We start from the raw sequence: 144,179 nt of genomic DNA on the forward strand, positions 1-144,179 counted from the left end.
TAGTAAAGGATCCCCTTGGAATGAGTGACCATAACATGGTCGAATTCCATATTCCATTAGAGGATGAGAGGGTTGGATCTCAAACAAGCCTACTGAGCTTAACTAAAGGAGACTATGATGGTATGAGAGCGGAATTGCTTAAGATGGATTGGGAAAATAGATTAAAGGGTAGATCGGTACTTGATCAGTGGTGTATATTTAAGGAGTTATTTTACAACTATCAAGAAAAAAGGGTGTAAAAGAAAAAATAGTTATCCGTGGCTAAGGAAAGAAATAAAGCAAAGTATATGACTAAAAAGAAAGTTATATAAGGTAGCTAAATCTAGTGGGAAGATTGAAGATCGAGAAGCTTTTAAAGATCAGCAGCAAATAACAAAAAGATTGATTAAGAAGGGGAAGATAGATTATGAAAGTAAATTGGCGAAAAACATAAAAGCAGATAGTAAGAGTTTTTATAGTTACATAAGAAGAAAAAGGGTGGCTAAAGTAAATGTTGGTCCCCTAGAAGATGAGACCGGGAAATTAATGGTAGGGGACATGGAGATGGCGGAAACGCTGAACAAATATTTTGTATCAGTTTTTACAGTAGAGGACACTCAAAATATCTCAACATTGGAGAAACAGGGGGCTCTAAGGGGAGATCCTGGACCTGGACCGGATGGCTTGCATCCTAGGGTCTTAAGGGAAGTGGCGGTCGGGATTGTGGATGCATTAGTGATAATTTTTCAAAACTCGCTGGACTCGGCAATGGTCCCGGCAGATTGGAAAAATGCTAATGTAACTCCTTTATTTAAAAAGGGCAATAGACAGAAGGCTGGGAATTATAGGCCAGTTAGCCTAACATCTGTGGTTGGCAAAATGTTGGAATCGATAATTAAGGAAACAGTAACAGGGCATTTGGATAAACATAGCTTAATAGGACAAAGTCAGCATGGCTTTACAAAAGGGACGTCATGTTTGACAAATTTGTTGGAGTTCTTTGTGGACATAACATATAGGGCAGATAAAGGGGAACCAGTGGATGTGGTGTATTTGGACTTCCAAAAGGCATTTGACAAGGTGCCACACCAAAGATTATTACTTAAAGTAAATAATCATGGGATTAGGGATAATATTCTGACATGGGTGGAGGATTGGCTTTCTAACAGAAGACAGAGAGTTCGGATAAATGGGTTATTCTCAGACTGGCAGTTGGTGACTAGTGGTGTTCCGCAGGGGTCGGTGTTGGGACACCAACTCTTTACAATCTATATTAATGATTTGGAGAAAGGGGCTAATTGCAACGTATCGAAGTTTGCTGATGACACAAAGATGGGAGGGAGTGTAATGAGTGCGAAGGACATTGAAACCCTGCAGGGGGACAGAGATAGGCTGAGTGATTGGGCAGACATTTGGCAGATGAAATATAATACTGACAAGTGTGAGGTCTTGCACTTAGGCAGGAAAAATAATAGAGCAAGTTATTATCTAAATGGAGAGAAACTGGAAAGTGGTTCTGTGCAAAGGGATCTGGGGGTCCTGGTGCAGGAAACACAAAAAGTTAGTATGTAAGTGTAGCAGGTGGTCAATAAGGCCAATGGAATGCTGGCTTTTATTGCTAGGGGGATGGAGTATAAGAACAGGGAGGTCTTACTGCAGTTGTACCGGGTATTGGTGAGACCACACCTGGAGTACTGCATGCAGTTCTGGTGTCTATATTTAAGAAAGGACATACTGGCTCTCGAGGCAGTGCAGAGAAGGTTCACTAGGTTAATTCCGGGGATGGATGAGTTGATGTAAGATGAGAGGTTGAGTAGATTGGGACTCGACTCATTGGAGTTCCGAAGAATGAGAGGCGATCTTATTGAAACATATAAGACTGTGAAGGGGCTTGATCGGGTGGATGCGGGGAGAATGTTCCCAATGATGGGTGAAACTAGGACTAGGGGGCATAATCTTAAAATAAGGGGATGCCGTTCCAGGACTGAGATGCGGAGAAATTTCTTCACACAGTGGGTAGTGGGGCTGTGGAATTTGCTGCCCCAGAGAGCTGTGGAAGCTACTACACTCAATAAATTCAAAACGGAGATAGGCATTTTCCTGGATAAAAATGGCATTGAGGATATAGTGAGCGAGCAGGTAAGTGGACATGAGGCTAGGTTTAGATCAGCCATGTGATCTCCTAGACCAGTTTTCGATAGCCTGGATGGGTCGGAGGAGGAGAAAAACTCATGATCACATGGGTTTGGGCGGGATGAATAATAAAATAAAATGGGCGGCATGGTGCCCTGTTGGTTGGCACTGTTGCCTTGTGGGATTCGGTGAAAACTAGAGTTAAGATTGGATCAGCCATGATCTTGTTGAATGGCGGGGCAGGCTTGAGGGGCCGATTGGCCTACTCCTGCTTCTATCTCTTATGTTCTTATGTTCTTATGTTATGGAGAAATTCCCTTAGCCAGAGAGCGGTGAATTTGTAGAGATTTTTGCCATGTGCAGCTGTGGAAGCCAGGCCGTTCGGTGTATTTAAGGCAGAGATTGATACGTTCTTGATTGGACTTGGTATCAAAACTGACACGGAAAAGGCCTGGGAATGAGATTGAGCACGAGAAATTAAGGATCAGTCATTACTGAATTTTGGAGCAGACTCGATGGGTCAAATGGCCTACTTCTGCTCCAATGTTTTATATTTTTATGGTCATTTGTTAGCAGTAAGACAGCATTGGTTCAGACAGGGTAAACCATGTTTTAATAATATGTTGCAGGTCTATGGAAAGGGAATTAAAATTTATGGTAACAATAAAGAGGTCGTATCAGTTACTTGGGCTTTCAGAAGGATTTTGAGAAGGTACCCCAGAAGAGGTTAATATTCCAAATATTAGGGAATTGTCTCAAAAACAGAAAGGAAAGAGTTATGGCGAGAGGATCATGTTCACACCAGAATGATGTTAAAAATGGGGTTCCACAAGAATCTGTTTTGAGGCTGCTGCTGTTGTTATTTACATTAATGATTTGGATAAGCACAGAGCTAATGAACTACTCAAGTGTGCAGATGACACAAAATTAAAGAGACGGGCTCATGACATTCAGGCAGCAGAATCAATACAGGTAGAGCTAAACAAAATTCTGACGTGGGTAGATAACTGATAGGTGAAATCTTATGTTAGTAAATGTAAAATATTACATATAGGAAGCAGAAGTATTAGATATAAATATACAGTGGGGGTCTTGAGTAAGAAAGTGCATTGTATGAAAAGGATTTGAGTCTCCTGGAAGACATCACCGTCAACATCTTGGCAATGCACTGAAGCTATTAGGAAGGCTAATATAATGTTGGGCTATGTAATGCGCTCAGAGGAGTTCAGAGCTAGAGACGTCTCCATAAGCTGTTTCATGCACTTGTAAGTCTACGCCTTGAGAAATGTGTACTATTCTGATCTATACTTTGTAAGGGATGTGAAGGCATTGGGAAGAGATCAGAGAAGGGCGATTACTCTCATTGCTGGACTGCAGGGTGTGAGCTATGCAGAAAGATTGAGAGAATTAAATCTATTTGGCCTACGTTGACATATAATGGGAGGAGAAAGGACTGAAATGTTCAGAATCATTAAGGGTAGAGGTAAGTATGATGTCAACTGCTACTTCAAAATTAATCCATCAACAAGGAAATGTGGGGACTGGTTAAAGTGAGATTTCAGACTAACATCAGAAAGCAATTCTTTACAGAATCATTTGACAGAAACACAATGAGCTCAGCACTATCACACAAATCTATAGACTGACAGTTACAGAATGGACCCCGCACTCTCAGAGTCAGAATCAGAATTAGTGTTATTTTCATTGGCATGTGACGTGTAATTTGTTAACTTAGCAGCAGCAGCAGTTCAATGCAATACGTAATCGAGGAGAAGAAAAAGCAGAGAACAGTAATAAAGAATATAAAAATAATAATGATACTCAATAAACATGTAAATCATTTACAGTATAAGTATATTGAGGGATTTTAAAAGAGTGCAAAATCAGAAATGCCGCATATTAAGAAATGTGAGGCATTGTCCAGAGATTCAATGTCCGTTTAGGAATCGAATGGCAGAGGGTAAGAAGCTGTCCCTCAGCCACTGAATGTGTGACTTCAGGTTTCTGTACCTCGTATCTAATAGTAACAGTGAGAAAGGGGCTGAAGTTCCTTAATAATGGACGCTGTCTTTCTGAGACACCGCTCCTGAAGATGTCCTGGGTACTTTGTAGGCTAGTACCCAAGACAGAGCTGACAAGATATAGAAACTTATGCACTTCTTTCAGTCCTGTGAAATATCACACTGTATCATAGAATGACAGGTACAGAGTGAACCCCACACTCTCACACTGTATCATAGAATGACAGGTACAGAGTGAACCCCACACTCTCACACTGTATCATAGACTGATAGGTACAGAGTGCAGCCCACACTCTCACACTGTATCATAGACTGACAGGTACAGAGTGCAGCCCACACTCTCACACTGTATCATAGACTGACAGGTACAGAGTGAACACCACACTCTCACACTGTATCATAGATTGACAGGTACAGAGTGAACCCCACACTCTCACACTGTATCATAGACTGAGAGGTACAGAGTGCACCCCACACTCTCACACTGTATCATAGATTGACAGGTACAGAGTGCAGCCCACACTCTCACACTGTATCATAGACTGATAGGTACAGAGTGCAGCCCACACTCTCACACTGTATCATAGACTGACAGGTACAGAGTGAACACCACACTCTCACACTGTATCATAGATTGACAGGTACAGAGTGAACCCCATACTCTCACACTGTATCATAGACTGAGAGGTACAGAGTGCACCCCACACTCTCACACTGTATCATAGATTGACAGGTACAGAGTGCAGCCCACACTCTCACACTGTATCATAGACTGATAGGTACAGAGTGAACCCCACACTCTCACACTGTATCATAGACTGATAGGTACAGAGTGCACCCCACACTCTCACACTGTATCATAGACTGAGGGGTACAGAGTGAACCCCACACTCTCACACTGTATCATAGACTGATAGGTACAGAGTGAACCCTACACTCTCACACTGTATCATAGACTGACAGGTACAGTGTGCACCCCACACTCTCACACTGTATCATAGACTGACAGGTACAGAGTGAACCCCACACTCTCACACTGTGTCATGGACTGACAGGTACAGAGTGCACCTCACACTCTCACACTGTATCATAGACGGACAGGTACAGAGTGAACCCCACACTTTCACTCTGTATCATAGACTGACAGGTACAGAGTGAACCCCACACTCTCACACTGTATCATAGACTGATAGGTACAGAGTGAACCCCACACCCTCACTCTGTATCATAGACTGACAGGTACAGAGTGAACCCCACACTCTCACACTGTACCAGGGACTAGGAGATAAAGGAGGAACACCACAATCCTGAAATTTATTTATCTGTTTCTGGCAGACTTTCTACCTACTTGACCTATCTATTTGTCATTTTGCCTATCGCCCTCTCTCTTTCTCACCCCCTCCCTCTCCGTCTCCCTGTTCCCTCTCCATCTTCCTCTCCCTCCTCTCTCTGTCTGTCTTACTTCTAACAAGTTACATCACACCTGACTTTCTCTCGTTCACTTCCAGCCGCCATAAACCTATTTGTCTGCCAATTTCAGGTATTTTTGTATTATTTAACAGTCTGCCCCTCCTTTGCAGATTGAAATATTTATTCTCTATTTCTTTTGACCTTTGAGAGACTTGCGATTCCCATTAAAGACCGTCACGTCAGCAACATGACATACAAAATGCTGGAGGAACTCAGCAGAGTTCTTTGTGCTGCTTTGGATTGTCAACATCTTCAGATTTTCTCCTGTTTGTACATCAGCAACGTGCTCATTTTATCCTTTCCATCCTGATCTCGGTCTCTGTATTGTATCTTTGTTCGAATCTATGTTTGTGTATTTCGAATTGTATTGCCTTCGTTACTTACATCCTTCATATACATGAGAAGTAAAAATCTTTACGTTGTGTCTCTGTCTAAATGTGTAATGTGCAATTTTAGTAACTTATAATAGTATGTACAACAGGACAGTCACTATAACATAGAAATACATTTGTGCACTTCTTTGCGTGTGTGTATGTGTGAGTGTGAATGTCACCCGGAAGAAGCTGAAGGACTGAAGGACAGTCCAAATTGGGAAACTGCAGGGATAGAGGTGGGGATCGGTCAGTGTCGCTGTTCTCCTTTCAGAGATGAACAATTAGCCAACGAAAAGATGAAATCGATATGAGTCTCTGCTCCGTGACAAAGCTCAGTCTTTGAGAGTAAATCTACCGGCCTATTTCCATCAGAGACGCTGCTGAGGTAATGTCAAAGAATTGTGATGTATTTGTCTCCAATCGCCCCAATATTTACATTAGAGACAATGGTGTTGAATTAAGTTTTTTTTTCAAATAACTGTAACTAAGAAAGTCAGTGAGGTGTATAACCGTGTCTCTGGAGACAGATCCTCTGTATAAATCAGGGCCGCTTGGAATGCATCAGCTGTCTGCCGGAGCTGTGTATTCAGGAGCAACAGAAATCACAGATTCTCAGTGAAATGGTGTATCCAGTCATCTGGCGGATAGAAGCCGTTTACTATCCTTTTATTTCAGCCTTTGGAATTCCCGGTAAGCCGCAGTGTCAGCTGCCGTGGGTGGATGTTGAAGTTTAATCTCAATGATCTGATTGATTCTGCCTCAGGTTTAAACTCTCACAATCCAGTGTCGGTATTCCGCACTTCGGGAATGCTGTGGAAACATTGGGTCTGTAGATGCTGGGATGTCTATCTAAAAAAGAAACGCTGCAGGAATTCAGCGAAACGGCCAGTTTCCGTGGGACTGAGAGGGTCAGGCAGCGTTCCTCCAGCGGTTTGTGATTAACAATGAGATGTTCGGCTCTCTGCTTCTGGTCCTGTAGTAGCTGCACCGCATTTCCAAATATTGTGTTTACACAGCCCGCGGAGCTTCTGCCAATTACCGTCTGCATTTGAAAGTGAGTGATTGTCCGCTTAGGAGCAACAATCAAACCATCGACTGCAGTAACACTTTAGCAAATGTGTTGTAACACGAAACTGTTGTGGATTTTTAGTAAATGTCTGCGATATGACTGAATATAAAGGAGATGATGGACAACACAGTGAAGTCGACGCTGAGTCAATTAACACAACCGACGTGTTGTTTCACAGTTATCAATACTGTGAAATGTGATCTATTATATATACACCTGACACCGTTACAGACATCGGACTACGGCACCGAGTTTGAATTCCTCTCCCCCGGAATGGGAATAGGAAACAATCTTGGGGAATGCTGGAAACACTGAGCCCCGAGCATGGAAAGAGACTCGTGTCAGGGGTCTCTCTGAGAACAGTTCTGAGGAGAGATACTTTAACTGTTTTCCACATATTCTGTTTTGTCTGGATATGTGTTTCCAGCATTTCCTGTTTTTGTTCCGTCCTTCGGCTGTCTGTCGCTGACAGGGATCGCCATGGAAGCTGCTGATTGTCTAATGGAAGAATCCCGCCATCAGTGTCCGGATTTCTTCATTTCATCCAGACGAGACGCGGAAGGCGCCGGTAGAAATTGTTCCATCCAGTATTGACTCTGAGGAGGTAGTTACCCAGTTTTTGCTTTCCGCTGCCACTTCACATTTCGGTCATCAGTAAGGAATCCGTATTCAGATCATATTGACTTTATTTCACTGTGCAAACTCCTTCTCTGTCTGCGCCAGCTCTGCGCCCTCTCTCGACACCCCCCCCCCCACCGCTAAATGTAACATTAAAGTGGAAATATTACAGGTTCCCCTCAAACTGCTGCATTGGCTTCTGCTCAGTATTTTCTCAACTTGCTGTTCCCTCTCTCTCTTCCAGCGAACTTGGTGGCGATTGTGATCCTGTCCCGGGGAAAGTGCGGTCTCTCCAAATGCATCACTCGCTACCTGCTGGGAATGGCAGCGGCCGATCTCCTGCTCGTTATCTATGAACCGCTGATGAGGCGGACTGCTCAGATTTATTTTCCCCGATCATTCCTTTCCATCACTGCTGTATGCAGCCTCGGTGAATGGTTGATGTTTGCGAGCACTGCGGCCTCAGTCTGGCTGACTGTCGCTTTCACCGTCGATCGATTTGTGGCTATTTGCTGTGAGAAGCTGAAAACAAAATATTGCACCGAGAGAACGGCGGTTGTGGTTATCGGGACAGTAAGTGTGTTGTCTTGTTTGGTGAGTGTCCCCTGCGGCTTTATATACGAGCCCATTGTAACAATTGATGGTGTTCCTTGGGGTTGTGTTGCTACACCGAGCTTCACAAACTCACCCTCATGGGCGGCATTTGAAATGCTTCACCTCATTTTGGCCCCTTGTGTCCCTTTCTTTCTGATGTTGCTGCTCAATATTCTGACTGTCAGGCGGATTCTAGCGGCCAGCCGATCCCGCAGGAGGCTCCGGGGACAAAAGAGTGGAGAGAATGATAAGGACCGGGAGTTGGAGAACCGATGCAAATCCATCGTTCTGCTCTTCTGCATAACCGGTAGCTTCATATCGTTGTGGGGAACACGGGTGGTATTTTCCATCTACAGACGGACTTCAAACAGGTTTTTTTATCCTGTCACGGATCCACGAGACACCATAAGACGCACATCAGACATGCTGCAGGTTCTCAGTTCCTGCACCAACACGTGTATTTACGTCCTGACTCAGAGCAAATTCCGAGAGGAACTGAAGAATGCAGTGAAATACCCGCTGAATCGGATTTTGAAACTCATGATACGTGAAAAATAAATGCTGTAAAGTATTGCAACTCAGCTGCCTTCATGGTCCCTGTTCTACACCCCCCCCCCCCCGCCCCCCAGTTGTGACTCTAAGGAAATAATGTGATGAACAGAGTTACAGAACAAACAGGAGAGAATCTGCATTCGCTCGAAATACAAAACGACACACAGAGAGTCAGATCCTCGTGAAGAGTTTCGCCACGAAACCTCGACTCTTTACTCTTCTCCTCACACAAAATGCTGGAGGAACTCAGCAGGCCAGCAGCATCTATGGAAAAGAACAAACTATTGACGTTCCGGGCCGAGACCCTTCATCAGAGTCTCGTCAACTGTTTACTCTATTCCATTTAGTGTGTGTTGCCTTAGAATTACAAAACAGCTGTTTACAGATGATCTCGACGACATCACTGTCTTCACCATCCCAGAGAAATCCCTTTTGCGCCTTATGCCCCGCCCTGTTATATATGGGGATTGTATTCATTTGTTAACCAGTGGGGAATGTTATTTTGTCTTGTGGGTCTGGGAGCGGGGGTTTCGCGGTCTTTTCAGGAGAGGCGGGAAGGAAACGCCGAGGAAGGTGGACGTGCGCTGCACTGCTCGGTCGACCACCGGGGGTGCCAGGAGGTGGAGGTCGGAGGAAAGTGACGAGGGGTCGAATGGTTCGATGGTTGAGCTCCAACGATGTGCACTAAACTGACTGAACTTTGATAAATTGGCAACTTTTACTTTATTTTATTTTCCTTCATATATACTGTATTGCATAGTACTCTATTAGTTTTAGTAAAATCTTTAAAGTGTATTCCGTAACGGTATCTGCTGTGTCAGTTTGATATTGTGTGTGTACGCGCGGCATAAACTTGATTCTCACAGCACCTGCGTGTACGGGAGGTGGGTTGGTGAGTTGCTGCATCTCCTTTTCCCCTAGATATATACCAGCCTGTTGGGTAAGTGTTACACTCTTACAATACTTATAGAAGCTCTTTGGATTATCCTTCACCTTGACTGCCAAAGGAACCTCATGTCTTAGCCGTGCTGATATCTCTCTTAAGTTTTCTTTGCACTTTTTATACTCCTCAAGCACCTTATTGCTCCCTGTTTCCTATACATGTCATACATCTCTCTCTTCTTCTTTATCAGAGTTCCAATATCGCTAGAGAAACAAGGTTCCTTATTCGTATTCACTTTGCCTTTAATCCTGACAGGAACATACAAACTCTGCACTCTCCGAATTTCTCCTTTGGAGACCTTCCTCTTACAATAGACAATAGGTGCAGAAGTAGACCATTCGGCCCTTCGAGCCTGCACAACCATTTTGAGATCAGGGCTGATCATCTACTATCAATACCCGGTTCCTGCCTTGTCCCCATATCCCTTGATTCCTCTATCCATAAGATACCTCTCTAGCTCCTTCTTGGAAGCATCCAGAGAATTGGCCTCCACTACCTTCCGAGGCAGTGCATTCCAGACCCCCACAACTCTCTGGGAGAAGAAGTTTTTCCTTAACTCTGTCCTAAATGACCTACCCCTTATTCTCAAACCATGCCCTCTGGTACTGGACTCTTCCAGCATCTGGAACATATTTCCTGCCTCTAACTTGTCCAATCCTTTAATAATCTTATATGTTTTAATCAGATCCCCCTCAATCTCCTTAATTCCAGCGTGTACAAGCCCAGTCTCTCTAACATCTCTGCGTAAGACAGTCCAGACATCCCAGGAATTAACCTCGTGAATCTACGCTGCACTTCCTCTGCAGTCAGGATGTCCTTCCTTAACCCTGGAGACCAAAACTGTACACAATACTCCAGGTGTGGTCTCACCAGGGCCCTGTACAAATGCAAGAGGATTTCCTTGCTCTTGTACTCAATTTCCTTTGTAATAAAGGCCAACATTCCATTAGCCTTCTTCACTGCCTGCTGCACTTTCTCATTCACCTTCCGTGACTGACGAACAAGGACTCCGAGATCTCTTTGTATTTCTCCCTTACCTAACTCTACACCGTTCAGATAATAATCTGCCTTCCTGTTCTTACTCCCAAAGTGGATAACCTCACACTTATTCACATTAAATGTCATCTGCCAAGTATCTGCCCACTCACCCAGCCTATCCAAGTCACTCTGAATTCTCCTAACATCCTCATCACATGTCACACTGCCGCCGAGCTTTGTATCATCAGCAAATTTGCTGATGTTATTCTCAATGCCTTCATCTAAATCATTGACGTAAATTGTAAACAGCTGTGTTCCCAAAACCGTGCCTTGTGGCACCCCACTAGTCACCACCTGCCATTCCGAGAAACACCCATTCACCGCTACCCTTTGCTTTCTATCTGCCAACCAGTTTTCTATCCATGTCAATGTCTTACCCCCAATGCCATGAGCAATACCAACGACAGCCTTGCGAGCGAACAACCTGTCCCAATCTACGTTTTTTAGATCCTTTCTCATTTTTTCAAACTTTGCGTTTTTCCAGTTTAGAACCTCAACCTGAGGACCAGATCTATCTTTATCCATAATCAAGTTGAAACTAATGGTATTATGATCGCTGGAAACAAATTTTTCCCCTACTCACACTTCCGTCACCTGTCCTAATTCGTTTCCTAACGGGAGATCTAGTTTGTACCTCCACATATTGATTTAGAAAACTTTCATGAACACACTTACAAACCCGAACCGGTCTAGACCTTTAACAGTCTGGGAGTCCGAATCAATACGTGGAAAATTAAAACCCCTACTATCACAACTTTATGCTTCCTGCAGTTGTCTGCTATCTCTCTGCAGATTTGCTCCTCCAATTCTCACTGACTATTGAGTAGTCTATAATACAACCCCATTAATGTGGTCATACCTTTCCTGTTTCTCAGCTCCACCCATATGGCCTCAGTAGACAAGGCCTCTAATCTGTCCTGCCGAAGCATTGCTGTAAAATTTTCCCTGACTAACAATGCCACCACCCCCACCCGTCATCCCTCTGCCTCTATCTCGTCTGAATCATCGGAACCCTGTAAAATTAAGCTGCTAGTCCTGCCCCTCCTGTAGCCAAGTTTCACTAATGGCTACAATGTCAACATTTCGCATGTCAATCCACGCCCTCAGCTCGTCAGCGTTCCCCACAATACTCCTCGCATTGAAATAGACTCACCTCAGAAGATTATTACCGCCACACACAACCCTTCTATTTGTGACTTTGCATGAAACTTTAACATCATTTATGTTCACCCCCGCTCCACTATCTGCTCGCACTCTGGTTCCCATTCCCCTGCAAATCCAGTATAACACCTTCCTGCAATGATATTGGTCCCCCAATAGTTCAGGTGTAACCCGTCTCTCTTGTACAGGTCGCACCTGCCCCAGAAGAGGTCACAATGATCCCGAAATCTGAAACCCTGCCCCCTACACCAGTTCCTCAGTCACGTGTTCACCCCCCTCAGCATCCTGTTATTACCCTCACTGGCACGTGGCACAGGTAGCAATCCTGAGATTACCACCCTCCAGGTCCTGCTTTTTAACTTCCTACGAAGCTCTCTATACTCACTCTTCGGGACCTCCTCACTCTTTCTTCCTACGTCATTGGTACCGATGTATACCGTGACATCTGGTTCCTCACCCTCCCATTTCAGAATTCTGTGCACGCGATCAGAGACATCCCTGACCGTGGCACCCGGGAGGCAACAAACCATCCGGGAGTCTCCGTCGCGACCACAGAAGCTCCAGTCTGTACGTCTAACTATTGAGTCCCCTATCACTCCTCTTCTTCCCCTCTCTCTTCTGCACTGCAGAACAAGATTCAGTACCAGAGATCCGGCTTCCGCAGCTTATACCAGGGAATTCATTAAACGCCCCCCCCCCCCTCCCCAACAGTATCCATTTCGGTATACTTGCTGTTGAGGGGAATGGCCACAAGGGAGCCCTGCTCTGCCTGCCCTCTCCCCGTCCCTCGCCTGACGTAACCCAATTACCTGTGCGCTGCTGCTTTGGCGTAACTGCCTCCCTGCAGCTACTATCTATAAACTCCTCATTCTCCCGAATGATCCGGAGGTCATCCAGCTCCTGCTCCAGTTCCCTAACGCTGCAGCTGGATGAACTTCTCGCAGGTGTCGTTGTCAGGGACACCAGAGGTCTCCCTGAATTCCCATATCCTGCAAGAGCAGCATTCCAACATCCTGCCTGGCATTCTCTCTACTCTAAACCAACAAAACAAAATTTACCGGAAGCTTCTCTCGGCTCGACCTGTTCACACCGAAGCCTGTTGAACCAAAGCCGTCCCACTCTGACTCAGTCCACTCCGACGATGGCCCCTGCATATGGTGGTCTTTTTTTTACCTTTGGCGCGCTACGTTACGCACCTGCGCAGTCTAGCCTCTTTGCTCCAATCATTTAAAAAAAATGGCTTCTTTCCGAGATGTCTTTACTTCTTCAATCTCCGCCTCTTGCTTCAATTCATCTCTTATCTTCAACCACAACCCAAAGAAGCCAGAAACGAAGCAAGCTGAGAACAGCTGAAATACATAGAGCGCAAAATGATAAACATAGACACAAAATGAAGTATATAGGACACCGAATGAAATATGCAGGGCTCTCAGATTATTAATTGTAATGTTAACTCTAACTGCATATATAGAATGGAAAGTGCTTTTGGGTTGACTGGGAGCTCCTTTGGGAGTTTCAAAACATGTATCAGGAAGAGGGTGAGACGTACCTTTTTCGGCTTGAGAGACGGCTTAATGGATTGCGGCGCCGGGGTGTCATTCGGGCTAACCAGGTGGATTAGTTAAGGATGGATCAGGTGTTTCGGGGTTCCCAGGCCGAGGACAAGATTGCTTAGAGTCTCCTGCAGTCTTATAAAACGAGCCCCCCTTGTTCCTGCTGATTTGTTAGAACCCAGTTGCTTCAATTCTGCTGGGGACCAACAACCTTGTGGTGCAGAGGCTCATGGGGGCCTGCCAGGAGAGGGCGAGTGAGAACTGTTTGGAGACCTGGGCCGAGCACCCAGCGTTTCATGCTGCTTTTGAGGAAGTGCCCTGCACCGGAGACTGAATTTAAACGAGGGACTGTGTGATGCACCCAGTCGAAGCCTGTGTTGATAAGGCCCCGGGAAGTAGCAAGAGTGATGGGAAATCTTCCCCAGATTTCCCGGAGTGCCTGATGGCGAGGCCCTTTCAGTGGCCGCCCCGGAAGACCTCGAGGGGGAGACACGATTTCCGGCTGGGGTTCTGCTGAGGCCCGAACTGCAGAGGCCCTCGGTGGTACAGGCGACGCGGATAACTGTGAGTGTCAGGAACACTACGAAGAGAGAAATCACCTTTAAGAGAGGGATGCCGCTGGGGCATTTGTTCCCGGTGATGGTAATGTCTAGCGCTCCTGTGAGGTCCACTTAGGGGGAAGGATTGGAAAACAGAGGAGAGTTGACTGCTGAGGCCTTTAACTTTGGGGACTCTCCTGTACCACCGGAGTGGAAACGCAAGATGGTGGAGAAGATATTGAAGCTGGAAGATGTTTTTTCTCCTGGCGAGTTTGATGTCGGTTGCTACAAGAACACTTGCTATACCATCCGAGTGACTGAGGACAACCCGTTCAGGGAGAGGTCGCGGCGACTGGCCTCTGCCGATGTGGAGGATGTGCGGCAGCACTTGTGCAAGTTGAAGGAAGCTGGAATCATCACTGAGTTGCGAAGCCCCTATGCGTCCCCAATAGCGGTGGCCCGGAAGAAGAACGGAAAGGTACGCATGTGTGTGGACTATAGGACCCTGAACCGGCGCACTGTCCCGGACCAGTATACGGTCCCGGGGATCGAAGACGCGTTGGCCGGTCTGAGTTGAGCGAATTGGTTTAATGTGCTGGACTTGAGGAGTGGATATTACCAGATCCCGATGAGTGAGGACGACAAAGAGAGGACGGCATTTATATACCCTCTGGGGTTTTTCCAGTTCGAAAGGATGCCCTAGGGCATATCGGGAGCCCCTGCCACCTTCCAGAGGGTCATGGAGGAGACGGTGGGGGATATGAATTTGCTTGAAGTGTCGATGTATTTGGATGATTTGGTTGTGTTTGGAGCCACCTTGGAAGAACAGGAAGCGAGGCTCCTGAAGGTGCTAAGTCCGCTGAGGGAGGAAGGGTTAAAACTCTCCCTGGACAACTGTCTGCTCTGCAAGTGGTCTGTTAGCTATGTTGGACACATAATCTTGCAAATTGGAGCAGCTACAGACCTGGCTAAGATAGAAGCGGTGACCACGTGGCCGAGGACCCGGACTGTGAGCGCTCTGCGCTCGTTCTTAGGGTTCTGTGGTTATTATCGGAGATTCGTGAAGGGCTACACCAAAGTGAGTCAGCCCTTGAACCAGCTTCTGCGTGGTTACCCTCCCTTGGGGAAGAAAGGAAAAGAGGGACGGGAGGTTGGAGAATATCTCGGACCGTCGGAGCCCTTCGGACCGAGGTGGGATGCAAAATGTGAGGAGGCTTCTAAATCGCTGAAAGAGTTGCTGACCCAGGCACCGGTGCTGGCATTTGCGGACCCCCGATTACCCTGTGTACTACACACGACGCCAGACCAGAGGGATTATGGGCCGTCTTGTATCAGGACCAGGGCACGGGTTGTCGCGTTTGTCAGCCGGAGTTTGCCGCCTTCCGATAGGAACTATCGCACCCATAAGCTGGAGTTCCTATCGCTGAAGTGGACAGTGGTGGATAAGCTGAGTGACTATCTCTCCGGATCCAAGTTTAAGGTGAGAACGGACAACAAGCCACTTACTTATATCCTTACTTCGGCGAAGCTGGACGCTAAATGCCATCGATGGTTGGCAGCTTTGTCGGCATATGATTTGATCCTGAAATACTAGCCGGGGAGCAGGAACGTCGATGCGGATGGTTTGTGACCACGGGACCATGAATAACAAGAGACGTACGAGGAGTGGGAGAGCGTTCCTGCCCCTGGGGTTAAAGCCATGTGTCAGTTAACTATCACTGTGAAGGGCAAGGAAAAGGAGAGGCCGGAGCGAGCAGTGGACCCATTGTGGGTTTCTGATGACGCTCTACCCCCAGTTCACTCTGACCTGACTGCACTGAAAACTAAGCAGTTTTCAGAATTAAGTCCGGGGTAAGTGGCATCTGCTCAGCGGGATGACCCGGGCATTAGCGCTGTTTGGTGCGCGGTGGAAAAGGGTGATGCGGCGTCGGCGGAGAAGATGAAACACGGTTCAGTGACTCCGTTATTGATGGAATGGCCTCGGCTGAAGTTGAGGAAACAGGTTTTATATCGGGTAACGTCACCCCCAGACCAGCCCCCTGCCTGAGAAGTATCGGAAGATTGTGTTGAAGTCCCTGCACGATGATTCTGGACATTCGGGGGGTGGAGTAGATCTATGCATCGCTCACAGACAGGTTTTACTGGCCCCGAATGAAGGCGGAGGTGGAAGAGTATTGCCAGTCGTGCATTCGCTGCAGACGCCGGAAGACGCTGCCTGTGCAGGCTGCTCCGTTGTCACGTTTGCAAAGTGAGGGGCCGCTGGACCTGGTGTGTATGGATTTCTCAGCCATGGAACCCGATGCCAGCAATACGGCGAATGTCTTAGTCATCACAGACCGCTACACCCGGTATGCTCAGGCGTTTCCTACCAAGCAGCAAAGGGCGACTGCTGTGGCGAAAGTGCTGTTTGAGATGCATTTTGTGCATTGTGGCCTTCTCCGGCGGATGCACAGTGACCAGAGACGAGACTTTGCTCTGAGAGTAAGCTCATCAACAAGCTACTGGGTATGTTGGGGGTTGACTCCGCAGGGCGATCCCCAGCCGGAGAGCTTTAATCGGACGCTGCTGGACATGCTGGGAACTCTGGAAATTAGCAAACAGAGACGATGGAGTCAACATATTGGGCATCTGTTTCACTGTTACAACTGTACCCGAAAAATCGGGGAAATAAGAGGAGGTATGACCAGAAGGTGAAGTTCTCCCAACTACTGCCGGGAGATCGAGTCCTCATAAGGAATTTGGGACTACCTGGGAAACACAAGCTGGCTGTTCGCTGGGCGGGCACGACCTATGTAGTAGAGTGTCACATGCCAAATATACCGGTTCTCCGGGTGAGGCCCGAGGATGGGTGGGGCACCGTCAAGATTCTCCACCGGAATCATATGTTGCCCCTGGGTCGAGATGTACAGGTAGAGAGGGAGCCCGAGGTGCCGTCTGCACCTCGTACTAGTCGGACCCGGGCCCAGCCCCTGTGAGGGATACTAACTCGGAGGATTATGACTCGGACGATTGGTACATGCTGCCGTTGGCTGACGCTCCTGTGATGGAGCGGGAGGGGGGCCAGTGATGGGCAGTCGGGGGTACCACAGGGTGTTGGAATAAAGGATGTAGGGCCCAGGCAAGAGATAGACGGTTCCGAGGAGCAGAGGGGTTTGGTTGACCACTCGCGGGAGGGGTCGCCTCGTAGTTTCCATCGGTCTTCCTGTAGTGTCCGAGGTGGAGGAGATAGAGGAGGGAGTGCACAGTCCTCAGAGAAGTAGGCACCCCCCAGACAGGTTGGCCTACGTGGCACCCGAGGAACAGGGTGTGAGATCCACTGTTTTGGGGAGTTATGCCACTGCTTTCTGCACTTGGATTGGGAGGTGTGTTCTGCAGGAGGGGTTGGCGAATTATCTGAACGTCATGAGTGCATGACTTAATTCGGTGGGGGGGAGAATGCAGGGTTCTCAGATTATTAACTGTAATGTTAACTGTTAACTGCTTAAATAAAATGGCTTCTCTGTAACGTTCTAATGAAATGGCTTCTTTTTAGGTAACTGATTAAGAAATGCTCTGTTTAGTTGAAATGTTTGGGTTATAATTATTGATAACGGAGGAACTAACCACTGGAAGTGATGTTGCACGAACCAATTGAACTCTAATAAGTTTTGGCGCCCTTTTCTCTCTTTTTATATTGTATCGCTATTAATTACTTAGTTCCAGTAAGATTTGTAAAGAGTAATCTGTAAAACGTACATTGTGTGCTGTCTGATATTGTATGTGCGAGTTTGTACCAGTGTGCATTACACAGCATCTACACAAACGGGAGACACGGTTTGGCGGGTGGACGGATTTCCCCCTGGACAAATACAAGCCGATAGTCCTAAGCGTTACACTAATCATGTCAAGTTTTTAACATTTTTACAGATGGAACAAAAGAAAATTTAACTGGGAATGTTGGAGAAGCTCATTTTTGTGCCTGGAGTATAGACAATGACAGAGAAATTACTTTGTAACCAATTATCAGTCTCTACAGCAGAATTGGTTGCCATCATTTTAGGCTGAAGGTTGTTTGAGAAATGTCTTCCCACGTAACGTTATATTTGTTCAGATTACGTTTCGACTTTGATGACTCTTAACCAGGTTATTCTAGCAGTCGGTCAGATTGACTGTTGGAAACTCACCAGGCATTAATTCAGATGCAAGTACTTGTTTACATATTTTCTTCTTATAGGTCCCTGAACACAGAGGTATTGAGGGAATGAGTGGGTTGACTGTAAGTTACAAAAGTTCAACTGTGGATAAAAACCCTTCACTTAACAATTCAGAAGTTCAGAGTTATGTATGTTGAAAATTAGGAGCTTATGGAAAGGTTGATGGGAAAATGGGTACACCTTCACAGAATACATAAACGTGTTGTGTGTATGGGGAGAAAGGGGTAAAACAAGAACGGACGGAATTATATTGACATGAACTAGAATGGGAACATGAAAGTGCTGGGTTTACGGGAGAAACAAGAAGCGAAGGAATGATATCGCCATGACTTACTATGCTTAATTATTCCTTTTGTCCTGTTGCAAAACATGCTACCGGAACGTGTAGGATTTTCATTATGATACGGGAAGAATGAGGATCTGACTCTCTTGGACGGTGCTTTGCCCCTCCCGACATACACACTATCTTAACGTCCCAGACTGCCGGTCGATGGGACAATACGCCCGGGAATAACACCTGGGAGATCAGGCGGAGAATCTGAGGATCTGCAGCCCGGACTGGAGACTCTGCCGCCTCTGGCGACTAGTCAGGCCGCGGCGCCGTTAATCAACTGAAGCATCGAAGTGACGGGAAATTTCACCGCGCTGATCGCCTGCTCCCTGAATTTCGACTGAATCACCGCGTAAATAATTGTGTTCGTGCAGCAGCTGCAAATCATCAGGAAATAACCGACTTACTGAAAGATCAATTCAGAATCATTGAAATTGTGTCCTTTTCCTGAGACCTGATAATAAATGAAATTTACAACCAGTGTCATCCACAGGAGGATGAAGCTGCCGGAGAGGGTGAAGAGTAAAACCACAGACCTCCTCCTGCTCTCCATCTCCGGGTCACTGCGGTTCTCCCTCTTGCTCTGACCTTCAGCCCCTTACGGACCCGACTGACCACTAAAATGTGTCTGACTGTCAGAGCGTTGAGCAGCAGGATCCCAGCGAAAGGGAGGAACGGAGTTAGAACCATATCGAGCCAGTCATATCCTACCCACCAGAGGTCAGTGAAATAATGGTCCTTGGTAATACAGGACCACGGTACATTGTCGATGATCATCCGGGGTTCCCATATGAAGAATCGGGGAACGTTTCTCAGACAGGACAGTACGCCGGTTGTTGTTAGAACCACAGCCGCAGTTTTCCCGGTGCAATATTTTGTTTTCAGTTTCTGGCAGCAAATGGCGACAAACCGGTCAAAGGTGAAAGTGACGGTGAACCAGACAGAACAGTGTGTGGCTGTGAAGGTCAGTACATCGATAACACTGCACACAGGGGTGATGTCCAGAAAACTCCTCGGGAAGTATTACACTCAGATTCGATTCAAAATGACGCTGGTGACAATGGTCAGTTGATCCGCCGCTGCCATGGCCACCAGGTAGCGAGTGGTGCAGGTGGAGAGGCCGCACTTTCCCCGGGACAGGATCACAATCGCCACTAAATTCACTGGAGAGAGGAAACAGACACTGGGCATTACTGAAAACATTCTCCGGGAATTAACATCGGATCGGCTTTGGCGAAAACTCGAAAGTGCTAGAGACTGTAAACGGCTGCTAATCTAACACCAGAAATGGGTCGACCTGTCTCTGACCTGTCTTCTTCAGTGTGGAGAGAATACGATGTGTGGGGAATCCTCGATAAGACGATGTGCCGGGAATCGTTGGCGATAAAATACGAGATGCATGAACAACAACGATCGGTGCTGATCCCCATTCCAGTCGCTGATGGGGCCGGTTTTACTGAATTAACTGTGACTGACCAGGACTCTGGAAAGTCAGCATCTGATGAGGCCGAGAAGGGATACAGAGAGGAGCAACACACACAAAACTGGAGGAAATCAGCAGGTCAGGCAGCATCCATGGAATTGAATAATCTTTCGTTTCGGGTCGAGACCCTCCTTCAGGACGAAGCGCTGTCCCGATTTATGACGGGTTTTAGAGGGAAAGAGGGAACAACTTAGTGACCTGTGGCTGAGTTGCTCCGTTAATGGATTAATTCTGCAGCGCAGTTTAATTCGATGACACACGGCAGCTGATCCGTAAACACTGGCTCAGGTGATCAGACCCGATAACTGACCAACAGACAGTGGGATCCGACTGTGACAGACTCCACAGGGAGACGTGAAGCGCAGGACTAGGGTTTCCCTCTGATCAATAACTTAGGAAAAGTGTACTTCAGAATGCAAACATCTCCCAGTCACAACTTCCCGGAGAGATCCCTGGCTCCAGCACTGGGACATCTCTGGACAAGGTATCATTCAAGGCAAGAATAGCGTTCTATTCGATTACGTGAGTTAGAGGAGAAACATAGGCTTAGTTCCACTTGTTATTAAATATGAACATTCAGAATGTGAAATTGACAGGATCGATACCTCTGATGGATATTTGTGCAATGATCGGTTTGTAAGCTTGGAACATTATCTTAAACACGTTCACACCGGTTAAAACACAGAAATACCGAACTTGAAAGGCTCTGCTCACTCACGAGGAACTCCAATGACGGCAATGAACATGTACAATATTTTCTCCACACTGATATACCTATCGAACATTGCAGACATTTTCTCTGGCCAGTGATTTGTCTCTTTGTGCGACAGGCGATCTCTCGGAATGAAATGTTAAGGCAACACATGCCTGGGGTTTTTAAAGCCATTTAGCAATTCCACAGGGACAGTTTTCAACAGATTTAAAACTAAAAGTTTTTTAATTATTTACAAACCAATTACTTCAAACAGGTGCGATGACAGATTGTGATTAAATTAATGAATTAATCCGTATGCACTCCCAGATTCACCGACTGTTCTTGAAATATGCGCATATCCGCAAATCGACGCGCACCCCAAATCTGTGCGCACACCTACATATTACACTATCACAGAGCTGGATTCACTTCAACTACTTTACAAAATAGCTGCTTCCGCCTTAAAAAATAGCAAGAACAAAGTTTAAATTGCAAACACACGCCCACATGCATATTCCTCGTATAATCATTGACATCCCCCTAAATCTGTGCACCTCATTAAACCCATCTTTACCCCCTTGTCAGTGGGTGTACCAAGCCCTCCGGCCCCCATATTAGCAGACAAACCCCAATGTCTGCTCAAATCGCTGTGCACCCAAAACATCCTGAAGTCAGCGCGATCCTCAAATCTGTGTGCACCCCCAAATCCGTGCCCACGCCGAACCCGCCAACACTCTCAAATCCACCTAAATATCCAGCTCCGTGCGCACCCCAAAACTGCTGACAACTCCACATGCACATTAGATTACCCCAGAGCAAGAATCATTTCAAACAAATCACAGAAAAGCTGCCTCCAACTTAAATCAAATAGCAAGAAGAAAGTTCAAAGTTCAAATTGCATTTTGTTATTAAAGTATCTATAAATGAAACAATCTTGAGACTCATTGCACCCCTAAATGCAAGGTCACGCCAATTTGTGTGCTTCCACAAATCCGCCGACACACCCAATTCTGTGCGTTGCCTCAGATAGATTTGCAATCCTAAATCCCCGTGCACCCACAGACGCCCAAAGCTGTGTTCACTCCGTAATTCCCTGACACACCAAAATCAGTGTGCACACCCGTATTCGCCAACATACCCTGAAATGTCCGTTCATCAGGAAATCAATGTGCAGCGCCACTTCCATGTGTACCCCAAAACCCGCTAACATCTCCGCAGACACATTAGATTTTCCGAGAGCAAAACTCATTTCAAACAGTTTGAGAAATAGCTTGCTCCATCTTAAGAAGTTCAGACTTCATAATGTGTTCATTATTAATGTATCTTTGTGTGTCTGCAGCTCTGAGTGTTTATATGAGATCGCGTATATGTCTTGTGTCAGAGAGTAGCTAGCAGACAGTGATGGCTCTTTGTCGTGACGGCTTGGCTACTGAGAACACTTGGCGATGACAACAGAGGGATGTGTGTACACTGGTTCGGGGAACTATATAGCATTGCATTGTTTGGAAGGGATACAGCAATGTCATGGGCTTAACTCTGAGGAGGTTGAACAGAGACTGAAAGAGTGAACCTTTGCGGAGGGTTTGATGGAGACAGCCGATTTTTGAACTATTTGAAATTATTCTTGCTCTGTCCATGTGTCTGCTGATCTGGACAGGTGACGAGTCTCAAGGCTGTTTCATTTGTACCTAAAATAATAATAAATGAAATTTGAATTTTGACATCTGTTCTTGATTATTGGGCCAAATGGCTGTGACTGTCCTCCATGCAGAATGTGACTCATCTACAACCACTCTTTGCCTACTGTGTGGGCAAGCCAGATCTGGATCCACAAAGCAATATCCCCTTGGTTCCCATGCCTCCTTACTTTCTCAATAGGTCTTGCATGGGGTACCTTATCAAATGCCTAGGGAGATTAGATTAGTGGCATGAACCAAGGGAGATAAAGTGAATTGGAGACGGACACGCGTATAGTCATCCAGGGTCAGGCAGAGACAGTGGGTCTACACACACACACACAGACACACACACTCGCGCGCGCACAGGCTTTTTTACCACCTCTCCGGCTCTAGGCCGTGTTCTTTGACACATACGGTGCTACAATTAAAACATTCTCCCCCACACTAGACTGCTGAGTTTGATGGCAATATGTCAGGGTTAGGGGTGGGTCCTGAATGACTGAATCGCTGAAGTCGTTGAAGCGCTTCATGGATAGAAACAGACATTATTTTGGAAACCCCCTCGGTAGAGACCCCTAAACATAACCTTCATCAAGAGTTTATGCTCTTGAGGAGTTTTGTAACAGTCGGTGTTTCAATACAGTTTCACAAGCTACTATGACATAATTTACTTCCATATTCTGTGTCTGACAAATGGTGCATATGTACAGTGGGAGCACCTTTAGCTGATAAGACACCTCGGAAGGTTCAGACACCATTGTTGGTACAAACTAACTCCCACAAATGGTCTAAATATAAATTCATCAGTTTATTCTGAATCTGTCACAGCGAGGATTGCACCGGCTTGACGTATTTGGTTTGTAAGTAAATTAAAAATCTCTACTTTTAAATCAATGGAAATCTGTCTCCGTGGAGTCGCTAAATGATATTAAAAACCTCAGGCATGTGTAATCTGAACATCTCATTCCGAGAGAACGTCTGTAGCGCAGGAGGACAAACCACAGGACAGAGAAAATGTCTGCAATGTTCGATAGGTACTTGAGTGTGGGGAAAATATTGTACGTGTTCATTGCGGTCATTGGAGTTCCTGGTGAGTGAGCAGAGCAATTCATGTTCGCTATTTCTGTCAAGGCTCTGGAGCAGGGATCCAATCGCAGACCCAATACAGTGCAGACAGTGATATATACTGAGTCACAAATCCCGAGGTACAAACAAAGTCAGCGTCAACATTCAGGTAGAGATCAAAACATCCAGAGAAATCCAAACAGCAGAATCGGGAAACAGGCAGAGTCGATATTCAGACGGATAGGGTACAGATACGAATGCTGGAGACGCTCAGGAAAATTCCCTGGCACAATCCGGCAACAAACCGGTGAAAGCACGGACTGAAATACACTGAGCAATAAACAGAGCGGCAGGTGATAGGTAGATAGATAGATAGATACTTTATTCATCCCCATGGGGAAATTCAACATTTTTTCCAATGTCCCATACACTTGTTGTAGCAAAAACTAATTACATACAATACTTAACTCAGTAATAATATGATATGCATCTAAATCACTAACTCAAAAAGCATTAATAATAGCTTTTAAAAAAAGTTCTTAAGTCCTGGCAGTTAAATTGTAAAACCTAATGGCATTGGGGAGTATTGACCTCTTCATCCTGTCTGAGGAGCATTGCATCGATAGTAACCTGTCGCTGAAACTGCTTCTCTGTCTCTGGATGGTGCTATGTAGAGGATGTTCAGGGTTTTCCATAATTGACCGTAGCCTACTCAGCGCCCTTCGCTCAGCTACCGATGTTAAACTCTCCAGCACTTTGCCCACGACAGAGCCCGCCTTCCTTACCAGCTTATTAAGACGTGAGGCGTCCTTCTTCTTAATGCTTCCTCCCCAACACGCCACCACAAAGAAGAGGGCGCTCTCAACAACTGACCTATAGAACATCTTCAGCATCTCACTGCAGACATTGAATGACGCCAACCTTCTAAGGAAGTACAGTCGACTCTGTGCCTTCCTGCACAAGGCATCAGTGTTGGCAGTCCAGTCTAGCTTCTCGTCTAACTGTACTCCCAGATACTTGTAGGTCTTAACCTGCTCCACACATTCTCCATTAATGATCACTGGCTCCATATGAGGCCTAGATCTCCTAAAGTCCACCACCATCTCCTTGGTCTTGGTGATATTGAGACGCAGGTAGTTTGAGTTGCACCATATCACAAAGTCTGTATCAGTTTCCTATACTCCTCCTCCTGTCCATTCCTGACACCACCCCCACTATGGGCCGTGTCATCAACGAACTTCTGCACATGGCAGGACTCCGAGTTATATTGGAAGTCTGATGTGTACAGGGTGAACAGGACCGGAGAGAGTACGGTTCCCTGTGGCGCTCCTGTGCTGCTCACCACCGTGTCAGACCTACAGTTTCCCAACCGCACATACTGATGTCTATCTGTCAAGTAGTCCACTATCCAATCCACCATGTGAGAGTCTACTCCCATCTCCGTTAGTTTGTGCTTTAAGATCTTGGGCTGGATGGTGTTAAAGGCACTAGAGAAGTCAAGGAATGTAATCCTCACAGCACAACTGACCCCATCTAGGTGAGAGAGTGATTTGTGCAGCAAATACGTGAGACACAGTGAGACACAGGTTGGCAGCAATACAGGTAATAATGAGAAACAGATGAGAGACGGAGTACTCAGTAACACAGAGGCCGGAGTAGAGCAGGAGCGGGGACAGGAACACATGGCAATGCTAAACCACAGACTGACAGCTGGAGGAAACACACAAAAAGACAGAGTTCAACTGGAGTTACTGACAGTACCCTCGCCCCCGCCACACACACACTACGGACGCCCTCCTGGCGTCACTGCAGGTAGAGCTGGGTGCTGGCGTTAAAATCCCCTGATGAGAGAGGCCTCCAGGATGTAACGGGCGGGGTCCCCAGCTCCGCTACTCAGGCCCGTAGCCCTCTCAGTCCCCATGGTACTGGAAGCCACGCCCTCGGCGACGATCGTCCAGTAGTCGATGGACCGCGAACACCTCTGACCCATCGATGAGCAGTGAGGGAGGGGGGGGGGGTGTTAGGGACAGGACACAGTGCGTGGCTCATGATACGCTTTATGCGGGACACATAGAAGTTGAGATGAATGCGGCGGAGAGCGGAGGGAAGATTGAGACGGAGCAGGGCTGATGACTTTAGTACACAAACACCCATGTCAGGATGTTGTTTCATTGCTCAGCATAATCCTGAGTGAGTTGTTTGCAGAATTCGGGCTCTGCTCCTACTGCCAGGGGAAAACCTAGTTTGAAACGGGGCCCAGAATAAACCCTCTGATCTATGCTGCTATTAAGAGAGAGAGAGAGAGGGAGGCGTCCAGCGCAATCAGAGAGAGAGAGAGAGAGAGAGAGAGAGAGAGAGAGAGAGAGAGAGAGAGAGAGAGAGAGAGGGAGAGAGAGAGAGAGAGGAGAGAGAGAGAGAGAGAGAGAGAGGAGAGAGAAGAGAGAGAGAGAAGAGAGAGAGAGAGAGAGAGAGAGAGAGAGGGAGAGAGAGAGGGAGAGAGGGAGAGGAAGAGAGGGAGAGAGAGAGAGGGAGAGGGAGGGAGAGAGAGAGGGGGGTGAGAGAGAGAGAGAGGGAGAGAGAGAGGGGGAGGGAGGGAGAGAGAGAGAGAGAGAGAGAGAGAGAGAGAGAGAGAGAGAGAGAGAGAGAGAGAGAGGAGAGAGAGAGAGAGGGGGGGGGGAGAGAGAGAGTGAGAGAGATGAGATGGGAGAGGGGGAGAGGGAGAGGGGGAGAGAAAGAGAGAGGGAGAGAGAGGGGGAGAGGAGAGAGAGAGGAGAGAGAGAGAGAGAGAGAGAGAGAGAGAGAGTGAGAGAGAGAGAGAGAGAGAGAGGGAGAGAGAGAGAGAGAGAGAGAGAATCTGCTCGAAAGATTGATGTGATAGTTTCTCTGCCAGCTTGTTCACCTTTTCCCCGAGGTCACTTACCTGCTCGTTAAAGTTCCTGCAGAAAGTGGAGTGCAGAGCAGGTTGATTGACAGCGGGTGTCCAACATGGAGAGGTAAAAGCCAGGTCCCGCTGTTACACAGGACAGACAAACCGTGAGACACACACAGCGCGGACACTGAACGAGCTTTGTTGCACCCACACGAAGGTGGGGGTTTTTTTAAGGATCGATTCGGGGAAATCGATCGGTGGCTCACAGTGTGGAAAAGGTGCGACCGTCGGGGAATTAATTTGTGTGTTCACCCTCGTCTGGGTGATAATTCCCCCACTGAAGAAAGGCTGTACGTATCATGGTCATAGTCGGTGACCACAACAGGACTTCGAAAGACAACGGGAAGATCAACAGCATCACCGCTCACCTCTCACCTCTCTCTCTCTCTCTCCAATGTCACACAACCGATGCAATGCTCCTCAGACAGGATGAAGAGATCAATACTCCCCAATGCCATTCGGCTTTACAATTCAAACCGCCAGGAGTAAGATATGTTAAAGTGCCGGGGTTAGGACTCAATGTATTTAAGTAAACTACTTAAGAACTTTTTAAAAGCTATTATTAATGCTTTTTGAGAGGGTGATTTTAGATGCATATCATATTTTTTACTGAGTTAAATATTGTATGTAATTAGTTTTGCTACAATAAGTGTATGGGACATTGGAAAAAATGTTGAATTTCCCCATGGGGATGAATAAAGTATCTATCTATCTATCTATCTATCTATCTATCTATCTATCTATCTATCTATCTATCTATCTATCTATCTATCTATCTATCTATCTATCTATCTATCTATCTATCTATCTATCTATCTATCAACTAACTACCTCGACCTGAACTGAACTCTCTTCATCACATCTTAAGACTGTACTCATTTACCCCTAGGTTTGAAAGAGCCTAGTTTTGCTCCTATTTCCACACAAATATATCTATATATCGTTGCTAACCTGTTTGATAAATTTTGCAATTATAGTACGGTATTGCCTTAGTTACTAATAAACACTATTAGTTAATAGCATTACCAGACTGCGGAGTGTTTTCCATTTCTGCAGGTTCTTTAACCCGGTCACGGGGTACGTGACATTACGTCTGCAATTGGATCCTTGACTTTATAACCGGAAGACCACAACTTGTGCGGATTGGTTATAACATTTCCTCCTCGCTGACAATCAATGCTGGCGCACCTCAGGGTGTGTGCTTAGCCCATTGCTCTACTCTCTATATGCCATGACTGTGTGGTTTCTCACAGCTCAAATACCATCTATAAATTTGCTGATGATACAACCATTGTTGGTGGAATCTCAGGCGGTGATGAGAGGGCGGACAGGAGTGAGATATGCTAACTAGAGGAGAGGTGTCGCAGTAACAACCTTGCACTCAACGTCAGTGCGATGAAAGACTGATTGTAACCTTCGGAGCGGTAATATGAAGGGACACATACCGATCCCCATAGAGGGATCAGAGGTGGGTGTCAAGATCTCTGAGGATCTAACCTGGTCCAACATATCGATACAGTTATAAAGAAGGCAATACAGCAGCTATACTTCATCAGGAATTTGATGAGATTTTGTAGATCAAAAAATAACTTCTATAGATGTACCATGGAGAGCATGCCAACAGGCTGCATCACTGTCTGGTCTGGGGGGTGGGGGAGTCTTATTAAGGATGATCTTTGGGGGTACTTGGAGACGGATGATAAAATAAGTCAAAGTGAGCATGGATTCTGTCAAGGAATCTTCCCTGATGAACCTGTTCGAATTCTTTGAGGAAGTACCAAGCTGTGTGGATAAAGGAGAGGCAGAGGTTGTCACTGACTTGGATTTTCAGAAGTCATTTGATGAGGTGCCGCACATCAGACTACGTAACAAGATGAAATCCAGTGGCGTTACGGGAAAGATACTGACGTGGACAGCGGAATGGCTGACAGGCAGGAGGCAGCGTGTGAATGAAATTCAATGGCGTTACGGAAAGATACTGACATGGACAGCGGAATGGCTGACAGGCAGGAGACAGCGTCTGTGAATTAAAGGGGCCTTTTCTGGTTGGTTTCCAGAGACTTCCAGAATCCGCTCTCACCCAGATATGTTGAGGGAAAGTCAATTAAAAATATTGGGCTTTTTCCCACTGTGTTGTAAATTCATTCAGCAGATCATTCTTGATTCAAAAATCTTTTTAGAAACTGACTGATTAAGTTATACAACCAAATTAACCGAATTACCGTGAAAATTTACAATTTCAACTGTGATTTAGCAAATTGCATAGTATAAATGTATAATAATGCAATATTTCAATTTTCCTTGTCATACACATTTGCTAAAAACTACCAAAAATGAAACAAAAAATGATTTTGTTTTTTTCCCCTCGCTGAATTGACAACATTGACTGGGAAATGGTTTAGGAAGGCTGCCTAAACTTTTTTGAGTCGGGAATGAGCGCACGAAATACAGATACATTACTGACAAAAAATGCTGTCACCCGGAGCCAGGAATTTTCTTTTTCGGTGACGTCATATGCAGTACTAAACACTTTTCACAACCTACCTTAAAGTATAATATATACAAACACATATACTTTAAAGTTACTAGGCAAAAAAAAAGTCCTAGCAAGACACGCTGATCTTCGGAGAATGAAGGACGGCGGTAATGGATGCGAAAACACTTGATTGAATACGTTGACCCAGTGCAGTCTGATTCGTGACTGACCTCTGAAGTGAAGCTGTGTGGGCGGAGCTTAAGCAATGAATGTACCAGGTGCCGCCGAATTCAAACGGTGTGTTGGAAAGATATTATAAATAGGAGGGTAACTATTGACTCCAATGAAGGTTGATGTTTCGGTATTTCATCGTTTCAGTTACCAAGGCCCCCATGAACCCTCGGGGCTCCCCTTCCCACAGTTCTCAGTCGGTGGCCCGCTTCAAATGTGCCACTGCCCCCAAGGAAGCCATATGACACCCGTTGAGAATCGCTGATGTACACCATTTATAGGTGCCTTTGAGCTAGATATTCACGATCAGTTGACTGCGGGGAACTCTCATTGGATAACTCTCAAATCTCAGAGAGGAGGAATTTCAAACATGGCGGTCTTGGGAATGACCAGGACCTACTGTAACGATACCACTGTGGTCAGTGTGAAGGCTCCAGAGGCAACATTATCTTCATGGTCAACGGTGTGCGTGGAATAGTAATGACTTCGGCAGCTTGGCGGCAGTGACATCATCATCTCAGTTCAGTGAGCTGAGATCCAGAGAAGCAATGACGACATCAGAGTGGTCAGTCACGTGCTTTGAAAGTACAGACCATTTTGCATATTGAATACAAGAGCCCGTAACCGTTCTGACGTTCCCGCCTCACACTCAATGTGTCTGTTCGTGTCCGCTGTCTTGCAGTTCCAATCCAGGAAGTGGTTCTCCAGGAGGTCAGAGAGAAGAGTCTGAGTGTGACTAGTGGAGATTTTGGGCAGATTCATCAAGTCTGTGTTTCACATCCTTCCCCTTCTGCAGAGAAATCTTCGTAGGAATATTTACTCCTATCAGAGCAACAAATAAAATTATTACAAAACCTTTAATGGCCCTATTAACATTAAATATGTCCTATTTTCATTTTATACCGACATGTGGTGTATCCCGTATTTCTGCATGTGCTGAACTACAACGGGTTAACAACATCTATTTCTGACTGTAATTAATCTGATTTGTGATGCGCAATAATTCTCCTTGTTGTGCACAGCCTGCTCGGAACAACATCAACCTGAACGTTTATTTGCAGCATTATTCACAATGTTGTTGAGTGTTTAACTACGTTATGCGTATGTTTACCTCCATGCGCGATGTTTTTAACAATTATATCTATTTATTCTGTTCTTGCCGGTATGCGAGATCAGAAAAAGAAGCAGCTGTGTAAAGCTGTAAGTGATGGAGACTCGATATTTTTATGTTCCCCAGTGTGTTTCATTATCCGCATCATTGAACACAAGCTGCACCTCTTTTCATATTGTAGGTTCTTTTTCCACTCCTCCACGGACAATGTCCGGAATTATTTCTGTGTCGGTAGACCTAATAGAATAGACGTGAGGCGCTCCCTCCCACCACTAGCCTGCAGGTTACACCTGAGCATGCTGTATCCCCTGCTTACTGATGTACCCTGGATATGTGGAAGAACTTGTAGCAGAGTCACAGACCGACAGTGTTGCCTGTCTATGCCCGGGTTCGGGTCGCCTATCCGCCCTGTAGAGGAACTTGCAGCGGGAGGTGCATGTGGGCACCGACAACACAGGTAGAACGAGGAAAGTGGATCTTTGCATTACCACCTGAGCGACATTCAATAGGGTCCGGGAGATTAGAGAGTTAAATACAGTTCATGAAGGCGATTATACATGACATGGAGACACTGATCATTTGGAGAAGAGGGCCACAGAGTGGCAAATGGATTACAATACAGATATGCACTCTCTGATGAGGCTGATGGGAGCTGGGACTGTGCACATCTCTACTCACATCATTCTACAGGGACACAGTCGGCTACACCGAGCCTCAGTGTGTCCCTCAGCATGTACTGCCGCAGCCTGAAATTTGGTAGTAGGAGACAGGGGGAAATGGCTGGTTTGATGTTTCACGGGATATTAACACAAAGCACTTTAACGGCGGTATGCAAAATTATGAAGGGTTTAGATAGGGTGAATGAATGCGTTGTATTGTGAGAAACGTGTTTGATCTTACAGCTATTGCAGGAAGATGGTTGCAGGCTGACCGGAGAGGGGCCTCAGTGTTCCAGCACTGTCCGAAGCCCGGATGCAAATGGAGTAGAGTTGGACATCCTAACTCCAGCAATCCAATCCCACAAAAACCCGGAGCCACAGAAGCTCCAAAGTCTTCATCTCTGAGAAAGGATGTATCCAGCACGAAGACTGGCTGCACCTGGGGACAGCGTGGAAGACTGGCACAGCACAGAGAACTCGGGGCAGTGGTCTGTGCCCCAGTGGGCATGATGTGCGAAACTGACCACCGTCTGACTGAGAGACATAGAGCAACAGATTCCTGTTTAATCTCTGCCCTCTCACAATCCGGTGCCTGTAGTTGCGGATTCGACATCCCTGTTTCTCTATGTAGTGTCTCTATGCAATCCACACTATCTGCGAACATCCTTGTTTCATACACCTCTATAATATTGACCCTCATTCCCCCACATTCCAAGGAAAACGATCCTAAACTGTTCATAACTCAGTCATTTGTGACCCAACAATGACCTTGTAAACTTCCCCTTCTTATTTCCAACTTAATGACATCTTTCCTGAGACAGTGTGACCAAAACTAAACACGATATTTCAATGGAAACTCACATCTTATACAACTGCAACATAACACCCCGACCTCTGTGCATTGACTGATGAAGGACAGTGTCCAAATGTTTCATCATTAACTTTCCAGTCATTGAGTGAAAGGCAACTTACTTTTGATTAACATGAAAAGAGTTTGTCTGGCTGCAAGGAAGGAACCTATAGATGAGGTTGGATTTTCAGAATGCATTTAACAAGGTGCCACTTGAAAGGCTGGTGCACAACACCAGAAATCACAAGTCGAGTTCACAAGAATAGAAGACTGGTTTTTACATAGAAGACAGAAACTCAGTTAACAGGTTTGTTTCAGGATTGGAGCATTAACCACTGGAATATCCACGGATCAAATCCACCCTCAATTACATACTAACAATATTAAAATTTTGGTGGAGTGGGCGGAGGCTGGGTTGGTAATGGGTTTTCTAAGGGAGCAGGGGTAAGCTGAGTGCCGTCAATTATTCACAATCGATATAAATTACCCGGACGAGGGGGCAGAGTGTGAGGTGTCCAAGGTTGTCTGTCAATGACATAGGATGTGGTGGGGGTATTGTTGTCATCGGACATTTGGTCTCTGCCACAGCATATAGTGACGCTGGGTAAAAGAGAGAATAGTTGGAAAATGGAGTTTCATAGGCTAAACAGTGATGGCGTGTTCAGTGATGGAAAGAATCAAAACGCAGACTATTATTTATATGGAGAGAAACAGCACATGATTCAAGTACAGAGAGGTCCAGGTGTTCTCTTGTACAAGTTACACACAAACAGCAGACAGGTGCATAGAACGGTTGATGGACATTTATTTCTGTGTGATTGGTGCAGAGAGACGGAGAAGTGTTGTTACAGTGTCAGCCAAGTACACAGCGATGGAGGTTGTTGTGGACATACCAGGATTGGCCAGGACATACACAATGTCATCTGAAGTGTTAGTGAACAGAGAGATCTTGGGATACAGGTACATAGTTCCCGAAAAGTCACAGCACAGATTGTCATGGTTGTGAAGTAGGTGAACAGCATGCCTCCCTTTGGCAACAGAGGAGTTGCATTACAGTTGCACAAAATATTAATTAAATCACAGCTGCAGTAACCTGTGCAATTCTGGTCAGCAAAATAAGGAAGAAGTGATTAAGCTGGAAAGTTGAAGAAAAGATTCACACAAACGTTGCCTGGACTGGGGTCTTGTGTTACAGGTAAAGATCAGACACTCTGGGGCTGCTTTCGCTGTTGTGAAGGAGGCTGAGGGGGGACCTGACCGAAGTTTAAAAAACCTGCAGTTGTAGATAAGCGAAACAATCAGAGTCATTTTGCCAGGGTGGAAATGTCAAATTCAGGAAGGCTGCCTTTACAGTGACAGGGTGATCATTTAAAGATGGTGAACAGGGCAAGTAGTAGATCAGTTTTATTTACAGAGTGGTGGGGCCTGTTATGGGCTGCCATGGGGAGTGATGGAAGCAGATATGATAGTGACATTGAAGGGAGAGAAGAGATTCCGTTTAATGTGGCATTGTGTTCAGCACAGACATGGTGTGAAGAAGGCATTCATCAGTTAGAATTTGGAGTATAGGAGATGGGACTTCATGTTGTGACAGTACAGGTCATGGGTGAGACCACAATGTATTGTGGGCAGTTCTGGTGGCTCATTTATAGGATGAAAGTCACTGAGCTGGGAAAGGGCAGAATGTTTTGAAAGGGGAAAGATCAAAAGGACACTCGGGCAACTTCTTCCACACAGAGAGTGGTGTGTGTATGGTACGAGCTGCAAGAAAACGCTGCAGAGGAGACACAATCACAATGTTTAGCAGACATTCGGGCAGGTGAATGGATCGGAGAGGTTGAGAGGGATATGGACCAAACACACGTTAAATGGAACTCTGGGATACACACCGTGGTCAGTGTAGCCGCGTTTTTGTCCTGTGCATTTCGATAGCTGAGTGGAAGATGGACAGCACTAGAGATTCGTCACTCCAGGAGTAGATAGTTCACATGTGACTAGGGTGTAAGTAAAATATGTGAAGAGGAATGTGCAAAAAACGTTTCTCCCCACGTCCTTTAAATAATTCTCGCCTCAGCACAAATCAACTCCATCCAGTATTAGATGGTCTTTGTTGTGAAAACGACTGCAGCCATTCACTTTATCAGCCATGTCTGTCAGGAGTTTATACACTTCTATACGCTCAACACTCAGCTTTCTACATTCCGGGAGCACAGACCGAGGCTTTCCAGTCTCTCCTTGTAACTCAGTCCCAGTCGCTCCTTGTGAATCTTTACTGCACCCTCGCCAGCTGAATCACATCCTTTCTGTTGCTGACTGATGAAGGATTCATGCCAGAGGATTTCTTCACCACCCTGTGTACACTGTCACCAGTTTTAGAGACCCACGACTCATGGACCATTTATCTAAATAAATAAATGAAGAAGTATAATGTTTTGGTGTTAGTAATTCAATTGACTGCCCTTTATCTAGTTTTCGGACTTAGGTGAAAATCTGATCACATTTAGATCATATTTATGCAGAAATAGAGAACATGCTACAGAATTCACAAATTTCTCTCACATCTGTATCTGTGTTGTGAGGCATTTGTCACTCTGGCCCTCTTCCCTATCTGATCAGGATCTCTATGCGAATATTATTCACGATCAACAACATGTCCGAACTTACTGATGAAGTCTTTTGCATTTGCATGCAAATACATTGTTAAAATAATGAACAACTAGACTCACAGCTCTGCCCTCTGGAGCACATCAGTAATCCGCAGCCTGCATTCTCAGAAACAGTTTTATTAACCTATGTTAATAAGATTTTGTAAATCTACAAAAACCTCTGTAGATCCATCAACTACAACTTCCTGCAAACAAAGCCACGCTGACACCTGCTGATCAGACACTGTCCATCCAAATACAGGTGATTCCTGTCCCCCAGAATCCCCTCCAGTAGCGTCCGAACTACTGAAGTCAGGCTGACTGACCTGCAGTTCCCAGGCTTGTCCCTGACAGCTCTTTAAACAGTAAAACAACATTATCCACTCTTCAGTCACTGGGGCAACCTTCAGTGGACATCAACAATCTTCTCTCTCCTTCCACAAAGCAGTGGGTCAGGCCTGAGGGTTCATCCACCTTAATGCAGTGTAGGCTGCTCATAACTGCTCACTGGTAATATGAATGTCCTCCAAAGCAATTCCACGAGTTTGCATTATCCATTGAGCAACCATGATATTGTACTCAGTAAACACAAAGTAGAAATCATTGATTGATTCACGATCCCACTCATTCCCTGTGGCTCAAGACATGGAGACCCTGCTGTTCTCTATGGGGCCTCTCTCCCCCAAGCCACACTGTTACTCCTAACATAGCTACAGAACCTCTTGGTATTTTCCTGACCTACCTGATCAATCACATAACATTGGCTTGTCCTCCTGGTTTCTCTCTTAAGAGTATTCTTAATAACTGTTATTCTCATCAGGTGATTTGCCCGATTCTGACCTCCTACACCCAGTGTATGCTTCCTTTATTTCTTGACCGGAGCATTTATATCTCTCATTGGCCAAGATTCCCTCAACTTGCCAGGTTATCCTTCACTCTAACAGGAACATGCTTCTTCTGGACAGCTGCAATCACACTCATATAAAAGAAACTCCCACTTGCCATCTGTTCATTTTCTGTCATACAGATTCTCTCACTCCACCTCTACTAGATCCAGTCAAATCCACTAAAATTCACCTTTTCTCCTGAATAGATCCCTAAACTCTGAACTTGACCATAGATTCCCATTACTATCTTCAAACCAATAGAAAGAATGAAGAAGGTATTAAAAAAATACAAGGGTAAGACGTGGGAACACGAAACAATCCTCACAGAGGAATCGGAATAGGAGAGAGTGAGCAGTTTCAAGTTCCTGGGAGTTAGGATCTCTGAGGATCTATCCTTGTCCCGAAATAACAATGTAACTGTAAAGAAGACAAGACAGCCGCTATATTCCATTAGAGTTTGAAAAGATGTGATTTCTCAATGTGCTGTGCAAAATGCCCACCAGCCGCAGCCCTGAAGACCTTCGCGCCATGCTGCGTCATCTTATGAGAGACGGCGCGCCACACGATCAAATTTATCTGTGCCTGCTCATGCCTTTTCTGTGCCCAATGCGAGGTCTGCACACTGGATAAAAACTTCCTTCACTGTGCTATCAGAATTGGGATCAGCCTTCCAGATGCCGTGATTGGAAACATCTCCGACGATGGGGTCCAAGCCTTCAAGAGTTGAGTGCACAAACACCGATCATCTCTGGGAGGGAAGTCACATGCTTCGGGATTTGTTTTTCTTTCCAAGTGCTCCTGCCACGTTTTGTCTCCCTGCAACCTTGTCCTTCAATCTCTTCGAATTATTGAGGACAGAATGTGTATAAACGTCTCTATCCAGTAGACCTCATCATGATCATCATGACTCCAGTATTTCTACTATTCTTTAATGTTTCCTAATTGTACACAGGATTTTTTTGTACTTTATCACTGAGCAGCAGTGAACCATCTGATTGGCCTACCAGAGTTCTCTTTGAGAACTAGTAACGGAAGTCGCTCAAAAACCTCTCTCAATGTACTGTGAAGAGTATTCTAACAGGCTGATTCAGTCTTTGGTGGGGATGGGGGGCGATTACTGCGCAGGACCAAAATCAGCTTCCAGATGTTGTAAAATTAGTCAGATACATCTTGGGCCCGAGCCTCGGTAGCATCCAAGACATCGTCAAGTAGTGGTGCATCAGAATAATGAAGGACTTCCATCACCCAGAACATGCTCTCTTCTCATTGTTAAAGGCAAGAAAGAAATACAGAAGCCTGAAGGCGCACACTCCGTGATTCAGGAACAGCTTCTTTCCCTCTGCCATCCGATTTCTAAATGGGCATTGGATCAATGAACACTATCTGACTTTTATAATATATATATTTTTTTGTATTTGCAGCATATTTCATCATTTAAGTGTACATATATACTTACTGTTATTGTTTTACTTGTTTTGTTTTTCCCTTTCTATGTTTTCATGTATTGATTGAAACTGCTGCTGGTAAGTTAACAAATCAGAATCAGGTTTATTACCGCTGGCATGTGTCGTGGAATTTGTTAGCTTAGCAGCAGCAGTTCACTGCGATACGTAGTATGGAAGGAGAAAACAAAATAAAATAATAATAACAATTATAGTGTCCAAGGTTTCAATGCCCGTTCAGGAATCGGATTGCAGAGGGTAAGAAGCCGTTCCTGAATCGATGAGTGTTTGCCTTCAGGCTTCTGTACCTCCTACCTGATGGTAACAGTTTCCAAATTTCACAACACATACAGGTGATAAAAAAAAACCCGGTTCTGATTCTGATACAAGTGATTCTTGATCAGCTTGTTGAGTAGGCTGAGGAATGGCAAATGGTGTTCAGTCCAGATGAGTGAGGTGTGGCAATTTGTGAAGTCATGTCAGAGAAGGACTTTGTGATCTCAGCACTGTCTGTCACAGAAACATTCCTCCCCTCCATTGACTCCAGCTGCATTTCTAGCTGCCCCTGGAAAGCAGTTAACAGAAACAAAGACCCTTTCCACCCCGTCATTCTGTCTTCTTACACATTCCATTGGGCAGCAGACATAAAGGAGTGAGAACACACAGCACCAGGATCAAGGACTTTAAAAAAGTATTCATACCCACTTTCGAAGTTTTCATGCTTTATCGTTTTAAAACATTAATCCACAGTGGTTTAATTTGGCTTTTTGACACTGAATAACAGAAAGACGATTTCGTGTCAAAATGAAAGTGATGTCTAAAAAGTGATATTCATCCCTTGAATATGACAAACCAAATAGTCACTGGTGCAGTCAATTTGTTTTAGAATTCATATAATTAGTTAAATGGAAATCACCGTGTGCAGTCTGGATGCTTCAAATTAACTGTCGTAAAAATGCCAATTGCTGTTGCGTCAGTGTCTTATGTTCTGTTCCATTTTTATACTCCATGAGCACCTCATTTGTTCCGGCCTGCTTATACCTGCAGTGAACCTCCTTTTATATCTTCACCAGGGCCTCAACATCTAAAAGGACCGAAGATGCCTACATCTTTCAACTTTACCTATTATTCAGTCAGACATATATAAGAATTTTACTCCCAAAGTTATACTTTTGGAAGCTACCTACTTCCCAAGTTCACATTTGCCAGAAAACAGCCTGTCGTAATCCACACTTGACAGATAACTTCTGATTCCATTACAATTGACCTTTCTCCGAGTTAGAATCTCACCCCCGCACACCAGAACCTAACTTTATGCGTATTTACCGTGAAACAAATGACCTTGTGGTCACTAGATGGAAAGTGTTCTCGACACAAACTTTTGCCACTGCCCTCTCTCATTCTCTAATCGCAGATCAAGTCTCGCACTCTCTCCAGTTGCAGTTATTTCCATGTTCATAACAACATTGAATCTAACTCAGTTCTTCAATGGCCTGCCAAATGTCAGTCAAAGAAATATTTCGGAATGCCACCGAATAATTGGTCTCTGGATTTGTCCATCTATTCCCTATCACGCACAGTGACCTCACAGTCTGACGATTCTGGCTACAAACCCATCAAATGCGTCATCCAAGTCACTGAGAAAGAGGTTAAAAAGAAATGGTCCCAGCACAGTCACTTCTTGAAAATCACGAGTTACTGGAAGTCAGCCAGAAAGGTTTTACTTTGTTCCCAGTCTCTGTGATAGATAGCAGCTGACAGATGTGTGTAAGGGAACATTTTGGGACCTGCACAGAAGGGATGATTTGCACCTGAACTGCAAGGGAACTAATATCCCACTATAACACCAACTTATGTTTCTTGCGATCTACGATCTCTCTGCAAGTTTGTTCCTCTAGATAGATAGATAGATAGATAGATAGACAGATAGATAGATACTTTATTCATCCCCATGGGGAAATTCAACCTTTTTTCCAATGTCCCATACACTTGTTGTAGCAAAAACTAATTACATACAATACTTATCTCAGTAATAATATGATATGCATCTAAATCACTAACTCAAAAAACCATTAATAATAGCTTTAAAAAAGTTCTTAAGTCCTGGCAGTTGAATTGTAAAGCCTAATGGCATTGGGGAGTATTGACCTCTTCATCCTGTCTGAGGAGCATTGCATCGATAATAACCTGTCGCTGAAACTGCTTCTCTGTCTCTGGATGGTGCTATGTAGATGATGTTCAGGGTTTTCCATAATTGACCGTAGCCTACTCAGCGCCCTTCGCTCAGCTACCGATGTTAAACTCTCCAGTACTTTGCCCACGACAGAGCCCGCCTTCCTTACCAGCTTATTAAGACGTGAGGCGTCCCTCTTCTTAATGCTTCCTCCCCAACACGCCACCACAAAGAAGAGGGCGCTCTCAACAACTGACCTATAGAACATCTTCAGCATCTCACTGCAGACATTGAATGACGCCAACCTTCAAAGGAAGTACAGTCGACTCTGTGCCTTCCTGCACAAGGCATCTGTGTTGGCAGTCCAGTCTAGCTTCTCGTCTAACTGTACTCCCAGATACTTGTAGGTCTTAACCTGCTCCACACATTCTCCATTAATGATCAATTAATGAAGGCCAATGTGCCAAAGGCTCTCTTCATGACCCTGCCCTGAACTATGGAACTGTATTCCCGGATCCCTCGGCATTCCGCAGACCACAATCCCCGACCAGTCACTGTCTGAGTCCGACCCTGTTGTTCCCGGCCAAGCGCAACACCTCACATCGGTCCTCATTACATTCCAGCTGCAAAACCGTCAGCCCATTTATCCAGCTGCTGAACTCATCTCCAAGTTTTGATAATCTGCTTCACTGCCACTCATGCTCTGTATCCAGGTGTCAGCTGCAAATCCAGTTTACCATATTCCCATTGAAATCCAAAGTTACGTGGAGCTGAGGAGGACGATGGCGCCTAACGGCGACTCCTTGTTTGCAACATCGGAAAGAGCTCTAGTTCTATTTTAATACCTCTATTTTTCCCTTTCATATTTCTTTTGAAGACCTCGACCTGGAATTACAAACTTTGCGGGAATGGGACCCGTTCTGGGAGTCTGACGACTGGCCGTTATTCGATATACCAAGGACGAGGGCTAAAACACTAGCGCGCCTTCAGTATTCCGGGATTTCGTGGCTCTGGAGGCGGGTGGAGTCGAGGTCGGTGCCGTTGCAGGAAATCGGTGCGTCGTGGGAAACGGAAGATCGAAAGCAGCGAGCTGGCTGCTGGCCATGTGCCCGGAGACCCGTGGGAGGGAGCGGGGGGGGGGGGGGGAGAGACAGAGAGAGACAGAGAGAGAGAGAGAGAGAGAGAGAGAGAGAAAGAGAGAGAGAGAGAGAGAGAGAGACAGAGAGAGAGAGAGAGAGAGAGAGAGAGAGAGAGAGGGGGGGGAGAGGCTGTGGTATGTTGAATTACCGGGTGAACGTGTAGTCTTTGGGGTTCTGCAAGTCCGTGTACCTATTGACGCTTTGCTGCACGTTTCAGTGCTCGGTGGAGGGCGCCGATACTTTCTTTAACTGGTGGGTGGTGGGGGAGGAGATGGTTGCTTTGCTACTGCTTATGCGTGGGTGGGGTGAATTGGGGGGAGTTTGGGGAGCTAGCATTTAACTGTCATTCATTCATTGGGACTCTCCTTGCTTTTCGTGGATAGTTGCGAAGAGAAGAATTTCAGGATGTATATTGTTTACATTTGTCTTACATTAACTAAACATTTGAAACATTTGATACCTTTGAAATACTTCTATATCCTGTCCCTTAAAATGTCTGACAATAAGTTAACCGCTGGTGTCAGGCTCATCCGCCTCTATTTTCCCGGCTTATCGTCAGAGCCTTTCACCATTCGATCGGTTTCAATCGGGTCACCCCTCATTCTTCTGAATCCCAATGAATGCAGACCGAAAGCCATCGAACCTGGAATCATGTTCGTGACCCTCGTTGAACCCTCTCCAGTTTCAGCACATTCTTCTGAAGATAAGTGGTCTGAACCTGTTCACGATACTCCGTTTGAGGCCACACCAGCACTTTATAAAGCCGCTATATTACATCCTTGCTCTTGCATTGTAGCTACCTTCAAATAAATGCTAATATCGCATTTTCTTTCCTCATCACACACTCGAACTCTAAAATAACCTTGAGGGAATCCTGCACAACGAGTCCCAGTTCTCTATGCTTGTCCGTGTTTTGCATTTTCTCTCCACTTAGAAAGTACTCAACCCTTTCATTTCCTCTACAAGTGTGAATGACCATTCACTTCCTGGCACTGCGTTCCATCTGCCACTTCTTTGTCCATTTTCCTCATCTGTCAGTCTTTCTGCAGCCTCGCTCCGTCCTTGAAACTATCTGTCGCTCCAGCCATCTCCGTATTGTCTGCAAACGCTGCAAGAATGCCATCAATTAGATCATCCAAATCATTGACATATAACGTGAAAGAATTATCACAACACAGTCGTCTGTCGAACAACACTTCTCACTGGCAGCCAGCCGGAAAACGCCCCTCTCTTCCCATCCTTCGTCGCCCGCTAGTCAGCTACTGCTGGAATTATTTTTGTTGTATTTTATTCCCTCTCTGATGCTGGCTTCGACTTCTCTTGTCAGCCACGGTTGTAACTCTGTGCTATTCTTTGCCAGAGACGTCATTCGGTATAGTTAAGGCAAAGGTTGATAAATTCTTGTTCAGTCAGGGCAGGAAGGGCGACGGTGAGAGGGCAGGAGATGGGGGCTGAAAGGGAGAATGGAACAGCCACGATGAAAACGCGGATTTCATGGGTCAAATTTCCCGATTCTGCTCCAGAATCCTATGGTCTTGTGAAGGCTGAACAGCGAGATGCTGTGGTCCATATAGGTACCAATGCCATCGGTAGGAAGAGGGTCAATATTCCTCAAAGTGAGTTCAGGGAGATGTGTGCAAAGTTAAATGGTGGGTATTACAGGGCTGTGTCCTTAGGATTACTACCCATGCCACAGTACCAGTGAAATCAGAAGTATGAAGATTATACAGTTTAACGTGTGGCGATGGAGCTGGTGCAGACGGGAGAGCTTCAGATTTTTGGATCATTGTGCTGTCTTTTAAAGTGCATCTCCATACACGTCCTGGCACTGTATTCCATCTGCCATTTCTTTCCTCTTTTTACTCAGGTGGCTGAGTCCCATTGCAACCTCTCTGCTTCCTCAAAGCTATCTGCCCCTTCACCGACCTTCATATCGTCCGCAAACCCTACGACAAAGCTATCTGCCCCTTCACCGACCTTCATATCGCCGGCAAACCCTGCGACAGCTACCTGTCCCTTCACAGACCTTCATATCGTCCACAAACCCTGCGACAAAACTACCTGTCCCTTCACCGACCTTCATATCGTCCGCAAACCCTGCGACTAAGCTACCTGCCCCTTCACCGACCTTCATATCATCCGCAAACCCTGCGACAAAGCTACCTGCTCCTTCGTCGATATTCATATCGTCCGCAAACCCTGCGACAGCTACCTGCCCCTTCACAGACCTTCATATCGTCCACAAACCCTGCGACAAAGCTAACAGCCCTTCACCGACCTTCATATTGTCCGAAGACCCTGCGACAAAGCTACCTGCTCCATACACGAACCTTCATATCGTCCCCAAACCCTGCGACAAAGCTAACAGCCCTTCACCGACCTTCATATTGTCCGAAGACCCTGCGACAAAGCTACCTGCCGCCCCTTCACCGACCTTCATACCGACCGCAAACCCTGCGACAAAGCTACCTGCCCCTTCACCGACCTTCATTTCGTCTGCAAACCCTGCGACAAAGCTACCTGCCCCTTCACCGACCTTCATATCGTCTGCAAACCCTGCGACAAAGCTACCTGCACCTTCACCGACCTTCATATCGTCCGCAAACCCTGCGACAAAGCTACCTGCCCCTTCACCGACCTTCATATCGTTCGCAAATCCTGCGACAAAGCCATCATCCAATTCACTGACATATAATGTAACAGTGATCGGTCCCAACACAGACGTCTGTGGTACAACGTCAGTCACGGCAGCTAAACGAGAAAAGGCTTCCTTACTTCAGACACTTTGCATTCTGCTAGTCAGACGATGCTGGAATCTTCCCTGTTTGTTAAGCAGCCTCACGTCCGGCACCTTGTCACCCTCGGGATCTGAACCAAGTAGCTGAGAGATTGCGGAGGCGTTAATAATGATCTTTCCAGAATCGGTAGGTTCTGGCGAAGTACCAGATGACTCGAAAATTGCAAATGTTACTCTGCTATTTAAGAAGGGTGGAAGGCGGCAGAAATGAAAATATAGACCCGTTAGCCTGACATCAGTGTTTACAAACTTGTTGGGAACGATTGTTAGGGGTAAGATCATGAAGTACCTGGAGACACACGACGAGATAGACCAAAGGCAGCATGGGTTCCTGAAAGGAAAATCCAGCCTGATAAAGACCTACTACAACTTTTGAGGTAATTACAAGCTCATAGACAAAAGAGATGAAGTAGAAATGGTGTATTTAGAAATTCCAAGCAAGATAGGAAATGCAGGGAAGTTAATAGCGCAGGTGGAACACTGGCTGATCGGCAGAAAACAGAGAGTGGAAATATGGGGTCCCATTCTGTCTGGCTGTCAGTGGAAATTCGCAGGTGTCGCTTTTGGGAATGTTGCATTTTGTGATGTACTGTACTGTACATGAACTCCTGGAAGTATGATATTGTAGCCATTAGAGAAACTTGGGTGCAGAGGGGCAGTACTGGTCGTTCCATATTTCGAGTTTCCATTGCATTAGACGCGACAGATCGCGGGGGATTAAAGCAAGAGGGGTGGTACTGCTATTCAGGAAAAATATTACAGCTGTGCTCAGTCAGGCCAGACTGGAAACATCGTCTAATGATGCGATTTGCGTGGAACTGATGTATAAAGAAGAGCTATGACCGCTTTCATGGGGCTGTATTACAGAGAACTCAACACCGCGACGGACAGGAGGAGGAGTATAGGAAACTGATACAGGACTTTGTGATATGGTGCAACTCAAACTACCTGCGTCTCAATATCACCAAGACCAAAGAGATGGTGGTGGACTTTAGGAGATCTAGGCCTCATATGGAGCCAGTGATCATTAATGGAGAATGTGTGGAGCAGGTTAAGACCTACAAGTATCTGGGAGTACAGTTAGACGAGATGCTAGACTGGACTGCCAACACAGTTGCCTTGTGCAGGAAGGCACAGAGTCGACTGTACTTCCTTAGAAGGTTGGCGTCATTCAATGTCTGCAGTGAGATGCTGAAGATGTTCTATAGGTCAGTTGTTGAGAGCGCCCTCTTCTTTGTGGTGGCGTGTTGGGGAGGAAGCATTAAGAAGAGGGACGCCTCACGTCTTAATAAGCTGGTAAGGAAGGCGGGCTCTGTCGTGGGAAAAGTACTGGAGAGTTTAACATCGGTAGCTGAGCGAAGGGCGCTGAGTAGATAGATACTTTATTCATCCCCATGGGGAAATTCAACATTTTTTTCCAATGTCCCATACACTTGTTGTAGCAAAAACTCATTACATACAATACTTAACTCAGTAATAATATGATATGCATCTAAATCACTAACTCAAAAAAGCATTAATAATAGCTTTAAAAAAAGTTCTTAAGTCCTGGCAGTTGAATTGTAAAGCCTAATGGCATTGGGGAGTATTGACCTCTTCATCCTGTCTGAGGAGCATTGCATCGACAGTAACCTGTCACTGAAACTGCTTCTCTGTCTCTGGATGGTGCTATGTAGAGGATGTTCAGGGTTTTCCATAATTGACCGTAGCCTACTCAGCGCCCTTCGCTCAGCTACCGATGTTAAACTCTCCAGTACTTTGCCCACGACAGAGCCCGCCCCCCTTACCAGCTTATTAAGACGTGAGGCGTCCTTCTTCTTAATGCTTCCTCCCCAACACGCCACCACAAAGAAGAGGGCGCTCTCAACAACTGACCTATAGAACATCTTCAGCATCTCACTGCAGACATTGAATGACGCCAACCTTCTAAGGAAGTACAGTCGACTCTGTGCCTTCCTGCACAAGGCATCTGTGTTGGCAGTCCAGTCTAGCTTCTCATCTAACTGTACTCCCAGATACTTGTAGGTCTTTACCTGCTCCACACATTCTCCATTAATGATCACTGGCTCCATATGAGGCCTAGATCTCCTAAAGTCCACCACCATCTCCTTGATGTCGGCATATTTCGGGGTTTGCCAGTGAATCTAGTGGAGCGGACGGGTTTGGCGGAGCATCCAGCTTTGCGGATGTGCTCAGCTTCAGGGGTATGTCAGCGAATGTGTGAGTGCACAAGGATTCCGTGGTGTCGGAGGCTTTGGGGTGGACACTGATTTGAAGATTCAATATGGGTTTTCTGGTGAGCACAGATTTCTGGGTGCAGACTGATTTGCACAGAGTTGGTTGTGTTGGCGGATCTGGGGGTGAACACTAACCTGGGTGAGCCGGGACATCTGGAGGGGTGTCGAATCTCGAGGTTTTTCCGTTTATCCATCCTTTAATAATAAATGCAATATCAACGTTGACCTTTGTTCTTGCTATGTTTTAAATGGAGACGAACTTTTTGTGGACTGTTTGAAACGATTCTTGCTCTGTGATAATTTAATGTGCATGTGGGGGTGCCTCCTGATGTGGAGCTGCGACAGGTCTCAAAGTTATTCCATTTGGACCTACATTACTAATAAATGCAATTTGAATTATGCTCTCTGTTCTTGTTTCTTTTATTGTTCAGGCAGTCATTTTTGTGAAGTGTTGGAACTGTGCAGTTTGCGGAGACAGATGAGAAGGGACTAAACCAAGGGGGATAAAGTGAATTGCAGTGTATAGCCCGGCAGGGTCAGGCAGAGACAGTCAGTCTATCCACACACACACACACACACACACACACACACACACACACACACACACACACACACACACACACACACACACACACACACACACACACACGTGGAGTCGTCGAGGCACTGTCACAAGCATTTTGCAGCAATCTTTTTGGTGATTGCTCATCATACGACGTGTCTTGGGCATCTGAAATCTGGCGGAGCCCATCCCTCTCCAGGCGTTTTGGGAGCCGGCTGGATTGGAACTCGGGAGCCCGGCGCTGATGCCACTACGTCACCAGCCGGTGTAGTGTTCGTGATTCAATACATTTTCACAAGCTACAATGGCATAATTTACTTCAATATCTTGTGTCTGATAAATGGTCATTTTGAAGTGCATATTTACACTGGAAGCACATTTAATTGATAAGATAACTCGAACGGTTCAGTCACCTGCGTTGGGACAAATTAGCTCCCAATGGTCTTCATAATAATTGAACAGTTTAATCGCCATTTGTCACCGCGGGAATTTCACCTGTCTGATGTAATCGATTTGTAAATAATTTAAAAGCTTTATTTTTAAATCTGTTGAAATCTGTCCCTGTGGAGTCACTGAATTGTATTAAAAACCCGAGGCATGTGCTGCCTCAGCATTTCATTCCGAGAGATCGCGTATAACACAGGGGGGCCACATCACTGGACAGAGAAAATGTCTGCATTGCTGGATATGTACATGAGAGTGCAGAAAGTAATGTTCGTGTTCATTGCCGTTGTTGGCGTTCCCGGTGAGTGAGCAGAGGGATTCATGTTTGCAATTTCTGATTGTTACCGGTGTGATCCTATTCATGATCATTTTACAATCTTCCAACTTGATGGTCATTGGACAAATATCCGTCAGAGATATCGATCCTGTCAATTCCACTTTCCGATTTTTCATTTTCAATGACAAAGGGAACTAAACCTCTGCCTTTCCTCTAACTCACGGGTTCGACTCAAAAGCTGTTCTTGCCTTTAATGATACCTTGTCCAGATTTGTCCCAGTGCTGAGGACAGGTAGCTCTCCGAGAAGGTGTGACTGGGGGGGGGGGGGGTGTTCACTGTCAGGTTCACTGTTTCTGAGTTATTGATCAAAGAGAGCCCATGGTGCTGTGTTCCGCGTCTCCCTGTGGAGTCTGTCACAATAGTATCCCGTTGCCTTTCGGTCAATAATTTGGTCTGATCACCCGATCCGGTGTCCAGGGATCTGCTCACGAGTATTATCGAATTGATCTGCGGTGTAGAATTAATCCGTTCACTGAGCCACTCATTCCCTGTTTGTTAATACTGTTTCCAGTGTTTTCAGTGTGTTTCTCCCCTCTGTATCTCATCTTGGAAACATCAGATGCTGATTTTCCAGAGTCCTGGTCAGTCACGGTTAAGTCAGTGAAACCGGCCCCATCAGCGACTGGAATCGGGATCGGCAGCGATCGTTGTTGCTCATTCAGCTCGTTTATATCGCCGACGATTGCCCACACATTGCTTTATCTCCACACTGAAGAAAACAGTTCAGAGATAGTGTGACCCGTCTGGTGCTAGATTAGCAGCCGTTCACAGACATATTTAGCTGCAACTCGATCCGGTGTTAATTCCCGGAGAATGTGTCAAGTGTCTGTTTCTCTCCCTCTCTCTCTCTCTCTCTCTCTCTCTCTCTCTCTCTCTCTCTCTCTCTCTCTCTCTCTCTCTCTCTCTCTCTCTCTCTCTCTCTCTCTCTCTCTCTCTCTCTCTCTCTCTCTCTCTCCAGTGAATGTAGTGGCGATTGTGATCCTGTCTCGGGGAAAGTGCGGCCTTTTTACCTGCACCACTCGCTACCTGGTGGCCATGGCAGCGGCGGATCTACTGACCATTGCCACCAAGGTCATTTTGATTCGACTCAGAATGTGTTACTTCCGGTGGATTTTTCTGAGCGTCACCCCTGTGTGCAGAGTTATCGATGTACTGAGCTACACAGCCACACACTGTTCTGTCTGGTTCACCGTCACTTTCAACTTTGACCGGTTTGTCGCCATTTGCTGCCGAAAGCTGAAAACAAAATATTGTACCGGGAAAACTGCGGTTGTGGTTCTAACAACAACCGGCGTACTGTCCTGTCTGAGAAACGTTCCCCGATACTTCATACGGGAACCCTGGATGATCATCGACAATGTACCGTGGTTCTGTATATACAGGGACAATGTTTTCACTGACCCTGGTTGGGTGGGATATGACTGGTTCGATACGGTTTTAACTCCGTTCCTCCCTTTCGCTGGGATCCTGCTGCTCAACGCTCTGACAGTCAGACACATTTTAGTGGCCAGTCGGGTCCGTAAGGGGCTGAAGGGTCAGAGCAAGGGGGAGAACCACAGTGACCCGGAGATGGAGAGCAGGAGGAGGTCTGTGGTTTTACTCTTCACCCTCTCCGGCAGCTTCATCCTCCTGTGGATGACACATTTTGTAAATGTCATATATTATCAGGTCTCAGGAAAAGGAATCAAATTCAATGATTCTGAATTGATCTTTCACTACGTCGGGGTTTTACTGAGGAATTTCAGCTGCTGCACGAACACATTTATTTACGCGGTGACTCAGTCGAAATTCAGGGAGCAGGTGATGAGCGCGGTGAAATATCCGGTCACCCCAGTGGTTCAGTTCATTAATAAAGCCGCGTCCTGAGCACAAGCCAAAGGCGGTTGCAGTGAGGGTTCCAGCTCCTCACATTCACCCCCTGATCACCCAGGTGTTATTCCCGGCAGGTTGTCGCGTCGACCGGCAGCTCCGGGACATTAGGATAGTATGTGTTTTGTGAGGGGCAAGGCACCGTCCTGGAGACTTAGTACCGCATTGGACCTGCCAGATGGCAGTCAAATACATACAGCGGAACGCTGTCCAGCCATTGGTCTGTGCATATCTCCATCTGTTCCTTTTGCGGCCCATCAACCTTACAGCCCATAAAACGGCGGGGATCTTGTCGAATGCTGGTTGTCTAATACAATGTCAATTACACTACTCTCCGCCCTCCCCTTGAATGATTTGCTAATATAATTCGAAATGGGGCGGGTTTTGGTTAAAAGGCGTTTAACAGATCAAATTAAAGTCGGATTCCCGCCACTAACTGGACTGGAGTGTGGTGCAGAGAATTAGAAAATAAAAACTTCACTGCTTCACTGCTTCTTTTTTGAATAAAATTCTCTCCCTTCTTGTTTTACTCCGTTCCCCCGTTAAGCTAACAGTTACGCATTCTGCAGTGGTGTTTCCTTTATGCTCATTATCCCAACAGTCTTGCTATAATTCTCAATCCCACCAACCCCTTAGCTTCTGATTTGCCGGGTGGAAGCTCTTTATCCAACGCTGGAATTGTATCAGCTTTTGTAACTCAATCTCTCCGTGCAGGTTGAGACCCATAAGAAGACCCATAAAACTCATAAGAAGTGGGCCAATGAGTTTCTAACAGTAAATCTGACCGACCGCTAGAATACATTGTTTTAAGAATCATCAAAACCGAAAAGGCATGTGAATAAATTAGAGATTTACACGGACAAATTTCCTCCACCCAGTGTAAACTTAAATTAATGATGGCAACAAATTCTTCTCTATGTACTAATATAATGGTTCGTAAGTAGTTTCTTTGTCGTTACCTGTAATTAAGGCACAGAAACAGCCAGAGGAACGTCTCAGTTGTTATCTTTTGATTTTTCAGCAACAGTTAATATATCATAATAGTTTTCCAAAATATACTGATGAACCAACAGACTCTCGGACATTGCAGAATTCTTAGACTTATTAAACTGTGACCTAAAATCAGCTAGTCGGATGCAGAACAAGATGGGGTTTCAGAGAACGTGACATTGGGGAATATTGCATAATCCCACATTCCCATCTTCCCAGCGCGGTAAGATCCCAGCCACCTAAACTTGAAAACGCTCTTCGTGTGATGTTGCCAACCGTCCTCGAACACAACTTCAACAGGATGGTAATTTATTTGTCCCGTCTGATGAATCCAGTTTGTTAATATCAACTGCAATCTCTTCAATTATACTTGGCTCATTTCAGCCAGTAAAGCTGAAACAGGGGACCACCTTATTGCGCCAGAACACTTCCGAACACTTTAAAATTGAAGATGACGCTGATCTAAAAGTCACACAGCCATAATCAAGATAGATAGATAGATAGATAGATAGATACTTTATTCATCCCCATGGGGAAATTCAACCTTTTTTCCAATGTCCCATATACTTGTTGTAGCAAAAACTAATTACATACAATACTTAACTCAGTAATAATATGATATGCATCTAAATCACTAACTCAAAAAGCATTAATAATAGCTTTAAAAAAAAGTTCTTAAGTCCTGGCAGTTGAATTGTAAAGCCTAATGGCATTGGGGAGTATTGACCGCTTCATCCTGTCTGGGGAGCATTGCATCGATAGTAACCTGTCGCTGAAACTGCTTCTCTGTCTCTGGATGGTGCTATGTAGAGGATGTTCAGGGTTTTCCATAATTGACCGTAGCCTACTCAGCGCCCTTTGCTCAGCTACCGATGTTAAACTCTCCAGTACTTTGCCCACGACAGAGCCCGCATTCCTTACCAGCTTATTAAGACGTGAGGCGTCCCTCTTCTTAATGCTTCCTCCCCAACATGCCACCACAAAGAAGAGGGCGCTCTCAACAACTGACCTATAGAACATCTTCAGCATCTCACTGCAGACATTGAATGACGCCAACCTTCTAAGGAAGTACAGTCGATTCTGTGCCTTCCTGCACAAGGCATCTGTGTTGGCAGTCCAGTCTAGCTTCTCGTCTAACTGTACTCCCAGATACCTGTAGGTCTTAACCTGCTCCACACATTCTCCATTAATGATCACTGGCTCGATATGGTGCCTAGATCTCCTAAAGTCCACCACCATCTCCTTGGTCTTGGTGATATTGAGACGCAGGTAGTTTGAGTTGCACCATATCACAAAGTCCTGTATCAGTTTCCTATACTCCACCTCCTGTCCATTCCTGACACACCCCACTATGGCCGTGTCATCAGCGAACTTCTGCACATGGCAGGACTCCGAGTTTTATTGGAAGTCTGATGTGTACAGGGTGAACAGGACCGGAGAGAGTACGGTTCCCTGCGGCGCTCCTGTGCTGCTGACCACCGTGTCAGACCTACAGTCTCCCAACCGCACATACTGAGGTCTATCTGACAATTGTCAAGCAATTAAATAAACGAACATGGTCCACAATGTAGCTCCCCAGAATACCCATATAGATAATTGAGAATATTTAATGTTATTATTTTCTGATATGACGCTTCCATGCCAGCTGATTATCCATCCACATGCCTGGAAATCTTACCGCTGTCACGTCTTGAAGAGTTTGACCATATCATTTCAAATCAACTGCATGCCTATTAATCACATTTATAAAACACAGAACTTGTTCATGAGCTACTGAAAGCTTAAATTCTCATATATTTGCCGACTGTTCAAAATTATTAGATGCTAATTGGATCCATTATACAGTATAATTGTAATTTATGCCTCTACGCCATAAAGCTCCATCATCTGCATATAGTGATTTACACACCTCAGTGCCTGTCTCGGAGAGAATATCATTTACCATAACATTAGATAATAAAGGGTTACAAATACGGCGTTGTGGGTTCCCACCCGTACCAGCACCAACCGTCCAAATATTAAACTCAGACAAAGTCTCTCAGTCTCCTGCTCAATCCTCATTTCCATAAAGACATAAGACACGGAAGCAGAGTCAGGCCATCCGGCCCATCGAGTCTGCTCCACCATTCACTCATGGTTGATCCTTTCTTTGCGTCCTCCTCAACCCCCGCTACCGGCCTTCTCCCCTGAACCTTTGATGCCATGCCCAATAAAGAAACTATCAATGTCTGCCTAAATGCACCCAACGCCGTGGGCTCTGCAGCTGCATGTGGCAAGAAATTCCACAAATTCACCACCCTTTGTCTGAAAGAATTTCTCCACATCTCTGTTTTGAAAAGGCGCCCCTCTCTCCTGAGGCTATGCCTTCTTTTCCTAAACTGTCCCACCATGGGAAACATCCTTTCTATAATTCAATCCAAAATCCTTCCGGACTCCGCCTCCCGCTACGGGACATGTAAGACTTAATTGCTTATTGTCCGTCTTTAATCTCTCCCTTTTCCGATTCAAACTTCGAAATTTTAACTTTATTCAGTCGAATTTGTATCACAATAGTTATAATTATGGCTACTTCGAAGAGCACCAGACGAAATCCCGACCCCTCTAACGGAAAATCTAAACAAAGCTGACGAGTTCTCGGAAGAACCCCCTTGGGTCAAGAGATTGGAATCTCGAATCACCGGTATCTGCACTGAAATAACTCAACTAAAAGAGAAATTTGAAGAAAAAATTGACTCTCTGAGCCTCGATCTTAAAGAAGTTAATCGAAATGCGGCTGACCTTTCTTCTCGTTTGGAAAAGGCTCAACAACGGATCGTAGATTTGGAAGCTCGATCGCGTCGGAATAATATTCGAATTGTTCGATTAAAAGAGAAGTCAGAATCTGCCGACACACTGGATTATTTTGCTAAAATGTTTCAGTCTTTATTTCCGGAGGTTTGTTCGCAACCCCCGGAGCTTGAATCGGCTCACAGAACAGGTGCTTTAAAATCTTTGGATGAAGGTAAAAACAGGCATGTTGTTGTGCGTTTTCTCCGTCTTAGAGACAAGGACCGCATTATTAAACTTGCATGAAAACAAAGATCATTTCAATTTCAAGGTTCAGAAGTTCGTTTTTTTTTCAAGATTTTTCACGTGAAATTGTTAAGAAACGTGCTGCATTTGTCTCTTCTATGAAATTAGCTTTTCAAAAAAAGCTCATTCCATTACTACAATAGACAGCCAAATTAAGGCTTTTTGTTAAAAATTCTGGAGTTCGTATTTTTGATGATCCAGCCGAAGCATTGCGTTTTATTAAATCTTTGTCTGACGAGTCCGATGGCGAATCTGAAAATTGAATAATTTATAATAATTTGAGTGTCTCGTGGTGTAAAGCGATGAAATTGGAAGATTTGATGGTTATAGGAAGTTTTTCCCTTAAAATGTATTTTCAGCTTCGAAAAAGACTGGTTCGGATGGTTTTAACCTTCGAAGATATAGCGGGAGAACTGTTGAAAGACTCTAGATAATTCTGTACTATCTAGTTTTTTTTTTCTCTGCAGCATTTAAATGAAGCAACTGTTTTTTTTTTGTTCTGTATGCTTTTTAAAAGTTTTTTGTTAAGTAATTATTTGGATTTCTTTACGTTTTAAAGAAAGACTGGATAATTTAGAGATGGCGATTGTTTTTCCTTTTGTGCAAATATTTCAATGACGACGAGTCTGAAGCCTGAAGTTTGAATGATTTATAACGGCTTGAGTGTCCCGCGGTGTAAAGACTGATAAGACTGGAAGATCCGATGGTCACAGAAAGTTTTTAGCTTAAAATTCATTTTTATATTTTTGAAAAAGACTGTTTTGGACGGTTTTAACCTCAGAAGATAGAGTGGGAGAACTGCTGAAAGGCGGTAGATAAGTTTGAACCATCTAGAATTTTCTACTTTTTGCAGCATTGAAATGAATTAATTGTCTGTTTTTATTCTGTATACTTTATTGAAGATCTTTTGTAATTATTTGATTTTTCTTGTGTTTTAAAGACAGATTGGATAATTTAAAGATGGCGATTGTTTTTCTTTTGTGCAATTATTTCAAGAATTGTTTTGTATGTGTTTTTCTTCCCTTATCTAATACTATGAAGGTTACTTTCAAATTGAAGGTCGTTTTGTTTTCGAGGAAAAACTCGCTGTCTACATTAACGTAAGATGGTGTAACCCCGGGCATGTGAGTACAAAGATCTCCGTTTGTGAAAGAGATATTGAGCTGATCGCCGTGAGTATGAGGCCATATTACCTGCCTCGAGAATTCGCAAGCGTCATTGTGGTGAATGTGTATGTCCCGCCTCGTGCCGACGCAACGGTAGCGTGTGACGTCATCAGCTCCGCTGTTGCTAGGCTTCAGACACAGCACCCTGAGGCACTGGTGTTAATTACAGGGGACTTCAACCATGTGACTTTGGACAAGACACTACCTGCTTTCTCCCAGTACGTGGATTGCTACACCAGGGGTAATAGGACTATTGACCTACTGTATGCAAACGTAGAGGATGCATATAGTGCATCCCCGCTGCCTTCATTGGGGAAAGCTGATCACAACCTGGTTTTGTTACAGCCCAGATATAAATCAATTGTGATGAGGCATCCCACTACCACACGCTCTTTTAGGAAGTGGACTCCTGAAGCTGAACAGGCCCTGAGAGACTGCTTCGGTACTACTAACTGGGATGTACTGCAAGGGGGGCTCTGTGGGGGCGTTGAGGAGGTCACTGAATGCACAACGGACTATATTAACTTTTGTGTGGATGCCGTTGTCCCTGTTAGAACTGTTCGCTGCTATCCCAATAATAAGCCCTGGATCACTAGTCACATCAAAGGCCTCCTAAACCAGAAGAAGAGGGCCTTTAAAGATGGTGATCGGTTGGAGCTTAAAAGAGTTCAGAAGGAACTCAAGAGTACAGATAAGGTGGGCAAAGGAGCAGTATAGGAGGAAGCTAGAACAAAAGCTGCAGAAAAAAAGCGTGAAGGAGGTGTGGGATGGGATGAAGATCATCACCGGATGCGGTGCAAAGCGGGGGGCAAACATAAGTGGAGATGTGGAGAAAGCGAACCAGCTGAACAACTTCTTCAATAGGTTCGACAGCACAATCTCATCCTCACCGCAGAACTCCACACCAGGCTTACTTCCCTCACAGGAAAATAGCCACTCACAGGAGACCTTGCCCACGCCCAGGATTACGGCTGCACAGGTGGAAGGTCAATTGAGGAAGATCTGTGCCAGCAAGGCGGCTGGACCGGATGGAGTTTCCCCACGATTACTGAGGGCCTGTGCGACTGAGCTGGGTGAACCACTACAGCGCATCTTCAACATGAGCCTGGAGCAGAGAAGAGTACCCGGACAGTGGAAAACATCCTGTATTGTCCCGGTACCGAAGAAACCACAACCAAAGGAGTTGAATGACTTCAGACCTGTTGCCTTGACGTCGCACGTGATGAAGACCATGGAGCGGCTGATAATACAGAATCTGAGGCCACAAACCAGGCACGCCCGGGATCCTCTTCAGTTTGCGTATAAGGAGAAGGTGGGAGTGGAGGATGCTATCACGTATTTGCTGCACAAATCACTCTCTCACCTAGATGGGGTCAGTTGTGCTGTGAGGATTACATTCCTTGACTTCTCTAGTGCCTTTAACAACATCCAGCCCAAGATCTTAAGGCACGAACTAACGGAGATGGGAGTAGACTCTCACATGGTGGATTGGATAGTGGACTACTTGACAGATAGACCTCAGTATGTGCGGTTGGGAGACTGTAGGTCTGACACGGTGGTCAGCAACACAGGAGCGCCGCAGGGAACCGTACTCTCTCCGGTCCTGTTCACCCTGTACACATCAGACTTCCAATATAACTCGGAGTCCTGCCATGTGCAGAAGTTCGCTGATGACACGGCCATAGTGGGGTCTGTCAGGAATGGACAGGAGGTGGAGTATAGGAAACTGATACAGGACTTTGTGATATGGTGCAAATCAAACTACCTGCGTCTCAATATCACCAAGACCAAGGAGATGGTGGTGGACTTTAGGAGATCTAGGCCTCATATGGAGCCAGTGATAATTAATGGAGAATGTGTGGAGCAGGTTAAGACCTACAAGTATCTGGGAGTACAGTTAGACGAGAAGCTAGACTGGACTGCCAACACAGATGCCCTGTGCAGGAAGGCACAGAGTCGACTGTACTTCCTTAGAAGGTTGGCGTCATTCAATGTCTGTAGTGAGATGCTGAAGATGTTCTATAGGTCAGTTGTGGAGAGCGCCCTCTTCTTTGTGGTGGTGTGTTGGGGAGGAAGCATTAAGAAGAGGGACGCCTCACGTCTTAATAAGCTGGTAAGGAAGGCGGGCTCTGTCGTGGGCAAAGTACTGGAGAGTTTAACATCGGTAGCTGAGCGAAGGGCGCTGAGTAGGCTACGGTCAATTATGGAAAACTCGGAACATCCTCTACATAGCACCATCCAGAGACAGAGAAGCAGTTTCAGCGATAGGTTACTATCGATGCAATGCTCCTCAGACAGGATGAAGCGGTCAATACTCCCCAATGCCATTAGTCTTTACAATTCAACCGCCAGGACTTAAGAACTTTTTAAAAGTTATTATTAATGCTTTTTGAGATAGTGATTTAGATGCATATCATATTTTTTTTACTGAGTTAAGTATTGTATGTAATTAGTTTTGCTACAAGAAGTGTATGGGACATTGGAAAAAAGGTTGAATTTCCCCATGGGGATGAATAAAGTATCTATCTATCTATCTATCTATCTATCTATCTATCTATCTATCTATCTATCTATCTATCTATCTATCTATCTATCTATCTATCTATCTATCTATCTTTTCAGTTTAACGACACTGAGATATATTTCGACTGTAATGAGATTTATGTCTAGGAGAGGGAGACAGAGGTTACTTTTTTTTATATTCACGTAGGCGGAGCTATAACAGCATCGATGCTTTTCCCGGTGCTTTGCATCGATAGATATCGACTTTTTTTCTGGGCTTTGTAATTTGGTTGTTCTTTTTTTCTTTTTTTACCCCCATTATGGAATCCCGGATTATTTTTATTGCTGTTCATCTCCGCCATTTTCGATCCCTTTATCCTGAAAATATTTTAACTAAAATCATCTGTATGAATCAAACGGGCTTTATTAAAGGCCGTTCTCCACTTCCCCCACCACCACTCTTCAATCCACTCTCTCTCAGATCCCATCGTCAGCTCCCGGGCCCTCAGAGGCTCCATCTTCCTCTCACCTCAACCCTTCCCTCTCCACTGACACTACCAGTGTCACTCACCCCTCTGATCCCGTCTCTCATTGGTGCCGGGTCTTTACCATTCCCTCCGACCTTCAACTCTCTGAGGCACAGCGCTCTGTCCTCAGTAAGGGCCTCAGCTTTATCCCTCTTCGCCCACACCTCAGCGAGTTCTGCGTTCGCCATGACGCTGACCTCATCTTCCGCCGGCTCCCTCACCGAGCTTACTTCTTTGTCAAGGACTCTACTACCCCCACTGATGACCCCTTCTCCCGTTTCAACCCTCCTCCTCTTCATGGACACCCCGCTCTGGTCTTCTGCCTGCCCTGGATCTCTTTATTGCTAATTGTCGACGGGATATCAACCGTTTTGACTGCACCACACACTGTTCCAATTCCAACCTAACTCCTTCCGAACGCTCTGCTCTCTGGTCCCTCCGCACCAATCCCAACCTCACTATAAAACCCTCTGATAAGAGGTGAGCTGTTGCTGTCTAGCGTACTGACCTCTACCTAGCCGTGGTACAGCGACAACTCTCTGATACCTCCTATTTTTTACCCCTTGATCATGACCCCACTAAGGAGCACCAGGTCACTGTCTCCTATACCATCACCAACCTTATCAGTTCGGGAGATCTCCCATCCACTGCCACCAACCTCATAGTTCCCACACCCCGCACTTCCCGTTTCTACCTCCTACCCAAGTTCCACAAACCTGCCTGTCCAGGTAGACCTATTGTCTCAGCTTGTCACTGCCCCACCAAACTCATTTCTGCATACCTTGACATTGTCTTATCCCCCACCCCCTTGTTCAATCTCTTTCCACCTATGTTCGTGACACTTCTCACGCTTTGAATTTTTTCAATGATTTTAAGCTCCCTGGCCCCCACCGCCTTATTTTCACCATGGACGTCCAGTCCCTATATACCTCCATCCTCCACCAGGACGGTCTCAAAGCTCTTCGATTCTTTTTGGATTCCAGACCTAACCAATTCCCCTCTACCACCACTCTCCTCCGTCCAGCGGAATTAGTTCTTACTCTCAATAATTTCTCCTTTGATTCCTCCCACTTCCTCCAAACCAAGGGTGTAGCCATGGGCACCCGCATGTGTCCCAGTTATGCCTGCCTTTTTGTTGGCTTTGTGGAACAATCCATGTTCCAAGTCTATACGGGTATCTGTCTCCCTCTTTTCCTTCGCTACATCGACGACTGCATTGGCGCTGCCTCCTGCACGCATGCTGAGCTCGTCGACTTCATTAACGTTGCCTGCAACTTTCACCCTGCCCTCAAATTTACCTGGTCCATTTCCGACACATCCCTTCCCTTTCTTGATCTTTCTGTCTTCATCTCTGAAGACGGCTTATCTACTGATATCTACTATAAGCCTACAGACTCTCACAGCTACCTGGACTATTCCTCTTCCCACCCTGTCTCTTGCAAAAATGCTATCCCCTTCTCACAATTCCTCCGTCTCCGCCGCATCTGCTTTTCATTCCAGGATGAAGGAGATGTCTTCCTTTTTTAAACAAAGGGGCTTACCTTCTTCCACCATCAACTCTGTTCTGAAACGCATCTCTCCCATTTCCCGCACATCTGCCCTCACCCCATCCGCCCTCCATCCCACTCGGGATAGGGATCCCCTTGTCCTCACCTACCAGCCCACCAGCCTCCAGATCCAACGTATAATTCTCCGTAACTTCCGCCACCTCCAACGGGATCCGACTACAAAGCACATCTTCCCCTCCTCCCTCTTTCTGCTTTCCGCAGGGTTCGCTCCCTACGCGTTGTATTCGTTCCCCCCCCCCCCCCATCCCTTCACACCGATCTCCCTCCTGGCACTTATCCTTGTAAGCGGAACAAGTGCTACACCTGCCCTTACACTTCCTCCCTCACCACAATTCAGGGCCCCAGACAGTCCTTCCAGGTGAGGCGACACTTCACTTGTGAGTCGGCTGGTGTGGTATACTGCGTCCGGTGCTCCCGGTGTGGCCTTTTATATATTGGTGAGACCCGACGCAGACTGGGAGACCGTTTCGCTGAACACCTACGCTCGGTCCGCCAGAGAAAGCAGGATCTCACTGTGGCCACACATTTTAATTCCATGTCCCATTCCCATTCTGATATGTCTATCCATGGCCTCCTCTACTGTCAAGATGAAGCCACACTCAGGTTGGAGGAACAACACCTTATATACCGGCTGGGTAGCCTCCAACCTGATGGCATGAACACTGATGTCTCTAACTTCCGTTAATGCCCCTTCTCCCCTTCTTACCCCATTCCTGATATATTTAGTTTTTTTTCACTCTCTCTGTCCATCACTCTGCCTGTTCTCCATCTCCCTCTGGTGCTCCCCTCCCCTTTTCTTTCTCCCTAGGCCTCCCGTCCCAGGATCCTTTCCCTTCTCTACCTCTGTATCCCTTTTGCCAATCACCTGTCTGGCTCTCAGCTTCCACCCCACCCCCTCCGGTCTTCTCGTATCATTTCGCATTTTCCCCTCCCGTCCTGCTTTCAAATCTCTTACTATCTTCCATTTCAGTTAGTCCTGACGAGTGGTCTCGGCCCGAAACGTCGACAGTGCTTCTCCTTATAGATGCTGCCTGACCTGCTGCGTTCCACCAGCATTTTGTGTGTGTTGATTAATTTTCTACCATCTGCAGATTTCCTCGTTTTGCAGGTTAAGACCTACAAGTATCTGGGAGTACAGTTGGACGAGAAGCTAGACTGGACTGCCAACACAGATGCCTTGTGCAGGAAGGCACAGAGTCGACTGTACTTCCTTAGAAGGTTGGCGTCATTCAATGTCTGCAGTGAGATGCTGATGATGTTCTATAGGTCAGTTGTTGAGAGCGCCCTCTTCTTTGTGGTGGCGTGTTGGGGAGGAAGCATTAAGAAGAAGGACGCCTCACGTCTTAATAAGCTGATAAGGAAGGCGGGCTCTGTCGTGGGCAAAGTACTGGAGAGTTTAACATCGGTAGCTGAGCGAAGGGCGCTGAGTAGGCTACGGTCAATTATGGAAAACCCTGAACATCCTCTACATAGCACCATCCAGAGACAGAGAAGCAGTTTCAGCGACAGGTTACTGTCGATGCAATGCTCCTCAGACAGGATGAAGAGGTCAATACTCCCCAATGCCATTAGGCTTTACAATTCAACTGCCAGGACTTAAGAACTTTTTTTTTAAAGCTATTATTAATGCTTTTTGAGTTAGTGATTTAGATGCATATCATATTATTACTGAGTTAAGTATTGTATGTAAGGAGTTTTTGCTACAACAAGTGTATGGGACATTGGAAAAAATGTTGGATTTCCCCATGGGGATGAATAAAGTATCTATCTATCTATCTATCTATCTACTATTGGGTTTCGCTTTGCAGGAAGTAAACCCTGTTAGAGCTGCTGTACATCCGATGTCGCCTCCATTCTCGTTCGAAATAGTCTCTTCTCGCTTTAAATAGCCCTGCGCAAGTCATACCCGGTTTTCTGGTACAGACCTGTGTGGCCGGATTTGAATGCCACAGATTTAGGCTTCAGCAGACGATATACCTCATGGTGCATCCACAGCTTTTGGTTTGGGAATGTACAGCAATTCTTTGCTCTTTGCACGTTGAACTTTGTTTTTCCTATTGTTTCATGCGGAGGAAGATATTTTGTGAACTGTTTGAAATGATTGTAAACTGTTGTGCATGTAGGGATGCCCTCGGCTATGGGGGATGCACAAAGATTTGGGGATGGGCATGGCGAGTATGGATTGAATTGGAATTTCATTGTCGAGGCAGCCATTTGCTGAACTGTGACACGATTCTGCTTCTGAGATAATCTAAAGTGCATTTGGAATGTCAGCGGATTTGGGGTGCGCACTGAAATGTGGATAGCGCACATTTAGGGATTTGGGGTTGCGCAATGAAATGGGGATAGCGCACATTTAGGGATTTGGGTTTGCGCACGGACACAGGGTGTATTCATTCTCCAATATGGCGGTGCGCACTGATTCGCGAATTGTGCAAACTTAGGACTGTGTCGTCCAATATGGAGGTTCACATGCGGCTGTACACGGATTTTGAGTGACACCCAGAATTGGATGTGTCGGCCGATCTGGAGTGGGGATTTTTAATACTGAGACCGCCATTTCCTGAACTGTTTGATATAATTCGTGCTCTGAGGGTTATGTTTGCGGGGGGTGTCAGCATGTGTGGGTGCGCACTGAGTTGTTGATTGAGCTCCTTCTGCAACTGGATCCTCACCAGGAAACCACAGTCTGTGTGGATCAGAAATAACATCTCCTCCTTGCTGACAATCAACACTGGCACACCTCAACGATGCGTGCTCAGCAGAACTGCTCTATTCTCTCTACACCCACGTCAGTGTGGCTAGGCTCATCTATAAACTTGCCGATGACACAACTATTGTTGGTGGAATTTCAGACGGTGACGAGGAGGAGTACAGGAGTGAGATAGATCAGCAATTTGAGTGGTGTCGCAGCAACAACCTTGCACTCAGCATCATGAAGAGAAAGGAATTGATTGTGGATTCAGGAAGGGGAAGTCGAGGGAACACACACCAGTCCTCATCGTGGGATCAGAAGTGAAAAGGGTGAGCAGTTTCCATTTCCTCCCTCTCAACATCTCTGAGGAACTATTCTGGGCCCAACATATTGATGCAGTTACAATGAAGGCACAACATCGGCTATATTTCATCCGGAGATGGAGGGTAATCGGTCTGTCACTAAAGAGACTTGCAAATTTCTACAGTTGTACTGTGGAGAGCATTCTAACTGGTTGCATCACTGCCTGGTGTGGAGAGGCCAATGCACAGAATCAGAAGATGCTGCAGAAAGTTGTAAACTTAGCCAGCTCCTTCATGGGCACTGGACTCCACAGCATCCAGGACACATTCAAAAGATGATGCCACAAAAAGGTGACATCCATCATTAAGGACCCCCATCACCCAGGACATGCCTTCGTCTCATTGCTACCATCAAGGAGGATGTACAGGACCCTGAAGAGACACTCAGCGGTTCAGGAACAGCTTCTTCCCCTCCATCAGATTTCTGAATGGACAAAGAACCCAGGAACACCCCCTCAGTATTTTCCCTCTCGTTTTGCACTAACATTTAAATTTAATTTTATACATACTGTAATTTATAATTTCTATTTCTATGTATTTCAATGTACTGCTGTCACAAACAACAAATTCCACCACACATGCCGGTGATATTAAACCTGATTCTGATACACAAACACACACAGCTGGGCTCAGACATACAACACTCCCACATTCCTCCCTTTGTGACACCCTGCTGGCTCCGTGGCCCCCGGTATGAAGCTCAAACTGTTGCAACACCTGCCCTTTAAATTCATGGCTGATGGTGTGCTTTATCTGTTCACTGTTTGAGTTCGATATTAAATGAAGAGCATTGTCAGTTTCTGGAGTAGGTTACATGGTCGGCCCAACATTGTGGGTCGAGGGGCCTGTAATGTGCTGTACATTTCTATGTTCTATATCAAGGTCAGGCAAAGGGATTAGTTTAAATAGACACCGGGACAGGTTGGAAAGGTTGGGCCGAAGGTTCTGTGTCAGAACCGTAAGGGAGCGGTTCTGTCCCAAACATCGACTCTATTCCCCTCAATAGATGTTGCCTGACTTGCCAACATTCTTGAAAAGTTGCATTCAGTTCTGCTGAGCATTCTGTACGAAGGATGTTTTGTGCTGGAAGATAGCAGAGGAGATTCATCATGTATGAGGGGGCTTGTGTCCAGAGACCTTCAGTGATAGGAACAGACGCAGGCCATTCAGCCCATCGAGTCTGCCGAATGTCCGTCATGGCTGATCCCGGATCGCACTAAAACCCATACACCTGTTTTATCGCCATATCCTTTGATGACTTGACTGATTAGGAAACGATCACATTCCTGCTTGAAGATACCCACAAGCTTGGCCTCCTCCGCAGTCTGTGGCAGAGCATTCCACAGATCCATTACTGCCTGGCTAATAATTAAAAAAAAAATCTTGCTTACATCTGTTTGAAAAGGTGGCCCCTCGACTTTGTGGCTGTGCCCCACCACAGGAAATACCTTCTCCACATCCACCTTATCTAGTCCTTTCAACATTCGGTAGGTTTCAATGAGATGCCCCCGCATTTTTCTGAGTTCCAGTGAGCACAGGGTCAAAGCTGCAAAATGCTCCTCATATTTTAACCCCTTCATTCCCAAAATCATCCTTGTGAACCTCCTCTGGACTCTCTCCAATGACATCTTTCAGATGACATTTCAGATTTCAGAAAGATAACCTGCCATCTTTCAGATCACTCTGCTAACTGGCCTAAATCTCTCTGCAAGTTTTGAAAACCTACTTCATTATCCACAACGCCGCCTATCTTAGTATCATCTGCATACTTACTAATCCAATTTACCACCCCATCATCCAGATAATTAACGTATATGACAAACAACATTGGACCCAGTACAGATCCATGAAGCACACCACTAGTCACCGGCCTCCAACCTGACAAACAGTTATCCACCACTACTCTCTGGCACCTCCCAGCCAGCCACTGCTGAATCCATTTTACTACTTCAATATTAATACCTAACGATTGAACCTTCCTCACTAACCTTCCATGTGGAACTTTGTCAAAGGCCTTACTGAAGTCCATATAGCCAACATCCAGTGCTTTACCATCGTCAAGTTTCCTGGTAACCTCTTCAAAAAGTTCAATAAGGTGTGTCAAACATGACCTTCCACGCACAAATCCATGGTGACTGTTCCTGATCATGCCCGACATCAGATAACATGGCGAGTCCCGGTAGCTTCTTTACTTGAACAGTTGTAGCAGTGTATGCTCATAAGCCTACTCTCAGAATTCCAACCTGATCACTATGGATCAGCCTGGGGAGGCCATAATAAATGAAATACCGCTCCCATGAAAATCTGGAAACCGTGGACGCCCTCTGATCCTTGGTAGGGAAAGCCTGCGCATATCTGGTGTAGTGGCCCGTGATGACTAATACATTGGCCGCGTTGCTGCATCGGGGTCTATCAACAGGAAATCCATACACACCAGGTCCAGAGGTCCTGCACTCTGCAAATGTGACAAGGGAGCTGCCCGCGTAGACAGTCTCTTCCGCCGTATGCATCGAATGCACGACTTGCTGTATTCCTCGCCCTCCAGCTTCATTAGCGGCCGGTAGAACCAATCTCTGAGCAATCGATTGGTCTTTTCAGCCACCAAATGGCCAGAATCATCAGGAAGTGACTTCAACACTGTCCTCCGATACTTCTCAGGCTGAATCGGCTGAGAACGCGAGGCTGGTCCGAAGGCGACATGACCCGGTATAAACACGGCAGCAGAGACACAAGAGACACAGGCCTTCAGTTAATCTGTTCTACTGGTCTATAAATGAAAAAAAATATGATTCCAGACACAGTCATTTCTAATGGTTTCATTTATTTTCACTCACACGGTTATCGCAGTTTGTAGACAGTAGAATGGCCCCCAAAGATCCGAGGGACCGTCTGGGGTGTCCTGAAATAACACCTGGGTTAGTGGGGTCAGGTGACCCACACCTTGCACAGGTAACACCGCTGGTGGAAGCGAAGGTTTGAAATCCGAGTTTTCCCTCTCCCAGATGAGCTACTATTCGTGGTTACCGAGCCCCATCCACCCGGGGCAACTGGTTTCAAGGCGCCAGTGGCCCTCCTTTGCCTCTTCTCCTGTCAGTGAGAACAGCTCCGCCACGTGAAGGCCAGGAGTCGGATCTGGTTGTCAGAAGCTGTTTGAAACACGCGCCATGAAGAGCATTTGTTTAGCAGTGAGAACTCGTCCCCACTACCACCCTTCGGCTGTGACCACCTTTGGAGCCTAGAGAATGGTTATATGGGAAAGTTAAAAACAAAGTTTTTGTTGTGATGCAAGCCACTGTATATTTGTAATTTTTTCTACATAAGAATGTTTTCATTCGTTTCTTTGTAAATACTTTTCTTCAGTACAACCTTTTGGCAGCTTTTGTACTTTTTCCATCTTGCATTAAATAAACCCCCTTGCACTAACGTGCTGGTGCGGACTAATATCGGTTTGATTTTCAACTGGTGACTCTCGTCGTGTACACTTCCCCACACCTGATAGCGAGGTGTGACACCCCCAAATACACATGAGATTTTCCGAGAGCAAAAACCATTTCAAACAGTTCACAGATTAGCTGTCTCCACCTTAAAGAATAGCAAAACCAAAGTTCAAAGTTCAAACCGTATTTATTAGAGAAGTACCCTGAGATTCATCACACTCCAATCCGTGTGTACCCCAAATCTACAGACACACCCCAAATCTACCCACTCACCCAAATCTACAGGCACACCCCCAAATCTACCCACACACCATATCTGTCCGGTCAATCAAATTCGAGTGTACGCGCTTATTCGATAATACACACATCCCCAGATCAGTGTATATCCCCATATCAGCCAACACGTCCCCAGATCTGTGCCCATCGCAAAATCCATGTGCAGCTTGAAATCCCAATGCATCCCACAAATCAGTGTGCACCGTCAAATCCACCGACATCCCTAAATCTGTGTGCAAACACAAATCTATCTGCACCCTCAGATCCGTGTGCAGCCCAACCCCGCTGACACCCGCACCTGAAAATTAGATTATCCCAGAGCAATATCAAACAGTTCACAAAATAGCTGGCTCCACCTTACAAAAGTAGCAAGAACAAAGTTCAAAATTCAAAATGTATTTATCTGTAAAGTATCTATGAATGAAACAACGCTGAGATTCATCACACCTCAAATCGACCTGCACCCCCTAATCCCCCACATTCGCTGCCACACCCCTACGTCTGTATACTTCCCCAAACCTGTGCGCACTCCTAAACCCACTAACACCCCACATACACATTAGATTATCCCACAGCAAGAATCATTTCAAACTGTTCAGTGAATAGCTGCCTTCAACTTAAACTAACATCAAGAACAAAGTTCAAAGTGCATTTGTTGTTAAGGTATGAAAGATGAAAAGCGTTCTTTTTCATCACGACCCCAAATCAGTGAGTACCTGCAAATCGGTGTGCACCCGCTTAACTATGCCTATCCCTCAAATCGGTGTACATTCCCAAATCCGTGTTCACCCCAAACCCACTGACACCTTCAAAGTGCACATTGGATAACAGAGCAAGAATCATTTCAAACATTTCCCAAATACCTACCCCACCATAAAAAAGTATCAAGAAGAAAGTTCAAACTTCGAAGTGCATTTGTTGATAAAGTATCTATAAATGTAACAACCTTGCTCACTCTCACGGGACAGGAACGACACGCTGATGGATCAAAGCGTTTGTTTCTGCACTGCGGTTTCTTTGACTGTCTCTCGCGTAAGAGGACCAACAGGGTGACGGGCCGAAGGGTAGTCTATGTGCTGTCTTGTTTGTGACTGACTCTAACATTGGGAAATTATATGCACAATTAAAAGAGTTAAAACCTAACTGAGTTATTGGCAGCCTGACAAGTCATGCTGTGAGAATAAAGTATGAACAACGAAGTGTTTGTTGCATGAGAAGCTGCACAGTGTCCCTTATCAGAGTGTGTGTGTGATAAGGAATATTTTTAACAGCTGCGGACTCTGTACTCAGAAACAGACCCTTCGTACATCGTCCTGCCTGTGAGAGTGAATTACAGACACAACACCAGGTAGACCGTTAGGCCCATTATCCTGCTGTTCATGTCACATCAGAGTCAGGCAAAAAACGTGTGTGTGTGTGTGTGTGTGTGTGTGTGTGTGTGTGTGTGTGAGAGAGAGAGAGAGAGAGGTGAGAAGGAAAGGCCACTCGGCCCATCATCCTGCAGATTCTGTCCCATTACAGTGAATCACAGACACGACAGCGCAGAAACACTCTTTCAGCCCATCTCTCTATTAATTTTATCCCATTGTCCACAGACACTGTAACACTGGCAGAGACGCTTCAGCCCATCAAGATACCCATTCTATCCCATTATCAGTAGAAACTATAGCACAGGGAGAGGCATTTCGGCCCATCCTCCCTCCGCATCTCACACATTCGAGTCAGTCGCGGACACAACGGCATCGAAACAAACTCTCCGGCCCATTTCTCTGTTGTTCCTGTCATGTTTGTGTCAGTTACAGACACAGTACAGCAACGAAACAGACTGTGACTGAACAGGTTGGTAATGCTAATTCTCCGCTAACCCTGACCCTTTGCCCGGTTAGTCACTCCCCTTCGTTCTGCCCATGGCCTAGTTTCCCCAGTGGTTCACGCCCTTTTCCCTCCCGTTCCGCAGCTCTTGGGAGTTCACCGTTTACACACCCCGCAGTGAAACAATGGCTAGCTTGGCTAATCAAAACGATCCTTTCATTTAACTTGCACTGCTGGTCTATAACTCATAGAAATAAGGATTCTAGACACAGTAAATTCCAAACAGTTTTATTTGTTTTCACTCACACCGTTATAGGGGTTTGTAGGCAGCAGAACGACTCCAAAAGACCAGAAGGACATTTTGAAGCGACCTGGGTTAGTGGTGTCAGGTGCTCCACAGGTAATATCACTGGTGGGGTGGGCATTATTACTTTATATTCATCTGGATCTGCGTGCATCCCAGAATCCATATGCACCCCTAAATCCCAATGCACACCACACATCACTGTGCACAGTGAAATCCACTGACACCCCCAAAACAGTGTGCAACCCCTGTTTAAGGACACCCCTAAACCTGTGTGCACAAAATCGGTCTGCACCCCTAAATCAGTGTGCAGCCCCAATACGCTGATACCCCACCTGCACATTAGATTACCCCAGAGCAAGAACAATTTCAAACCGTTTACAAAATACCTGCCTCCACCTTAGAGAAACAGCAAGGACAAAGTTCAGAAATCAAACTGTATTTATCAGTAAAGTAACTTTGAATGAAACAACCTTGAGATTCGTCACACCCCGAATCGACATACAGCCCCTAATCCCCCATATTTGCTGACACACCCCTGAATCTGCGCTTATCCCCAAATCCGATCGCACTCCTCAGCCCAGTAACACCCTTCATACATGGAATATTATCTCAGAGCAATAATCATGTCAAACTGTTCAGTAAATAGCGGCCTCCACCTTAAACTGATAGCGAAGAAAGTTGAAGGTGCATTTATCATTGAAGTATTCAAAAATGAAACAATCTTGGGTTTGTCAAAGTACCAATTCCGCAGACACGCCAAATCCATGTGCACCCACATATCAGTGTGCACCTCCAAATCTATGTGCACTGCCGAATCCGTGCGCACCCCAAGCCCGCTGACACTCTCCACATGCACATTAGATTATCCCAGAGCAAGAATGATTTCAAACACTTCACAAATAGCTGCCCCACCCTAAAAGATAGCAAGAACAAAGTTCAAACTTCGAAGTGTATTCATTATTAAGGTATCTATAAATGAAACGACCTTGAGATTGGTCATACCCTCAGATCCGCCGACACTGTCACATTTGCTTTGTGTGAGAAGCCAGAGTGTGGTATTAGATGGTCTCCTCACTGAATAACGGCCTGTGACCAGTGGAGTGCCGCAGCGATCGGTGCTGGGTCCGTTGTTGTTTACCATCTATATCAACGATCTGGATGATAATATGATACAGTACATCAGCAAGTTTCTGAATGCCACCAGGATTGGGGGTGTAGTGGACAGTGAAGAAGGTTTTCATGTTTTTTCAGCATGATCTGATCCAGCTGGAAAAATGGGCTGAAAAATAGCAGATCGAATTCAGTGCAGACAAGAGAGAGGTGTTGCTCTTCCATAGAACCAAACAGGGTCGGTCTTACAAAGTGAACGGAAGGGCACTGAGGAGTGTAGAAGATCAAACGGATCTGGCAATACAGGTCTATAATTCATTCAAAGTGGCTTCAAAAGGATACATATTGTTCGGAACATTGGCCTTCATAAATCAATGTATCGATTATAGGAGATGGGATGTAACGTGATGAGGCCTTGCTACGCGATCTGTGTTCAGTTATCGTCACCTAGCTACAGGAAAGCTGTAAATAAGGTTGAAAGAGCACAGGGGATATTTACAAAGATGTTGCCAGGTCTGGATTATCTGAGTTAAAAACTGAATAGCTTAAAACTTTATCCTTGCAAAGTGCAAGATTGAGAGTAAATTTGATAGAGGTGTACAGAATTATGGGGGTATAGATAGGCAAGGTTTTTCTGCTGTGGTTGTGTGGGACTACAACCAAAAGTCATGGGCTAATGGTGAAAGGTGAAAAGCTTAAGCGGAACATGGCAGGTAGCCTCTTCACTCAATAGTTGAAATAGTTGCCAGCAGCTGGTCATTGTGAGCTCTATTACAAGGTTTAAGCGAAGTGTGGATAGGTACAAAAATGGTAGGGGTATAGAGGACTATTTAATGGTTTTTAACTATTTTAACTATTTAATGACTATTTAACGTGGTGGCCTGCACGTTGCAAATGGCCTGATTCTTTGCAGTACTTTTCTATGGTTCTAATTCTACTTTTTATCCCTAATTAGGTCATACGTTTCCAAATCATTACAAATGGTTACACATCCTTTCAGCAGTACTAAGCGGGGATTCACCAGTTAGGGGGACAGACTGTGGGTTCTGTTGACGAGAATGAGACTCCGGAAAGGTGTGTTGAATCTCACATGCCAGGGTGAGAAACACCTCGGATCGAGGAAGTAGTGTTCCTCAGTGAGTGGATGAGATGCTGGAGGTCGTAGTTTACAAGTGACAGAAATGTGTGCCCGGGAAACTCTGTATCTAGTGATCATAATTCTATCAGTTTCAAGATAATTGTGAAGATTGACATAACTGGTCCTCGGAATCTGACTGTAGTTTGGAAACACTACAATTTCGATGTCATCAGCAGAGTTCAGGCCGGTGTAGATTGGGTTACAATGCTTTCTAAGGTGAAAACATTCAGCAGTGCAGAGTTTATATGTTCCTGTTGGAATAAAGGCCAAGGCTTCAGGGATCTTGATTTTAGAGACATACTGAGAGTCTGATTAAGACGACGAAAGAGGCATAGACAGCTCATATAAAATGAGTCACTCGTGAGGTATAAGAAAACATGAACTACTTCACAGGGAATTCAGCAGGAATCAAAGAAGGCATGAGTTTTCTCGAGCAGACAAGGTGAAGGAGAATCCAAAGGGTCTCTGGAGATGTACGAAGAGCACGAGGATTGCAAGGGACAAACATGGTGTCCATTGGCAATCAGAACAGTCTTCCCAGAGAGATGGGGAAGATATTTTAAATGTTTTGTATCTGTATGTGCTTCAGAAACAGGAACATGGACAAAGGAAATGGGGCAGAACAGCATTGAGGTCATGGACCATATACGGATTATGGGGAAAGGGATGTTTGCCGACTTGCGACACATTATGGTGGATGAATGCCCAGGTGCAGGTAGGGTGTCCTCCCCGGTTCATGTCGGTGGCTAATGCGGAAATTGCAGGGACCTTGGCAGAGGGATTTAAAATGTCCTCAGCCACGGGTGAGGTGCTGGAGATTAGCTTCCCTTGATCAAGGAAAGTTTGAAGAATAAGCCTAGTAATTAGAGACAGTTGCGTCTGACATCAGCCGTGGGTAACTTATTGGAAGACATTTTAAGGGACAGGATATAGAAGCATTTGAATATCAATAGTATTCTGGTAAACTGGTTTTGCAGATGACACCTAAATTCAGAGCGTGAGTAGGTAGCGAAGTAGGTGATCAAAACTTTCAGCATGAATTAAGCAGCTGGAAAAATTTCTAAAAATGCTAGAAGGAATTTAATGCAGATCAGTGTGAGGTGTTGCACTTTGGGAGGACCAAGCAGAGAAGGACATGCACAGTGAATGGTAGGGAATTGAGGAGTACGGGAGAATAGAGGAATCTGGGAATACAGGTCCATAATTCCTAGGCAGGTCATTGATTGGGTCATAAATTGAGCTTTTGTCACATTGACCAACATAAGAGCAGATGATTCTACACGTGATAAAACCAAATGAAGATCCACATTGGCTCTTAATACGACAAGGGGATCGATCCAGGAACCATTTATGTGAACATCCTGTGAGCCCTCTCCAACGTCAGCCCACCCTTCCGAAGATAAGGGGCACAAAACTGCTCACAATACTCCAAGTGAGGCCTCGCCAGTTGTTTATAAAGTCTCAACATTCCCTCCTCGCGTTTATATTCTCGTCTTCCCGAGGTGAATGCCAACACCGCACTTGCCTTCCTCGCCACCGACTCAACCTGCAAATTAGTCTTCATGTAATCCTGCACAAAGTCTCCCAAGACCCTTTGCGCCTCATTTAAAAAAAAATCTATCACCTAATCAATAGTCTACCTTTTATTTATTCTACCAAAGTACATGACCATACACTTCTTGTCAATATATTCAATCCGCTACATTCTGCCCTTTCTTCTAATCTCCCTAACACCTTCCGTAGCCTCTCTACTTCCTCAGATCTATCTGCGCTTTCACCTATCTTTGTATCATCCGCAAACTTGGCCACAAATCGCTCAATTCCGCCATCCAAGCCATTGACATATAATGTAAAAAGAAGCGGTCCCAACACAGCCCGCTGTGGAACACCACTTGTTACCGGCAGCCAAACAGAAAAGGTTCACTTTATTCCTACGCTTCGTAACCTGCCAAACAGCCAATGATTTCTACATAGATAGATAGATAGATAGATAGATAGATAGATAGATAGATAGATAGATAGATAGATAGATAGATAGATAGATAGATAGATAGATAGATAGATAGATACTTTATTCATCCCCATGGGGAAATTCAACCTTTTTTCCAATGTCCCATACACTTGTTGTAGCAAAAACAATTACATACAATACTTAACTCAGTAAAAATATGATATGCATCTAATCACTCTCTCAAAAAGCATTAATAATAGCTTTTAAAAAGTTCTTAAGTCCTGGCGGTTAAATTGTAAAGCCTAATGGCATTGGGGAGTATTGACCTCTTCATCCTGTCTGAGGAGCATTGCATCGATAGTAACCTGTCGCTGAAACTGCTTCTCTGTCTCTGGATGGTGCTATGTAGAGGATGTTCAGGGTTTTCCATAATTGACCGTAGCCTACTCAGCGCCCTTCGCTCAGCTACCGATGTTAAACTCTCCAGTACTTTGCCCACGACAGAGCCCACCTTCCTTACCAGCTTATTAAGACGTGAGGCGTCCCTCTTCTTAATGCTTCCTCCCCAACACGCCACCACAAAGAAAAGGGTGCTCTCCACAACTGACCTATAGAACATCTTCAGCATCTCACTACAGACATTGAATGACGCCAACCTTCTAAGGAAGTACAGTCGACTCTGTGCCTTCCTGCACAAGGCATCTGTGTTGGCAGTCCAGTCTAGCTTCTCGTCTAACTGTACTCCCACATACTTGTAGGTCTTAACCTGCTCCACACATTCTCCATTAATGATCACATACCAGCAGCTTTTGTGTAATATCATGTGCTCTTAATTTGTTTTGCAGCGTAATGTGTGGAACCTTGTCAAAGGCCTTTTGAGAATCCAAACAGACAAATTCCTCTGTTTCTCTTTCGTCTACCCTGATTGTTATTTCTTCAAAGAATTCCAAAAAATTTCAGGCAAGATTTTCCACTGACAAACCATGCTGACTACGGGCTATTCTATCATGTGCCTCCAGGAACCCCGAAACCACCTACTTAATAATCGACTACAAACCACCGAGTAATACGATGATATTTAACCTGACTCGGAATATTTAAAGGAGATGTGCGATGCAAGTTTCACACTCATAGTGGTGGGTGCCTGGAATGAATGCCTGGGGAGGTGGTCTCTGATGATGGATCCGTCTTTGCTATGATAGCGTTTCGTGCCGATGTACTCGATGTTTGGGAGGGATCCACCCGAAATGTCCCGGGCCAAATCCAATACGTTGTGTCGGTTCATCAACCCTGCCCCTTTCCTTATAAAACTGGCAACACCACCCCTCTACCAACTAACCTGTCAATCCTAAAGACAATATAATCCTGCACAGGAATAAAAACTTAAAATGTGCTGGTTTCCTGAACAGATATAACATTCGAAGAAATAGAAAATCAGAAATGAACTTCTTAAAGTCTTGACCATTATAAATCAGAGTTCCCGCATTTCATTGCAATATTTTAATCCTATTGTGTATGTTCCCAAGTAGACTGGGATACAGATAGCCCACCCAACAAAACTTCATTTAAAGCTTCCCACAAAACACCAGTTACACCAAGATACCTTCCTGCAGCTTTCACAAGAATTGTAATTTCCTCAACAGGATGAGATGTCTGATCAGTACAATTCACCTCATCGGTTGTAAACATCACAAACTTCATTTTATCCAGCAGTGAAGTATCTTTGGTGAGAGAACTGTGATGCCTTACTAAACCAATCCTTTCTGCCTACACAAGGAACACATCCCTCCATTCTCCTCACATTCACGTGGTATCTAATAGCCTCTATCACATCTGCCTCCACCACCACCCGATATTCACTCCAGACACCCACCATTGTGGGAATAAAAAACAAAACGTGAAACGCAAATCTCCTTTAAACATTCTGAGTCAGGTTTTTAACATCATTGTCTTTTCTAATTGTTTTTTCAACAGCAGCTATGCAGAGAAAAGAGAAAACTACACTAAATTACAAAATACTTCAATAGTACAAAAAAGACCAATGAGGGTGTGTTCCCCCTTTCTCCTGAAGTGCATGCCCACTGGCATTGAACATTTCCTCCTCAGAGAAAAAATCCCGGCTGTCCACTCTGTCTGTGTCTCACACATTTCTGTAAACGTCTGTCAGATCTCCCTCAGCCTCTGCCACTCCGGAGAAAATTCCCCGAGATTGTCCGGTCTCACTTTATCCAGGCAGCATCCTGTTAAGCCTCTTCCACTCACCATGCAAAACCTCCGCATTATTCCTGTATTCGAATGCAATTCTCCAGATCTGGTTAAAGTAGACATTTATACAACTGCAACATAACTGCCTGACAATGAAACCACTATCTGGGAGTTATGAACTCGGATTCCAAGATCCCCCTGTAGATCAACACAGTCCAATCTCGCCCCATGAATATAACAGCAAAGAGATAATGCTGAAGATTTATAAGACACGAGTCAGGCCGCACTTGGAGTATTGTCAACAGTGTTAGGCCCCACATCTCAGTCAGGATGTGCTGTCATTGGAGAGAGTCCAGAGGAGGTTCAGAAAAATGATTTCGGGAATGATGGGGTTAAAACATGGGGAGCACTTGGCAGCTTTGACCCTGTGCTCACTGGAATTCAGAAAAATGCGGGCATCTCATTGAAACCTACCGAATGTTGAAAGCACTGGATAAGGTGGATGTGGAGAAGGTATTTCCTGTGGTGGGGCACAGCCACGAAGTCGAGGGGCCACCTTTTCAAACAGAGGTAAGCAGCTTATTTTTTTATTAGCCAAGGTGTATTGGACCTGTGGAATGCTCTGCCACAGACTGCGGTGGAGGCCGAGTGTGTGGGTATATTCAAGGCGGCAGCTGATCGTTTCCTGATCAGTCAGGGTATCGAAGGATATAACGGGAGGTCAGATATCTGGAAATGAGTGCGATCTGGGATCAGCCATGATGGAAAGGTGGCTGAATCAGTGGGCTTAATGGCCTAATTCTGTTCCTATGCCTTATTGACTTATGAACACAAGCCCCCTCAATCATGATGAATCTCCTCTGCACTCTTCCAGCACAAAACATCCTTTGTACATAATGCTAAGTGGAACTGAATGCAACTTTTCAAGAACATTGTCAAGTCAGGCAGCATCTGTTGAGGGGAATAGATTCGATGGTTGCGACAGAACCCCTCCCTTACGGCACTAACACAGGTCCTTCGGCCCATCCTTTCCATGCTGTCCTCCTGTCCATTTAAACTAATCCCTCTGCCTGTCTTTGACAAAGAACAGAAATCTACAGCACATTAAAGGCTCTTCAGCCCACAATATTGTACCGATCATGTAACCTACTCTAGAGACTGCCTAGGATTTCCTGATCGTATATCTCTCTATGTCTCTAAGTTCCATGAACCTATATAAGAGTCTCTTAAAATATCCTATTGTATCCACCTCCACCATCGCTGAAGGCAGTGCATTCCATGCACCCACCACTCTCTGTGTAAGAAACTTACCCCTGACATTCTCTCGGTACCGACTTCCAAGCAGCTTAAAACTACGTCCCCTAGTGTTAGTCACTTCAAGCCTGGGAAAATGCCTCTGGCTATCCACATGGTCAAAGCCTCTCATTATCTTATACACCTCTATCAGTTCACCTCTCATCCTCCGTCGCTCCAAGAAGGAAAGGCCAAGTTCACTCAATCTATTCTCATAAGGCATGCTCTCCAATCCAAGAGCAACATCCTTGTAAATCTACTCTACACTCTCTATAGTATCCACATCCTTCCTGTAGTGAGGCCACCAGAACTGAACACAGGACTCCCAAGTGGGGTCCAACTAAGTCCACAGCCCTGCCGTGTTGGGGTACAATTACGTATGTACAGGTTAGGAGAAATATAGCTTCAACATCACCTCACAGCTCTTGAACACAATCCCACGGTTGATGAAGGCCATCACACCAGACGCCTTCCTAACAACACTGCCAAACTCCACAGCAGCTTTGAGTGTCGTATGGACATGGACCCCAAGATCTCTCTGACCCTCCACACTGCCAAGAGTCTTACCATTAATATTATATTCTGTGTTCAGATTTGACCTGCAGAAATGAACCTCCTCATCTGTGTTGAACTCCATCTGCCACTTCCCAGTTCTGCATCCGAGGCGAGGAAATAGATTGCTGAGCCTCCGGCTAGGATCATTATGTCCTCATTGTCCACGGGAATGGTACCGGAGGATTGGAGGGAGGCGAATGTTGTCCCCTTGTTCAAAAAGGGTAGTAGGGAAAGTCTGGAGAATTATAGACCATTTAGCCTTACTTCTGTGGTGGGAAAGCTGTTGGAAATGATTCACAAAGATAAGATCTGTTGGCATTTAGAAAATCATTGTCTGATCAGTGACAGTCAGCATGGATTTCTGATGGGCAGATAGTGTCTAACAAGCCTGATGGAGGTCTTTTAAGAGGTGACCAGGCATATAGATGAGGGTAGTGCAGTGGATGTCATCTACATGGATTTTAGTAATGCATTTGATAAGGTTACACACGGTAGGCTTATTCATAAAGTCAGAAGGCATGGGAAGCACGGATGTTTGACCAGGTGGATTCATAATTGGCTTGCCTGCAGAAAGCAGAGAGTTGTGGTGGAGGGAGTACATTTGGATTGGAGGGTTGTGACTAGTGGTGTCCCACAAGGATCAGTTCTGGGACCCCTACTTTTCGTGATTTTTATTAACGACCTGGATGTGGGGGTAGAAGGATGGGTTGGCAAGTTTGCAGATGACACAAAGGTTGGTGGTGTTGTGGATAGTGCAGAGGATTGTCAAAGATTGCAGAGAGACATTGATAGGATGCAGGAGTGGGCTGAGAAGTGGCAGATAGAGTTCAACCAGGAGAAGTGTGAGGTGGTACACTTTGGAAGGACAAACTCCAAGGCAGAGTACAAAGTAAATGGCAGGATACTTGGAAGTGTGGAGGAGCAGAGGGATCTGGGGCTACATGTCCACAGATCCCTGAAAGTTGCCTCACAGGTAGACAGAGTAGTTAAGAAAGCTTATGGGGTGTTAGCTTTCATAAGTCGAGGGACAGAGTTTAAGAGCCGCGATGTAATGATGCAGCTCTATAAAACTCTGGTTGGGCCAAACTCTGTCCAGTTCTGGTCACACTGTAAGAAGGATGTGGAAGCATTGGAAAGGGTACGGAGGAGATTTACCAGAATGCTGCCTGGTTTAGAGAGTATGGATTAAGGGAACTATGGCTTTACTCTCTGGAGAGAAGGAGGATGAGAGGAGAAATGATAGAGTTATAGATATTAAGGGGAATAGATAGAGTAGATAGCTAGCGCCTCTTCCCCAGGGCACCACTGCTCAGTGCAAGAGGACATGGCTTTAAGATAAGGGGCGGGAAGTTCAAAGGGTATATTAGAGGAAATTTTATACTCAGAGAGTGGTTGGTGCGTGGAATGCACTGCCCGAGTCTGTGGTGTAAGCAGATACACTAGTGAAGTTTAAGAGACTACTAGACAGGTATATGGAGGAATATAAGCTTAGGGAGGCAGAGTCTAAGGGTCGGCACAACATTGTGGGCCGAAGGGGCTGTACTGTGCTGTATTGTTCTATGTTCTATCTATTTCTCGCTGGAATCTCTCTTTTAATTTATTTTTTTATTGAAGGCACGACACAGTACAGAAAACGTAATGCATTACATTTTCCTCCATTTTCCTTTAACACCTTAGCCCAGAACAACACCACAATGTCATCAGTGGGGCCTTCTGGGAGTTGAAGTCATTGTCCTCGCTCGCTCCCTGTCCAAGCATGTTTCGTCAGCCACCACAGACGTCACCGAAACAGACCCACCGAGGCGCGAAGGGGAATCACACCCGTCCTTGTGGGCGCCGAGGCCGGCGACACCGACAGAAGCGATCGCTGATTTCCGCCATGGCGATGGAGCGGAAGAGGAGGGGCTGATCATGGGCCGATTTCCTCCAGCCTATCGTAGCTCAGACTTAACACCGACCCCTGCTGTCATTGGCTGTAGTGCCTGTCGCTCAAATGGGAACTCAGAGGGTGATTAGTTTATGTGAACGTCAGTCAGCCTTCCTGTCTTTATAAGTTTGGATTTGGCTTTATAACGGGACAGGAAGCAAATTGGGAGAAATGTGAGTTTTTATGTGATGGTGCATCAGTCTCCGAGTTACATTATGAACAATAAAAGGACAAAGGCCTTGGTGAGGAAGCAGGTGATTTACTGGAGTTTATATGGGGATAATACTGGAAGGGATATCAAACTTGGAATTGTTTGGGATATGATTTAGAAAAAGGGGGGGATTTGTGGGGATCACAATATTCCAGTGTTGATTAATGAGGGCAAAATGATTGTTACTGAAACAGGGAAGGTTGTGTCACTGGCTGGGTCATTTGCTGAGATTCATAATCAGGATAATTTAAGTGAAGAAGTTAAACAATGTAGGGATATGTTTTTCAGTGAATACCCTGATGTGCTGGAAGTCAGCTGTAGCAATGATAGTATCACTGATGGAGAGATTTCTTTGTATGAATTTAAGAAGTCTATTAATAATGTAGGTCAGGTGCCCCAGGACAGAGTGAAATTTGAAATTGTAATTGTATATAATTCGCTTTTGTGAAAATCTCAAATGTTTCAATTGTGCATCTACTTTCCTCATGGAAAATGGAAATAGTAGTGCCTATTCTAAAACCTGGCAGATCCCCATTTGATCCTTCTAATTAACGGCCTATATCGTGAATGTCTCATTTATGTTCTCTTATGGAATGTATGGTAATCAAGTGCTTGAGTTGTATTTTGGAAAGAGTGGTGATAAAGTGTTTTATTAGAGTGGGTTTTGGAAGGGTGAAATGACATTAGATTCAGTTTTAGGTTTGGAAGATGATGTTCAGAAAGCACAATTAAATAAAGATGTAATAGCAGTATTTCTTGATCCTGAAAATTGAAATGTTATGGAAGGAAGGACTTTTGATTAAATTAGGGAAATTAGGAGTGAGGGGAGATTGTATAATTTTTCTGAGTTTTTTTTTATCTGGACTGACTGTGCAAGTATGTTATGTTTGTGTTTCTATGAGATAGAGAATGGGATCCCACAGGGCAGTATTTGTAGCCCTTCATTATTTAATATTAGGATTAATGGTATTTTCTCTGAGATGGGAATATGGGATATCCTGGGTAAATCACAATATGTAGCTTTATAGACGAGAGGTATTAATTGCAATTTACAAACAGTGGGCAGATTGATGAGGATTTTAAGCTTTCAGTCGTTAAAACACATTACGTGGTTTACAAACAGCATTAATAGACTTACACTTGATTTTATATTATATGATTAATGTCTTAAGGAAGTGTCAGTGGTAAGTTTTCTCAGTATGTGGATGGATAATAAGCTGACGTGGAAGCACCTATCAGTAAAATAATTGATAAATGTAAAGGAGCTTTAAATCTCCTCAGACATCTATGTGGGTATTCTTGGGTACAACATGAAAATCTTTGTTGACCAATTATATTTGTTTAATTTGATCTGTTCTTGATTATGTCTGTGTGGCTTATGGATCAGCTTCATCTTCAAATTAAAAATGTTTGTATTTGATACAATTACAGGCTTTAGGATTGTGTTCTGGTGCAGTAATGTTGTCTCCTGTTTTGGCTTTACTGATTGCAATGGGACAATGGCCCTCAAAGTAACAGAGGTTCAAGTTGATGTCATCATTCTGGATTAATTTCAGAGGGTAAGGAAATGATCATCCTGTTAAAGGTGTGCTGGCGGACGGTTGGGGACATCACAAGAACAGTGTTTTTTGTATTGGGTGGCTGGGTTCTTATCACGCTGGGAATACGGGTGTATTTGATGATACAATATGTCCCACTGTAGCTTTCTCCGTAACCCCACCTTGTTTTTCCAATGACTTCAGTTGAGTTTAGGTTACATGATCGGATTCGGTTCTGCCTGAGAGTCCGTTGTTTCATCAGTATATTAATGGAAGTTATTATCATACAGTAACCATTTGTACAGATGAATCCAAAGATAAGTTAACTGGGGATGTTGGTGTGGCTGTTTTTCTGCCTGAATTGCAGGTAATGATAAAGAAATGACTTGTAAACATTTATCAGTATAGAAAGCAGAATTCTTTGCCAACAGTTAGGCTTATAGTGGGTGGAGGAAATTGGTCCTTATAATTTGCTCAGAATACATTTCGGTTTTGATGAGTCTTAAACAGGTCATTCTGGCAGTAGGTCAGATTGACTGTTGAAAACTCCTCAGATGGTATTTCATATATCATGTTTGATTTATATGTCTGCACATTATGGGCCCTGCACATCACACTATTGAGGGAAATGACGGGGTTGATTGTTTAGCACAAAAGCTGTTAAATGTTAAGCTGTGGATATAGACCTTCCACTTAGCAAATTAGAAGCTAAAGGGTTGGTAGTGTTAAGAATTAGGGGCTTATGGCAAGACGTAGGATAATGGACATAAAGGTGTCTGTAAAGGACAGACACCTTTACAGAATACATAAACCTGTTGGGTTTATAGAAGAAGGGCTTAAAACAAGAGAAGAAATGATATTGACATGACATAGAAATGCCCACACGATGCTTAATTATGCCTTGTATTTAATTGGAAAATATCATTCTGTGTCGTGTACATTTTGTCATTATGAAACTGTCGAAATACATACTATTTCAATGTGAAGCGTATAAGGCTGAAGAAAAATCAAATGCAGTCTTCAGTACAATCTTTGCAAGGGTAGATAGTTTTCAGATAAAAACTTTATTAAATTATGGGACTGACTTTAAATTAATTCACAGTTCGAGCTGGAAAAGGTATGTAATAATTGTGTTAAACCTAAGGAAATGGCATATAAAGTAGCAAAGTTGAGTGGGATGTTGGATTATTGGGATGCTCTTAAACTCCAACAAAAGGCAACGAAAAAAGCCATAAGAATGGTCAAGACGAAATATGAGGGCAAACTGGCCAATAATCTAAATCAGGATACTAAAAGTTTAGTTTTCAGTTACATGAAGAGTGAAACGGAGATGAGAGTTGATACTGGGCCACTAGAAAATTATGCTGGTGAAGTAGTAACGGGGGACAAAGAAATGGCAGATGAACTTAATGAACAATCTTCACTGTCTTTTCCGGTCAGCACCGCCCCCACTTGTCCCATTTAACCTGTCTCATTACGGGTGGACTTTAGGACCCGGGGGAGCTCAGGACCTGCGGCCCGCAACTGCTGCTGAATCCCCGGTGTTTCTGTTCGGTTGACGGATGCGGTGAATGAGTTAAAATTAATCGATCGACTATTCTCATGTCCTGTTTATTTCACTCCATAGAACCATGGAACACTACAGCACAGAAAACAGGCCATTTGGCGCTTCTAGTCTGTGCGGAAACTTTATTCTGCTCGTCCCATTAACCTGCACCCAGTCCGTATCTCCCATCCAGGTATCTATCCAATTTATTCTTAAAACTTAAGAGTGAACCTGCATTTACCACGTCAGATGGGAGCTCGTTCCACACTCCCACCACTCTCTGAGTGAAGAAGATCCTCCTAATGTTCCCCCTAAAGCTTTCCCCTTTCACCGTAAAACCATGTCCTCTCATATTTCTCTTTCCTAATCTAAATGGAAAGAACTTACTCGTATTTACTGTCTATACCCCAAATAATTTTGTAAACCTCTATCAAATCTCCCCTCATTCTTCTACGCTTCAAGGAATAAAGTCCTAACCTGTTCAATCTTTCCCGGTAACTCAACTCCTGAAGACCTGGCAACATCCTAGTAAATTTCTGAACTCTTTCAATCTCTCCAGCCTCTCCATGGATACCTCATGTCTGAACTTTCTGAACTAACCTCCCATGTGGGACCTTGTCAAAGGCCTTACTACAGTTCATGTAGACAACATCCACAGCCTTTCCTTCACCTACTTAGTTGGTAACCTCCTCGAAAAACTCTTCGAGATTCATTAAACACGATCTACCAGGCACAAAGCCATACTGGCTATCCTTAATCGGCCCTTGGCTGTCCAAATACTTGTAAATCCGATCTCTCAGAACATCTTCCAATAATTTACTTACTACTGATGTCAGGCTCACTGGCCTTTAGTTACCTGGTTTTCTATTGGATCCTTTTTTAAACAACGGAATAACATGAGCTAGCCTCCAATCCTCCGGCACTGCACCCGTGGCTGAGGACATTTTAAATATTTCTGTCAGGGCCCCTGCAATTTCTACTCTAGTCTTTCTCAAGGTCCGAGGAAATATCAAGTCAGGGCCGGGGGATTTATCTACCTTTATGCGCTTTAAGGCAGCAAGCACCTCCTCCTCTTTAATCTACAAATGCTCCATGATACTACTGCTTGTTTCCCTTCCTTCCATATACACTATGCCAGTTTCCTGAGTAAATACCGATGCAAAAAAACTGTTTAACATCTCCCCCATCTCGTAAGGCTCAACACATTGACGACCACTCTGATCTTCTAGGGGACCAACTTTGCCCCTTACTATCCTTTTACGCTTAATATACTTGTCGAAACCCCTCAGGTTTACCTTCACATTACCTGCCAAAGCCACCTCATGTCTTTTTGCCTTCCTGATTTCCTTCTTTAGTATTTTCTTACGTTTTCTATACTCTTCAAGTAACTAATTTGTTCTTTGTTGCCTCTACCTGCAATACACCTCTCTCTTTTTCTTAACCAGATCTCCAATATCCCTTGAAAACCAAGGTTCCCTATGCCTGTTAACTTTGTCTTTAATCCTGGCAGGAAAATGCAAACTCTGCACTCTCAAAATTTCACATTTGGAGGCATTCCACTTACTGAACACATCCTCGTCAGGAAAAAAAAAACTTATCCCAATCCACTCTTCCTAGATCCTTTTTCATTTCCACAAAATTGGCCCTTCTCCAATTTAGAACCTCAACTCAAGGACCAGACCCATCCTTATCCATAATTAACTTGAAACTAATGACATTATGGTCACTGGACCAAAATGTCCGCCTACACATACTTCTGTCACCTGACTTGTCTGGTTTGCTAATAGGAGATCAAGTATTGCATCCTCTCTCGTAGGTACCTCTATATATTGATTTAGAAAACTTTCCTGAAAACATTTCACAAACTCCAAGCCAACTAGCCCTATTACAGTTTGGGAGTCCCAGTCAATATGTGGAAAGTTAAAATCCCCTACTATTACAACTTCCTGTTTCTTACATCGGTCTACTATCTTTATACAGATTTGCTCCTCCAATTCTCTCTGACTATTGGGCGGTCTATAATACACCCCTATTAGTGTGGTCACACCTTTCCCGTTCCTCAGCTCCAGCCATATGACCTCTGTAGACAAGCCCTCCGGGCTGTCCTGTCTACGCACAGCTGTGATATTTTCCCTGACTAGTAATGCCACTCCTCTCCCTTTCATCCCTCCCCCTCTATCACGTCTGAAACAACGAATATTTCTATCATGTATAAACCTTAGGTGGGAGGTTATCTTTTTGTATTAATGTATTAAAATTAAATTATAAATTCTACCAATGTAACCTCTTACTAAAGGATTCTTATTCAAAACAGTATCCAACAAATCAGATTAATATATGTAAACTTAGATAATTATTTTTGTAAAAAATGTCTAACCTGAAGATATTGCAGAAAGTGTGTATGAGAGAGAATATTTGCTAATTAACTCTTCAAAAGTCATCAATCGACCATCACAAAATAAATGAAAATAAAAATAAATAAATCTTCAAAAAGAAAAAACAGATCTCCTTAATCACTAAAAAGTAAACAAGATTGGGAGAGAGAACTTAATATGACCTTTGTTAATGAAGATTGTCAATTCTTCTTTGATATGTGCCAATCAGTGTTTAATTCAATTTAAAATTGTTCACTGTTACTATTTAACAAAGAAGAGACTATCCAAAATATTTCCTAACATAGACAATTATTGCGATAGGTGTAAAACTGAAGTAGCCACTTTTTCACATATGTTCTGGTCATGTTCTTCATCGAAATCTTTTTGGAAATCCTTATTTTCTACAATTTCTAAAGCTCTGAAAATTAATTTACAACCTAATGTACAAACCTTTGATTTCTGTCTATACATGCAGTCCTCGCATGACCTTTATCCTCCTCCACCTCACTATCTGCTCTAACACTCTGGTTCCCCTCCCTCTGCAAATCTTTTTAACCCCCTCTCCCCCCCCCCCCCCGCAGCACTAGCAAATCTACCCGCAGGAATGTTAGTCCCCCTCCAGTTCAGGGGCAAACCGTCCCGTCGGATCAGGCCCCACCTTCCCGGGAACAAAGCCCAATAGTCCAGAAACATGAAGCCCTCCCTCCTGCACCATCTCCTTAGCCACGTATTTAGCTGCACTCTCCGCACATTTATATTTACAGGGACTTTACTCCTGACGCCGGTCCCGGGACCCGACCCGTTTACAGACCCGGAGCGGAACCGGAGCAGATTCTCAGCCACTGGTTTACATCCCAGGTCGCGAAGAGAGGATAAAGTTTCCCCGTGAATTTATTCCCAGTGAAGGTGTGGAGACGGGACTTGGTCTCCGCGTTGTAAAATGAAACTGTCCCGGACTCGTAACTGAGATCAACTCCCACCCTCCCGGGGATGGGACCGGCAGGGAGACGGGACTCGGGGGAGGTGAGACCACGGGACACGTCATAATCCCGATATAACACGTCACCAAACCGCCTGATTACCCAGAATCCGGTCTCCGGACTCAGTCTGACCCATCCCTTCCTATCCACAGACTCTGCGGCGACTCCCAGCCACCAGACCCGATTCCCCGTCACCTCCACCTCCCAGTAATGTCTCCCCGATGTGAATCCCTCCGATCCCAGCACACATTCCCAGTTTGTGAATCTCTTCCCGGTGTCAGGGAGATTCCTCCGGGTCGGGGTCCATCTCACACTCTTCCGATCCTCAGACACCTCGAGACACGGACCCGCCGTTTCCACATCCAGGGTGACAGAGACTGGGGGGAGAAGCAGAGAATTAGAGAGTCCCCGGGGATCGGGGGGAGACTCGGGCAGCGCGGCCCCGGGGATCGGGGGGAGACTCGGGCAGCGCGGCCCTGGGGATCGGGGGGAGACTCGGGCAGCGCGGCCCTGGGGATCGGGGGGAGACTCGGACAGCGGGGCCCCGGGGATCGGGGGGGAGACTCGGACAGCGGGGCCCCGGGGATCGGGGGGGAGACTCGGACAGCGGGGCCCCGGGGATCGGGGGGAGACTCGGGCAGCGCGGCCCCGGGGATCGGGGGGAGAGTCGGGCAGCGCGGCCCCGGGGATCGGGGGGAGACTCGGACAGCGCGGCCCCGGGGATCGGGGAGGATTTCCGCTGGACGGAGAGCAGAGAGACCCCTGGCCCTTGACTCCTCAGACAGGGGAAACATCCTCCCTCACTCCTGCCTGTTGACCCCTGAAAGAATTTTGTGTTTCCATGAGATCTCCTCTCATTCTTCGAAACTGGGAACAGAGAACATAGAGCAGTACAGCACAGGAACAGGCCCTTCATTCAATGTTCACATTCATTTGTGAGTGTGAAGTGGGGCAGTGTGATGGTTTGAGACAGTAAAGGAGGTGATAATGGGAACCAGTAGGGGACAGATGAATGGCAGATTGGACCAGTAGGGGGAGGTGTGGAAAGCCTGTGGGTGAACTGTGTGTGTAGACGTAATGAGAAGCTAGAGGGGGCAAAGATGGCAGATGAGGATGACTTTGTCCCCTTTCCCACGACCCCATCCCCCGCAGCCCCTCATTAGGACAGGGGATGAATTTGCAGGAACCCTTAAGCAACACAGGTCCTGATGAAGTGTTTCAGTCTGAACCGTGGACTGTTTACTCTTTTCCATAGAAACTTCCCGGCCTGCTGTTCCCCCAACAATTTGTGTGTGTTACTCTGCTTTAAATATACTCAATTATTTGGCCTCCACAGCTGCCTGTGGCAGATTCACTATCCTGTGGATAAAGGAATTCCTCCTCATCTCTGTCCTAAATGGACATCCCTATAGTCGGAGGCTGTGCTTACCGTTCTCGACCCACCCACATCCTCCCAACATCAACTCTCTCCCGACAGGTGTCAGAGAGATCTGGCGAGACCATTCATCAGGACCTGTTTAGCTTGGATTACCAGCATCTGCAGAGTTTCTCATGTTTGATTTTTAAAGCAGAAGTTAATAAGTAAACTTCTTGATTGGTCAGTGTCTCCAATGTTATGGGGAGGAGGCGGGAGAATAGGGTTGATGGAGATAATAAATCAGACATTCCTCTAAACTCCCATGAGTACAGGCCCAGAACCATCAGACAGTCCTCATATGTTAATTCTTTCATTCCCGGAATCATTCTTGTGAATCTTCTGGACCCTCTCCAATGCCAGTACGTCTTCCAATAGAAGGGACCCAAAAACTGCTCACGATACTCCAAGTGTGGTCTGACCAATGCCTTATAAAACCTCAGATTTACATCTTTGTTCTTGTATTCTAATCCTCTCGAAGTGAAAGCAAACATTGAGTTTGCCAATCTTACCACCGACACAAACTGCAAGTTAACCTTCAGGGAATCCTGCACAAGGACACCCATGTCCCTTTGCACCTCTGATTTTTGAATTTCGCCCTGTTTACAGAATTGTCTCTGCTTTTATTCCTTCGACCAAAGTCGTACCTGCCTAAGTTTGTACCTGCCAAACTCTACCTGTGCTACAAGATCCTCATTCTGTATACTGGTGCATTCAAATAAGACCATAAGACAAAGCAGCAGAAGCCGGCTATTCGGCCCTTCAAATCCGCTCCGACATTTTATCATCAGCTGATCCATTCTCCCATTCAGTCCCACTCCCCCACTGTCTCACCATGACCTTTGATGCCCTGGCTACTCACATACCTATCAATCTCTGCCTTAAATACACCCAATGACCTGGCCTCCACTGCCGCAAGAAATTCACAGATTCACCACCCTCAGGCTAAAAAAATTTCTTCACATCTCCGTTCTGAATGGGCGCCCTTCAATCCTTAATTCATGTCCTCTCGTACTAGACTCCCCCACCATGGGAAACAACTTTGCCACAACCACTCTGTCCATGCATTTTAACATTCAAAATGTTTCTGTGAGGTTCCCCCTCATTCTTCTAAACTCCAAGGAGTACAGTCCAAGAGCGGTCAAATGTTTTTCATATGTTAACCCTCTCATTCCCGGAATCATTCTAGTAAATCTTCTCTGAACCCTCTCCAATGTCAGAACATCCTTTCTTAAATAAGGAGCCCAAAACTGCACACAGTATTCCAAGTGAGGTCTTACGAGTGCCTTATAGAGCCTCAACATCACATCCTGCTCCTGTACTCTATTCCTCTAGAAATGAATGCCAACATTGCATTCGCCTTCTTCACCACCGACTCAACCTGGAGGTTAACCTTAAGGGTATCCTGCATGAGCAGTCCCAAGTCCCATTGCATCTGTTCCGAATGTGCAACAACTCTCACGGTCCGAAGGGTACAAATTCGTCCCCTCCTTCTTGAGAATCGCAAGATGGCTTTTAATTCGGGTCTGGGACCCAGGAAATGAGAGAGAATCCTCAGGTTTTTGCAATGTGTCCTGGCCCCTCAGCAAGACAAAGCCACGAATAACGGCCATTGTCTCTTGGAGACGGAATTGTGTATTGAGTACTGTACTATTCATTGAAGACCTCAGGGAATGACCGGAGTGGGCTGATTGAGGGATTGCATCATCCCAACCTGACTGACATCTGAGTAAGGATAAAAGCGGGTCTGGGAAACAACCCCTTGAGACGCTCCAGGAGAAATGTTAGAAATCCCGTGACAGCGTTTAATAGCGACGGCCGGTGGAGGGCTCGCGTGTGTCCTTTCCCGTTGCCTGGGATTGGGACCTTACCACGGAAGAACGGCTTCGCTAAAGAAGAGGCCACCAACGAAATTTCGAAGGATCGGCATCATAAAAAGGAAAAGCTGGCAAGTTTCTAAAAACTCTCTCTTGACTCCAACCAAATGCTGAAGCCTGCATGAACTGAGTGACTTTTATATTTCCATCGGACAATACATTATCCCCTAGACAACGATAGTTATTTCTTATTGATTATTATTATACCCGCACTTTTAGATTTAGTATTGACGATGTATATTATCTGTATGTTTGCATTGATATTATTTTTGTGTATTTTTACCAATAAATACTGTTAAAAATAGTACCATCAGACTTCAACCGACCTCTCTATCTTTGCTGGTAAGTGACCCAGTTACAGTGTTCGTAACACATCTCAGAATTTGGAATTCTCTCTCCATTTAGATAATAGTCAGCCCGTTTATTTCTTCTACCAACGTGCATGACCATACACTTTTCAACATTGTATTTCATTTGCCACTTCTTTGACCATTCTCCTAATCTATCCAAGTCTCTCTGCAGACTCTCTGTTTCCTCAGCACTACCGTCCCCTCCACCTATCTTCGTATCATCAACAAACTTAGCCACAAAGCCATCTATTCCATAATCCAAATCGTTGATATACAACGTAAAAAGAAACGGCCCCAACAAGGACCCCTGTGGAACACCACTGGTAACCGGCAGACAACCAGAATGGGATCCTTTATTCCCACTCTCTGTTTCCTGCCAATCCGCCAACGATCTATCCACATATGTAAATTTCCCATAATTCCATGGGCTCTTATCTTGTTTGTCAGGCAGGATTTTCCTTTAAGGAAACCATGCTGAGTTTGGCCTATCTTGTCATATGACTCCGTAACCTCATCCTTGACAATTGACTCCAGAAACCTCCCAACCATTTCTTAAGCTAACAGGTCTATAATTTACATTTTGCTTCCTTGCCTCTTTCTTAAATACCAGAGTGGCATTTACAATCTTCCACTCCTCCGGAACCATGCCAGAATCTATTGACTTTTGAAAGATCATTGCTAATGCCTCCGCGATCTCCACAGCTACTTCCTTCAAAACACAAGGGTGCATTCCATCTGGTCCTGGAGATTTATCTACCCTTAGACTATTCAGCTTCCTCAGTACTTTCTCTGTCGTAATTGTGACTGCGCACACTTCTCTTCCCTGACACCCTTGAGTGTCCAGTATACTGCTGATATCTTCCTCAGTGAGGACTGATGCAAGTACTCGTTCAGTTCCTCAGCCATCTCCTTATCTCCCATTACAATTTCTCCAGCATCATTTTCTATCGGTGCTTTCTCCACTCTCACCTGTTTTGTTACTCTTTTAATACTTGAAAAAGCTTTAAGTATCTTCTTTGATATTATTTGCCAGCTTCCTTTTATAGATCATCTTTTCCCTCTTAATGGCCATCGTTGTTTCCTTTTGTAAGCTTTTAAAACCTTCCCAATCCTCTGTCTTCACACTAATTTTTGTTTCCTTGAATGCCCTCTCCTTTGCTTTTACTTTGGCTTTCACTTCTCTTGTCAGCCACGGTCGCATCCTTTTTCCATTTGAAAATTTCTTCTTTTTTGGAATATATCTGTGTTGCACCTTCCTCACTTCTCGCATAAACTCCAGCCACTGCTGCTCTGCCGTCCTCCCGCTAGTGTCCCTTTCCAGTCAAATTTGGCCAGTTCCTCTCTCGTGCCACTGTAATTTCCTTTACTCCACTGAAATACCGACACATCGGATCTCGGCTTCTCTTTCTCAAATTTCACAGTGAACTCAATCATGTTACAATCACTGTCTCCTAACGGTTCCTTCACCTCAATCTCTCTAATCACCTCTGGGTCATTACACAATATCCAATCCAGTACCTCTGATCCCCTAGTGGGCTCAACAACAAGCTGTTCTGAAAAGACATCTCGTAGACACTCTACAAATTCTCTGTCTTGAGATCCAGTGTCGACCTAATTTTCCCAATCCACTCGCATGTTAAAATCCCCCACAATTATCATAACACTGCCCTTCTGCCAAGCCTTTTCTATTTCCTGTTGTAATTTGTAGTCCACCTCACTGCAGCTGTTAGGAGGCCTGTAGATAACTGCCATCAGGGTCCTTTTACCCCTGCTATTTCTTAGCTCAACCCAGAAAGATTCTGCACCTTCCGATCCTATGTCACCTCTTTCTAATGATTTAATATCATTTCTTGCCAATAAAACCACGCCACCCCCTCTGCCTACCTGCCTATCCTTCCGATACACCGTGTATCCTTGGACGTTCAGCTCTCAGAGACATGCATCCTTTAGCCACGTCTCAGTGATGGCCACAAAATTATACCTGCCAATCTGTAGCTGTACGACAAGATCATCCACTTTATTCCTTATGCTGTGTGTATTTAAGTATAACACCTTAAGTCCAGTATTTGGTACTCTTTGTTTTGATTGCACTGCAACTCATCCCAATGGCTGCAAATTTGCCCCATCACCTGCCTGTCCTTCCTGACATCTTTCCTACTCACTATCTTAGATTTATTTCTGTTTTCCCCCTCTTCCACTTTACCATTCCGGTTTACCACCCCCCTGCCAAATCAGTTTAAACCCTCCCTAACAGCTCTATTAAACATTCCCGCTATGGTTCAGGTGTAACCCGTCCTTTTTGAACAGGTAATACTTCCCCCAGAAGAGATCCCAATGATCCAAGAATCTGAAGCCCTGCCCCCTGCACCAGTCTCTCAGCCACGCATCCATCTGCCTGATCCTACTATTCTTGCCCTCGCTAGCAATTGGCACAGGTAGCAATCCTGAGATTACTACCCTGGAGGTCCTGCTTCTCAGCTTCATTCCTAACTCCTGGAAATCTCTCTTCAGGACCTCCTCCCTTTTCCTCTCTATGTCATTGGTACCAACATGTACCAAGACAGCTGGCTACTCGCCCTCTCCCTTCAGGATATTCTGGACCCGATCCGAGACATCCCATACCCTGGCACCTGGGAGGCAGCACACCATGCGGGTATCTCTACCAGGCTCACAGAATCTCCTGTCTGTTCCCCTGACTATGGAATCCCCTCTGACTACTGCATTCCTCTTCTCCCTCCTTCCCTCCTGCACAACAGCGCCAGGCTCAGTGCCAGAGACCCGGTCACCGTGGCCGTCCCCTGTCAGGTCATCCCCCTCAACAGCATCCGAAACGATATACGTTGCTGAGGGGGGCAGCCACAGGGGTGCTCTCCACTATCCGGGCATTTCCCTTCCCTCTCCTGACAGTCACCCAGTTTTCTGACCCCTGTAGCCTAGGATGACTACCTCCCTGTAGCTCCTGTCTATCACCTCTTCATTTTCTCTAATAAGCAGTAGGTCATCAAGCTGCAGCTCCAGATCCCTAACACGGTCTCCGAGGAGCTGAATCTCGGTTCACCTGGTGCAGATGTGGCTATCAGGGAGGCTGGAGGTCTCCCAGGATTCCCACATCTGACACCCTGAACAAAGCACTAACCCTGCAGACATGCTACCTAATTCTACAGGAATGAAACAAAGAAAGATAGGTCTACTCACCCACTTACTTCGCCAAGCACACAAACTTTCTAAACCGTTTGCTAATGTGCCCTGCTGTTCCCCCGTCCGTCGGGCTGATTTGCCAAGGGGAGAAAAAGAGTCGGTTCCTCGCTCTCGCCTCTTCCCGTTACCGCCTAAGCCCGTTGAGCCAAAGCCCTACACTCTGCTGCCACCCACTCCGCTGCCCGCTGTATAGGGTGGTCATCTTTTTTAACTCTCCGCGCTGTCCTGCGCAGTCTCGACGTTTTTGTATGCGAAGTTTTTTACAGAACTGCCTTCCTTCAGAATTTAGCTCCCACGCCGCCCTTCTTGTCCCAATCTAAAAAAACACCTTCAGTCCTGTATTCATCAGCCTATTCCACACTGTCCACATGAAATTCAGCAAGGCCTTTGATGTCGATGATAGACCACACTTGGAGCATTGTCTGCATTTCCGGTTCCCGAATATGGGGAGGATGTCATTACACTGGACAGGAGGCTTCAGGAGGATGTTACCAGGACTGGGGGCTTGGGTTAAAAGCAGAGAGTGGATAAGATTGGGCTATTCAGCTGTAGTGTACGATGTTCAGGTATGACCCCTTATCAAAGTAAATAATTCATAAGGAGCTTAAATAATGTTTCTTTTTCCAAGAAATGGGAGTACAGAACCAGAGGCCTCAGATTGAAAGTGAGACGGGAAATTTTTCTGAGTGGTCTACCGGGTAACATTCTCAGAGAGGGGGAGGTTGGTAAATGGAATTTGCCCTCAGACGCTGTAGAAACAGGTAAAAATAAAATATTTTAAAATAAATTTGGGCAGGTACACAGATGGGAAATGGTTAGAGGGATGGGAGGGGGCAAACACACACAAATGGGCCATGCTCAAGAAGACATCTTAGTATTGCAGATTGATGAAGTGGGCCGTGAGTTCAACATCCGTCAAACCCTCCCAGATCATCCTCCTGAGGAATCTCATCCCGGAGTCTGTCTGTGAAGTGTTGATGTGACGTCACGTCAGAGGGCAGCTCAGTGCCACAGAACAGACAGACTGGGTAAGGACGGCAGATTTCAATCCTAAATGGGAATTTGTTCTGTTTCTGTGGCCGTGTGTCACACGTGATTGAGTTGTTTAAATGAATAAATGACTGTCTCTGAAGAGACTGGTTTCCAGGTTACTGAGGGAAATAACAACGTACATTGCTGAGGCTCTGACTACAATCTGCCAGTCCTTCCTGTGTATGTGTGTGAGGGAGCTTTGCCAGGCCGGTTATGCTGTGTGTGCTTCTCCCGAGATGAAATCTTGACCCATGTCAATGCTTGTTGGTGTGTCCGAGCTCATTCTCACAATGCTTCAATGTAGTGGTCTGATCACCATAAGACATAGGAGCAGAATTAGACCATTTGCCTATCGAGTCTGCTCCGCCATTCAATCATGTCTGATCGTTTTTTTTCCCTCCTCAGCCCCACGACCTGGCCTTCCCATAACCATTGATGCTGTGTCCAATCTAGAACCTATCAATCTCTGCCTTAAATACACCCAACAAGTTCCACAAATTCACCAGCTGCTGGCACAAATTTCTCTGCATCTGTTTTAAATAGACGCCCCTCAATCTTGAGGCTGTGCCCTCTTGTGCTAAACTCCACCGCCATGGGAAACATCCTTTCCACATCTACTCTGTCTAGGACTTTCAATATTCGAAAGGTTTCAATGAGATCCCCCCTCATCTTTCTAATTTCCAGCGAGTACAGACACAGAGCTATCAAAAGTTCCTTGTATGATAACCCTTTCATTCCTGGAATCATCCTTATGAAATGAACCTACTGCAATGCCAGCACATCTTTTCTTAGATGAGGAGCCCAAAACTGTTCACAATACTCAAGGTGAGGCTTCACCAGTGCCTTATAAAGCCTCAGCATCACATCCCTGCTCTTGGATTGAATGCTATCTAAACCCCTTGAATTGAATGCTAACATTGGATTTGCCTTCCTCACCACTGTCTCTACCTGCAAGTTAACCTTTAGGGTGTTCTGCAGAATGACTGCTAAGTCCATTTTCAACTCAGCTTTTTGGGTTTTCTCCCCATTTGAAAAAAAAATCTGCACATTATTTCTACGACCACAGTGCATGGCCATGCATTTTCCAACATTGTATATCACTTGCCACTTTCCTTCCCATTCTCCTCATTCAAGTCCTTGTCCAGTCTAACTGTTTCCTCAACACTACCCGCCCCTCCACCAATCTTTGTATTATCTGCAAACTTGGAAACAAAGCCATCTGTTCTAGGACAAGAGGGTATTAATTCAGGATTGAAGGACGTCCTTTTAGAACTGAGATGTGGAGAAATTACGTTAGTCAGTGTGTGGAAAATCTGTGGAATTTGTTGCCACAAGTGGCTGTTAAGGCCAAGGCATATTTAAGGCAGAGATAGATAGGTTCTTGATTAGCCAGGGCATCAAAGGGTATAGGGTGAAATCAGTGGAGCGTGGATGACCGGAAGAATTGGATCTGCTCATGACTGAATGGAGGCACGAGTCACTTGCAGCCAACCAGAAAAGGATCCCTTTACTCTCATTCGCTGTTTCCCCACCAATCAGCCAATGTTCTAACCATGCCTGTAACTTTTCTGTAATACCATGGCCTCTTAACCTGGTTACCACCTTCATGTGTGGCACCTTGTCAAAGGCCTTCTGAGATTCCAAATATACAACATCCACTGCATCCCCTTTATCTATCCTGCTTGTAGTCTCCTCAAAGAATCCCAGCAGGTTTGTCAGGCAGGATCTTCCCTTAACGAAGCCATGCTGACTTGTCCTATCTTGTCCAGGGTCACCAAGTATTCCATAGCCTCATACTCCAATTTCTTCCCAACCACAGAGGTGAGGCTAACTGGTCAATAATTTCCTTTCTGCTGCCTTCCTCCTTACTTAAAGAGTTAAGTGACATTTGCCATTTTCCAGTCATCTGGCACCATGCCAGGGTCCAGTGATTTTTGAAAGATCATTTGAAATGCCTCCACAAGTCTACTGCAACCTCTTTCCGAACACTAGGGTGCAGTTCATCTGGTCCGGGTGACTTATGTACCTTTAGGTTTTTCAGCTTTTTGAGCACCTTCTCCCTTGTAACAGTAACTGCACTCACTTCCCTCACACTCTTCAACACCGGGCACAGTGCTAGTGTCTTCCATTGTGAAGACTGGTGCAAAATATTTGGTTCATCTGCCATCTCTTTATCCCGCGTTATTATACATCCGGCCTCATTTTCTACCGGTCCTATATCCACTCTTATGTCTGTTTTCTTTTACAATACTTGAAAAACAATTTGAAATTGTTTGCTAACTTATTTTACAAAGACAGGTGTGTAAAAAGGGCCTGAAGGATCATTGGAGACCAGAGTCACCCCAACCACAAACTGTACCAGTTGCTACCATCCGGGATACGGTACCACAGATTAAAAGCCAGGAGCAACAGGCTCCGGGACAGCTTCTTCAACCAGGCCATCAGACTGATTAACTCATGCTAACACAACTGTATTTCTATGTTATATTGACCAGCATGTTATACATATAATTCATCATAAATTACTATAAATTGCACATTGCACATATAGATGGAGACGTAACGTAAAGATTTTTAATCCTCATGTATATGAAGGATGTAAGTAATAAAGTCAATTCAATTTAAATCAATTTCTTCGTTATTTTTCCCCTCCCAATCATCCTTTTAGTTCCTCTCTGTAGATATTTAAATGCTTCCCAATCCTCTGTCTTCCTACTAATTTTTGCTTAGTTGTATGCCCTCTCTTTTGTCTTTACATTAACTTGTTTTCCCTTGTCAGCCACGGTTGTATTATTTTGCCATCTGAGTATTTTTTTTTAATTTTTGAAATACATCTATCCTTCAGCTTCCTCATTTTCCCAGAACTGACACCATTTCTGCTCTGCTCTCATCCCTGCCAGCATCTCCTTCCAATTTGCTTTGGCCAACTCCTCTCTCAGACCACTGTAATTTCTTTTACTTCTCTGAAATACTACAACGTCAGACTGTACTGTCTCCTTATCAAATTTCAAGTTGAACTCAGTCATGTTGTGAGCACTGCCTCCTAAGGTTTCTTTTAACTACTCACCTCTGGTTCAATACATAACACCCAATCCAGTAGAGCTGTTCCGCGAGTAGGCTCAACGACAAACTGCTCTAGAAAGCCATCACATTGCATTCAACAAACTCATTCTCTTGAGATCTTTTACCAACCTGATTTCCCCAATTGACCTGCATGTTGAAATCTCCCATAGTTATCATAACATTGTCCTTTTCATCAGCCTTTTCTATTTCCGGTTGTAATCTGTGGGCCTCAACCCACTGACTGTTGGGAGGCCTGTATATGACTGGTGTCAGTGGCATTTTTACTTTTGCAGTTCCTTACCTCAACCCACAAGATTCAACATCTTCAATCTTATGTCATATCTTGCTACTGATTTACCAGCAGAGCCACACCACCCAATCAGCCTTCCTTCCTTCCTTCCTCCGATACATTGTGTAATCTTGAACATTCAGATCCCAACAACAACCATCCTTCAGTCAAAATTCAGTGATGGCCAGAACATCATACCTAACAATCGGTAATAGTGCAACAAGATCATCCACCTTATTTCTCATACTCCATGCATTGAGATATAACACTTTGTGTACTGTATCTGCTACCCTTTTTAACTCTGCATCCCTAATGCACTGATACTCACCCTTCTGGCTGCAATTTTGTCCTCTCATCTGTCCACCCTATCTGACAGTCTGACTATCTTTGCATTTTACGATCAGTCCTATCCCTTCACTCCAGTTCCACCCCCCCCCCCCACCAAATTAGTTCAGACCCTCCCCAACTGCTCTATCAAACCTCTCTGTGAGAATATTGTTCTCCCTCGGGTCGAGGTGCGACCCATCCCTTTTGAGCAGGTCATTCCTCCACCAGATGAGATCCCAATGATCCAAGAACCTGAATCCCTGTCCCCAGCACCATCTTCTCAGCCATGTTTATCTGTCAAATTATCCTGTTTCTACCCTCACCAGCACGTGGCACAGGCAGCAATCCAGAAATTACAACCCTGGGGGTGCTGCTTCTGAGCTTTCGACCAAGCTCTCCAAATTCTATTATCAGGACATCTTTCCTTTTACTTCCAATGTCATTGTCACAAATTTACCAAGATATCTGGCTCTTTTCCCTCCCTCTCTAAAATGCTGCGGACACGATTCGAGGCATCCCTGACCCTGGCAGCGAGGAGGCAACATACCATTCGGGTGTCCCGTTCACATCAATAGATTCTCCTGTCTGATCCCCTGACGATTCAGTCCCCGATCACGACCACTCCCCTCTTCTGCCTCTAACAACAGTGAGAGATGCTGATCCGGAAGGGGGAAGACCTGTGTTAGTCAGAGTCTGCACTCTCAGGGCACATGAAGGACTTGTGTATTTTCCTGACAATCCCGGTCACCACACTGATACCCGCTTTTATTCCCTAAAATATTATCGTCAGTATTAAATTCCCAGTTCCTCTGGTAGATCCAAACTCATGTCCTGGTGTGTTAGTGCATTTGACTGGTATCAGGACACAGTGGTTCATCTGACAGTCCCGTGTATTGGTTGTATTGTGACCCTGTGCTGGTGTGTCCAGGGGTCTGACATCTCCAGCTGCCCATGTGACAGTGATGCCTCCCAGTCAGTGGGGTTGATGTGAAATAAACTTCAGTTCCCCTTCAGCCCAGTATTTCAGACAATCTTTGCCTCAAATTGGAACTAAATTGAGCTTCATAAACAAGGAGAAATGAATCTTTGTAAGTTTTACCTCGATTAATAGCATCAAGCGTTTCTCTCAGCACTGTTTTCAACAAATAGGGGTGATCGAATTTTTCAACCGGTAGGGTCTCATCTGTCACTGACAATTCCTGGACATTGTCATTAATCCTGTAAATATTAAACTGCTGGTTATAAATTGCTGTTCTGAACTATTTTACAAATACATTCAGGGTTTCAGTAAAGAGCCTGACCTACCTCCTATTCCGACGAGCTTCCTCCTGAAATAAATAAAACACAAATCCGATTAGACTTGGACTTACTGTCCATATCCTGAATTTCATCCAAATCATTACAAGGTCTTGAAAATTCCCACTCCCGCAATCACTCACACACACGGACAATACAGAACCACGGGGTAAATTACAGGGAAAATTTCTGAATGTCAGACCATTACCGAGAGGATGAAACTTACAGTGAAAACAGGATAGGGTTTGCACCTTCATCTAGATATGACGTTAGTGTGATAGGATGGAGGAGTTTAAGATCTGTAATGGATTTAATTGTGTGCAGGTGGAGAAAGTACCTCTATTTATGGGGAGACTTGTGGGGAGATGTAATTCCAGATGGATTTTAACAAATTCCACTAGAAATTTAGTGAGGAGGATATGGAACTCAGTGCCACAGGAGTGGTTGAAATGGAACGGCAGAGACTGAATGTAATGGGGAGGCTGGATAAATACGTGTGGGACCAGGGAGTTCGGGCACTGTTGCTGGGTGTGGTGAGTAGGTGGGTGGAGGATTGTGAAGCATGGAAACTGATAGAAGATGGACCTAATGGCCTGTTAATGGAGAAAGGGATATAATCCCATTTGAAATTTATCCAAAAAATAAAGAGACAGTGAAAGATTCCCTAATCTGATGGAAACAGGATACAGAAGAGAAGTCTGATGGGTGGGTCACATTCTTTGCTCTCACCGATTGACAGAGAGACCCTCACACCCACCGCACCAGACACACTCACAGCCTATGACTGGAACTGGGTGTTAATGGGAGTTTTAGAGGATACTTTATGTAGAATTAAGGACACAGACAGCAACTCTGTGTTGTGGTCAGAGTAAATAATTTCAGAGAAATTTGCATTCTGTCCTGGGATGTACAGAAGTTGTGGAAGTCCAGTTTTGGGACAATAGACAATAGGTGCAGGTGTAGGCTATTCGACCCTTCTAGCCAGCACCGCCATTCACTGTGATCATGGCTGATCATACACAATCAGTACCCCGTACCTGCCCTCTCCCCATATCCTTTGACCCCGCTATCTGTAAGAGCTCTATCTAACTCTCTCTTGATAGCATCCAGGGACTTGGCCTCCACTGCCTTCTGGGGCAGAGCATTCCACATATCCACCACTCTCTGGGTGGAAAAAGTTTTCCCGCATCACTGTTCTAAATGGCCTACCCCTTATTCTTAAACTGTGGCCTCTAGTTCTGGACTCACCCATCAGCGGGAACATGCTTCCTGCCTCCAGCGTGTCCAATCCCTTAATAATCTTATTATTATGGGACAACAACAATCCTGAATAGTTACATCAATTGTCTGGTGAGAAACAGTTTACTGACATTTGTAAATGCTATGTGTAGGAGCAACACGTCTGTTTTCTGTCTGCATTGTATTCTGTGTTACGTATTTATTACGATAACCAGTCTGGTGTTTATTATGGTAACTCGTCACGTGAGTGGGGACGTGGTAAAAGCGAAATTAAAAGGTTACGTCTCTGTACTTTGTTCTGGGCAGTTTTGAGCTGGGGACGGGCGGATGACATTCTGTTCTTGACCGCTGTGTTGCAGCTTACTTTACAGTGAATTACCCTGAAGTTTGATCGCTTCAAGATTGTATTTTGCTAATGAAGGACTGAAAGCGTATCTTGGACATTTTGAAATGTCATTATTGGAGTGATGGGAGGGCACATCATGCAAGTATAACAACTTGTGTGAGGTCGCCAGCAGCGACAATTGATTTGTTAGAACTGGCCTCTATGCTGTGTTTATTTCAAATATACCACTGTTCATTTAGTTCAATTTGACAGAAATAAATTGAAAATGTAATCCCTCACCTTGAGAAATATCACACTGTCTTTTTGATCCATCTGTTCCTTTAACTTTGAAATTTCCTCCTGAATAATCCTTATATTCTTTTGAATCTCCCGAAGATTCTTCTCCATTGGATTGAGAATCCTCTTCACTTCTTCCCTGAGATCCCTGAGTAAGCTCTGCTCTTTCTCAGTGATAATCTGGCGCAGTTCAGCAAACTGGGATGTGATGTGGGTCTGAAGGCTGTGTGACTGTTCCTGTTGAATGAAAGGTGAAGATTAATATACTGCATTGCTGTGCTCTGTTTCCTTTTGTCGTTAAGTTCGGTCTATTGGAGTCCATGCTACTTCTGAGTGCATTCCCGTCAACACCATTCCCTCACGTTTTCCTGAAACCTATTCTCACTTATTGACCCATAAACCCCATCTGATTCATGCACACCCTCCCCACCTTTACAGAGTTAACGGTAATTAGCCATTCATCCGGCATGTCCTTGAGATGTGTCGGTGTCTCTCATGGCCACAGGGAGAGCATGCAAACTCCACACAGACAGCTGCAGAGGTCAGGATCGAACCCAGGTCACTGGAGCTGCGATACTCGGCTATTCTGCATTAAATGGAGCAAAACTCGACAGTAACATCAGAAATTCCGCTCAGGAAGCCTCACCAGAACTCCGGAAATCTTCTCTTTCTGTTGCTGCTCCTTTTCCTGGAAGTCTGATTTTTTTTTTGTGAGAGAGTCTAAGGAAGATTTTAGCTGATCCTGGAAGTCAGAGCGTGAAGGAAATAGAAACAAAGATGCATCAAAAGAAACAGGTGATCAAACCCGATTATCACACAAAATGCCGGAGGAACTCAGTGAGTCAGGCAGCATCTATTCAGGGGAAATAAACAGCCGGTGTTCCGGGATGAGACCCTTCATTAGGACTGGGAAGGAATGGGACAGATGCCAGAATAAAAAGGTTGGGTATGAGAACCAGCTGACAGGTAACGGGTGAGACAACGTGAGGGGGAACGTGGGGGAGGGTGATGAAGTGAGAAGCTGGGAGGGGACAGGTGGAAGAGGTAAAGGGCTGGAGAAGAAGGAATCTAATACGAGAGGACAATCGACCATGGAAGAAACGGGAGGAACTGGGCTGTTTGCGGCCCTGAATGGTGACGAGGGAGGAGGTTAGGAGTCAGGTGTAGCACTTGTCCCGCTTGCAGGTGTCAGTGCCAGGAGGGAGATCAGTGGGGAGGAGCGAGTGGATAAGGGCGATACAGTACGGGGAGCGATCCGTATAGAGAGCGGAGAGTTGTGGGGAGGGGTGGGTCTGGACTGTTGGAGGGAGAGATTTGTTTGCTGGTAGCATCCCGTTGGATGGTGAAAGTTGCAAAGAATGAAGTGTTGGTTATGGAGGCTCGTGTGATGGTATGTAGGACAAAGGAAATGTGTTAAGTATTAAATTAACTTTAGTTTTACCTTGTAGGTTTTAACGGCTTCTTTAATCGGCATGAAGCGGTGTTCTCTGTGTTCCTGCGCGTCTCTACAGATCAGACAGATCAGTGTCTTGTCCGTTTCACAAAACAGCTTCAGTTCTTCCTCATGTTCCTCGCAGTGAAGTTTAATTTCCTTCCCTTTCGGATTCAGGTTTAGATTCCGAACTTTTTGTGTCATATTTGCTAAGGCCTGATTCACCCTGAGGGTGCGGTCAGCAAACACCGCTCTACATTCCGGGCAGGATTTTCTCTTCTCCCTTTCCCAACACCGTGTGATACAAGAGCGACAGAAGTTGTGCCCACACTCCAGTATAACCGGATCGATGAAGAAATCCTGGCAGACGGGACAAATTGCCTCCTCGCTCAAACTCTCGGCCGGTCCTTTCGAAGCCATGTTAACTCCCAGCACTTCCCGATTCAGAATGCTTTCACTTTCGGGGAGTTGCTGATCCCCTGCAGTACCGCGATTGTCCACTACGCACTTGACTCGGGAAATGAACATTATGTTGCTGTCTGTGGGAAGGAATTGTGGTATCTATATCAGGGAGGGATCAGAAACAGATTAAGCAGGTCGGAACAGAAATGAAAACTCGGCCATGGACTGCCCAAGCCCGGCTGCAAAAGGAGGAGGGTTGGGAATCGGGCTAACAACCCCGTCCCGTAAAAATCCAGTGTGACAGAAACATTCGCTGAATCTGCAAAGGTCCCATCGCTGCGATCCGAAGCGATCCGAAGAGACTGCAGATGCTGGAATCTCGAGTAAGAAACTCGAGGGACTGAGCGGGTCAGACAGCATCTGTGGAGAGAAATGTAAAATCGACTTTCATGTCGAGATCCTTCCGCTGGATTGTCTCAACCCGAAATCTCGATTGCCATTTCTCTCAGATGCTGCTGACCCGTTCAGTTCCTCAAACAGCTCGTTTTTTTTTAAGTTTTTTTCTCTCTCGGTGTAAAGAGAGTCAGACTGGGGTGTAAAACACGGGATAAGTAACTATTTAAAACTTAAAAATTGTGCCGTGACAAGATGGATGCTGTGACTGCAGGGGAAAGTACAGGACTGGACATTCCACGTCACAGGGTGGGAAACAATATTTTGGTTGGAGAAGTCCTGAAAAAACTTTCTGTCTTTACCCATGTCTGTCCCAGCTCCAGTGAAAGGCCAGTTTCCACAAATCTGGACAGAGCCCAGACGTGATTTGCCATGAAATATTCACAGGGATAAACCGTGCAATGTCTTTACCCGAGGATCAGTGAGCCTTCTGTCACGCAGCTGCTGTGGCACAGGCCCTTGCATCTTTCTCCACAGATCTTCGCCATCCCACAGTCCGCAAAGAGGTGAGTGACCGTCTCGTCTCCACTGCAGTAATCTCGGGGCAGCGCGCTGTGGGAGTGATCTCCGGGCATGCAGCAAGGATCAGACTGGGGGGTCCCTCTCGTCTCCACTGCAGTAATCTCGGGGCAGCGCGCTGTGGGAGTGATCTCCGGGCATGCAGCAAGGATCAGACTGGGAGAGTCCCTCTTCCCCAGCCAGTTACGGTTTGGCACGATGATTGAAGTAGTTCATCGCCCTCCTGATGAACCGACACAATCTATTATATTCATCCCAGTGCACTCCGGTTGGAGCCCAACCAGCCACTGAGCATATCGACATGAAACGCTGTCGGAGTAGAGCAGCTTCCATCATCAGAGATGCTCACCACCCAGGCCAGGCTCTTTGCTCGCTGCTGCAATCAGGTAGAAGGTACAAGAACCTCAGGTCCCGCACACCAGGTTCAGGAACAGTTGCTACCCGTCAACCATCAGGCTCGGGAACAACACAGGATGACTACGCTTACTTACCGTCCATTCAGATGCTCCCACAACCAAACATCGTAACAAAACGAGTGAAATCGGAGGTGGTTTGACTGAGACGGATCGCATTGGGCCTGTCTCAGAATTTAAGCAGTAAAAGGGACAGGCTCAATCTCACAGGATATTGACAGGGTTGGGGCAGGAATGATGTTTTCCCTGGCTGGGCTGTGGAACCATATTTCACAGACTGAATATTACAGTTCACCTCAGCAGGACAGAGATGAGGAGAAATTTCCTCACCAGTGCAGCGAATCTTTGGAATTTCCTCCACAGGGTTTCTAAATTTAATAGACATATTCTGGGGCTCTGCAATTTTGGGGACATTGCAGGAAAGTGGTGTTGAGGTCAAAGGTCCGACATGGAGAGGGTTCAGATGAATTTCACAAGGATGATTCCAGGTATGAAAGGGACGTTTGATGGCTCTGGGTCTGTACTCGGTTGTATTAAAAATCGTGCGGGGAATCTGATTGAAACCTTTTGAATATTTACCGATAGACAGAGTAGATGTGGAAAGGATGTTTCCCATGGTGTGAGAGTCTCGGACAAGAGGCACATCCTCAGGATAGAGGGGCGCCCTTTCAAAACTGAGAATCGGAGAAATGTCTTCAGACAAAGCGAGATAAATTTGTGGAATTTGTTGCCACATGCAGCTGTGGAGGCTACCTCGTTGGGTGTATTTAAGGCAGAGGTTGATAGGTTCTGTATTGAATATGACATCAAAGGTTACGGGGAGAAGGCCAGAAACTGGGGTTCAGGAGGGAAAAAAAGGATCAGCTGTGATTGAATGGCGGAGCAGACTCGAATAGCCATATGGCCTACTTCTGCCCCTATGTCTTATGGTCTTATAGTGTTATGTTCCGAGTTAAGGGCAGAACAGGCGCAAGGGGCTGAATAGCCTGTTTCATTTTTTCTAAACCACGAGTTTACCTTTGTGCCTTGTTCTGCCCTGGTCTTCAGCCTGTCAGAATGCACAGGGGAGCGGTGAGAGCTCCGGAGATCCGTCGGCAGCCCCTGCGGTTATTTCATGTTCCTGTTGTTTATTGCTATTTATTTATATTTGCATTTGCACAGTTTGTTGTCGTCTGCACTCTGGCTGGTCTTTCACTGATCCAGTTATAGTTACTATCCTGCAGATTTTCTCCCCACTTCCGCAGCAAAATGCTTCTCGGGGTTGTATGTGGTGACTTATCTGCACTCTGATAATAAAATTTACTTTGAACTTTCAGTCTCGGAGAACTTGCTTTGATTCTGTCACAAACTGTGACTGACATCTCCAGCTACCAGTAGCAGCCCGTTCTCAGATACACTCACAGCCAATCAGCGGCAGAGCTGGGAGAGTCGTGCTGCTATTGGCTGAGGAGTGTCAGTTGGAGGGATGCTGAACGTTCGGAGCGGTCCGAGGTTTGGAACTGAGAGCGGGTGGACCCGGGAGAGACCGGAGATTGGGAGCTAACTTTCGGGTAAAGGTTGCAACACCGGCCGGGTGAATCCTTCTATGGCAGAGGTGAAGAAACTGGCGGAGATTCCGTGAGATGTTTCAGCTGCACGGAGGGTGCCCGGTCTTTCCCTGCCGAGGATCGTGGCCTGTTGTCGGGAGTTACCTCCCGGACCTGTCCGCGCTACTGGGAGCCCGGATCTGGCCCGCAGTGGTTGCCGATGGCTCTACGCTGCAATCGGACAGGCTGAAGGCCAAGGCAGAACAAGGCGCAAAGGTAAACAGGAGTTAGCGTGGCCATTCGGTCTCTTGTGGCAGTTCCGCATTTCCTCCGATCATGGCTGATCTTTGACCTCAGCGCCACTTTCCTGCAACGTTCCTATCTTCGCTCAGCCCTTCAATATGCCTTTTGAATTTAGAAACCTTGTGGGGAACAAATCCAAAGGTTCTCCGCACTCCTCATCTAAGTCCTGTCAGCTGACATCGGATTCTGAGTCTGTGACCCCTTATTCAACACCCAGTGAGGAAAAACGCCATTGCTGCCCCCATCCTGTCAATACCCTGTGAGACTGTCTGTCTCAGTCAGACCATCTGTTATTTGTCCAAATTTTGAGACAGGCCCAGTTAGTGTAATCTCACTGAGGACACTACCGCACCGCACCCTTACCAAATCAATGTCTGAAACATTCTCTTTATTACCTTCACCCACAGGCTGACTCCGGGAGGGAGACCAGACCTGTGCACAGTGTTCCATGTACGCTCTCACCAGGACCCCATATACCTTCAGAGGAGATCTTTATTCTTCTATTCAAACCTTCCTTCCCATTCAATGCTCTTCATTTAATATCGAACTCAAACAGTGAACAGACACAACACAGCCTCAGCCATGAATTTAAAGGGCAGGTGTTGCAACAGTTTGAGCTTCATACCGGGGGCCACGGAGCAAGCAGGGTGTCACAAAGGGAGGAATGTGGGAGTGTTGTATGTCTGAGCCCAGCTGTGCGTGTTTGTGTATCGGAATCAGGTTTAATATCACCGGCACATGTGGTGAAATTTGTTCCTTTGTGTCTGCAGTACACTGCAATATTTAGTAATAAAAACTACCGATTACAATTAGTATGTGTAATTATATTTAAAATGTAGTGCAAAAAGAGAAGGAAAATACTGAGGGGGTGTTCATGGGTTCTTTGTCCATTCAGAAATCTGATGGTGGGGAAGAAGCTGTTCCTGAACTGGTGAGTGTGTCTCCACGGTCCTGTACATCCTCTTTGATGGTAGCATCAATGAGAAGAGGTCATGTCCTGGATGATGGGGGTCCTGAATGATGGATGCCACCTTTTTGTGGCATCATCTTTTCAATGTGTCCTGGATGCTGTGGAGTCCAGTGCCCATGAAGGAGCTGGCTGAGTTTGCAACTTTCTGCAGCATTTTCCGATCCTGTGCAGTGGCCTCTCCACACCAGGCAGTGATGCAACCAGTTAGAATGCTCTCCACAGTACATCTGTAGAAATTTGCAAGTGTCTTTAGCGACAGACCGATTCCCCTCAATCTCTGAATGAAATATAGCCGATGTTGTGCCTTCATTGTAACTGCATCAATAGGTTGGGCCCAGGATAGTTCCTCAGAGATGTTGACAGGCAGGAAATGGAAACTGCTCACCCTTTTCACTTCCGATCCCACGATGAGGACTGGTGTGTGTTCCCTCGACTTCCCCTTCCTGAATCCACAATAAATTCCTTTGTCTTCATGATGTTGAGTGCAAGGTTGTTGCTGCGACACCACTCAACTTGCTGATCTATCTCACTCCTGTACTCCTCCTCATCACCGTCTGAAATTCCAGCAACAATAGTTGTGTTGTCGGCGAGTTTATAGATGAACCTAGACACACAGACGTGGGTGTAGAGAGAGTAGAGCAGTGGGCTGAGCACCCATCGTTCAACTGTGCCAGTGTTGATTGTCAGCAAGGAGGAGATGTTATTTCTGATCCACACAGACTGTGGTCTCCTGGTGAGGATCCAGTTGCAGAAGGACGTACTGAGGCCCAGGTTTTGGAGCTTGTTGATTACAATTGAGGGTATGATTGTGTTGAACGCTGAGCTGTAATCAACAGCCTGACTTGTGTATTGCTTTTGTCCAGGTGATCTAAGGCTGAGTGGAGAGTCAGTGAGATTGCATCTGCTGTAGATATATTGTGGCGATCGGCAAATTACAGTGGGTCCAGGTCCATGCACAGACAGGAGTTGATTCTAGTCATGACCAACCCCTCAGAGCTCTTCATCACAGAGGTCTGAGCGCCACCGGGGTTAGTAATTGAGGCAGTTCACCTGCTCTTTACGGGTACTGGTATGAGTGTCGTGTTTGTGTGTGTGTGTGTGTGTGTGTGTGTGTGTGTGTGTGTGTGTGTGTGTGTGTGTGTGTGTGTGTGTGTGTGTGTGTGTGTGTGTGTGTGTGTGAGTGAGTGTGTGCGCGCGCGTGCGTGTGTGTGCGTGCGCTCCAGAGAGAGGGAGAGAGTGGTTGGAACAATCAGAGAATCTAAGACTTCCCAGTCCGATTGAGGAATGTTTCCAGTAACTGCGGTGCCTCTAAGGAGGGCCCACAGTGACAGGACGACCATTCCGATCAGAACAAAATTATTTACACAGCCAATGGTGAAACTTTAGAACTCACAACTCAATCTGGTGTTTGAGAGAAACATTCACAAATTCACACGTCAATTTAAAATTTACAAAGTAAACGTAATATCACAGTACACGCATGTCACCATGTAGAATCCTGAGATTCGTTTTCTGTGGGTAAACTCAGTAAATCAATGATCCACAACAGAATCCGTAAAAGACTGAACCCAACAGGATGGACAAAAGAAAAACAAAACAATATGCAAAAACAGCAACAAACGATGCAAATACAAATTTATATATATATATATATATATAAATAATAAATATTAGCACCGTGAGATGAAGAGCCGAATGTGATTCCAAAGGTTTGAGGTTGCTGACCCTCTCCACCTTTGATCCCCGATGAGGACTGTCTCCTGGACCTCCTGTTTCTGCCCTCTGGGGTTAATAATCAGCTCCTTGCTCTTGCTGACATTGAATGAGAGTTTGTTTAAGACCACAAGTTACAGGAGTTTAATTAGGCCATTCGGCTCATGGAGTTCGCACCGAAATTTCATCATGGCTGATTCATTATCCCTCTCAGCTCAAGTCTCCTGCCTTCTCCCCGTAACCCTTCATGCCCTGATCATCCAAGGATCTTCAACCTCTGCCTGCAACCTCTGCCTGAAATATTAACAATGACGGCCTCCACAGCTGGCTGTAGCATGGAATTCCACAGATTCACTCATCCCTGGCTTAAGAAATCCTTCCTCATCGCCATCCCACATCCTTTGCACAGGTCTTCCAACATGCGATAATTTTCAATTAGGTCACTCTCGTTCTTCTGAATCCCAGTGAATCCCGGCCCAGAGCCATCAGAAGCCCTTCAAGTGACAAGCTGTCAAATCCTGGAATCATTTTCGTGAAATTAATTTGAACTTTCTTCAGTTTCAACACATCCTCTCTGTTAAAGGACTCAAAATGCTCCCATTCCTCCAAGTGAGGCCTCACCAGTGAGTTACAAAACCTCAGAATTGCATCACATTAAATGCTGACATCACATTTTCCTTCCCCACGATAGACTCAGACTGCAAGTTGGCTTTGGAGAATCCTGCATAATTAATTCAAATCCCTTTAATCCTCAAATGGTTGTGTCTTCATTTGGGGAAAATACCGAAGTCATGACCATACATTTCCTGACATTGTATTTCATCTGTCACTTCTTCGCCCATTCTCATAATCTGTCTAAGTACTTCTGTGGCCTCTCTATTTCCTCAAAACTATCTGTCCCTCCACCTATTTTCGTATTGGCTGCAAACTTTGCTCAAAACAGTCAATTCAGCCAAATTATTGACATAACACAAATCCCTGTGGGACATCACTAGTCACCGGCAACCAAGCAGCAAAGTTTCCCTTTATTCCCACTGTTTGCCTCTTACCAATCAGCCAGTATAGTCCCTGTAATACCATGGGCTAAGTAGCCGCTTCTGTGGCACCTTGTCAAAGGTCTTCTGAAAATCCAGATACACAGCATCAACCAATTCTCCTTTGTCGATCCTGATTGTTATTACTTCAAAGAATTCCAACAGATTTGCCAGATCTAAGATTGTCCCTTGAGACGAAACAAGCAGCTGACTTGTGCAGCGGACCAGCAGTCCTCGAAGTTCTTGTAGTCTTGTGATGATATAAAACACATTAAGCAGAGAGAGAAAAACAAAACACCTTTAGTTTGCCCCGAGAGGACGCAGCGTCCAAACGCTTTGCCAAATAAATAATGGCTCCAGGCCTGGACTTTCAGAGTTCCGAAGAATGAAACATATCAAACATTGAAAGCACAGAAAAGACAATGGAGAGCTGGAGAGGGAGATGTGAGAGTTGTTTGTGTGTGCATGTGTGCGTGGTGCATGCGTTTGTGTCTCCTTCTGTGTCTATGTGCCTTTGTGTGTTTGTCTGTGTGTGCATGCGTGAGTTTCTGTCTCTATGAGTCGTCTCTGCGTGCTAGTATGCGTGTGAGTGTCTGTGTGTGTATTTGTGTCTGTGTGCGTGTTTGTTCTATTAATGTGTGTCAGTGTGTATGTACTGTATATGTGTTTGTGCGTGCACGTGTGTGTATCTCCATGTGTGTCTGTCTGTGTTTCCTGTGAGTCTCAGGGCCTGTGTGCACATTTATGTCAATGTGAGCCTCACTGCACGAGCATGTGTGGCTTGGTGTGTGACTGTTGTTACGAAAACCCCGTAACCAGGTAACTTACCAGCAAAGATAGATGGATCAGCTGAGTCGGATGCTACTATTTTCAACCGTTTTATTCAACAAGGGCACAAACGTATGGTTAATACAAAACATTCAGATCGTCAAAACTCAATCTAAAACACCGGTGTAATAATAATCATTCAAAACACAAGCTCGATCGTCGTCTAGGGGTAATGTAGATTTTATATCGTTCACTGGATAGCTAAAAGTCTTTCAGATCACGGCAGTTTCACTTAGTTGTCGGCGGAAGTGTCGCGTTGGTGCACGTTTAGTTAGAAAGACAGAGAACATGAAGCATTTACCCGACAGGTTTTCCAACCTGTAGGAGGTAGTCGGAAGTCTCGTTGGGGGAATGGACTCTCATCTGTGGCTTCCCCTGTAGCTAGGCCGTCTTCCGTGGTGAAGTCGCCAATCCCAGGCAAGGGAAGGACGCACACGAACCCCACCACCGGCTGTAGCTATTAAAACGCTGTCGCAGGATTTCTAGCGTTTCTCCTTCGTGTGTTTCCTTGGTGCATCTGAGGGTCCTCCCCTCAGACCCGCCTTTATACTTCTTCACGAGATCGCAGGTGTCGATCAAGTTGCAGGTAATGCGATCTCTCTCTCAACCAGCCCACTTTGCCCGAGGGCTTTTCAGGTGGTCTCCATGAGACAATAGTCAAAGTCACTTTTATTCTGCGTCTTGGAAGAACGTGGTCTTTCGCACGTCTCTCTCTTGGGTCAGTTGACCCCCCTTAACTAGAGTTCTTGCGATTTTCACAAAGGAGGGGGCCAACGGCATAACAGTGTGTTTTTGTGAGAGAGTGTATGAGTGTGTGAATGTGTGTGTGTCTGTGAGTGTGTGTGTGTGTGTGTCTGTGAATGTGTGTGTGTGTGTGTGTGTGTGTGTGTGTGTGTGTGTGTGTGTGTGTGTGTGTGTGTGTGTGTGTGTGTGTGTGTGTGTGTGAGTGCGTGTCTCACTCTTCCTCTGGATGGATGTCTGTTAGTTTTTGTGCCTTTGCTCACATTTGAAATTAAACTTATTCTGACAGTACACATACGTAACCACATACAACCATGATATTCATTTTCTTGCTGGCATCCACAGTAGTACAGAAAAATACAACAGAATCGATAAAAACAACTCCACACAAAGACTGACATACTGATCATTTTGAGACGATGAGTTGCAGAGGCCTGGAAAATGTGTCCACACGTGTGGGATCTGCTTCCCCAGGGCAGCAGCGAGAAGAGAGCGTGGTCTGAGTGGGTGGGGGATGGTTATCATTGATGCTGCTTTCCTGTGGCCGCGCTCCTTGTAGATATGCTGAATTTCTCTTTGCTGGGCTGGGAGTGTCCAACACTTTCTGTAGATCTTTCCGTTCTTGGGAACTGGTTTCTGTCGCGGGCTGTGATGCAACCAGTCAGGGTATTGTCTATCATGCATTTATTGAAGTTTGACAAAGTTTTGGACAACAAGCTGAATTTGTGCAACTTCTCAAGCAGTGGAAGCTCTGTGCCTTCTCTGTGACAACACTTACGTGTCAGCTCTCTGAACTGGTAGCACCAAGGCATTTAAAGTCACCGGCCCTGTGGAAGAACATTTGAAATATAAAGTCAGAAGAGCTGTGTGTTGTTAAAGTTTTGTGGCCTTGTGGATTGTTCCCAGATATAAATACAAGCTGATTTCCCTGTAACTCAGAGGGTGTGGAGTGGAGAGAGGGGGAGGGGCAGAGAGGGTTAAGAGTTGTTGTCTGTTAAAACTTTTGTGACTTTGTCCATAGCCTGTGTTTATCCAATTCAGTTGCAAGCCTGCAGAACTAAGATTATTGTGCTGACCACCACCCCTCAGTAGGGCGATAATACAGCTGTACAGATGAGATAAGTGTAGACGGGTGGGAAAGAACGTTTTGAACTGACTCCTCTGTTCTGAGAAGGTCACACACACTTGTCCGCTGCTGGATCCAAACACGAGCTGATTTCCCTCTAACTCAGAGGGTGGAGAGTGGGGGGAGAGTGGGGGGAGTGTGGGGGAGAGATGTAGAGAGAAGGTGAGGGTGGCAGAGAGAGAAGGGGATGGAGGGGGAAGGAAGGGTTAACAGTTGTGTGCTGTTAAAGCTTTGTGACTTGACAGTCTGTATTTATCCAGTTCAGTTGCAAGCCTGCAGAACTAAGATTACTGTGCTGACCACGACCCCTCAGTAGGGCGATAATACAGCTGTACAGATGAGATAAGTGCAGACGGTTGGGAAAGAACATTCTGAACTAACACCTCTGTTCTGCTAAGGACACACACACACACTTGTCCGCTGCTGGATCCAAACACAAGCTGATTTCCCTCTCACCCAGAGTTCCACAAATGTGGAATCTCAATGATCTTGTGGTAAAATAAATGGTTTTCCACAATGACTGTGTGTTTCCTTTTTTATTGCTGCATCGGATCCTGAGTAACAATTATTGTTTTTTCCTTTACGGTTGTGTACGGAAAATGGCATCAAAGGCAGGTGCGCTGAGAAACAGACTTGCAGCAGCGTCACAGACACATGGCAAAGCCACGGTCACAACAACATCAACACAAGTTATTCAAACATTTTACAGGAAGGAACTCAAATAGAACAAAAACATTTAGAGCACAGTGGTCACAGTGTTCACAGTACAACATCGCACTCACAGTCTTCAAAACTAAAGTGTCCAGTTCCAGATAAAATGGTAAACCAGATTCCTGTCCGTAAAAATGAATGCAACTGATTGTCACAGACAACAGAAAATCTGCAGATGCTGGAAATCCAAGCAACACACAGAGAATGCTGGAGGAACTCAGCAGATCAGGCAGTATCTATGGAAAAGAATACATTCGACGTTTCGCCGAGGCCATTAACAAGACTTGACTTTAGACCATCCAATAGATTCAGCACTTCTGATATCGGTCTCACCGACCTATAATTGCCTGGCTGAGAACAGAAGGTGGTGAATGTGTTGAATTCGTTGCCACAGGTGGATGTGTTGGCAGGTGATGGAGTGTAAATATGGCGGAGGCTGATAGGTTCTCGATCACTCAGGGCGTGAATTGTTCCGTTAGGAGGGCAGAAAAATGGATTAGGGAGGGAAATTGGTCAGCCATGATGAAATGGCGGAGCATACTCGATGGAACGAATGGCCTGATTCTGTTCCTATGTCTTGTGGTCTAAACACTTATTTACCTTCCCCCCACTTTCCGGTTTCTGCAGAAATCGCTCCCTTCATTTCTCCTTTTCCGCTGATGTTCCTCCTGGAACTGACCCCTGAAAGTGAGAGAAATACTACACCTGCCCATTCATCTCCTCCCTTACTCCATTCATCGCCCAAAGTGGTTCTTCCAGGTGAGGCAACGCTTCCTCTATTGCATCCGCTGCTCCTGATGCAGCCTTCTGTATATTGGTGAGACCCGGTGTAAATTGGGGGGATCGTTTTGTCTCGCACTTCCTTTTCAGCTGCCAAAAGTGGAACTTCCCTGTGCCCAAACAATTTTATTCCTATCCTCATTCCCGTTCCAACATGTCGGTCCATGGCTTCCTCTTATGTCATGATGAAGCCCCCCCCCCCCCTCCGGCTGGAAAAACAACACCTTATATTTTCTTTATATAACCTCCAACCAGATGGCATGAGTAGCGATTTCTCCTTCCAGTCAACTTTATCCTTCCCCCTCCCTTCACCTTCTTTCCCCCACTCTGGCTCTAACCTCTTCTTCTCACCTGCATATCACCTCCCACTGTTGCCACTCCTCCTTCCCTTTCTCCCATGGTCTATCCTCTCATCTCCAATCAGATCCCTTTCTCTCCAGCCCTTTACCGTTCCTACACAACAGACATCACGATTCACCTTACATCTATACTCCTCCTTCTGCCCCGCCTTTTTATTCTGGCCTTTCCCCTTCCATTCCAGTCCTGAAAAAGTGTCTCAGCTCGAAAGGTAAGCTGCTGATTTATTTCATAGACGCTGCCTCACCCGCTGAGTTCCTCCAGCAATTTCTGTGTGTAACTTTCCCACCCGGTGGTGTCCTGCCGAAATGTCAGGTCCCTGATGGACAACACTTCTACCTGGTGAGTCCAGCAACAAAGACAGGTCTGCTGTAGACAACTCTCAAACGTGGTGGTGTCCTGCCGCAATAACAGCTCCGCTGTGAACAACACTCCGACCTGGTGAGTCCAGCCAGAAAGACATGTCTGCTGTGGACAACACTCCCACCTGGTGGTGTTCTGCCGCAATAACAGGTCCGCTGTGAACAACACTCCTACATGGTGAGTCCAGCCGCAATGATCTCTCCACTGTGGACAACACCCAACAGTTAACAGACGACAGTCAACGTTTTGTAAAATGTCACTTCATCGGACCGGAAAGGACGGGATAGGTGCTAGAATGATAAATTGAAGAAAGCGGTAGAAGTACAAACTGGCATTTGGTAGATGAGGGACAAGGTTGGTGGGAGGTGATGGAACTGAACTCAAGAGGCTGGGAGATTGAGAGCTGGAAAAGATAAAGAGCTACAAAAGAACTAATCTAATAGAGGAGTAGAGTGGAACACTGACGAAAGGAAGGATGAGTGGAACCAGAGAAAGGTGATGTGTAGACGAAAAGAGAAGGGGTGACAGGGTAACTAGTAGCACACACAAAATTGCTGAAGGAACTCAGCAGGCTATGCAGCGTCTTTGGAAGGGAGCACAGTCGACGTTTCTGGCCGGGATCCTTCAGCAGGACTGAGGAATAAAATGAGGAGTCAGGCTTAGAGGTTGTGGGGATGAGAGGAAGAAACACAAGGTGATGTGCAACTGGAAGGAGGGTGTAGGGGTGAAGTAAAGAAAGCAATGGAAGAAGGAAAAGGAGGATGGAATACGATAGGGAGACGATACCCATCTGTCCTCTATTAGATTCCCCTTTTCCAGTCCTGCACCTCTTTCACCAATCAACTTCCCGATAAATATTTAACTGCGACCTTTATTCCAGGCTAACTGAAACTCATAGGAAAAATCCTGGCAGCATTTACCCTGTCTATAACACTCATAATGTTGTATATCTCTATGAAGACGCCCATCATCGTCCTATGTTCCAGGGAATAAAGTCATAACTTATTCAACCTTTCCCGGCAACTCAGGTCTGCACATCCCAGGAATCATATTATAAATTTTCTCTGTACTCTTACAATTTTATTCATTCATTTCCTGTAGGCAGGTAACAGAAACTGCCCATGATACTCCAAATGAAGCGGCAACAACCTCTTATACAACTTAATCATAGCCCCCCATCTCCTGTACTCAGCACCTTGATCTATGGTCCAAAGTACCAAAAGCTTTCTGCACCACCCAATCTACTTGTGAAACCACTTTCAGGTAATTATGAATCTGTGTTCCCAGATCCCTCTGTTCTACCGATTGCTCAGCGTGTCTTCACACACCCCTAAATCTGTATGCACAGCAAACCGTTGATACCTTCACTTACTGATTAGATTATCCAAGTGAGAATAATTTCAATCTCTTCATAAAATGGCGCCTGAACCAGAGAAATGCAAGAACAGAGGTCAAAGTTCAAATTGTATGTACAAAGGAAACGACCTTGAGATCCGTCAGAACTACAAATCAGCAGACATGCACATTGGATTACCCCAGAGCAATAAGCCTTTTAAATAGACCACAAAGCGGCTGCCTCCACCTCAGAAAGTAATTGAACGTTCAAAGTGCGTTATTATTACAGTATCTAAAAATGCAACAACTGAGAGTCGTCACACCTCCAAATCCTGAGAACTCGGAAATCACCCCGAAGCCCATGAGAATGCTCCAAAACCACCGATTCCCCAAAATCCGTGTGCACACCTAACTCCGGCAGCATTCCTAAATCCACACCCACACCCAGATACGGGCGCACTCCGAAATCCACATGCAAACCCATACTGGACAACTCCCCCCTAGATCTGCACACACCCCCAAGTCCGTGTGCACCCCCGAGTCAGTATATGCCCGGGAATCCGCCGACACCACGAATCCCTTTGCACCCCAATGTTTGCTGAAAGAACTGCAATTTCTACGCACATCCCCAAATCCCCGTGCACCCTCATATTCCACAAACCACTCCAAAATCAGCGCACATCCTCAAATCTCTGTGTAAACCCAAAACCCTGCTCATTACCGAAACTGTCGAGGCCCCTATGTCCACATTAGATATTCCCAGAGCAAGATTAATTTCAAGTAGATCAAAAACAGTTGACACCAACACATAAACCAAGAAGAGATGTCAAGCATCAATATGCATTTATTATTAAAGTTCAAGTGAAACAACCTTGAGAGTCGACACACCGACGCCGCCGAATCAGTGTGCACCGGCAAAGCAACCGACACCCCAAATTCCATGTGCATTCACACTGTAGCTGAGAAGCCCCTAAATCTGTTCACATCCACGTGCACCACCAAATCCGTGTGCACCCCAAATCCGTGTGCACCCCAAATCCGTGTGCACCCCAAATCTGTGTGCACCCCTGTATCACCGAAACAAACCCGATATAGACACATATCCCAAATCGGTATGCACCCGCACATACGTGCGCACCCCGAATCTGTGCATAAGCCCACTCAGGTGACTCTCCCAGAGCAAATCAGTTTAAACACTTATAAAATCGCTGTCCCCTCTATGAAAAATATAAATCTATGAGTGCACCTTCAACTGAACTTTGCTCTTGCTATTTCCTTAAGGTGGAGGCAGCAATTTTGTGAATTATTTGAAATGATTTTTTTTCTGGGATAACGAAATGTGTATGTAGGGGTGTCAGCGCGATTGCGGGTGCACACAGATTTGTGGATGTGTGCAGATTTATTGTTGTGCCATCGAATATGGGGATGATCACAAATATGGGTTTGCACACTGTTTTGTGGGTGTCGGTGGATCTGGGTTAGTGACGAAACACAAGACTGATTCTGAAACTTCCCGGGCGTCTCAGGGCTCATTATCCCTCACTGGCAGTCTCCCAACTCAGCGCCGAGTAACCCGCCTTTCACCAGTCTCGTAAGACCAGGGTTTGCACACCCCGGTCCCGCCAAATCCGTGAGATTAGGTTGTTCGCCCAGCCAAACCCCGGTTTGTGTGAATGATGTCTGATTTGCTGCCCCTGTTTCAGCTCGTCGCAGGAAATAATAATATTTATAAATTGCAGCTTAACTATGGAATTAGTCGAGAAAATAAAATATAAAATAAAAAGGAGCCCATTATAATTAAACAGTCAAATCTTCCAAAAGTCATATTCCCCGATGCCTGGTAGACGACAGAACTTTGTCTCCGATTGCCTGCAGCGTCTACTCTCTTCATTATCTCCAACAATACCCCAAACACTGTTGGCAGTGAAACTTTTGCCAGAACGTTATACTTTCCCACACCAGAAATTGTCGTGTCCTCATGATTTTGCTGGCCAATGTCCCGCCAGGGAAACAGAGAGTTGCGCCTACTCCCCTGGTGAAATAAGTCAGGACCATTTACAAATGGATTTGAGGTTCTGACGTCACGAAATTCCTTTGGGCACTGTGTTATTAATGAGGGGATGATACATCATTTCAAAGTCATGAGGACACGACAATTTCTGGTGTGGGAAAGTATAACGTTCTGGCAGAAGTTTCACTGCCAACAGTGTTTGGGGTATTTTTGGAGATAACGGGAGCTGACGAATGTGACCATCCGGTGCAGGAGAAAAGGCTGGATGTGCGTTTATTTTGCCTGATACCGGTGTGTGTCTCTTTCTTTGGCCGACTTGTGTTCAGGACGCAGCTTTATTAAAAAGAAGCACCGAGCGGACAGAATATTTCACCACCCTAATTATCTGTCCCCTGAATTTTGACTGAGTCACCGCGTAAATTAATGTGTTTGTGCAGCAGCTGAAATCACAGATTTTTTGGAGACTGCGGATTGGAGTTGTGACGTGTTTTAATTTCCCATACTTTTATAACCTCTGCAATAACCCTTTCAATTGGCGCACATAGATTTTGTGGTGCGCTCTTATTCGGGGATGTGTGTTGTTGAATATGGGATTGAACTCGAATTAGCGTATGCCGGCCGGTTTAGATTTACACTAGAATTCCGGGTTGCGTGCGAGTGTTTACTATCGAGTCAGCCGTTTTGTGCACTGTTTGAAAATGATTCTTTCGGATTAGCTAATGTGCATGTGGAGTTTTCACCAGGTTGGTGTGCAAAATGATTATGGAGTGCGCTCCTGTTTAGGGATTCGCGCAAATATGGGGGTGCTCACGGAATTAGTGTTACAGCCAGATTCGGGTACGTCAGCCGGTCTGGAGTTGCAAATTAGGTTTCGGTTGCGTAAAGACAACCATTCTCTGAACTATTTGAACTGATTTCAACTGTTCGGTAACCCATTATGCATGCGGGAATGCGCACTGATTTGTGGATTGTGTAGATTTAGGGCAACCTTGGCAAATAGGGGGATGCCCACTGATTTGAGGGTGCCCGTTGAATTAGGAGTGATAGGTCAACATAGGGATTTTTTCGGATTTCGGGGTCTCTCAGAGTTGTGGTGTCTGCAGGTTTGGAGTTGTGACGTATCTCAAGGTCGTTTCATTTATAGATTCTTTCCTTATCAAAGCACTGAAAAGATTCTTGCTCAGGAATAATCTCCTGTGCATGTCGAGGTGTCAGAGTGTTTGGGACGGACGGATTTGGCGTTGCATGAGAATTTGGGGGAGCACAAGGGATGTCTGTGGATTTGGGTGTAAACACTGATTTGCAGGTTGCTTGCGGATTTGGAGGAGAGCCCAGATTTGGGGGTGAACATGGATTTGGGGTGTACACGCTTTTGAGAATGCGTCGGCCAAAATGGGATGCACAGTAATTTGCAGATGTGCACAGGGTTAGTGGTATGTAGGCCACACACGGGGTACACACCGATTTGCGGATGTGCGCAGATCGGGTTGTGTTGTCAAATATTGTGGTTCACTTGGATGTGAATGAGCGGGTTGACTGTTTAGTTACAAAAGCCGTTAAAGATTCAACTCCAGTTAAAGACCTTCCACTTTGCAAATCAGAACCCGCTTCAGGATTTCCAGGGTTAAGAATTAGGGGCTTATGGTAAATCTAGTGCGACACTGGGCACAAGGGGAGACACATTTACAGAATATTTCAGGGTGAAGGTGATCAAGTGGATAGAAATCAAACGCAGATTTCATTACAATCGCTGGGAGCGGATATCTTTCATTTCAGTTGTGGGAATGAGTTTAATTTAACTCTCTGTATTGGCTTTCACTTGGTACAATCGGTAGGATTTTGGGGGGTAATTTAGTTTTCATTAGAACAAAGAAGCAGCGAGAGTTTTATTTCCCAATTCCTTCCACCAAATTACAGACCAATTAGTGGCGGGAACGCGTATTAAGTTAGAGTGTCAACCACCATGTATCCAAAGCCGGCCTTATTTATATTAACGTTAGCCAATCATTCAAGGAGAAAGCGAAAACTGGTGTGTTTGACATTGGATTATCCAACCAGCATCAGAATAGAACACCAGCTGTCTTGTGGGAAAGTCGGTCTGTGAGGTTGGTGGGCGGGAATAGGGATAGATGGACATATTCACAGACCAATGGGTGGCTGGCATTCCAGAGTCGTTCGTTGACTGACAGCTGGCGAGTCCAGGACAGTGGATTGTCCCTCCCCACAAACACACTACCCTAATGTCCCAGACCTGCCGGTCGATGGGACAGTCAGCTCCGGAATAACAACTAACAGATCAGGCGGTGAATGTGAGGAGTTGGCCTCCGGACTTGAGAAATTGTGGCAGCCTCCGGCTTGTGCTCAGGACGCAGCTTTATTAATAAAATGAAGCACCGAGGGGACAGAATATTTCACCGCCCTAATTATCTGTTCCCTGAATTTTGACTGAGTCACCGCGTAAATAAATGTATTCGTGCAGCAGCTGAAATCACTCAGCAAAACCCCGACGTAGATAAAGATCCATTCAGAATCATTGAAACTTAATCCTTTCCCTGAGACCTGATAATATATGAAATTTACAACCAGTGTCATCCACAGGAGGATGAAGCTGCCGGAGAGGGTGAAGAGTAAAACCACAGACCTCCTCCTGCTCTCCATCTCCGGGTCACTGCGGTTCTCCCCCTTGCTCTGACCCTTCAGCCCCTTACGGACCCGACTGGCCACTAAAATGTGTCTGACTGTCAGAGCGTTGAGCAGCAGGATCCCAGCGAAAGGGAGGAACGGAGTTAAAACCGTATCCAGCCAGTCATATCCTATCCACCCGGGGTCGGTGAAAACATTATTCTTGGTAATACAGAACCACGGTATATTGTCGATGATCATCCGGGGTTCCAATGCGAAGTATCGGGGAATGTTTCTCAGACAGGACAGTACGCCGGTTGTTGTTAGAACCACAGCCGCAGTTTTCCCGGTGCAATATTTTGTTTTCAGCTTCTGACAGCAAATGGCGACAAACCGATCAAAGGTGAAAGTGACGGTGAACCAGACAGAACAGTGTGTGGCTGTGAAGCTCAGTACATCGATAACACTGCACACAGGGGTGATGCTCTGAAAACTCCACGGGAAGTAATACACTTTGAGTGGAATCAAAATGACGCTGGTGACAATGGTCAGTAGATCGGCCGCTGCCATGGCCACCAGGTAGCGAGTGGTGCAGGTAGAGAGGCCGCACTTTCCCCGGGACAGGATCACAATCGCCACTAAATTCACTGCGTGTTAGGGGGGGGGGGGGGATGGAGAGGGAGAGGGAGACGGGGGGAGGGGAGGGCGATCGGGTGGGGGAGTGGGACGGGGAGAGAGAGTGAGGGAGAGAGAGAGATAACAGACAGAGGGCATTACTGAAACTATTCTTCAAGGGATCGGGTTTCAGCTAAAGATCAGGGGTGTTCGAGACTGTGAACGGCTGCTGATCTAACTTGAGACACTGGTCACACTGTCTCTGACCTGCCTTCTTCAGAGTGGAGATAAGACGATGTGTGGACAATAGTCGGCGATAAAAGCGATCTGCATGATCAACAACGGTCGGTGCTGATACCGATTCCAGTCACTAACGTGGCCGGTTTCACTGATTTAACCGTGACTGATCAGGCCCCTGGAAACTCAGCATCTGATGGGGCCGAGATGGGATACAGAGAGGAGCAACACACACAAAATACTGGGGGGACTCAGCAGGTCAGGCAGCATCCAAGGAATTGAACAAATTTCGGTTTTGGGCCAAGACTTTTCTACAGGACGAAGCGGTGCCCCAATTTACGACGCGTCTCAGAGGGAAAGCAGGAACAACTTAGTAACCTGAGGCTGATCGGCTCCGTTAATGGATGAATTCTGCAGCGCAGCTCAATTCGATAACTCTCGTCAGCAGATCCGCGGACTCTGGTTCAGGTGATCAGATCCAATTATTAACGCGTACAACAAGCTGGAGGAGCTCAGCAGGTCGGACAGCATCCGTGGAAACGCGTCTCGGCCCGAAACGTTGACGGCTCGTTTCCAATGTGTACTTTGTGTTTACAGACCCAGTTATTGACCGACAGGCAGTGAGATCCGACAGTGACAAACTCCACAGGGAGACATGAAACACAGGACCAGGGTTTCTCTCTGGTCAATAACTCAGAAACAGTGACCTTTACAATGTAAACCCCTCCCAGTCACAGCTTGCGGGATAGCTGCCTGTCCCCACACTGAGACAACTCCGGACAAGGTGTCATTGAAGGCAAGAACAACGTTCGAGTCGATCCCGTGAGTTAGATGAGAGACAGGAGTTTAGTGCCGCTTGTCATTAAATATGAAAAGTCAGAGTGTTGGACTGACAGGATCGATATCTCTGACGGATATTTCTACAATGATCATCAAGTTAGAAGCTCGTCAAATGATCATAAACAGATTCACATGGTTAACACACAGAAATGCCAAACATGAATTGCTCTGCTCACTCACCAGGAACTCCAATGACGGCAATGAACACGTACAATATTCTCTCCACATGTCTGTACCTATCGAACATAGCAGGCATTTTCTCTGTCCAGTGACCTGTACCCACTGTGCTACAGGCGATCTCGGAATGAAATGTGGAGGCAGCACATGCCTGTGGTTTTTAATACCATTTAGCGACTCCACAGGGACACATTTCAACAGATTTAAAAATAACTGTTTTAAAATTATTTACAAAACAATTATGTCAGGCAGGTGCAATCCCCGTGGTGACAGATTGCGATTAAATACTTAACTAGTGCAATGTTTGGACTGTTTGTGTGAATTAGTTTGTCCCAACAAAGGTGACTCAACCTTCAGTGGTATCTTATTAATTCAATGTGCTCCCACTGTAAATATGCACTTCAATGGAGCCAATTGAGAGACACAGAATATTGAAGTAAATTATGTCATTGTAGCTTGTAAAATTGTATTGTATCACCTACTGTTACCATTCTCCTCGAGAGAATAAACACTTGGATTAGTTTGTGTTTGGGGAACTCTAACGAGGGGGTCGCCAGGAAAAGATCTGCTTGTGATGGTGAATAAACACTTTCATATCCACAAAACCCGCCAACATCTTCACTGACTTAGTCACAGTCAGAACATTTCGGTGCTCGTCCGGGACCCACCCTTAACCCTAATACATGGCCATAAAGTCTAGTAGGGGGTTGAGTATGTTTCAATCATATCTCCACATATGTGTTAATGAATACGGCGGAGCGCTGGCGAGGCGGATAAGAAAGTGTGTAGCGTGTTTCTGTGTCTCTGTGTGGATCGACCCATTGTCTCTGCCTGACCCTGCCTGACTATACACGTATGCACAGACCTCGAGTTCAATTTATCCCCTCGGTTCAGTCCCGTATCTTCTCTTTCCCAAAGTGTTGCATTGAACGTGGCCATGTTTAGGGTGGTTCAAGAGTCTCTGGCATTCCAAATAAAGTTTACGGGGCGGATTCCTACTTTAGTTTCTACAAGCGGTCCAGCTGCACCATCCAACCACGTGGTGAACACACATTCAACTTGGACTCCCCATAGGTAACTCTGGATACAAGTCGTGGCTTTTCATCAGCATCATGGGCAAAGCATTGTACGTAACACAGTTCTCCTTCCAGGGGCAATGGGCCATTGTTACATCCTGACAAATCCCAACCCACCTGGGCTGTGGGCAATCAACGGCAAAATAAACTTTGTGTCCAGAATTGCATCATTTCTTTGGCGATCCAGTACTCATAACAGTGGGAACATAAGTGTTCCAACCCCATGTTTGCTAACCCAGCCATTAGGCGGCGCTGTTGAGCTCGGTGGCAGCTCATCCTGATCAGCACCCCGTCTCCCTTCATTCTGCCACTGCAAACCTTGTTCTGTGATAGGGTCGTTTTAGAACCCTGTTTCCCCTTACCCTCCTCTGTACCTTTCTCCCTCACTCCCTTTTCCCTCGTTCGCATCATCCTTCTGAGAGCCCATGCTTCAGCATGAGTGGGATTTGAATGGATCAATCATTTCACACACCCTTCTGCTTTCCTCGGTACTGTGCGATACCAAGTTCCTCGGCCAGTTCCTACTCTGTCACGGAGTCAAATTCTGCGTATCCAAAGTAGGACCCAAAACACTCGAGAAAATCGGCCACAACCTCGTCACAAATATAGAAGGTTCCTTCCTTTCCACTGTCTGCAGTCATGCAAAACCTCCACTGTCACCTCTATTAGTCCAGCAGCTTCTAATGGTGCCTTCTGTACATCAGCCAGTGTCCCCTGGGCGGGTGCCTGTTCCTCCGGCAGGGCTGAAGGGAAAGCTGAAGTTAGACAGAGAAGGGTTAGCTTCCCCTCCTCCGTTTCGTATAAACAGTGTTATCCTGTCTGCTGAATGCACTGGGAAAGTATCCGAGAATCATCTCTCATTCACAGCTACAGCACCCAATTGGGCCACGTCAAAAGGGACAGAATACCGTGTCACACACGCCCCACACCCCCGGCTCTGATGTCCTGCAGTCCCTCCATTACTACAGGCGCCATTGGGGCACTGAGTGTTGAAGGTTCCACCCACTCTCGGAAAATTCTGCTGGGAGGCGGGCCACTTCTCCAATAATCCTGGCTTTGACACTGTTAGTCCCGGAGTGCAGGGACAAAGGATGGCAGACGTGGCTGTTGCTCATGGAGATCGACTGTAGTGGGTTCCCGGCACTGCCAGCATGGAGATTGCTGTCTGTGCTGGGCCTTGATGAAAAGAGCAAGAAGCAAGCAGCTGGCAGGATGGGGGAGGAAGCAGAAAGAGCCCCTTACTGGGTATGGAGCTGGAGGTCAGGAACAGATGGGCAGTGACTTGGCTCTCACTTCAGATCCACCAGCTGGACAGTGTAGTGGTTAAGGGTTGAAACACTCTATGAAGGTTGGGCATTACCTGACCATATCTGCCCCTGGCCAAAGGCTACGATTTCCTCATCAGGTGACTGAAGAGAGCAACCCGGTGTGTGATACAAGCGTCGCTTCATCACCCCAATCTGCATCACCATCATCGTCCGTCCTCGCACATATCACTCCTCTCCGAGCTGAGAGTTCACTTTGCAGATTTTCCATCTGTTTTAAACACTTGCGATCAGCGCAGCCTTTCCTCTCAGCTGCCGATTTCTTCATGACATTCACAACAGCAGTAAATCAGGGGATGCCATTTTGTCCAAATTATCGATTATTTCTTCTCTCAGTCCCTTCCATGGGGGTTCTTCCTTGTGAGGGTTAGTCTCAGGAGTTATCAAACCTTTGAATTTGAAACACTTAACTTGTTAAACACCTCTTATCAGTTTAGAGGATGCATGTAATTCTTGTTGGCTGAAGTCCATCGGGCTGATGACTAACAGATTTCTATTGGATGTAGTCCAAAGGCTACACAACTTCTTGCCAAAGGTGACTTCTTTTGTTCTCTTCAGCTCTGGTTCAGACACTCGGCAGAAATAACGAGATTCCTTCTGCAGCCCTGCCACTGTACATAATACACACCTTATCTCAGAGTGACTTCAGGTTCAGAGATAACGAGATTCCTTCTGCAGACCTGACAGTGTACATAATACACACCTTATCTCAGAGTGACTTCAGGTTCAGAGATAACGAGATTCCTTCTGCAGACCTGCCACTGTACATAATACACACCTTATCTCAGAGTGACTTCAGGTTCAGAGATAACGAGATTCCTTCTGCAGCCCTGCCACTGTACATAATACACACCTTATCTCAGAGTGACTTCAGTTTCAGAGATAACGAGATTACTTCTGCAAACCTGACAGTGTACATAATACATGGTTTATGTGAGAGTGATTTCAGGCTTAGAATGGGAACACCAGAAACTTCTTGTGTTCAGTTGATCTGATTAGATTATCCCATAGCAATCAGTTCATCAATCAGTTCACAAAATGGGGGTTACAGAGAAGCTTCACAAAACGGCAGCCTATATTCCTTCGACCTCATTGCAAAAACACAGACAACTGATCACTCTACTTCCACTGTCATTGACCCATTCACGTTTGATGTTTTTTTTTGCATATGTTAATTCGTTCCTGACCCACAGTGGTGTGTTTTAGTGCAGAGCAGATGGGATGCTCCTCCTGTCAGATGTGGGAATTCTGGAGATCTAACAGTTTCCCTCATGATTATTTGTATGAAGTGCACCCAATCACAGTGCCTGACTGACTGGTTCAGGAAGTTGGATGTACTCAGGATCATTCAGGAGCCTGAAGATACTATCAATGAAACATCTGAAGAGATGGCCACACCCAGAGTACAAGCCTCGGATAGGAGATGCGTGACCACCAGCAGAGATAAGGGTCATTAGAAAGACCATTAGGTCATTAGGATTCACAAATTACTGAATCCGAAATTCATAAAGCTATTGTTTCAATGCAATCTGGTAAGGCTCCGGGACTTTATGGTTATCCTGTAGAATATTATTTTAAAAATTGGAAAATTGCTTTCTCCATATATGTTGGAGATGCTTAAAGATTCTTTTGTAAAAAGTGATTTACCCTCTTCTTTTTATGAGACTTCTATTTCTTTAATCCTCAAAAAGGATAAAGATCCGACTGACTGTGCCTCATACAGACCTATTTCATTATTGAATGTTGATGCTAAGATTCTGTAAAAGATAATGGCCAATCGGTTGGAGAGTGTTTGGGTAAAATCATTTTTAAAGATCGAACAGGCTTTATAAAGGGTCGTTATTCTTTTTCAAATGTTCGGAGACTATTCAAATGTAACACTTACCCAACAGGCTGGTATATGTCTAGGGGAAAAGGAGATCCAGCCACACTCCAACCCGACCTCCCGTACACGCAGGTGCTGTGAGAATCAAGTTTATGCCTCTCGCCCGCACACAGTATCAAATTCACACCAAATACCGTTATGAAATACACTTTAAAGAGTTTACTAAAACTAAAAGAGTACTAGGCAATACAATATATATGAAAGGAAAGAAAAAAAACCAAAAGGCGCCAACTTATCAAAGTTCAGTCAGATTAGTGCACATCGTTGCAGCTCAACAATCGAACCATTCGACCCCTCGTCCCTTGCCTCCGACCTCCACGTCTTCGCACCTGGGACCACCCCCGGTGGTCAACCAAGCAGTGCAGCGCACGTCCACCTTCCTCGGCGTCTCCTTCCCGCCTCTCCTGAAATCCCGCGAAACCCCCCCAAGCTCCCAGCCTCACAAGACAAAATAACATTCCCCATTGGTTAACAAATGAATACAATCCCCATATCAGCAAATCTAAAGCTAAACAACTGCGAGAGAAACACTTATCAGACAAAGACGCATTCCTACTCTTAACAAACCAAAGAAGCCATTTTGAGTAACCTACACAGGACATTGTACATTCTCCCCCCACCAGCAAATGTCATGCTCTCATGGCATTACCAGAGTTCCCCAAAGCTTCTTGCAACACACAAAACCCAACCCAGGTGCAGAAAGCAGCGACATAACTACCCAGAGCAGTAGAAATCACACTCGGTTCGCCTGGTACCACATATGTCAACCGCTCCGAGGGGCGCCTACTTCTCTGAGATCTCCGTACCCCTTCTGCCCCACTGTACTTCCCATACTGAGTTGGGTGAGAGGAGGGAAGGTCTTGAGGGTCAGGTGGAGAAGCAGCCAACGTTGGGGGGAGAGGGGTTGGAACCCGAGCGTGAACCGGAGGGATCGCAGGTGAGGAAGGACCCCCGTGAGGAAGGGGGTGAGGGTCTGTCAGGTATACCTGGGGTCTCCGAGACAGTGGATTCGCAGGTGAAGTGGGTTCGCGGTAGCCTTTGTCAGCCGAAGCTTGTCGCCATCTGAGAGAAACTGTCCCACTCACAAGTTGGAGTTCCTGGCGCTGAAGTGGGCGGTGGTGGACAAGCTGGGCGATTACCTGTACGGAGCCAAGTTTGTGGTGAGAACGGATAACAATCCTCTCACTTATATTTTGACTTCGGCTAAGCTGGATGCCACAGGACATCGGTGGCTGGCGGCCTTGTCGGTATATGATTTCAGCCTGAAGTACCGCCCAGGAAGCAAGAACGTACAATGTCCTGTGTATGTTACTCAAAATGGCTTCTTTGGTTTGTTAAGAGTAGGAATGCTTCTTTGTCTGATAAGTGTTTCTCTCGCAGTTGTTTAGCTTTAGACTTGCTGATATGGGGATTGTATTCTTTTGTTAACCAATGGGGAATGTCATTTTGTCTTGTGAGGCTGGGAACTTGGGGGGGGGGGGGGTTCACGGTCTTTTGAGGAGAGTCGAGAGGGAGACGCCGAGGAAGGTGGACGTGCGCTGCACTGCTTGGTTGACCACCGGGGGTGGTCCCAGGTGCGAAGACGTGGAGGTCGGAGGAAAGTGACGAGGGGTCGAATGGTTCGATGGTTGAGCTCCAACGATGTGCACTAAACTAACTGAACTTTGATAAGTTGGCGCCTTTTGTTTTTTTTTCTTTCCTTCCATATATATTGTATTGCCTAGTACTCTTTTAGTTTTAGTAAACTCTTTAAAGTGTATTTCATAACGGTATCTGGTGTGAATTTGATACTGTGTGCGGGAGCGAGGCATAAACTTGATTCTCACAGCACCTGCGTGTACGGGAGGTGGGGTTGGTGTGTGGCTGGATCTCCTTTTTCCCTAGACATATACCAGCCTGTCTGGTAATGGTTACATTTGTGGGGGTTCGTCCGGGATCTCTCTCGGAACGGGGTGTCTTCCGTCACCCGGATGGTGTGGCTAGTGCTTTTGGAGCAGCCAACATCAAACTTGCCCCGAGAAAAAACAGCTTCCATCTTCAGCATCTTCTCCAGTAGCCTGCGTTTCCACTCCGGCGACACAGGGGAATCCCCGAGGTTAAAGACTTCAATGGTCTGCTCCCTTCGATGCTCCAATCCCTCCCCGTTAGGGGTCCTCACTGGTGCGCTAGACATTACCGTCACCGGGAACAGATGTGCCAGCGGCATTCCCCTCTGAAAGGTGATTTCTCTTGCCGTGGTGTTCCTGACACTTATAGCTATACGCCTCGCATGTACCACCCCTGGTCTCTGTACTCCAGGCCTTACATGATGATTCTGGACACGGGGGTGGAAAAGACCTATGGATTACTCAAAGACAGGTTCTACTGGCCCCGGATGAGGGGGGAAGTCGAAGAATACTGTAGGGGATGCAGTTGTTGCATCCGGAGGACGACCCTGCCAGCGTCGGCGGCTCCACTGTCGCACTTGCAGAGTGCGGGACCTCTGGACCTGGTGTGTATGGATTTCCTGTTGATAGACCCCGATGCAGCAACACCGCGAATGTCTTAGTCATTACCGATCATTACACTCGCTATGCTCAGGCATTTCCCACTAAGGATCAGAAGGCGACGACAGTGGCGAAGGTGTTATGGGAGAAGTATTTTGTTCATTACGGCCTTCCCAAGCGAATCCATAGCGATCAGGGGCGGGACTTTGAGAGCCGCCTTATCTATGAATTACTGACTATGCTTGGGGTTGAGAAATCCAGGACTACCCCTTATCACCCACAGGGAGATCCTCAGCCAGAGAGGTTCAACAAGACCCTGTTGGATATGCTCGGGACGCTGGAGATTGGGTAGAAAAGTAAGTGGAGTCGTCATATTGGACAATTGGTTCACTGTTACAATTGTACTCGCAATGATGCTACCGGATAATCGCCCTATTATCTGATGTTCGGGCGGGAAGCAAGGTTGCCCATTGACTTGTGTTTTGGGGTTGAAGTAGGTGAATTACCTGGGAAGCCCTATCTAAAGCATGTGTCCGACATGAAGAGGGAGTTACAGCGGGCGTACGAGTTGTCCGAGGCGGCGGCTACCAAACAAAATCAGAGGAATAAGATGCGGTATGACCGAAAGGTGAAGTTTGTCCAATTATTGCCGGGTGACCGGGTTCTTTTACGGAATTTGGGACTCCCTGGTAAGCACAAGTTGGCAGACCGATGGGCGGCCAGCCCCTATGTAATAGAGAGCCAGATGCCGAATCTACCAGTTTACCGGGTGAAACCTGAGGATGGGAATGGGCCTATCAAAGTGCTCCATCGGAATCACCTGCTGCCCCTGGGCCAAGCGGTGCAAGTGGACAAGGAGCCAGAGTGGGAGGTTGCGCCTAGTACAAGGACTCTGCGAGGGCGCGGAGCAAGGGAAGAGCCCGCTGCTGAAGAGCGGGGACGGGTCCCTAACCCGGGAATGGATACCGTTTCGGAAGATGACGTCTCAGATGAGTGGCCCCTGTTCCCATTCGCTGGCGCTCCAGTACCAGAAGAGGAGGCTCCTGGCCCTTCCCATACTGAGTTGGGTGAGAGGAGGGAAGGTCTTGAGGGTCAGATGGAGAGGCAGCCAACGTTGGGGGGAGAGAGGGTGGAACCCGAGCGTGAGCCGGAGGGATCTCAGGTGAGGGAGGACCACCGTGAGGAAGGGGGTAAGGGTCTGTCAGGTAGACCTGGGGTGTCCAAGACAGTGGGTTCGCAGGTGAAGAGGGAGCCCAGTGTGGCAGAAGGGGTACGGAGATCTCAGAGAAGTAGGTGCCCCCCGGAGCGGATTGACATATGTGGTACCAGGAGAACCGAGTGTGATTTCTACTGCTCTGGGTAGTTATGTCGCTGCTTTCTGCACCTGGGGTGGGTTTTGTGTGTTGCAAGAAGCTTTGGGGAACTCTGGTAATGCCATGAGGGCATGACATTGTACATAACATTATATATTCGCCCGCTTCTAAAACTCCACAATGCGTTGTATCTTTGGATGCTGAAAAAGAATTTGATCGAGTTGAACGGAAATATTTACTTAATGTCTTAGAAACATTTGGTTGTGTTATTAATTTTCATTATTGGCTTAAAATGATATATAAAGCTCCTATTGCCACTGTTGTCATTAATAACTGTAGGTCTCATTTTTCTCAGGGGATTTTGATGGGATTGGTTCTATTATTCTATCTTTTATTTGGGATAATAAAAGACCAAGAATTATTAAATGTCATTTACAAAAGTTGAAAAAGGACGGAAGTCTCGCTTTGCCTAATCTAAGAATTTATTATTGGGCTGTTAATTTGCGATATATGTCCTTTTGCTTATATTAGGGTGATAGAAATGATCGGCCAATTTGGGTAAACCTAGAACTGAGAGCTGTGAAACAGTTTTATTTAACTCCGTTATTAGGAGCTGCTCTACCTATACAATTACCTAAAGTTGCTAATTTAAACCAATATCCTGTGGTTAAGCACTCTTTGCAAATTTGGCTCCAGTTCCACAATTTTTTTAATCTTAAAAAATTTAAACTTTGTAGTATAATTTATCGTAATCACTTTTTTAAACCTTCCTGGAGCGATCCATTTTTTTTTACTTTGGAAAAATAAAGGTATTACTTCTTTTTTAGATTTATTGAAAGAAGGCAGAATGATGTCTTTTGAACAATTAGTGAATAAATATTCTCTCTCATATTCATACTTTTTACAATACCTTCAAGTTAGATATTGTTTCAAAAATTCAAAAATATTTAAGTAATTTTCCTTACATATTGGAGGCTGACTTATTAGAGACTATTACGAATAAGAACCTTCCGATGAAAGGTTCTATTGGAAGAATTTATAATTTATTATTATAATGGGATAAGCGTCCTTTACTTAAGATTAAACAAGATTGGGAGAAGGAACTCAGTTTGACGTTGATATGGGAGGATTGGACACGGATTCTGAAGCTGGTTAACTCTTCTTCGATCTGTGCTAGTTATTCACTGATTCAAATTAAAATTGTACATCGTTACCATTTGTCGAAGGAGAGACTTTCTATAATATTTCCCAATGTTGACAAGTATTGTGATAGATGTAAAACTGAGATAGCTACACTGACACATATGTCCTGGTCATGTTCTATATTAAAACAGTTTTGGAAGTCAGTCTTTTTGACGATTTCTAAAGCACTCAGAATCAACTTACAACCTAATAAGTTGACTGTGCTTTTTGGAATAATTCCTCAAAATATCCATGGTATTTCTATGTCTGACCAACATGTTATTGCGTTTATTACATTGATAGCTAGGAGGGTCATCTTGTTGAAATGGAAGGACATATCGGCTCTTATTTTGTCACAATGGTTCTCTCAATTGATGCTGTGTCTTAGCTTGGAGAAAATTAGAAGTCGAACCTTTGAACCTTTATTTCATTTTGAGAAGAGATGGGGCTCATCTGCTCGTTATTATCATTTCAGTTCGCTGATAGCTTTCCTCCACTATCTAAGTGTAATTGTTTTTTGATATATCTTTCTTTCTTGTTGGCGGTTTGATGCTTATTTGTAGAAGCTTTCTGTATGACGCCTGGCTCCGGGGTTGTACCCCCAATGGGTTTCTTTTTTCTCTCACTTTTCTTGCTTAGTAGGGATTTTTAATTCACAAAAATGTTCAATCTTTAAGATAATTTGTTTTGAGGCATTGTGAGTGTTGTTACTTCAATGCACCTGTGTTATTTTTGAATAATAATAATAATAATAATAAGAAGAAGAAGAAGAAGAAGAAGAAGAAGAAGAAGAAGAAGAAGAAGAAGAAGAAGAAGAAGAAGAAGAAGAAGAAGAAGAAGAAGAAGAAGAAGATTGAAAAGAAACATCTGAAGAGGTGGCCACACCCAGAGTACAAGCTTCGGATAGGAGAAGCGTGACCACCAGCAGAGGTAAGGGTCATTAGGAAGACAGTGCAGGGCTGTCCTGTGGGCATTCTCCTCAGCAGAACACCTTGTTGGATACTGCTGGGTGGGTGGTGGTTGACCCATTGGCGCACGGCAGCAACAGAAAGGCCGGCAGCACTGTCGGCTCTGATGCTCAATAGGGAAGTGTAAATGTGAACATTAGCCGAGGAATACCTCCCACGCCCAGTGACCAGAGTGCAGAACTGGGTTTGATAAACAGCAGCAATAATTGCCGAGTTCGGCACCAACAGTCACTTTTGAATTTGATTCAGTAACTGTGATGGTGAAATATCCAGCCTGTAGCCTGTCGCCTGTTTAAACAGTTTCCCCAGTGTGAACTCGGTAGTGCGTCACAAGGTGGGATGACTGAGAAAATCTCTTCCCACAGTCTGAGCAGGTAAATGGCCTCTCCCCAGTGTGGACTCGCTGGTGCTCCTGCAGGTCAGATAAATGAATAAATCTCTTCCCACATTCAGAGCAGGAAAATTGCCTCTCCCCAGTGTGAATTCGCTGATGGACCATCACTTGAGATGACCGAGTAAATGCCTTGCCACAATCTGAACAGGTGAACGGCCTCTCTCCAGTATGAACTCGCTGGTGGGCCTGTAGCCTGGATGAGTCAGTGAATCCTTTCCCACAGTCTGAGCACGTGAATGGTCTCTCCCCAGTGTGAATTCGCTGATGTACCTTCAGTACAGATGAATGAGTGAATCCTTTCCCACAGTCTGAGCAGGTGAACGGCCTCTCCCCAGTGTGAGTTCGCTGATGTATCTTCAGCTCAGATGACCAAGTGAATCCCTTCCCACAGTCTGAGCAGGTGAATGGCTTCTCCCCAGTGTGAAGTGACTGGTGTCTCTGCAGTTGCGATGACTGAGTGAATCCCTTCCCACAGTCTGAGCAGGTGAACGACATCTCATCAGTGTGAACTCGCTGGCGTGCATGCAGGTCAGATGTGTGAGTAAAGAGTGAATCCCTTCCCACACTTCTTTGTCAATTCATAAGTCAAATGTCAGATATAGTAAACTCCTTGCACAATCAATGAGTTGAAGAACTGATCTCCAGTGAACAAATGCTGGTGTGTTCTCAGCTCCCCGGTTCCAGTGGATTTCACTGAGTTATAACAGAAAACTTCATTTTAGACACAAAGCACTTTTCCAGCTGTGATGACATAATTCTTCATCTCCAAGGATCAACAGTGACACATTGTTAAATATCTAGCAACTCCTTAAATATCTGGGCAGAGACAGCAAACTGACATGTTGTTCTGTTCAAAATTCCCGTACACAATTTTTGCCATTTCTAACCTGTAAAAAAGATTTACAAAAGACATCAATGAGTGAAAGCCATCATTCAGAGAAGTGTATGGTCATCCACTTTGTTAGAAGCAATGAGAGTGCAGACTGTTTTCTCAATGGAGAGGAAATAATGTTGAAGAGTACGAGAATATAAAAGCAAGGATGTGTTGTTGAGTATTTATAAAGTGTGGCCTCACTTGGACTGTTGAGAGCAGATTCAGGTCCCTTAAGTAGAACAGATGTGCTTACATTGCAGAGCGTTCAAAGGAAGTTTACAAAAATATTTCTGCAATTATAAGGTTTGTCAGATGAAGAACATTTGATGGCTCGGGGCCTCTACTCAGTGGAGTTCAGAATAATGAAGGGGCCCTCATTGAAATCTATCGAACATTGAAAAGTCTCGATAGAGTGGATGTGGAGAGTATGTTTACTAGAGTGGGGGAATCTGAGACCAGAGGACACAGCCTCAAAATCGACCTTTGTTCTTTCAGAATGGAGATGAGAAGGAATTTCTTTAACTGGAGTGTGGTGAATCTGTGGGATTTGCTGCTATGAGTTGCTCTGGAGGCCAAGTAATTGGGTATATTTTAGGGAAGAGGGTGATGCCCTTGATTAGTCAGGGCAGGAAGGGATATGGGGAGCAGGCAGGAGAGTGGGGCTGTAACGTTCTCGCTCGGGTGTGAAATAACGCCGAGGTAAACGTCGAGATAAACCAGAATCAATGCAAACGAGACCGCAGTAAGATTAACCATTTACTGTTCACTCTTCACATTAACGCATGGTGAAAACTGTTGAAAAACAATACAAGATTGGTACAGTGTTTGTTCCCTTCTAAATATCACATTTACATTGTGAATACTTGCAAAAGTAAAACTACAATAACTACATTACATTAAAGTGCAGCATACAGTCAGAATCTAGCTGCTCCATTGGCTGCTTTAGATACACTTCACTACAAACTATCCCGACTCTTTAACTGACGAAAAGGTAAACCTTACCGACCGTCGTTACTTTTAACAGAATCGGCGTTAACATTTTAACTCAAAATACCGATTATCTAATGACTTACAGCGTTGCTTTCACTGTGTCTTTGGTGCATAGAGAGACCCTAGTCAGCGTTATGGTCGCACATGTGAGTGACCCCCACCCTTGCGTGAATCTCAAACCGGTAATTCCCCACAAGACGCGGCGAACCCGGATGTGACGTCATCGCACCCGCGATGTATTACAGACAAATCAATTGATTTAAACAATCCTAACTTTAACTAAAAAATGCTAACAAATTACTACGCGAAAATATTATAGACTAAATAACTGCCATAAAGGCAGCACACTCCCCGCTTGGCCTTCGTAAGGTCACAATGAACATAATACGAACTTCAGTCTCTAAATCAGTCGTTAGGTAGAAGTAGAATGACTTCTGTAACAGGCCTTTGGTAAATTTTCCCATCGCCTTGGTCGGTAGTTTTCAATTCAACCTTCCTGACATGTCCATCCCTACTAGGGAATGTGGCAGTGATTCTGGCCATTGGCCAGCAGTTGCCGGCGATTTGCTTGTCCTTGAGCAGGACTAAATCTCCAACTTGAAGGTCCCTTCTCCATTGCTTTGTGTACAGGTCCTTATCGGAGAAGTCCCCTGGTGGAGGGGCAGCTCCTGCCTTCTGCGTAAGGAGCATTGATGGCGACAGTATGAAGGGGTTTTCCGGGTCAGGAGACACGGGTAGGAGTGGTCGTGCATTCATAATGGCTGTGACCTCTGCCATTGGTGTGCCCAGTACCTTGTGGGTCGATCGGATGCTTTGCTGCATCTCAGGTTTCCTTTTCAGGGTTTTTTGCAAGGGCGTGAACCGCTTGACTGCCTGCTCTTTGTTGTTTGGCAAGCACTGGCGTGGTTCTCTGAAAAGTAGTGGGGCGACCCCACTATTTGCTTTGTCTCTGAAGACCTTGGTGTCCTCCGTTTTTAAGATGGTGGCGTCTTGAGCCGATGGAGCGAGTTTATTATCATGCTCCTTTTGAGCAAAGACAGACTGACCGAGCGTCTCGTCAGTTACTTTGCGCTTGTTAAAGCCTTGTGGTGCTTCCTGGGCGCACATGGAACTTGTGCGGGGTTGAAGAATCGTATGGCGGCTACTCTCTAGCACATTGGTCTTGAGTGTGTTAACCGTTGATTTGTGTTCGTTGCCAGGGCACACCTCTCCTATCACCACCCAGCCCAGATCCAGGCGTTGGGCAAAGGGGGCGTCGTGTGGTCCATTGACCTGCTGCCTAACCTTGTGTACCTGGAGAACATCCCTCCCTAATAGCAGGAGTATTTCTGCTTCTGGATCCAGCTCTGGGATGTGTTTGGCGATGTGGTGGAGATGTGGTTGGTGTAGCACCGCACTTGGCGTCGGGATCTCAGTGCGGTTATTCAAGATTTTCTCGCACTCTACGAGTGGGGGGAGACAGATGAGGACTTTACCATCCAGGGACTCGATCTGGAAGCCTTCGGCCCTCCTTCCGTAAGTTTTCATGTTGCCTGAGCAAGTTCTAAGGTAGTATGGGAACTGCTCACTCTCAATGTTGAACAAGTTAAAGAACTTTGGACTGACTAGCGAGCGGTTGCTCTGATCGTCCAGAATTACGTAGGCTTTGATGGCCTTGTCTTTGGCTCCCTTAGGGTACACCTTAGTGAGACAGATCTTTGAACAAGAACGGCTTGCCTGAGCTTGACCGCAAACTTCCGTACAGCTCGAGCTGACAACAGTTGTCCTGGAGTGAGCTTCTCCCTCCCCGCCGTCCTGTTGTGGGGGTGAAGGAGCGTTGTCGGTTTGCGGTGACGGGCCAGGATGCATGGCCCAGTCGTGATTAGTGCTATCACATTCCAGGCACTTCACGGCGATCGTACACTCTCTCGCACAGTGAGAGGTCGAGGAACAGCATCTAAAACATATTCCTTTCTCCTTGAGAAGGGCCTTCCTCTCTTCGAGGGGTTTTTCCCTAAACGTTCTGCATCTTTTGAGGGGGTGGGGTTTGTTATGCAATGGGCAATTCTTGCTAGAGTCGTTGTTAGTTGTAAGGACTTCAGTCTTAAGCGCTGAGACTGGTTTAGTAATGTTGGAATTATTCGAAGTGGATTTATCTGGCTTGGTGTAAATTGTACTGCTTCCTGGACCTATGAGGCTAGGATCGTTTCGCTTCTTCGCCTCCTTGCACACGAACCTGGTGAAATACTCGAAGGGAGGGAATTGACCTTTGTGTTCTTCCTTGTAATCTGAGGCAACGGACAACCACCTGTCCTGCAGCCCAAATGGAAGTTTGTCCACGAGTTGTCTAATCCCGGTTGGAGTGTCTAGGTATACTAGACCAGCTGAGTGGCCATCTTCTTTGGCGCCTTGAATCTCCATGAGTAAATCTCCAAATTCTCTTAGCTTGGTGTGGTCCTTGGCTGACACCTTAGGAAAATTTCCCAAACGTTGGCATAGCGCCGCCTCAATAATTTCGGGGGCTCCGTAGCCCTCCTGAAGTCTCTCCCATGCTTTCTTCAATGCTAGCTCGGGTTTGTTGATGTACACTGAACGCATGCGTCTCACCTGTTCGCATGATTCTTTTCCGAGCCATTTTGCCATAAGATCCAACTCCTGGGTTGCTCTGAGCTGGACTCCGTCGATAGCGTTGGTGAAAGTGGAGTACCATGCACGGTAATTTTCAGGTTTATCGTCGAACTGGTATAGTCCTGAAGTGACGAGATCCCGTCGTGCGAAATACCGTGCTGCGGATTCGTCTGCAGGTGGCGTGCGGGCTGAGGGAACATGTCCACAGGTACATGACTGAGGGCGTACATCTGTTATGGGATTTGCTGGTCTGGACTCAGTCTTTGCCTCTCTTCTCCCCAAATCCGGTAAGTTCGGTGTCGAGAAGTACTTGTCGTGAGCCCTGGCATTCCTGGGTTCATCGCGGAGTTGCGAGGGTAAATTATCTTCCTCGGATGGACGTGATGCCGTCGGGCCTCTCCAAGACTCCTCGTGAAGTGGGACGTTATCGAATAAGTAAAGAGAGGAAGAAAGAGTCTTCCATTCCATTTGAGATTGGACATAGTCCCTTGTACGTTCCAATCCGATCTTTTCTGAGGTAGATTTTCCGTCCTTCGGATCATGCATTTCTTCGGCGTCTTCTATTAACTCTGCTTCCACCTCGGCAGCTGCTGCTTCTCGTTCTAGCTTCAGCGCTTCTAACCGTGCCTCTACCCTTTTCCTTTCCAATTCGTTTTCGGCTTCTCTGGCAGCTTTTACCTTCTGGTTTTCGGCTTCTCTGGCGGCCGCTTCGGCTTCAATGGCAGCCTTTTCCTTCTGGTTTTCGGCTTCTCTGGCAGTCGCTTCGGCTTCTCTGGCAGCCTTTTCCTTCTGGTTTTCGGCTTCTCTGGCAGCCGCTTTCATCTTTACTTCTAATTCTTCTTTGGCAAAGCGCGCTCGCACATTGGCGGCTTCCGCTTTCGCTCTTGCTTGGGTGGCCTTACTTGATGCCCTACTGCCCCTGTCGCAGGATGACGATGACTTTGACAACGACTTGATGCTGGATCGGGTTGACATGGCTGCACTTTAAACACCTGATAATGCCGCTTTTTCACTGTAACGTTCTCGCTCGGGTGTGAAATAACGCCGAGGTAAACGTCGAGATAAACCAGAATCAATGCAAACGAGACCGCAGTAAGATTAACCATTTACTGTTCACTCTTCACATTAACGCATGGCGAAAACTGTTGAAAAACAATACAAGATTGGTACAGTGTTTGTTCCCTTCTAAATATCACATTTACATTGTGAATACTTGCAAAAGTAAAACTACAATAACTACATTACATTAAAGTGCAGCATACAGTCAGAATCTAGCTGCTCCATTGGCTGCTTTAGATACACTTCACTACAAACTATCCCGACTCTTTAACTGACGAAAAGGTAAACCTTACCGACCGTCGTTACTTTTAACAGAATCGGCGTTAACATTTTAACTCAAAATACCGATTATCTAATGACTTACAGCGTTGCTTTCACTGTGTCTTTGGTGCATAGAGAGACCCTAGTCAGCGTTATGGTCGCACATGTGAGTGACCCCCACCCTTGCGTGAATCTCAAACCGGTAATTCCCCACAAGACGCGGCGAACCCGGATGTGACGTCATCGCAGCCGCGATGTATTACAGACAAATCAATTGATTTAAACAATCCTAACTTTAACTAAAAAATGCTAACAAATTACTACGCGAAAATATTATAGACTAAATAACTGCCATAAAGGCAGCACAGGGGCTGAGAGGGAAATGGATCAGCTGTAATGAAATGGTGGAGCAGACTCCATGGGCCAAACGACCTCATTCTGCTCCTGTATCTGATTAATTTTCACAGCCGATATATTATGAGATAATTTTATTCTCCTTTCTGAGCTCTGACATCACACTGTTACAGCGAGGATCAACCCAAGTTGGAGGAAAAACTCACCTTCTAACTGTTCATGGTGCCGGCAACTGGTCTGTCCATCGAATTCCCCGACAGTCTTCCTGTCTGTGTGAGAATGGGACATTCAATCTGTGACTTGGCCCAGTCTGATTCCTTCCATTAGTATTATTCTCTGTCCCATATTATTCTGAGCTGCGCAGTAACTGAAATGCTCCCACACAGAGAGCATTTGTTGCTGCACAGCTGGTATTTTGTTGATGCCGTGCTGTTTTCAGGCTGTGTTCACATTTAACCTTCAGACAAATGGTCGGTCCATACGATGTGAGAAAAATAAATTGAAGAAAACATTGGTATTATTTCAAGTTCTGGTCATGTACGACAGCACTACAAAGAGCATGTGATGTTACATGGCAAACCCTGGAGAGTTTCAAATTACTCTGCCCCTCCGCACAGGTGATTGACGGTGGAGAGCCCATCAGAGGCAATGCCAATGAACATGATGGGGAGGGCAGTCTTCGTTCACATTGGAGTGTGGCATATTTGTGATGAGAACGCTACAGGTCACTTGGTACCCAGGCCAAAGGTAATTGGTATCATTATGTACCCAAAGCGAATGGTACTAAACATGTTCTCACAGGTGGAAAGGTCCAGATCAAGATGGAACAAAGGTGATTTCCACAAGGACTAAAACTGATGTAAGGATTTTGTTTCCTTCTTTTCATACAGTAAAAATTGACATTTTCATTGACTGGAAGGTCAGTTCCTCAGTGCTTGGTGGTGCCCGAGTGATCCATCTACTCCCCTTCCCTCCCCTTGCGATTCTAAATACGGCCTACGGACTAACGGGGAAAACGCTGGCCCTGTCATCCATGGCTGCCTCTTTACCCAGAAACCCCCGCGAAGAAGAGACCCATCTATCCGCCACGGCCCCAGCGCCTTCGCTGCTCAGCAGAAAGTTCCCCGGAGCACGCGTAGAGAGAGAGGGAAAGGACTTGGACTGTCCCGGGAGAGGAGGAAAGGTGTGTCCGGAGCTGACAGTAATTGGACTTCAGTCGCGGTTCGGACGCCGGTACCGATAATAACCCGCCCAGATCCCCGCTCCTACCTGCAGCCGAGTCTCCGAGCCTTTTGTCCACCGTGCGCACGCGCGAAACTCCCCGCAACCCTTACGCATGCGCATCTGATCGCCTGGTCACGGACGGCGATTTCTGGAACTGACAGAAGAAAGTCTGCAAATGCTGGAAATCCAAAGCGACTCACACAAAACGCTGCAGGAACTCAGCACCTCAGGCAGCATCTATAGAAAATTATAAACAGTCGGCGTTTTTTGGCCGAAAGCCTTCTGCAGGGCAGAGAAGCACGGGGGAAGATGCCAGAATAAGAATGTGCTGGGGGAGGGGAGGAGGCGAGCTGGAAGCTGATGCCGGGTGGGTGGGGAAGGTCAAGAAAGGGTGGGCTGGAGAATAAAGAATCTGATAGGAGAGGAGGGTGGACCAGAGAGAGGGCAGGAGTATAGGCAGGGGAGAAGAAGTACAAGGTCAGAGTGGGGCATAGAGGGTGACGGTAATTTGTTCTCCTGAGTGGAAATCGATGTTCATGCCATCAGATTGGAGGGTATATAATGTGACGGAATATAATGTGTTGCTCCTCCACCCTGGGGGGGGGGGGCTCACCTTGGCACAAGAGGAGTCCATGGATCGACACGGTGGAACAGGATTGGGAATGAAAAATTAATGCTTGCTGACTTTTAAGTCACACTTGTGGAGGATGGTGCGAAGTTGCTCCTAATTGATGACTGCACCCTCAGGGTGGCGGAGCAACAACCTATATTCTGCCGTGGTACCATCAAACGAGATGAACGAGTGCACCAGTCTTGTCTGTTTGAATCCAGAGCCCAAGAAAAGCTCTCTTTCGTGTCTCAGTCGTCTTTGACCCCCTGAAGAACTGCTTCTGAGTGACAGCTAAGATCCACCTGCAATACCTCGGCCCATTTTACCAACTGGTCTCGATCCCACTGTAACCTTAGACAACCCTCACTTTCTCCACACACCGGTTTTGATGACATCCACAACCTCACTAATTGTTTGATCTGCATTCTCCAAATAATTAACACTCGTCATTGCCCAGTTGTAAGCGGGTGAATTTACTTTCTCTTTCATCTCCCGGGGGACAAGACTGCCTGGACCCGGGGGTGGGGGGGGGGGGGGCACGGGCTTTCAGTGTCTGAGCCGGTGAGGAAGCCGTGAGTGGCCAGTCCACAAGACAAGACAGCAGATCCCCTCGGCAATCAAACCGATCCTCATCAGGCCTGTCCCTCCGTGTCCAATCCCCCTCTCAGTGCGAACTCAATCGCCACTGCCACTCCTTCAATGGGGCGACTGAATCGTGCAGACGGTGTGAAACCACCTCCTTTGCCTCAGGACCATTTCCATTCCACCCATCCTCGGGCAAAGGAGGTGGTTTTAAATTTATTTTTACATTGGTTTATTTCTGATTTTAAAAGTTGTCATTTCTGTGTACTGATGTCTGTTTGTCATCCTGACCAGTTCTGCCTGAAGTTGTTTGGCCTGATCGTTTCTTGGTGAAATTTGACAATGGCTTCTCCCCGGGTTTGGACCTTCAAGTCCGTATCTCAACAGGAACCGTCCCTGCTCCCACTCCAGGCTCAGTCGAGAGTGACTCTACTGGCACTAGAGACGGCCCAGTCCCTGAGATCCCAGACTGCACCGTCGGGTAAACCCCGTTACAACTGGTACCAGGACCTCCCAGAATAAAGGACGAGCCCTTGTCTGGCATCTACTGGCTCTGAGATATCTCTACCCACCCGTACAAGTACAACACTGACCACCCCCCCCCACCAAGCGCCGACACCTACCGTCAGTGTATCCATCACCAGGGGCACACATCATGTTCTCTGGTGGCACGAAACCAGCCCGAAGACCCCGGTCTCCGGTTGGCAGCAGCTCATTTGAGGGACCCGCCATTTGGGCTCCACCTCATTTGGGGGCCGACGTTTTGTGGGTGGGTGAAGCTCATTTCACACTCCTGTGACCCTCTGAGTGAAGAGGTATCCCCTCATGTGCCCCATAAACTCCCCACCTTTCACCCTTAACCCCTTGTCAAGTATCTCTCTGCTGAGATTCACAGAACACAATCCCAACACTGAGTGTTTCTTCATCAAGCAGCTTTATTCTTTATTACCTGCAGGGGGTAAGTTCACCTCCAATCTCACCAGGGATGGGAGGGGACTTCAAACACAGCGTTTACAAAATATTCCTTCTGTACATAAGAACGAGACGAGGTTACTGTTTCCAGCGAGCTCCGTATTCCCGATACATTTGTTGTTGCTGCCATCTCCGGTTGAGTCGTCTCCGCTACTTCCTCATTTCTGCACAGCGTTCAGTGTTTGCAGTCACGAGTTCCTTTAGTGAGCACACTTCTTGTCGTTTCCTCCGGCTACTTTAGTCACCTACATATATTGCATTTACCAGCTCAGCACTCCGGGGTTTGTACAGCTCCATTTTGTCTTATCAAATACTCACAATAAAATGCAAAGTTCAGTATATATTTCCCCATTCCCTCCTCTTTGTTGTCCCATGACAACAGACATCCAATATCATCAGGACTTACGAAGTGAATGATGTCTTTAAGGCGAAAATAATTCAGATCTCAAGGCTTTCCTTTCCCTTATATCCCACCCATTACCTATGAGTACCCGGAACCCTGATGTCCCCTCGTTTCGGTCACACGGAAGAGAAAAGAATCATAATCTGATTATTATTATTACTCTAATGGTTATTCCATAATGTAAAATGGTATTCTCTCATCCAGAGTCCCAAAATGTCTTCCTGAGGGGTTATCATTGTGGAACTGTACAATGTAAACCAGTATCCCACCATCCTCCCAGAGTCCCAAATGGCCACCGGCTTCCTAAGGGGTTATCATTGTGGAACTGTACAATGTAAACCAGTATACCACCATCCTCCCAGAGTCCCAAATGGCCACCGGCTTCCTGAGGGGTTATCATTGTGGAAATGTACAATGTAAACCAGTATCCCACCATCCTCTCAGAGTCCCAAATGGCCACAGGCTTCCTGAGGGGTTATCATTGTGGAACTGTACAATGTAAACCAGTATCCCACAATCCTCCGAGAGTCCCAAATGGCCACCGGCTTCCTAAGGGGTTATCATTGTGGAACTGTACAATGTAAACCAGTATACCACCATCCTCCCAGAGTCCCAAATGGCCACAGGCTTCCTGAGGGGTTATCATTGTGGAAATGTACAATGTAAACCAGTATCCCACCATCCTCTCAGAGTCCCAAATGGCCACAGGCTTCCTGAGGGGTTATCATTGTGGAACTGTACAATGTAAACCAGTATCCCACAATCCTCCGAGAGTCCCAAATGGTCACCGGCTTCCTGAGGGGTTATCATTGTGGAACTGTACAATGTAAACCAGTATCTCACCATCCTCCCAGAGTCCCAAATGGCCACCGGCTTCCTGAGGGGTTATCATTGTGGAACTGTACAATGTAAACCAGTATCCCACCATCCTCCTAGAGTCCCAAATGGCCACCGGCTTCCTGAGGGGTTATCATTGTGGAACTGCTCTCCCACTTCTCTCATTCTATCTGCTGCCTCTCAAATATAATCCATCAGGTGAGTTACATTTTCAGATTTGTCTGGTGTGTTGGTGCAACGTCCAATTAATGCACATGCACCCCACTTTTTATCTAATATAAAGTCTCGGGTGGCTGGAAAACGATGCTGGAGAGGCAGTGACGGGAGACAAGGAAATGGCAGACAAACTGAATAAATATGTTGTGTCTGTCTTCACTGAGGAAGACACCAGCATAATGGTGGAACTTCCAGGTGTCAGGAGTCAGAAGTTTGCTAAGTTACCAGAACCAGAGTGAAGGTTCTTGGGAAACTGAGAGGCCAAGTTAGATAAATCACGTGACCCAGATGGTGTACACCCCAGGGTTCTGAAAGAGGTGGCTAAAATGATTGTGTACCCATTAGTAATGAACATTCAAGAATCACAAGGTTCTGGAATAGTTTGGCAAGAATGGAAAATTGCAAATGTCACTCCACTCTTCAAGAAGGGAGAGAGGCAGAAGAAAGGAAACTATAGGCCAGCCAGTCTCTCCTCAGTGATTGGGAAAATGCTGGAGTCGATTATTAATGATAAGGTCTGAGAGTACCGTGTCACAAGATAAAATAGGCCATAGTCAGCATGGTTTCCTGAAGGGAAAATCTTGCCTGACAAACCTGTTGAAATTATTTTAAGAAATAACAAGCAGGATAGACAAAGTAGAATCGATTGATGTTGTTCACCTGGATTTTCATACGGCTTTTGACATGATGCCTGACATGAAGCTGCTTTAACAACCCACGAGCCCATGGAAAGATTCCAGCATGGACAGAGCCGTGGCTGATTGAGAGGGAGCAAAGAGTGGGTATAAAGGGAGCCTCTTGACGAGTGGGTTCCACAGTGGTCTGTGTTGGGACTGATACTCTTTATGTTAAGTGTCAGTGATGTGCATGATGAAACTAATGACCTTGCTGCAAAGTTTTCAGAAGATATGAAGATGGTTGAGGGTCAGGTCATTTTAAGGAAATAGAGAGGCTATGGAAGGTCTTCAACAGATGAGGAGAATGGGCAAAGAAGTGTCAGATGGAATACAGTGTCAGCAAAGGGTATCAACATGCACTTTGGTAGCAGAAATGACAGGGCTGACTATTTTCTAAATTGTCCCTAAAGGTCAATTTGCAGATCGAGTCTGTGTTGAAGAAGGCAAATGTAATGTCAGCATTCATTTCAAGAGGAATGGAATATAAATGCAGGGATGTAATGCTGAAAATTTTGAAAGCACTGGTGAGGCCTCACTGGGAGTACTGTGAGCAGTTTTGGACACCTTATCTTAGAAATGATGTGCTGAAACTGGGGAGTGTCCAAAGGAGATTCACGTAAATGATTCCCAAATTAAACGTGTTGTCATATGAAGAGTATTTGATGGCTCTGGGCCTGTGTTGATTGGAATTCAAAAGAATGAGAGGAGACCTAATTGAAATATATCAAATAGTGAAAGGATTAATAGAGTGGATATGGAGAGGATGTTTCCTATCTTGGGAGAGTCTAAGACCAGAGGACACAGCCTCAGAATAGAGGGGTGTCTTTAGAATGGAGATGAGGAGGAATTCCTTTAGCCAGAGAGTAATGAATCTATGGACTCTATGGATTGTGAATCATTGGCAGCTGTGGAGGCCAAATCTTCATGTACATTTAAGGCAGAGGTTGATAGTTTCTTGATTGGTCAGGACATGATGGGCTACCAGGAGAAGGCAGGAGATTGGGGCCAAGAGGGAAATTGGATCAGCTAAAATGAAATGGCGGAGCAGACTCGATGGACCAAATGGCCTAATTCTGCTCCTATATCGTATGGTCTTAAAGCAACCTCTCATTTAACTTCAGCAAGAGCCAGGAGCTGATTATTTGACTTCAGGAGGAGGAAACAGGAGATCCGTGAGCCAGTGCTCATCAGAGATCAAAGGCGGAGAGGGTCAGCAACCTTAAATTCCTCAATGTTATCACTTTCCAGGATCTGTCTTGAGCCCAGCATGGAAATGCAATTACGAAGAAAGCACAGCAACATCTCCATTTCCTTAGAAGCCTGCAAAGATTCAGCATGACATCTACAACCTTGCCAAACTTCTATAGATGTGTGTGGAGAATATGTTCAGTGGTTACATCATGAAACACCAAAGCCCTTGAAAGGAAAATCCTACAGAAAGTAGTGGATACGGCCCAGTACATCACGGGTAAAACCCTCCCCACCACTGCGCACATTTCTCTGGTGAGCTGTCATAGGAAAGCTACATCTATCATCAAGGAACCCACCAAGTGGCACATGATCTCTTCTCACTGATGCCATCAGGAAGAAAGTGCAGGAGTCTCAGGACCCACACCACCAGGTTCAGGAACTGTCATCACCCTTCAAACATCAAGTTCTTCAACCAGAGAGGATAATCTTACTCAGATTCAATTGCCCCATCACTGAGCTGTTCCTATAACCAAAGGAAACTTTCGCAGATTCTTCATCTCCTGTTCATGATAATTATTTCTTACTTATTATTTTCTATTTAATATTTGCACAGTCTGTTGTCTTTTGCACGTTGTATTTTATCTATGATGTTGGGTT

At 45.7% G+C, this 144,179-nt stretch overlaps 1 protein-coding gene across 1 annotated transcript; it reads right to left on the minus strand.

Annotated features, from left to right (window-relative positions):
• Nucleotides 1-35,863: 35,863 nt before the first annotated feature.
• Nucleotides 35,864-100,164, minus strand: LOC140722145 (zinc-binding protein A33-like). The gene is made up of 6 exons (XM_073036937.1): nucleotides 99,970-100,164; nucleotides 99,175-99,270; nucleotides 98,532-98,765; nucleotides 96,677-96,699; nucleotides 96,471-96,589; nucleotides 35,864-35,991 (listed from the first exon to the last, which is right to left on the minus strand). Exons 1-6 carry the CDS (start codon nucleotides 100,162-100,164, stop codon nucleotides 35,864-35,866), a joined length of 795 nt encoding a protein of 264 aa, XP_072893038.1.
• Nucleotides 100,165-144,179: the final 44,015 nt, after the last annotated feature.

Source organism: Hemitrygon akajei, unplaced genomic scaffold (genome assembly GCF_048418815.1).
Source record: "Hemitrygon akajei unplaced genomic scaffold, sHemAka1.3 Scf000070, whole genome shotgun sequence".
Lineage (NCBI taxonomy): Eukaryota > Metazoa > Chordata > Chondrichthyes > Myliobatiformes > Dasyatidae > Hemitrygon > Hemitrygon akajei.

Excerpts from the sequence above, each read along its gene's own strand:
- LOC140722145 (XM_073036937.1), bottom strand. The coding sequence starts at position 100,164 with ATGACACAAAAAGTTCGGAATCTAAACCTGAATCCGAAAGGGAAGGAA. Across the intron at positions 96,700-98,531 it reads ACAGTGTGATATTTCTCAAG|GAGGAAGCTCGTCGGAATAG; the intron begins GTGAGGGATTAC and ends TATTTATTTCAG. Across the intron at positions 96,590-96,676 it reads GAAGCTCGTCGGAATAGGAG|GATTAATGACAATGTCCAGG; the intron begins GTAGGTCAGGCT and ends TAATATTTACAG.